Below are 144,179 nucleotides of genomic sequence, written 5' to 3'. Positions count from 1 at the left end.
TGTACAGGACTGACCGTTATCTAGAGGAAAGTGGCGGCTGCGCACATTGTGCCCCCGTGTGTACAGGACTGACCGTTATCTAGCGGATAGTGGCGGCTGCGCACATTGTGCCCCGTGTGTACAGGACTGACCGTTATCTAGCGGATAGTGGCGGCTGCGCACATTGTGCCACCCGTGTGTACAGGACTGACCGTTATCTAGCGGATAGTGGCGGCTGCGCACATTGTGCCCCGTGTGTACAGGACTGACCGTTATCTAGCGGATAGTGGCGGCTGCGCACATTGTGCCCCCGTGTGTACTGGACTGACCGTTCTCTAGCGGATAGTGGCGGCTGCGCACATTGTGCCCCCGTGTGTACAGGACTGACCGTTATCTAGCGGATAGTGGCGGCTGCGTACATTGTGCCCCCGTGTGTACAGGACTGACCGTTATCTAGCGGATAGTGGCGGCTGCGCACATCGTGCCCCGTGTGTACAGGACTGACCGTTATCTAGAGGAAAGTGGCGGCTGCGCACATTGTGCCCAGTGTGTACAGGACTGACCGTTCTCTAGCGGATAGTGGCGGCTGCGCACATCGTGCCCCATGTGTACAGGACTGACCGTTATCTAGAGGAAAGTGGCGGCTGCGCACATTGTGCCCCGTGTGTACAGGACTGACCGTTCTCTAGCGGATAGTGGCGGCTGCGCACATTGTGCCCCCGTGTGTACAGGACTGACCGTTACCTAGCGGATAGTGGCGGCTGCGTACATTGTGCCCCCGTGTGTACAGGACTGACCGTTATCTAGCGGATAGTGGCGGCTGCGCACATTGTGCCCCGTGTGTACAGGACTGACCGTTATCTAGCGGATAGTGGCGGCTGCGCACATTGTGCCACCCGTGTGTACAGGACTGACCGTTATCTAGAGGAAAGTGGCGGCTGCACACATTGTGCCCCGTGTGTACAGGACTGACCGTTATCTAGAGGATAGTGGCGGCTGCGCACATTGTGCCCCCGTGTGTACAGGACTGACCGTTCTCTAGCGGATAGTGGCGGCTGCGCACATTGTGCCCCCGTGTGTACAGGACTGACCATTCTCTAGAGGAAAGTGGCGGCTGCGCACATTGTGCCCCCGTGTGTACAGGACTGACCATTATCTAGCGGATAGTGGCGGCTGCGCACATTGTGCCCCGTGTGTACAGGACTGACTGTTATCTAGCGGATAGTGGCGGCTGCGCACATTGTGTCCCCGTGTGTACAGGACTGACCGTTATCTAGCGGATAGTGGCGGCTGCGCACATCGTGCCCCGTGTGTACAGGACTGACCGTTATCTAGCGGATAGTGGCGGCTGCGCACATCGTGCCCCGTGTGTACAGGACTGACCGTTATCTAGCGGATAGTGGCGGCTGCGCACATTGTGCCCCGTGTGTACAGGACTGACCATTCTCTAGCGGATAGTGGCGGCTGCGCACATCGTGCCCCGTGTGTACAGGACTGACCGTTATCTAGCGGATAGTGGCGGCTGCGCACATTGTGCCCCGTGTGTACACAGGACTGACCGTTATCTAGCGGATTGTGGCGGCTGCGCACATTGTGCCACCCGTGTGTACAGGACTGACCGTTATCTAGAGGAAAGTGGCGGCTGCGCACATTGTGCCCCGTGTGTACAGGACTGACCGTTATCTAGAGGAAAGTGGCGGCTGCGCACATTGTGCCCCGTGTGTACAGGACTGACCGTTATCTAGCGGATAGTGGCGGCTGCGCACATTGTGCCCCCGTGTGTACAGGACTGACCATTCTCTAGCGGATAGTGGCGGCTGCGCACATTGTGCCCCCGTGTGTACAGGACTGACCGTTCTCTAGCGGATAGTGGCGGCTGCGCACATTGTGCCCCCGTGTGTACAGGACTGACCATTCTCTAGAGGAAAGTGGCGGCTGCGCTCATTGTGCCCCCGTGTGTACAGGACTGACCGTTCTCTAGCGGATAGTGGCGGCTGCGCACATTGTGCCCCGTGTGTACAGGACTGACTGTTATCTAGCGGATAGTGGCGGCTGCGCACATTGTGTCCCCGTGTGTACAGGACTGACCGTTATCTAGCGGATAGTGGCGGCTGCGCACATTGTGCCCCGTGTGTACAGGACTGACCGTTATCTAGCGGATAGTGGCGGCTGCGCACATTGTGCCCCATGTGTACAGGACTGACCATTCTCTAGCGGATAGTGGCGGCTGCGCACATCGTGCCCCGTGTGTACAGGACTGACCGTTATCTAGCGGATAGTGGCGGCTGCGCACATTGTGCCCCGTGTGTACACAGGACTGACCGTTATCTAGCGGATAGTGGCGGCTGCGCACATTGTGCCACCCGTGTGTACAGGACTGACCGTTATCTAGAGGAAAGTGGCGGCTGCGCACATTGTGCCCCGTGTGTACAGGACTGACCGTTATCTAGAGGAAAGTGGCGGCTGCGCACATTGTGCCCCGTGTGTACAGGACTGACCGTTATCTAGCGGATAGTGCCGGCTGCGCACATTGTGCCCCGTGTGTACAGGACTGACCGTTATCTAGCGGATAGTGGCGGCTGCGCACATTGTGCCCCCGTGTGTACAGGACTGACCGTTATCTAGAGGAAAGTGGCGGCTGCGCACATTGTGCCCCGTGTGTACAGGACTGACCGTTATCTAGCGGATAGTGGCGGCTGCGCACATTGTGCCCCCGTGTGTACAGGACTGACCATTCTCTAGCGGATAGTGGCGGCTGCGCACATTGTGCCCCCGTGTGTACAGGACTGACCGTTCTCTAGCGGATAGTGGCGGCTGCGCACATTGTGCCCCCGTGTGTACAGGACTGACCATTCTCTAGAGGAAAGTGGCGGCTGCGCACATTGTGCCCCCGTGTGTACAGGACTGACCGTTATCTAGCGGATAGTGGCGGCTGCGCACATTGTGCCCCCGTGTGTACAGGACTGACCGTTATCTAGCGGATAGTGGCAGCTGCGTACATTGTGCCCCCGTGTGTACAGGACTGACCGTTATCCAGCGTATAGTAGCGGCTGCACACATTGTGCCCCGTGTGTACAGGACTGACCGTTATCTAGAGGATAGTGGCGGCTGCGCACATTGTGCCTCGTGTGTACACAGGACTGACCGTTATCTAGCGGATAGTGGCGGCTGCGCACATTGTGCCCCGTGTGTACAGGACTGACCGTTATCTAGCGGATAGTGGCGGCTGCGCACATTGTGCCACCCGTGTGTACAGGACTGACCGTTATCTAGCGGATAGTGGCGGCTGCGTACATTGTGCCCCGTGTGTACAGGACTGACCGTTATCTAGAGGAAAGTGGCGGCTGCGCACATTGTGCCCCGTGTGTACAGGACTGACAGTTATCTAGCGGATAGTGGCGGCTGCGCACATTGTGCCCCGTGTGTACAGGACTGACCGTTATCTAGCGGATAGTGGCGGCTGCGCACATTGTGCCCCGTGTGTACAGGACTGACCGTTATCTAGCGGATAGTGGCGGCTGCGCACATTGTGCCCCCGTGTGTACAGGACTGACCGTTATCTAGCGGATAGTGGCGGCTGAGCACATTGTGCCCCGTGTGTACAGGACTGACTGTTATCTAGCGGATAGTGGCGGCTGCGCACATTGTGTCCCCGTGTGTACAGGACTGACCGTTATCTAGCGGATAGTGGCGGCTGCGCACATTGTGCCCCGTGTGTACAGGACTGACCGTTATCTAGCGGATAGTGGCGGCTGCGCACATTGTGCCCCGTGTGTACAGGACTGACCGTTATCTAGCGGATAGTGGCGGCTGCGCACATTGTGCCCCGTGTGTACAGGACTGACCGTTATCTAGCGGATAGTGGCGGCTGCGCACATTGTGCCCCGTGTGTACACAGGACTGACCGTTATCTAGCGGATAGTGGCGGCTGCGCACATTGTGCCCCGTGTGTACAGGACTGACCGTTATCTAGCGGATAGTGGCGGCTGCGCACATTGTGCCACCCGTGTGTACAGGACTGACCGTTATCTAGCGGATAGTGGCGGCTGCGCACATTGTGCCACCCGTGTGTACAGGACTGACCGTTATCTAGCGGATAGTGGCGGCTGCGCACATTGTGCCCCCGTGTGTACAGGACTGACCGTTATCTAGAGGAAAGTGGCGGCTGCGCACATTGTGCCCCCGTGTGTACAGGACTGACCATTCTCTAGCGGATAGTGGCGGCTGCGCACATTGTGCCCCCGTGTGTACAGGACTGACCGTTATCTAGAGGAAAGTGGCGGCTGCGCACATTGTGCCCCCGTGTGTACAGGACTGACCGTTATCTAGCGGATAGTGGCGGCTGCGCACATTGTGCCCCCGTGTGTACAGGACTGACCGTTATCTATCTTATATTGTGTCTTATAAACTGTATAATGTGTGGAAACCGCCACGATGGTGTCTGGCTGTGCGTTTCCTTAAGGCCTCGGGCGCACGGCCATTCCCATAATTACGGACGGCCAGCCGCATTTTTTGGCCCGTGCTCCCGTAACAACGTGCGCGGCCGTAACCAGCAAAACAACGGACATGTCGTATCTTTTGCGGGCGACTTCTACGGGGAGGTGTCCGTGCTCAATACAAGTGAATGGCTCCGTAATGGCGGGCTGTTTTTCCGGTCGCGTGCATGGGGCCTAAAAGAACAATTTCAATGAAAGTTTTTTTTTTTAATGACGCCAACAAGTTTTCATATTTGGTGGAGATTGGAGATCAGTCGTGTCTGGAAGGTTCTTGTATTATCACTGGAGCCCCGGCACAAGGAGTGAACGTGCTGTGATGAGACCGGCGCGCGGAAGGGCCACAGCGGCGTGGGAGGCTCCGTCACAGATGCGCCCCAAGATACTGCGCTATAGTTACTGGTAAAATGCTTCCGGTATTTTCATTCTGCTCCTGACCAGGTCCTTACCCTGAGTGGACGACACGCTACTCCAACCATCCCATCTACACCGTCGGTTTCCAACAGGACAATAACCCAAAACGAAGAAATACCTGACCAAGGAGAAGGACAGAGGTGGAATAAGCTGCCGACCTCCAGTCTCCAGATCAGACCTGCGGAAGAGCAGCCAAGAACGGCTCCAGATATATGGGAATCCCAGTGGCTCCTCATCATGTTGGATGAGCGGATGATAGGAGTGCTGAAGACCACGACTATAGTTACTGAGCCACGATGGCGGAGCCTCGGAGATCTGATCGTCACTCTGAAGATTTGTGTGGAAGCAGCTTGTGGGTCTTCTCTCCGTGACAATTCTACCGCCGCCGCCGTTGTGTGTCAGGCTCCGCACCCTCAGTCATGTGACCATCCGGTGTAGAGAACATCCGGGGGGAAGCATTGGGGTATAAATAATAAGACATTTTTATTAATCCCCATCATATAATTTCCAGCCTGGATCAGCACAGGTCTCCGGCTGGGGGTCCTCGGGGGCACATTGTGTGGAGACCCTGAGGATTTATTCTAATGCTGAATATTGCACAAAATATAAGGCACTTTTTTGGCAGGTGATAAGATATGAATTGTCCTGTTTCCATCGGTCATGCACAATCCAGGGTTGGCAATGAGTCGGAGCCGGCTATTAGCCCAGAACACGGCTGGCCGAGGATGTAAGAAGTTCTTCTCCTAAGATCCCCCAAGTCATAAAGCGAAAGTCCTGAGGAGATTGTGGGGGGCTGAGTCCTTCACACCGGCGCAGTCCGATATCTCTGCGGTGGATCCACAACATGACCAGTGGGACTGGCCGGGATGACCTTTGTGACCATGTCCGCAACCCTGGAAACTACCTGGAAGGGTTGACAAAAGGCATAAGGACTTCTGAGTATAAGGAAACATTTATGGAGTGGGGGGGGGGTCCTTTAAGGGCACGTACCTGGCATTGTCCCTCCACAGCCGCAGCGGGCATCCTTCTGGCCACCGCTGGAACAGAATGTGCAGCAGTGATAGATCCCACAATGCCGGCGCGATGTTCCCCTCACTGTCACAGTAAAAGGGGAGCCCTGGAGAAAACAACTTACATGTCAGGACTATGACTCCAACATCTGCAGTAGAGCACCTGCTGGATGTGTGCGGCCGCTCTCTCTTACCCGGATATGACGCCCTTTTATACACACGCTGATGGAAAGCTGACCCGGCTCTGTTGGGGTGTAGGAGATGTGGTACGTTCCGTCCTGGTTATCCTGAATGGCGGCCTGCAGAGATCTGTACGATATATAAAAAGACATCGGGCATTTCTCTCCTCATCTGGGGGATGGGGTGGCATTTTATGTAATAAATAAGGACCAACACAAAGAACTTGAGGCTCCGAAGTGTAATAACTGGAGATTATCTGCAGCCGTCCGATTCTTCATCTAAACCAACCAACAATCAGAATCCATCATCTAAACCAACCAACAATAAGAATCCTTCATCTACACCGACCAACAATCAGAATCCATCATCTACACCAACCAACAATCAGAGTCCATCATCTAAACCGACAAATCAGAATCCATCATCTAAACACCAACAATCAGAATCCTTCATCTAAACCAACCGACAATCAGAATCCATCATCTAAACCGACCAACAATCAGAATCCATCATCTAAACCGACCAACAATCAGAATCCTTCATCTAAACCGACCAACAATCAGAATCCATCATCTAAACCGACCAACAATCAGAATCCATCATCTAAACCGACCAACAATCAGAATCCATCATCTAAACCGACCAACAATCAGAATCCATCATCTAAACCGACCAACAATCAGAATCCATCATCTAAACCGACCAACAATCAGAATCCATCATCTAAACCGACCAACAATCAGAATCCATCATCTAAACCGACCAACAATCAGAATCCATCATCTAAACCGACCAATCAGAATCCATCATCTAAACCAACCAACAATCAGAATCCATCATCTAAACCAACCAACAATCAGAATCCATCATCTAAAACGACCAACAATCAGAATCCATCATCTAAACCGACCGACAATCAGAATCCTTCATCTAAACCGACCAACAATCAGAATCCATCATCTAAACCGACCGACAATCAGAATCCTTAATCTAAACCGACCGACAATCAGAATCCATCATCTAAACCGACCGACAATCAGAATCCATCATCTAAACCGACCGACAATCAGAATCCATCATCTAAACCGACCGACAATCAGAATCCATCATCTAAACCGACCGACAATCAGAATCCATCATCTAAACCGACCGACAATCAGAATCCATCATCTAAACCGACCGACAATCAGAATCCATCATCTAAACCGACCAACAATCAGAATCCATCATCTAAACCGACCGACAGTCAGAATCCATCATCTAAACCGACCAATCAGAATCCATCATCTAAACCAACCAACAATCAGAATCCATCATCTAAAACGACCAACAATCAGAATCCATCATCTAAACCGACCGACAATCAGAATCCTTCATCTAAACCGACCAACAATCAGAATCCATCATCTAAACCGACCAACAATCAGAATCCATCATCTAAACCGACCAACAATCAGAATCCATCATCTAAACCGACCAACAATCAGAATCCATCATCTAAACCGACCAACAATCAGAATCTATCATCTAAACCGACCAACAATCAGAATCCATCATCTAAACCGACCAATCAGAATCCATCATCTAAACCAACCAACAATCAGAATCCATCATCTAAAACAACCAACAATCAGAATCCATCATCTAAACCGACCAACAATCAGAATCCATCATCTAAACCGACCGACAATCAGAATCCTTCATCTAAACCGACCGACAATCAGAATCCATCATCTAAACCGACCGACAATCAGAATCCTTAATCTAAACCGACCGACAATCAGAATCCATCATCTAAACCGACCAATCAGAATCCATCATCTAAACCAACCAACAATCAGAATCCATCATCTAAACCGACCAATCAGAATCCATCATCTAAACCGACCAACAATCAGAATCCATCATCTAAACCGACCAATCAGAATCCATCATCTAAACCAACCAACAATCAGAATCCATCATCTAAACCAACCGACAATCAGAATCCATCATCTAAACCGACCGACAATCAGAATCCATCATCTAAACCGACCAACAATCAGAATCCATCATCTAAACCGACCAATCAGAATCCATCATCTAAACCAACCAACAATCAGAATCCATCATCTAAAACGACCAACAATCAGAATCCATCATCTAAACCGACCGACAATCAGAATCCTTCATCTAAACCGACCAACAATCAGAATCCATCATCTAAACCGACCAACAATCAGAATCCATCATCTAAACCGACCAACAATCAGAATCCATCATCTAAACCGACCAACAATCAGAATCCATCATCTAAACCGACCAACAATCAGAATCTATCATCTAAACCGACCAACAATCAGAATCCATCATCTAAACCGACCAATCAGAATCCATCATCTAAACCAACCAACAATCAGAATCCATCATCTAAAACAACCAACAATCAGAATCCATCATCTAAACCGACCAACAATCAGAATCCATCATCTAAACCGACCGACAATCAGAATCCTTCATCTAAACCGACCGACAATCAGAATCCATCATCTAAACCGACTGACAATCAGAATCCTTAATCTAAACCGACCGACAATCAGAATCCATCATCTAAACCGACCAATCAGAATCCATCATCTAAACCAACCAACAATCAGAATCCATCATCTAAACCGACCAATCAGAATCCATCATCTAAACCGACCAACAATCAGAATCCATCATCTAAACCGACCAATCAGAATCCATCATCTAAACCAACCAACAATCAGAATCCATCATCTAAACCGACCGACAATCAGAATCCATCATCTAAACCGACCGACAATCAGAATCCATCATCTAAACCGACCGACAATCAGAATCCATCATCTAAACCGACCGACAATCAGAATCCTTCATCTAAACCGACCGACAATCAGAATCCTTCATCTAAACCGACCGACAATCAGAATCCTTCATCTAGACCGACCGACAATCAGAATCCATCATCTAAACCGACCGACAATCAGAATCCTTCATCTAAACCAACCAACAATCAGAATCCATCATCTAAACCAACCGACAATCAGAATCCATCATCTAAACCGACCAACGATTAGAATCCATCATCTAAACCGACCAATCAGAATCCTTCATCTAAACCAACCAGCAATCGGAATCCATCATCTAAACCAACCAACAATCAGAATCCTTCACCTAAACCGACCAACAATCAGAATCCATCATCTAAACCGACCAACAATCAGAATCCATCATCTAAACCGACCAACAATCAGAATCCATCATCTAAACCGACCGACAATCAGAATCCATCATCTAAACCGACCGACAATCAGAATCCTTCATCTAAACCGACCGACAATCAGAATCCATCATCTAAACCGACCAACAATCAGAATCCATCATCTAAACCGACCAACAATCAGAATCCATCATCTAAACCGACCGACAATCAGAATCCATCATCTAAACCGACCGACAATCAGAATCCTTCATCTAAACCAATGATGAACATTCAATCAGCAACCATAAGAGACAGATCTGAACTTGAAGAATGAGTCAACTTTACTTCTGGTAAAGATAAAACTGACTATGGATAGTGAGGGATCCTCTGCTATAGACCTGACCTCAACACCAATCTGCAGTGACCATTTATTATGAAGATACACAAGGTACGAACATCAGTGAAGAATGATAGAAAACTGCTGTGTGTCCATCAACTATTCTGAAGGTCGTGATCTGTATTTATTCTGGAGAGCAATGAGGAACCCACCACCCAGGCATCTATTCTGGCTGAGCGAAGAACCCACCACCCAGGCATCTATTCTAGAGAGATAATAACCCACTACCCATAAATCTATTCTGGCTGGTAGAGGAACCCAAAACCCATGAATCTATTCTGGAGAGGAGACCCAACCCACAACCGAGGTATCTATTCTGGAGAGAAGAAACATAATCCACCACCCATGCATCTATTCTGGAGAGAGAAGACCCCACCACCCATGCATCTACTCTAGAGAAAGAAGAACCCACCACCCATGCATCTACTCTAGAGAAAGGAGAACCCACCACCCATGCATCTACTCTAGAGAAAGGAGAACCCACCACCCATGCATCTACTCTAGAGAAAGAAGACCCCACCACCCATGCATCTACTCTGGAGATAACTGTCATTGCTGGTTAGTAAACGTTATCATCAAACAGTAGGTCAATGACCTTTGTAGACAATAGTTCTAGAATTCATGCAGCAAGTTTTTGGCTAGAGAAGAGGCTATATGACGATGTGCTGAATGTACCAACCAATGATGGAGACCGACCTGCCTGATTCTTTATGCAGAATGATGACTCTGGGGGGTGCCCCTTTATGTTCCAGCTGATCTCCGGATTTAGCGTTACAGGTGAGGGTGAAGCTGCAGAGTTTTCCGGGATGCACAGACTGGAGACCTGGAGAACACAGGAAATATGGAAACGTCATAAAGGTCATTCTATGTCTAGATCAGACTGTTAATAAGGAAGTGTATAAAGAGATCACCTTGTCCTCTGACTTGGCACCTCTCAGGATCAACACCACCACTTTGCACCATGCCATAGATCTGATACCCTCGGCATAGTCCTGCCTCCTCCCTGGGGTTGAAAACAATTCTGCCGGCTTCTGCTTGTCCCATTTGGCTTTGATCTCCTTGGTTTAGCTCCTTCAAACGACTAATTACCAAGGCCTTGGCTCGAACAATATGAAGGTCTGGTCCGCGGTCTAGAAGTCCTCCAATGAACGCGGTGGCGGTACGTAGGTCGGTCAGCTGCTGATTTATCCGTGCTCTTTGTAGGCTCAAGGCTTGGTCTTTACGATGCACTTCCTCCTCTATGTCCTTGAGTAGTCGGACCTTGTGCTCCTGAATTGCACGTATATAACCCTCCGTGAAGGCCTCAACCTCCTTCCGCAGCAGGTCCGCACTCCTCTTTAAATCTTCTCCTGCTTCTTGTACAGTATGCAGTGCCGCTCCCAGGTCCTCCAGCTTAGGTTCAGACTTTGTTAAGACTCCTTGTAACTGCGCTCGATGCCCCCCTGCAACTTCCATGACTGGACGAATCTCGTGTCCCAAGTGCTTGACCAGGGCACAGTCCCGACAGAATGGAAGACCACAGGACTCACAGAACAGACACAATTCCTCTAGAGGATGGAGGGTGCAGACTGGTGCCGGGGACAGCGAGGAGCCTGGGGGAAGGTCCCGCAGGGGCAGCAGAGAATGACCGGCTGTCCGCTTCTGCCGCCTGCACAAGAAAAAGAGAATGGAAAGATCTATTAGTTTGATGCTCATTTTACCCCCAGAATCTCATAAGTAGCGCTACAGCAGGGGTCAGCACCTTGTGGCACCGGTGCGGGACGGGGGGCCATGGTGCGCAGGCACAATTCCCTCTCCTGGTGTTCAGCGACTGGTGTGCTTAACAATTATGAACACAGAGAGAGAGAGCGGCGCTTCATTATGCACTTGGCGGCGCTGATCACCAGGAGAGAGAGCGGCGCTTCATTATGCACTTGGCGGCGCTGATCACCAGGAGAGAGAGCGGCGCTTCATTATGCACTTGGCGGCGCTTCATTGTGTTTGTCGCTGCTGAACACTTGGCAAACACACAATGCAGCACCGCTCTCTCCTGGTGATCAGCGTCGGAAGGACTGAGGTTAGTAACCACTCTGTAAAAAAAAAGATAGCAAAAGTTGGCAGCTTTCTCTTCTATGTGAACCCCTCCAAGCCGGTGTTCAGTCACCTTGTATGCAAGGGTCACAATGAAATGGCATTTTTTTTCTTATCGGCACGCCATACAAAATACAGTGTCAGTAACAGGGGGCGGAGCTGTGACAACCTCTCACACATGATATACAGGCTGGTTGTCAGTAGTAATAGATGAATAGCTGTTACTGTATATAAGATGTGTGGATCTCATGTCTGATCACAGTGTAATTATATTATATATCAGTGATGTCAGTAACAGGGGGCGGGGCTGTGACAACCTCTCACACATGATATACAGGCTGGTTGTCAGTAGTAATAGATGAATAGCTGTTACTGTATATAAGATGTGTGGATCTCATGTCTGATCACAATGTAATTATATTATATATCAGTGATGTCAGTAACAGGGGGCGGAGCTGTGACAACCTCTCACACATGATATACAGGCTGGTTGTCAGTAGTAATAGAAGAATAGCTGTTACTGTATATAAGATGTGTGGATCTCATGTCTGATCACAGTGTAATTATATTATATATCAGTGATGTCAGTAACAGGGGGCGGGGCTGTGACAACCTCTCACACATGATATACAGGCTGGTTGTCAGTAGTGATAGATGAATAGCTGTTACTGTATATAAGATGTGTGGATCTCATGTCTGATCACATGTAATTATATTATATATCAGTGATGTCAGTAACGGGGCGGGGCTGTGACAACCTCTCACACATGATATATAGGCAGGTTGTCAGTAGTAATAGATGAATAGCTGTGACTGTATATAAGATGTGTGGATCTCATGTCTGATCACAATGTAATTATATTATATATCAGTGATGTCAGTAACAGGGGGCGGAGCTGTGACAACCTCTCACACATGATATACAGGCTGGTTGTCAGTAGTAATAGATGAATAGCTGTCACTGTATATAAGATGTGTGGATCTCATGTCTGATCACAGTGTAATTATATTATATATCAGTGATGTCAGTAACAGGGGGCGGGGCTGTGACAACCTCTCACACATGATATACAGGCTGGTTGTCAGTAGTAATAGATGAATAGCTGTTACTGTATATAAGATGTGTGGATCTCATGTCTGATCACAGTGTAATTATATTATATATCAGTGATGTCAGTAACAGGGGGCGGGGCTGTGACAACCTCTCACACATGATATACAGGCTGGTTGTCAGTAGTTATAGATGAATAGCTGCTACTGTATATAAGATGTGTGGATCTCATGTCTGATCACATGTAATTATATTATATATCAGTGATGTCAGTAACAGGGGGCGGGGCTGTGACAACCTCTCACACATGATATACAGGCTGGTTGTCAGTAATAATAGATGAATAGCTGTTACTGTATATAAGATGTGTGGATCTCATGTCTGATCACAGTGTAATTATATTATATATCAGTGATGTCAGTAACAGGGGGCGGAGCTGTGACAACCTCTCACACATGATATACAGGCTGGTTGTCAGTAGTAATAGATGAATAGCTGTTACTGTATATAAGATGTGTGGATCTCATGTCTGATCACAGTGTAATTATATTATATATCAGTGATGTCAGTAACCGGGGGCGGGGCTGTGACAACCTCTCACACATGATATACAGGCTGGTTGTCAGTAGTAATAGATGAATAGCTGTTACTGTATATAAGATGTGTGGATCTCATGTCTGATCACAGTGTCATTATATTATATATCAGTGATGTCAGTAACAGGGGGCGGAGCTGTGACAACCTCTCACACATGATATACAGGCTGGTTGTCAGTAGTAATAGATGAATAGCTGTTACTGTATATAAGATGTGTGGATCTCATGTATGATCACAGTGTAATTATATTATATATCAGTGATGTCAGTAACAGGGGGCGGAGCTGTGACAACCTCTCACACATGATATACGGGCTGGTTGTCAGTAGTAATAGATGAATAGCTGTTACTGTATATAAGATGTGTGGATCTCATGTCTGATCACATGTAATTATATTATATATCAGTGATGTCAGTAACAGGGGGCGGGGCTGTGACAACCTCTCACACATGATATACAGGCTGGTTGTCAGTAGTAATAGATGAATAGCTGTTACTGTATATAAGATGTGTGGATCTCATGTCTGATCACAGTGTAATTATATTACATATCAGTGATGTCAGTAACAGGGGGCGGGGCTGTGACAACCTCTCACACATGATATACAGGCTGGTTGTCAGTAGTAATAGATGAATAGCTGTTACTGTATATAAGATGTGTGGATCTCATGTCTGATCACAGTGTAATTATATTATATATCAGTGATGTCAGTAACAGGGGGCGGGGCTGTGACAACCTCACACATGATATACAGTCTGGTAGTCAGTAGTAATAGATGAATAGCTGTTACTGTATATAAGATGTGTGGATCTCATGTCTGATCACAGTGTAATTATATTATATATCAGTGATGTCAGTAACAGGGGGCGGGGCTGTGACAACCTCTCACACATGATATACAGGCTGGTTGTCAGTAGTAATAGATGAATAGCTGTTACTGTATATAAGATGTGTGGATCTCATGTCTGATCACAGTGTAATTATATTATATATCAGTGATGTCAGTAACAGGGGGCGGGGCTGTGACAACCTCACACATGATATACAGTCTGGTAGTCAGTAGTAATAGATGAATAGCTGCTACTGTATATAAGATGTGTGGATCTCATGTCTGATCACAATGTAACTATATTATATATCAGTGATGTCAGTAACAGGGGGCGGGGCTGTGACAACCTCTCACACATGATATACAGGCTGGTTGTCAGTAGTAATAGATGAATAGCTGTTACTGTATATAAGATGTGTGGATCTCATGTCTGATCACAGTGTAATTATATTATATATCAGTGATGTCAGTAACAGGGGGTGGGGCTGTGACAACCTCTCACACATGATATACAGGCTGGTTGTCAGTAGTAATAGATGAATAGCTGTTACTGTATATAAGATGTGTGGATCTCATGTCTGATCACAGTGTAATTATATTATATATCAGTGATGTCAGTAACAGGGGGCGGGGCTGTGACAACCTCTCACACATGATATACAGGCTGGTTGTCAGTAGTAATAGATGAATAGCTGTGACTGTATATAAGATGTGTGGATCTCATGTCTGATCACATGTAATTATATTATATATCAGTGATGTCAGTAACAGGGGGCGGGGCGGTGACAACCTCTCACACATGATATACAGGCTGGTTGTCAGTAGTAATAGATGAATAGCTGTTACTGTATATAAGATGTGTGGATCTCATGTCTGATCACAGTGTCATTATATTATATATCAGTGATGTCAGTAACAGGGGGTGGGGCTGTGACAACCTCTCACACATGATATACAGGCTGGTTGTCAGTAGTAATAGATGAATAGCTGTTACTGTATATAAGATGTGTGGATCTCATGTCTGATCACAGTGTAATTATATTATATATCAGTGATGTCAGTAACAGGGGGCGGGGCTGTGACAACCTCTCACACATGATATACAGGCTGGTTGTCAGTAGTAATAGATGAATAGCTGTGACTGTATATAAGATGTGTGGATCTCATGTCTGATCACATGTAATTATATTATATATCAGTGATGTCAGTAACAGGGGGCGGGGCTGTGACAACCTCTCACACATGATATACAGGCTGGTTGTCAGTAGTAATAGATGAATAGCTGTTACTGTATATAAGATGTGTGGATCTCATGTCTGATCACAGTGTCATTATATTATATATCAGTGATGTCAGTAACAGGGGGCGGAGCTGTGACAACCTCTCACACATGATATACAGGCTGGTTGTCAGTAGTAATAGATGAATAGCTGTGACTGTATATAAGATGTGTGGATCTCATGTCTGATCACATGTAATTATATAATATATCAGTGATGTCAGTAACAGGGGGCGGGGCTGTGACAACCTCTCACACATGATATACGGGCTGGTTGTCAGTAGTAATAGATGAATAGCTGTGACTGTATATAAGATGTGTGGATCTCATGTCTGATCACAGTGTAATTATATTATATATCAGTGATGTCAGTAACAGGGGGCGGGGCTGTGACAACCTCTCACACATGATATACAGGCTGGTTGTCAGTAGTAATAGATGAACAGCTGTGACTGTATATAAGATGTGTGGATCTCATGTCTGATCACATGTAATTATATTATATATCAGTGATGTCAGTAACAGGGGGCGGAGCTGTGACAACCTCTCACACATGATATACAGGCTGGTTGTCAGTAGTAATAGATGAATAGCTGTCACTGTATATAAGATGTGTGGATCTCATGTCTGATCACATGTAATTATATTATATATCAGTGATGTCAGTAACAGGGGGCGGGGCTGTGACAACCTCTCACACATGATATACAGGCTGGTTGTCAGTAGTAATAGATGAATAGCTGTCACTGTATATAAGATGTGTGGATCTCATGTCTGATCACAGTGTAATTATATTAGATATCAGTGATGTCAGTAACAGGGGGCGGGGCTGTGACAACCTCTCACACATGATATACAGGCTGGTTGTCAGTAGTAATAGATGAATAGCTGTGACTGTATATAAGATGTGTGGATCTCATGTCTGATCACAATGTAATTATATTATATATCAGTGATGTCAGTAACAGGGGGCGGAGCTGTGACAACCTCTCACACATGATATACAGGCTGGTTGTCAGTAGTAATAGATGAATAGCTGTCACTGTATATAAGATGTGTGGATCTCATGTCTGATCACAAGTAATTATATTATATATCAGTGATGTCAGTACAGGGGGCGGGGCTGTGACAACCTCTCACACATGATATACAGGATGGTTGTCAGTAGTAATAGATGAATAGCTGTTACTGTATATAAGATGTGTGGATCTCATGTCTGATCACATGTAATTATATTATATATCAGGGATGTCAGTAACAGGGGGCGGGGCTGTGACAACCTCTCACACATGATATACAGGCAGGTTGTCAGTAGTAATAGATGAATAGCTGTTACTGTATATAAGATGTGTGGATCTCATGTCTGATCACAATGTAATTATATTATATATCAGTGATGTCAGTAACAGGAGGCGGGGCTGTGACAACCTCTCACACATGATATACAGGCTGGTTGTCAGTAGTAATAGATGAATAGCTGTTACTGTATATAAGATGTGTGGATCTCATGTCTGATCACAATGTAATTATATTATATATCAGTGATGTCAGTAACAGGAGGCGGGGCTGTGACAACCTCTCACACATGGTATACAGGCTGGTTGTCAGTAGTAATAGATGAATAGCTGTTACTGTATATAAGATGTGTGGATCTCATGTCTGATCACATGTAATTATATATCAGTGATGTCAGTAACAGGGGGCGGGGCTGTGACAACCTCTCACACATGATATACAGGCTGGTTGTCAGTAGTAATAGATGAATAGCTGTTACTGTATATAGGATGTGTGGATCTCATGTCTGATCACAATGTAATTATATTATATATCAGTGATGTCAGTAACAGGGGGCGGGGCTGTGACAACCCCTCACACATGATATACAGGCTGGTTGTCAGTAGTAATAGATGAATAGCTGTGACTGTATATAAGATGTGTGGATCTCATGTCTGATCACATGTAATTATATTATATATCAGTGATGTCAGTAACAGGGGGCGGGGCTGTGACAACCTCTCACACATGATATACAGGCTGGTTGTCAGTAGTAATAGATGAATAGCTGTGACTGTATATAAGATGTGTGGATCTCATGTCTGATCACAATGTAATTATATTATATATCAGTGATGTCAGTACCAGGAGGCGGGGCTGTGACAACCTCTCACACATGATATACAGGCTGGTTGTCAGTAGTAATAGATGAATAGCTGTGACTGTATATAAGATGTGTGGATCTCATGTCTGATCACATGTAATTATATTATATATCAGTGATGTCAGTAACAGGGGGCGGGGCTGTGACAACCTCTCACACATGATATACAGGCTGGTTGTCAGTAGTAATAGATGAATAGCTGTTACTGTATATAAGATGTGCGGATCTCATGTCTGATCACAATGTAATTATATTATATATCAGTGATGTCAGTAACAGGGGGCGGGGCTGTGACAACCTCTCACACATGATATACAGGCTGGTTGTCAGTAGTAATAGATGAATAGCTGTTACTGTATATAAGATGTGTGGATCTCATGTCTGATCACAATGTAATTATATTATATATCAGTGATGTCAGTAACAGGGGGCGGGGCTGTGACAACCTCTCACACATGATATACAGGCTGGTTGTCAGTAGTAATAGATGAATAGCTGTCACTGTATATAAGATGTGTGGATCTCATGTCTGATCACATTTGAGGCGCACACTGCTAAATGGAAAAAAAGACAATGCTGTCCCGTGTAGTTGTCACTCAGCTTTCCCAGAGTCCTGAACTCTTCCCGCTCTCGGGGTATCCGGCCCCTCATCTTATATTTCTGTCTTACTGACACGTTTGACACTCAGGTATCAGGAAAAGCTGTGAGACAACCTCTGACGGGTAACGCTCTGACTGGGGACCCCGGGACGTTGCTGCAGATTTCCTGATTTTGGGTTCGGCATAAATAGTCATTTATATCTGGTGACATCATTGTAATTGTCCCCTCCCCCCATGGACTGGACTTCTGTACAGCAGCCTGTATACTTTATCTCATTGCCACAGACCGCAGCCTGCGGGGGAGGGTGACAGCGTGCCCGCAGAAGATGATGGGCCAGTAGTAGTGGCGTCGTCCTGCAGCTAGAGGGAGCTGTTCAGATAGAACAGAATCTACTGACAACTGCGAATAATATGATTAGGTAGAAAATCCTGTCACTGGCGATAACTCGGCCCGGAGCGTAATAATGACCGCGGCGTATATATATATATACCGATAATGTTCCTCCAGAACCATGAGCTCAACAAATGTCCCCCCGCCGGGTGTGACGTACAGATAAGAGACAGGAAGCAGCCGAGGAAACGGCCGGGAAAATACAGCAGAAAACTGCGCAGTATCACACAGGACAGGATTAGATACACAGCTCAGCAGACAGTATCAGACGTGATAGGATTAGATACACAGCTCAGCAGACAGTATCACACATGACAGGATTAGATACACAGCTGAGTCCGCACCATGCCCGGTGAGTGCTGGCAGTTGTCGCCAATTTAATCCCTTAGATGCCGCGGTCACGCCCCGTTCTGGAGACTGCAGGTGCGGGTACCACAGCAGGGATCGGTATCTAACAGACATTTTTGACATATCTGTGGATTTTTCATAAATCCATAAATTGGGAAAACCCCTTCAAGCCTTTCATAAAATGTTTCACAATATAAAAAAAATAAAAAATAACCAAAAGTTAAAAAAATATGTTTTTCCCATTTTTCTCAAAAAATGTGGTAAAAAAAGTAAATATAATTGTTATTGCGTGAAAGTTTAATTCATCAGAATATCCCTTTATTTAATTTGCTGCTATTTTTTGGTCACTTCCCAAAAAAATAGAATAAAAAGTTATTAAAAAGTCGCATTTTTGGGGGCGTGGCTTGGCGATGGCGGTGTGAGCATGCGTGTGCTTGGAGCTCCGGACCCGCCCCACTCTCTGCACATTACCTCGGGTCTCCCTTACCTGCTCCAATGTCGGGATGACCAAGGGGAGACACTGCAAGTCACAGTCGATCAGTCCGGGTCCCTCCTCGATGGATCGCTACCTCCGATCCGGCCGTGACGGGTCTTCACCGCGGCCCTCCTCCATTCCAGCCGTAGGCCGCAGTCGATCCCCGACGTCGCGTGGGGACTCTCTGCCCACCGGCACCGCTGCTCCAGCCGGAATCTCCAGAGGCCAGCAGGACCGCTCTTCTGCTGCTCCGTCCCCGGAGGTAGGTCCAGATGTAGGGACTGTGGCAGGGTCTGTGCCTCCGGGGAGAGCTGCCGCTCCCCTCCCCCAGCAGCATCCTCCTGAACCCGAGCAGGATCATAGCCGCCGGGCACTAAACGGCGCGGCTGATATGGCGCCACTCTCCTCCGCTGTACCCCTGCAATTCCACATAGAGGACATGACATCCCTGAGCCCGGGCACACCAGCCATATTAAGGGGCCCGCTCACCTCCTCCGCTGACCGGGGGGACCCCCACCTAATTTCATCTACTGGCCCCCCTTCCATGGAACGGACCCTGGCAGAGTTATGGGAGATGGTGAGGGCATTGCCCACGAAATCAGATCTGGACGCTTGCCTCGCCCGACTGGAAGAGAAACATGACCGGGCCATAGGGGTGGTGTCCCAGGATTTACGATCTTTAACTGCACGGGTAGACGCCCTGGAGCGCCAGAACTCTGTTCACACTACGGATATCTCGGTTCTCTCTCAGTCTATGGACAGCCAAACTACCCAAATGAGGGGCTTCTCCCTGCACCTGGACGACGTGGAGAACAGGGGGAGGCGGAATAACCTAAAGTTGGGCATTTCAGAATCTGTGCCGCCCGAGGAACTATACGAGGTTGTCACCCATATCTTTAACAAGCTCATGGACAGACCACGCGACTCGGCCATTGAAATGGACAGGGTGCATCGCTTAGCAGGCCCACGGAACAGGGAAAGTAACCGTCCGAGAGATGTCATCTGCAGGGTGCACTTCTACAAGCAAAAAGAGGACATTGCACGGCGAGCTTGGGAGCGGGGGCCGTCCCTTTCCAGGGTTAGGGGTGTCCATCTTGCCAGATGTCTATAGGCTGACCCTACATATGCGCAGGGTGATATGCCCTTTGCTGGAGGCTACCAAAGAAGCGGGCGCTTCCTATAGATGGGGTCATCCCTTCCACGTCATTCTCCGCCGACAGGGGCAATCCTTTGCCGTCCGCTCACCGGATGATTTGGAAGCAGCCTTCCGCTTCTTAGAAATCTCTCCTGTACGCCTTCCAGACTGGACAGAGCCGCCACCGTCGCTCTTACCCAGGGGGGGTCTGTATTCGGACTCTGTGCTCCTCGCGAGCAACGGGCATCCGGACAGCGCTTGGCCCGAAGAAACTGATTTGCCCGCGGCCAGAAGGCTAACGGGCCATTGTATCCATAAGGGAGTTAGTGGGGGTCTGTTTGTTTGTTAGGAGTGTCTAACCCCCCTTCCTTTTCTTCTCAGGTTTCTTCTCCGGTTTTGGCGGGAGGGACTGTTGTTAGGCCGAAGGGGAATTTAGGTGGGTCAGGGGGTTCTGTCAGTGAGGTCCAGGGAACTGACTGAGGGACCTTTTCCCCCCTCACACTGCGCCTCGGTGGGAGGTCAGGAACCTACATGCACCCGTTACAGTTAGCCGCTTGAGTCCAGGGCTCCGGACAGCTCTCTTTTTGGCATTTACTACCTCAGTCTCAATTAGTGGCGAGTTTCAGGTAGTTCACCTCTTCGCGCCGCTGTCCTTCTACGTTCAGCACTAGGTTTCCACGCTGTTGTGTCGTGTTCAGGGGGCATTTTCTCCCGGGCCCGGCATAATACGCGAAGTATTAATTAGGGGTTTTGTACCCCGCTGTTAGTGGGACGCTAGTGTCCCTCTTCTCGGCCCTCATTCCTCTCTACGGGGGTATCCATTTCTTTCCCCGCCTTTCCCCCCCCTTTTTGTTTCCCTACTGTGGCTCCATATGTCTAACATTACGGTTGTTTCCCTGAATGCACAGGGCCTGAACGTTCCAGAGAAGAGATCCTCCATCCTCCGTCTTCTATGGAAAAAGAAAGCGCATGTGGCTTTTCTCCAGGAAACTCACTTCCGGGCGGACAGAGTTCCACGGTTGACGGACTCTCACTATACAGAGGGGTATCACAGTACCTCACCGGACTCCAAGACCAAGGGGATCTCTATCTTGATCTCTCGCTCTCTTCCGTGGGAGCACGTGGAGACTCATACAGATGGAGCGGGACGGTATATCTTTGTGAAGGGTAGGTTGGCTAACACACTGATCACACTGGCCACATGCTATCTCCCTAACACTGGTCAGGTCGCCTTTTTTGAAGGCGTCTTGACGGAGTTGGATGGTTTTTTGGAAGGCACTCTCATACTAGGGGGGGGACCTGAACCTTACATTGGACCCGACTATAAACTCCTCACGCGGACACTCGTCGTTACCCAGGTCGGCACACCGCCGGGTGCGTCGGTTGCTACATGAACACCAACTGAAAGACGTGTGGCGGCTTATGCACCCGACGACTAAAGACTACACCTTCTTTTCGACCCCGCACAACATACACCAGACTAGACTACTTCTTCCTGCGCCACTCCCATCTCTCCATCCTCTCCTCAATCTCTATAGATAACATAACCTTCTCGGACCACGCCCCCATTACACTCTCTCTTTGTCTCCCTGCAGCCCACCCTCGCTCCTGGCAGTGGCGGTTAAATGACTTGCTCCTGCAGGACCCGACGGTAATTTCAGAAATACACAGGGACCTACGGGAGTATTTTGCTACGAATGTGTCTCCAGATGTAAGTCTGCTTAGTGTCTGGGAGGCACATAAGTGCGTGATCCGAGGTTCCTTCATCCGGATCGGATCTAAACTTAAAAGGGAGCGGGCGGCTCACTTGAGTGACCTGTTATCTTGCATACACCTCCTCGAGCAGTCCCACAAGGCTTCCCTGGACTGGGTGGTGGGGGTGGAGCTGGGGCATTTGCGTGTTCAGGTCCGGTCTCTTTGTCTTGCTAAGGCTAGGGCCTCCCTAGTAAAGTGTAGGCGACATTTCTACGAATTCAGTAACAAACCAGGCAGGACTCTGGCACGGGCACTGCGGAAAACCAGGTGACGAACATATGTCCCCCAGGTGCAGGCACCCGGAGCCGGGGGTGTGCACCGCTCCAAGCACATCTCGGAAGCCTTCCGGACGTACTACCACTCACTCTAAAATCTCCCACGGAACTCCCCTACCGCAGAGGGGGGAACTAGACGGGAGCAGATGGAGGCATATTTCTGCTCCTCGGGGATGAAAAGTATCCCGCAGGAAGCTCTAGCGCCTTTGGAAGAGCCGATTTCATCAGAAGAGTGGTCCTGGGCCCTGAAGGACTCCCCAGTGGGGAAGGCGCCAGGCCCGGATGGTCTCCCCATTCAGTACTATAAGGTTTGCTCAGATCTTCTCGGGCCCCATTTCCTGCAGGCCTATAACTCTCTCACAGACGGGTGCTCTCTCCCTCAGGATGCCTTGCGGGCATACATTACGGTCATACCCAAGGAAGGGAAGGACCCCACCAGCTGCCAAAATTACCGTCCCATTTACCTGCTTAATGTAGACCTCAAGCTGTTTGCAAAGATCTTGGCCCATAGACTTACCCCCCTTCTCCACAGTGTGATCCACTATGATCAGGTGGGCTTCATGCCCCTGAGGGAAGCTAGGGATAATACCACTAGGGCAATTAATCTGATTTATCACGCGACTGCCTCGTCTCTGCCCACGCTGCTGCTGTCCACGGATGCGGAGAAGGCCTTTGACAGGGTGGACTGGGACTTCATGTCGGCCACTTTGTGGCACATCGGGCTGGGTTCCCACATGATGCAATGAATCTCGAGCCTCTACTCATCTCCTTCTGCCAGGGTTAAGGTTAACGGTACCTTATCTTCTCCGCTCTCTATCTCCAATGGTACGTGGCAGGGATGTCCCCTGTCTCCCTTGATCTTTATTTTGTGCCTGGAACCCTTCCTCTGTCGGGTTCGTTTTAATCCGGATATAGCGGGTGTATCAGTGGGGGGAAGATCGCATAAAGTGGCTGCATATGCGGATGACCTTCTGTTCTTCCTCACTGCACCCAGGATCTCCTTGCCTAACCTCATGGCGGAGATGAGTAGATACTCGAAGCTGTCAAATTTTAAAATTTATTATCAGAAGTCTAAGGCTCTCAACATATCACTGCCGCAGTCCCTAGTCGAGGACTTGTCGGGGTCCTTCTCCTTTAAGTGGGCCAGAGACTCGCTTCAATACTTGGGGGTCCAGCTCTCCAGGGATCTCTCTCGCCTTTACGCAGTTAACTATCCTCCTCTCATTCAACGTGTAAAGAGCGATTTGGATTCCTGGACGAAGGGCACCTTCACGTGGTTCGGCAGATGTGCAATCCTCAAAATGAACATTCTCCCACGGATACTGTACTTCTTCCAAGCCCTACCGATCCATATTCCCCGTACTTTCTTCCGAGCTGTTGTCCTTGCTCCACCGTTTCATTTGGGTGGGGAAACCGGCCCGTATAGCCCGCTCCACGCTTTTTCGCTCTAAGAGTGAAGTCGCCCTACCGATGACGAATTTCATGGCGACTGATAAACATGCGATCGAGTTTCATCATAGCCCCGATTACCAAGTCCAGGGAAAATCCGGTGACAGAATGGACCACTGAAGAATGGAAGGATCGTCAGTGACAAGACAGGCAAGTGAACACTATGACAAGACGGCTCCTCGAGGAGTAGCAGCCCAGCAGGGAGAAAAGGCGGAGACCCTCCGGCAGCGTAATCGGTCGGCTTTGAGAATGGGACTGTTACACAGGAGAGTGCAGTTGCCTACCAAAGACAGCCCGACGTGGCAGATTGTACTTCTAGATCGATAAGTAAGAAGACTGTTGTGGTCATACGAGAATCCAGGCGGAGAATCCCTGTGTGGCTTCTCTATCCTGTTCTATGGGAGTTTTGGAAACAGTGGAGCAGCCATCTCCTCATACAGTCTCCGCCTGGATGAAGTGGTCATCTCACCAAGTGTGACGGGGGGATCCCTGTTTTTGACATAGGTGCGGATCCCATAGATATAAAACCAATGTCTAAGATGAGACTACCCCTTTAATAATGAGGTAATGATGGGGAGGGGCTGAGGCTCCTGCTGCCGCCACAGAAGGGGGCTTCACAATGACAAGCAGGGTCCATTCTCTTGTGTTGGGGTTTGACCGCTGGCAGGATACAGTGGTTGGAACATTTTGATTTGCAGAGTTCTGGAGCCTTCATGTTCTCAGCTGCCGCCGTCTTAAAGTGAATGTTCACTCAATCTACCATTTTTGTTTTTTCTTTCCACCCAAAAGATACAAAATCCTGTGCTGATTATATATAATATATCCTTAGAGCGGTGGAATTACAGAGCTCCAAACCCCCTGCATGGTCATAGTTACATGATAAAACTCTGCTGCCTGCACCCACCACTAGGGGGAGCTCTGAAGATTACTGCATACAGTGTTGTTATTATTATGGTCAATGTCAGGAGTCGGCAGTCAGCCATCATGTTATCTTCTATCTCTAGGTCTATACAGGGGCTTGGAGCCCTTAAAAAAATGGAGGTCTGACCGATATAAACATAGAATTAATCAGCGCAAAACGTTGGACCTAAAACGTTATCTTCCAATTCTGTCACTTATACCAGTAGCATCAGGTTCATGAGGAAGGACCCCGCAACCGCTAGAACTGAATGGAGCTGCCATCTGCAGAGCTCAGAAATCATGAGATGGAAGAAGTCGCGGCAGCCAGTGGTGGGGATCTCGGCTCACAGACCCCACGCAAGCAATATATGACAGTAAAACGTGGAGGTGTCCTTTAAAGGGGTTTTCCCACGAGGGACATTTATGACATATCCACTGGAAAAGTCAGATAGATACGGATGCCACCTCTGGGACCCGCACCTACCTCTACAACGGGGCCCCCTAATCCCCGTTCTATCGCTCTGTGCTCCGGCTGATACGTGTGATTTCTGACCATGAAGAAGAAATCAGCGTAGCTCGCTGGCCTGCCCTGTTTCCGTAACTCCCATAGTTGTGAATGGCCGTTACGGAAGCAGCGGAGCATGTGAGCTACGCTGATTTCTTCTTCATGGTCGGAAATCACACGCGTATGCCGGAGCACAGAGCGGTGGAACGGGGATTAGGGGGCCCCGTTCTAGAGATAGGTGGGCTCAGAGGTGGCACCCGCATCTATCTGACATTTCCTGTGGATATATCATAAGCTTCCCTAGTGGGAAAAGCCCTTTAAGGTTTTATGTGAAATGGAAATTTGCAAAAAAATAAAAAATTAAAGCAGAAATGAAAGTGAAGTGAATAGTTTAGAGCATATTGAGAAATGTGGAACGGACCGCTGCATCCGGCGGGGACATCTTTGGTTCATGGTTGTTGCACAGTTCTCCAGAGAAAAAAAACTGAAAAATAACCTCCTGGAAATACAAATACTAATAATAATTCCAGAAATGTCCGGGTCCTGAGTGTCCCGCAGAGCGCCCTGCATTCTCTGAGTAACCGTCCAGTGCAGATGGGGGGTGCTGCGGTCTGATACTGCCGAACCCATAGGGAAGACAGAGGAGGTTTATTACTGCCAATTTTTCCAATGTTTTTCCTAAATTTGTACCAAAAAAAAAAAAACACAACTAATAATTCTAGGGAAAAAAAATGCTCTAAAATCAGTATAAGGGCTCGTGAACGCGGCCGTCTTACGACTCTACAACCTCTATGGGGCCATTGCTGCACCTGCATGAGCCTCCGATTTCATACAAAGGCAGAGTTTTTAATGTCACATTTTGTACAAGGCTGGGGGGGGGGGCCATGTGTCTCTGTGTACAGCCTCTTACATTAAATATTGCTGGTCGCTGTCTGGTACTGAAATGGTTAACTCTACAGTCGTCAGATGTCGTGGCGCCACTTTAAGACTAATTTCTATGTAACATCTTGTTCCCAGTAACCAGAAGCAATTACTGATTTGCACATTTTTGTTAATTCTTTTCGTGACTCCTCATGATTGCCGCCATGTTTTCCCAGGCGCTTGGTGATGTTTGTGGAGAGATCAGAGTTCCGAAGCAATAACATTATTCTGTCATTTATATGGCAAATTCTCATTACAATCCAACACCTCTATACACCACGCTCCGATTGTGCTGTGACCAGTAAGTTATTTTGCTTCCTTTTTCCAGGATTCATTTTATGCAGATCTAGTGGCTTTCGCAGCAGCTGCCTGGTACTGAGCACTCCATATAACCTGCTGTCTACTAGTGTAATGCAAGCTCTGCTTTATTAGAGAGTGTGTAACCCACAGGGATGGTAATGCCTTCGCCGATGTTGCAGTATCTGATTAAGTTAGCAGAGGGTGGTGGCATGCTGTCCAAGAAAGGTGGAGAAGCAGGAAAGGCCTGAAGAGGAAGTGGTGCGTAATGATAATTCCATTGAGAAGGTGGGAGATTGATTCGGGCGCAGAGAAAGACCGTCTAGCATCAGGAAGAGCGATGTCTTTCTATAGTCGATGGCGAGAGGGACGGTTGTGTTCCTTAGGTGTCTGTCTGTAGGAAGGACTGAGGCGCAAGGAAAACACCGGCCTGGAGTAGAGGCAGCAACAGAGGAATGGAAGTCGGGCAGAGCTCCAAGGGAAAACAACAGGAGCGCGTTCTGGAGAACCCCATGGAAAGAGAATCAAAGCAAAGGTCCCAATAGAGATGTAAGACGGCTGAATACCGCCATCATCAGTGTGAAGTTCAGGAGGGTCACGACAGGACTAATATCATAAAAATGTCCACAGTTTCTGGATAGTCATAAGAAAGTTTCTAGACTTTTGCTTGAATTTTACTCAGCACCGCATGCCTATTATTATTATTATTATTGTTATTATATTGCTGATTCAAGTTGTTTGCAAATTCCACCGGAGAAAAAGGAAGAAAAATAGTTTTATCCATCGCTGCCTACATTATTGCTTATATCCCCCTCAACATTGAAATTACAGCACCAAGAAGGACAAGCCGTAAGGTTCTGCAAATCGAGGAAGTCACCGGTGTCGCTAAGATCTGCAAATTATGAAATTGTCAAGCACCAGCTCCAATCTGTGGCACGTGAGGGGCATAAAAATCCTCCTGTTCATTGACGTGCTGGTTATGGCCACTGAGAGGGACAGAATCCTTGACCTGAGACACCTTGTTTTATCACTCCGGCAGATTGCTGCGCACCTCGGCCGAGATATCAGGACTGTTCAACGTTGCGTGTCCCGGAGGTTGGGAGAACAACAACGACCAGGAATGAAAGCAGGAGGTGTGTGGAGGTGAATCTCTGCACCGTTGGATCATCTGATTGGAAGAATGGCGCATAGTGATCCAATCTGTACTGCAAGTGAAATTGGACGTCACATCCCAAGCCTAGGGCGGCAACCAGTGTCCACACAAACCATCATAATGTATGGTAGTTGGACCCCCCTAGCCTTCATTTTAGGTACATTAACAGCTCGGCTTTACATGGATTTGCCCATGGAACCAGTGGTACGGCCCTATCTCGAAAGTGTCCCAGAAGCCGTTTTTCAACAGGACAACGCCAGTCTGCATGTTGCTCGTGCTACTGTGAGCAGCCTGCGTCGCCTAAACGTGCTACCATGGCCTGCAGCGTCTCCGGACTTGGCTACCATCGAACACATCTGGGACGTCATTGGTCGGCAATTGCAAAGGAAGCTGTCAGCAGTCAATCCTGATGATTTATGTGCCCAAGTGCATTCAGTGTTGCAGAACATTCCTCAGACAACCATTAATAACCTCATTGATAGCATGCCAAGGCGTGGAAATGAAGGGATTTCTGTGCGTGGCGCTCATGCTCGATCACGCACAGACTTATATTTACAGTTCTTCTTTTAGTGTTTCTTCTCGTCCTGTGCTCCTCCCCTCGTCCTGTGCTCCTTCCTTCGTCCTGTGCTCCTCCTCTCGTCCTGTGCTCCTCCCTTCGTCCTGTGCTCCTCCCCTCGTCCTGTGCTCCTCCCTTCGTCCTGTGCTCCTCCCCTCATCCTGAGCTGCTCATTTTAATCTTTGCTACTTCCCTCATCCTGTGCTTCTTCACCTGCCTGTGAACCTCTCATCATCCTGTGTTCCTCGCTCATCCTGTGCTCCTCCCTTATTCTTGGCTCCTTTCCTCCTGTGCTCCCTCGCTCATCCTGTGCTTCTCCCCAAATCCTATGCTCCTCCCTTATTCTTGGCTCCTTTCCTCCCTCACTCATCCTGTGCTCCTCCCCTCATCCTGGGCACCTCTCCTCATCCTGGTCACCTCTCCTCATCCTGGTCACCTCTCCTCATCCTGGGCTTCTCCCCTCATCCTGGGCACCTCTCCTCATCCTGGGCTTCTCCCCTCATCCTGGGCACCTCTCCTCATCCTGGGCTTCTCCCCTCATCCTGGGCTCCTGCCACTGTTATCCTAGCTGCCGTTCCTTATGTGCTCTTAGGGTATGTGCACACAACCTATTTTCAGACGTAATTCAGGCGTTTTACGCCTCGAATTACACCTGGAAAGACGGCTCCAATACGTCTGCAAACATCTGCCCATTGCTTGCAATGGGTCTTATGATGTTCTGTTCAGACGAGGTGTAATTTTACGCGTCGCTGTCAAAAGTCGGCGCGTAAAATTACGCCCGCGTCAAAGAAGTGCAGGATACTTCTTGGGACGTTTTTGGAGCTGTTTTTCATTGACTCCAATAAAAAACAGCTCTAATTACGTACGTAAAAGACGCCGCGAAAAACGCAAGTACATGCAAAAACTTCTGAAATTCAGGAGCTGTTTTCGCCTGAAAACAGCTCCGTAATTTCAGACGTATTTTGCATTTGCGTGTGAACATACCCTTACGTGTATGGTGATGTGTGACAACCTGCCCCTTTCCTCATATATTTTGATTACGACATGGTCTAATGAGGATTAAGGCCAGGGTCACACACAATTTTGGGTTTAAAAAATGTAGCCCGACACAGGAGTGTACACAAAAGAAGGGAGATGCAACGAAAGGGAGATTTCGTACCTTTGCCTCATTTTGGATCCACTACTGATTTTGGCTCAAAAAGCTAATCCAAATACTGCATCAAAACTGTGTATGATTAGCGCTCACAATTTGTTCCTACATCCGTAGCCCCCCATTTTCTCACCTGTGCGCGAGACAGCAGAACTCGCATACGGTCAGTCTGCAGTCCTGACACCGCCTCTCTCCCTTACCGTCTCCGCACAGATCACATGGCATGTTGTCCCCGCCACTCCGCAACTGCTCGAGCAGCACCTCTGTCTGTGCCAGCAGGTCCGGTAATAATTCTCTGATTCCTCCCGGCGGTAGGGACACTTCGGAGTCACAAACCGGGCATAAGACACTTTGCTGTGTCGCTAGTTTCTGCCCTCTTTCCAGGGTGCTGAAGGGTTCCAGGCTTTTGAGGCAGCTCATACACAGAGTGTGGAGACAGGGCAGAACTCGGGGGTCCGAGAACATGTCATGGCACTGTGGACAGAGAGACCGGCTCATCATGTCCTCCAGAGCGCTGGTGTGCGCCATGTATTCTGACTATGACAGGAGGTAGAGGAGAAGAGACGGAAACTTCTAGATACTCCTAGATCCAGGGCAGAGTCCTAGACAGCAGTAGGATCAGAGCCATGAGCAGAGCACCGGGCACAAGGAGGGGATGATCACAAGGCCCGTCTGCTGTACTGGGCCGGTGTCCCAGAGTCTCCCAGGCCCCAGTCACTCAGTCCACCCTCCTCCTCCTCCTCTTCCAGGAATTTTAGAGAATCTGCAATGAGTGCACCCAGGCTGGTCTGGATGGGCTGCACACACTGGTCTGGACGGGGCACGGTGCAGCTGTGCAGGGCAGAATGCCTAAATCCTGTGCACATTCCCAGAATTCCAGGTCGGCCCTCCGGCTAAGTGCACTCACCCTGCCCCCACCCTGCTGCTGCAGGTCACCCAACTACACAAGTACCTGCAGATCCCCTCACACTTCTCATGAGAAAATATAAAGCTGCCATGCGCCCTGCGTACCCTGATATATATACACACACCATATATACAAATCTATATACACATACCATATATACATACCATGTACTGATCTATATACACATACCCAGGATCGGCCTTAGGATAGATGGCGCCCCGTGCAAAATTATCTTTCAGCGCCCCACCCCATCATAAAAAAATGCCCCATAAAAAAAGTATAATGCCCCCCACAGTATAATGCCCCTTTAGTGCCCCGCATACAGTATAATAATAAAAATGATAATATTTTATAATACCTTCAAGGACAAATTATTTTGTCCTCTAATTATGCCCACACAGTATATTGCCCCTGTAATACCCCTACACAGTATAATGTCCACTTAGCCCCGCTCCCCTGGCTGCCACACACAGCCCCCCTTTTAGATTGTGCCATACAGCCTTCCTACCTCCCCCTTGTAGATAGTGCCATACATACAGCCCCCCACCCCGGTTGCAGACAGTGCCATAATCCCCCCGCCCCTCCTCGTATAGTGCCATACAGCCCCCGACCTTCCCCTTGGAAAAAAATTGTACTCACCTAGGCCCCATTCCTGCAACGTACTGAGCTGCTCCACGCGGGATCCTTGCGTCGGCCGGGGTGATCCTGTCGCCTAGTACAGAGTTTCCCAACCTTTTCGGACACGAGGCAGCACTGGAAAAATGTAATTTCCTCAGGGCCCCCTACCAAAAATTGTTTAGAGGAAGACAGAAAACAGCTTAAAACAAGCACTACACTCGTAGGGTATGTTCACACAGCGTTTTTCGTAAGGCAAAAAAAATCAGCCTCAAAATTCCTTCAGGAATTGTGTGCTTTTTTTTTTTGCATTTTGTTAAGCCGTTGAAGCAAATGCAAAAGACGCAAGAAAAAAGCGCCAAACGGGCGACGCAGGAATTTACTGCCATCAGTCCCCCACTCACAGTGAAATAACCATCAACCCCCCACTCACAGTAATGACCATCAGTCCCGTACTCACAGATTCCCCCTGTAGATAGTGCCACACAGCCCCCTCGTAGGTAGTGCCACACAGCTCTCTTGTAGGTGCCACACAGCCCTCTTGTAGGTAGTGCCAAACAGCCCTCTTGTAGGTAGTGCCACACAGCCCCCTGTAGGTAGTGCCACACAGCTCCCTGTAGGTAGTGCCACACAGCCCCCTGTAGGTAGTGCCACACAGCTCCCTGTAGGTAGTGCCACACAGCCCCCTGTAGGTAGTGCCACACAGCCCCCTGTAGGTAGTGCCACACAGCTCCCTGTAGGTAGTGCCACACAGCCCCCTGTAGGTAGTGCCACACAGCCTCCTGTAGGTAGTGCCACACAGCCCCCTGTAGGTAGTGCCACAAAGCCTCCTGTAGGTAGTGCCACACAGCCTCCTGTAGGTAGTGCCACACAGCCTCCTGTAGGTAGTGCCACACAGCCTCCTGTAGGTAGTGCCACACAGCCCCCTTGTTTCCAGTGCCACACAGCCCCCTTGTAGATAGCTCCCCCCTTCCTGTAGATAGCGCCACTGCTGTAGCTCCCTAAAGGAGCGGAAATACCCGTGTGGCAGGGGATTCAGCTCCTGGAGCGCTCCGCTTGATGTCTCTGTCCACTCCACGGGAAGCCCCTGACGTCTCTGTTTATTTAGTGACACCACTGGCTTCTCCTGGAGTGGAATCCCCGGTCACAGAGTTGGTAACGCTGTGGCCGGGGATTCCGCCTCAGGAGTTGCCCCTATATGGACAAACACCAAGCGCTCCGTCCAGGAGCGTAATCCCCGTTGACACGGGGATTCCACTCCCTCAGAGAGCTACAGTGGCGCTAGTAGATAGCAGAGCAGGAAGATACCTCCCCACTGCCGTTATAGTGGCGTCGCTACCGCTGCTTCCCGACGGGCGGCACCCTCATGCCCGTTGTCGCCACTAGCAGACACTAGGGCTGCTACCGCGGTAGTGACGCCGCTGAGTGAAGAAGCGCCTGGGCGGAGAAGCGGCTACTGAATCGCCGGGCCCGGGTACGTCTGAAAATAAGCAGAGGAAGGGAGCCAGCAATGGCACAGGTCGCACACCCCTAAGCCCGGCCCTACACATACCATATATACATACCATATACTGATATATATACACATACCATATACTGATATATATACACATACCATATATACATACCATATACTGATGTATATACACATACCTTATATATATGTATATACCATGTACAGATCTATAAACATACACCATATACTGATCTATATACAAATACCTTATGTACACAGCAAACACAGGTCTATATATACACACCATATATATATATATATATATATATCATATACTCATCTATACACACACACACACACACACACACACACACACGCCATAAATACAAACCATATACAGATTTATATACGCACACGCACCATATATACACACCGAATACAGATCCATACACACACACACCTTACATATACACTGTATAGAATTTCCATATACACACACATACAATATGTATTGTAGCAGTGCAGCTACTAAGCGGCAGGATTTGGGCCCAGAAAGTAATAATCAAAAGGAAAGTTACAAGAGAAAGTGTCCTTTGTCCTTATTTATTATGTAAGAAACCTGGGAGGGTCGGGGTTGCTGGAGTGGAGGAGAAGTTCCTCTCCGTCTTCAGGACTGTCCAGGGTTTGGGCTCCTTAGGTGTCTCATTAGCTGCCAGCTGTGAAGGCTCCTTTAAGAAGGGCGAGATCTCCTCACACAGCGCCCCCAATCTGAGGTAGATGGTATTACCAGCCTGTGTCAAAAGTAGTCTAGGCTATTGTACCTGCTGAGTCAGGTCAAATCTCCAAGTGTACGTCTGAAGGGCCTACGCTGCTGAGCAGGGCCAGTGGTGCAATGCATTACTGACCGCAGAGGTGCACAGCAAGCTGTTGTGGAACTACAACTCCCAGCATTTCCTGACAGCTAAAGACTTTGTTTTTTTAAAATATAAAAATACCTTATCCTACAGCTAAGATAAATATGGCGGGCTAGGCTGTAAGTATCTGACGAGAGCAGATACCTAAAGTTACTCAGCTTTAATCCTCGCAAGTACCAGCGTGGGAGAGCTGGCTGGGAATCCGTGCCTAGTTCCATTGACTTCTGGACATCTCCAGGGTCACCAAATATGGATTCTAACAGATCGGAGGTGATATAGAAGCCGGAGTTACATGTGATAATGTCAATTTGACCCCTGAGTACCTGGGTGATACTATCCCAACAGGTTGTCAGACAGGACTATGGCCCTATCCACCACTGGCATACACTCTCTGGCTTAAGCTCTGAGTCGCAGTTAATGCTTCCAAGTACAACCTCTATGAGTTAATGTATGAGGCCTAATGCACACGGGCGTGCCCGTATTCACGGCCTGCGATTGCGGGCATGGCGGGCCGACGGCTGCATTTTCGTGTGGGTCCGTAATTATGGAGATTTTTTACGGTCATGTGTATGGGGCCTGAGTCAATAGAAACTTTGGGTCCATGCTGATTAAAAGTAGAGACCTTCTCTAACAAGAAGGGATAATCATTACCGCAGTCATTTGAGGTAGACATAGACCTTCAAACGTGGAAAAGCGTCACAGAAGTGAATACCGAGGCCGACCAAGGTTCCCTAGAAGGGGATGAAGAGGCTCCATAGCCCTTAACAAAGTCAATCAGGATGACCGAGCAGTCCAGGGCTCTGCGTTAAGTCGCAGTCCCCCTGGAGGCAGTGATTCGAATTCCATTTCTGACACCAGAAAGACCAAACTCTGACACCAGATCCCTTCCTGTAGGGGGCGCCTCCAAATGTGTTCTGAAGCTGGCAAAGTATAATCTTTCCTACGGTTGAAGATCAGGCAGTCCGGCTATTTAATAGATTTTCATTCACTTCCTCTGGGAAGATTTCCCGTACTGCTCCTCTACACCAGGTCATCCTGGATGTCGCTTTTCTACAGTTCCTAAAAAAGGAGATCCTAGAGGAGGTCCCTACTCCTGGGAGAGGAACTGGAGTGTATTCCCCTGTAATCATAGCTCCTAAGCCTACGGGCAAATAAAGGAAAGGTATCGACCTCTGATTCCTCGGGAAGAAAACTCAAATAGGAAACAATCACATCCATGTAAAGGCGATGTCATGGCCTCCCTGGTCTTGGAGGATGAGAACCTTCAGATATATTTCCTGCCTCTCACAAAATATCTAAGAACAGTTGTGTAGGTAAGAGTGTCCAGCTCCCTGCAGCTCAGAGCTCTCCTGTTCAGGATCTTCGGTGGTGTCTGCTATAGCTGCCTGTAAGAACACGGGATATCTGTGGTTCCATACCTGGACGATTCATCTGATGCTCCATCTTCTAAGTACTGTCCAGTAACTCCAACGATGTTGGACAATAAATTGTGAAAGTCGGACATTGTTCCGTCAAGAAAGAACTTGTTCTTAGGCTTTGTCATAAATTCCCTGGAGATATTCTCTCCCTTCCTCCTGCCCAGCAGACAGGAGCAGATTGGCCATTGTAATTACCGGGGGGATTCCCAGTGGGCCGCTCGTTTAATACATAGTGAGTTGCTCTGACACTGGCCAGGACAATGTGTGCCGGGCAGAAAAAACACAAATAAATGTGAGTGCAGAGGACGGGCCGCCCATCACTGCTCCGTGCTCACATTTATTGGTGTTTTCTCTGCCCGGCACACATTGTCCCTGCCCCTGCGGTGCACACAACGACCTGGTCAGGCCAGCGTCAGGACGTTCTGTATGGAGCTAGCAATGCGGTCAGCCTCCCCGTTTCCTAACCCCCGTTGGCGCACGGCACCCGCATATTCTTTATTTTGCGGCTTCTGGGCTGAGCGGCCGCATGACTTCTTGCATTTGAGAAGAGGGCAAGAGACATAGGCCGCAGAGCAGTCAGTCAGAGATTGCAGTGTGAGTGACAATCTGTGCGTCTTATGGCTGACAATGATATCTATGGACTGACATGATCTCTGTACTAGGGGCTTATACTCAGCCCTGCCCGCTGAGGCTACATAAGTGATGAGCCCCCCTAGTACAGAGAGCATGTCAGCCCACACAGAAGTAATCACCCCTGGACTACAAGCTGATTACTGGTGTATGAGCTGACATTATTTCTGTACCAGGGGCTGATATAACTTATAGTACAGAAATCATGTCAGCCCAGTGTAGGGGATACATGTGTGATCACTGGGAGTCTGGCCGTTGGGACCCCCAGCAATGAGGAGAATGGGGGACCGAAATTCCCCTGAAGTGCTCGATGATGCGCCCCATTCATTTCTATGGGACTTCTGAGACCTCCGTCCACGGCAGCTCCATAGAAATTAATGGGGCGCTGGTCGTTTTTGTGCACCAGCGCTGCATTCTTCAGGGAAATTTTGGTTCCCCGTTCTCCTCTTTGCTGGAGGTCTCAATGGTCGAACCCCCAACGATCACACATGTATCCCATATCCGACAAAATAGCTTTCTTTTTTTCCATCCCCCTTCCCCAAAAAATGTGATAAAAGTTAATTAATAAATCCCAATTACCCCATAATGATACCAATTATGACTACATCCCATCCCGCAAATATCAAGCCTGCGCACGGTTACATCGACTGAAGAATGAAAGCGTTATGGCTCTTTGAACACAGAGATGCAAAAACAAATTATTTTCTATTAAAAGTTGTGGAACATGAAAATAACCTATACATATTTAATATCGCCGTAACCGTATCGAACCATAGAATAAAGGTAACATGTTATTTGTGCCGCATGTTGAACGGTGTAGATTTTAAATGCAAAAAATAATTGTGGAATTGCAGTTTTTTTCTCCATTCCTCCTCCCAAAAAGTAAAAGTTAATCAATAAACTATATTCGAGTCAAAATGGTTCCATTAAAAAATACAACTCGTCCCGCAAAAAACAAGCCCTCATACAGCTATGTGGACGGAAACATAAAAAAGTTATCGCTCTTTGAATGCGACGATGAAAAAACTGAAAAAAATGGCTTGGTCAATAAAGTGTCCCTCTAAAACTACTCTCCCACCTGATCTGACATCGGGCGCGGAGAGCCGAACCTGCACGTTACCGAGGCAACCGTACGACGCCCAGCGAGTAACGTGCATGGGTCCTACTTTAATTACTACGACCTGTGCACGATACTCACAGGGCGTTGTACGGTTGCCTCGGTAACGTGCAGTTACGGCTCTCCACGCCCGATGTCAGATCAGGTGGTGGGAGAGTAACTTTGGACGGACACTTTTAAGGACAAAACAGGCTGATCACTAAAGGGTTAAGGGGCTTTAGGCTACAGCTCTTCATTATTACTGCCCAAATAGGTTTACAGTGACAGGCACAATACACCGCGATCAAACCATGGCCTCTTCATGTCCCTTGTGGAACTAATAAATATTGTAAATAACAATTCAATAAAGTCCTATGTCAAAAAAATTCTAAGTAAAAAAATTCACATTTTTGCCTATCCAAATGCCTTATTTACGTGTATGTGTTTTTTCATCTCGTCTACCAAAAAACGGAAAAAATCTGATCAAATCAATGATGACTGATTTCCGTCCCATATATTTCACAGTCACAGAAGCCGCTGCAGAACGGCACTCCAGGATGGGACACGATTAGATTGCGCCTCTGATTCGCAGGAAAGTTCCCAATGGTAAGGACTATTGAAGCGAGGAACGGTGGAGACATATTATATATAATAAATAGACTGGAATTCACGAAAACGAGAGTCAGAGCAGGAATACCCCCCTGTATTAGGCAAGGACCCCCTACTACAGTGGTGTGCTCCCTCCTGGTCTGTGCCTCTGGCTGCCGCCTACTAGCTCAGTAATGCCTCAGAGGATTCCCACCCGGCTATTTTAGATAAATTATATTATTAAAGGGGTTTTCCTACAATCATCGATAATCATCTTTCAACAACATAGTTGATAATTGTCTGATCGATGGGGTTCCTACTACTGGGACCACCACCGATCGTGAGAACTGGGGTTAGCCCCGCCTGCTGCCAATTTGGACCCACCCACAACCTGGGGCCACTTTTAAAAAAAATTCCAGGGCCCCTTCAAGTTCCCAATCCGCCCCTGCTAGCAGGTAAGGGTCTTATGTTTACGTCAGCAGCTGCAGAGGACGTTCTTTGGGCCTTAGGGCACTTGTGACCCTCCAGAGAGAGATCCAGAAACTAAAGTAACACAACACGGAGTGGTTGAACATTAGGTGCACCGTCATTTCGAACACATGAATCCGTCAGATGTGATACATCTTAGAAACAGGAGGTCCTGGATTCAGAATCAGGATCCTGTTGACCATGGATGCATCTCAACTAGGTCAGTAGTGCACCTACAGTGGTATACAGTCAGGGCCTCAAAGAGTCCCCTCTAGAGCTCTATGTCCTTGATCCTATAGGAACTCAAAGCCATATCATATACCCTGCAAGTCCAGGGGAAGGCAGTCCATGTAATGTCGGACATCATAACAATCAGGCAGGGTGGCACCCTATCAGAACCCCTTCTCAGGGAGGTGGGAAAGATCTTGATATGGACAGAGTTGAACCTACCCATCTGTCTGCTGTACATATTCAAGGCTCCCTCAACATTATTGCTGACCGATTAAGTCGAAGTCTAACAGGCCCGGGAGCAAGGTCTCTGAATCTAGGGAGTGCCAGAGATCGATCTCATGGCGAACAGGTTCAGCGCCAAGGTGGAAACATTTCTATCCCTTTATCAGAGGGACAACGCCTTAACAGTGGATGCCCTGTCCATCCCTAGGAGGTTCAGGCTACGTTTTCCCTCCACTTTCCTTGATATCCAGGGTATTCATGAATAGGCAAGACCAGGCCATGGTAAAAGCCATCATACCGTTCTGGCTACAGAGGTCCTGGTAGTCCTAACTCATTCAGATGAGCCGAGGGTGTAACTGAAGACTTCCTCCGGTGCAGAACTCGGTGTCTCAGGGCACTCAACTCTGCCAGGATCTGAAGAGTTTCAACCTGACAGCCTGAAGGTTGACCAGCCCTTATTATAATCTAAAGGGCTTTCCAATGTCTTCATGAAGACCTGCTCACAGTCCAGGTCTAAATCTACCAAGAAGACTTACACAAAGGGTGAATTGATTTTTTCAGCTCGGTATTCCACTCAAGGAGAGGATAGATCCAACTTGCGGTTTAATAACTTCCTGCACTTCCAGCAGGAAAGAATCGGAGTCTATTGACAGCAATGGCCAAATTTAGCCCAGGACCGCTCTTTGGGTAAGATCCTTGTCACAAAAGCCCTTGGTGAAAAGGTTCCTGAAACGGTCGGCTAAATGAGACCTGTGGCGAAATGAGACCTGTGGCGAAATGAGACCTGTGGCGAAATGAGATCTGTGGCTAAATGAGACCTGTGGCTAAATGGGACCTGTGGCTAAATGAGACCTGTGGCTAAATGGGGCCTGTGGCTAAATGGGACCTGTGGCTAAATGGGACCTGTGGCTAAATGAGATCTGTGGCTAAATGAGACCTGTGGCTAAATGAGATATGTGGCTAAATTAGACCTGTGGCTAAATGAGACCTGTGGCTAAATGAGACCTGTGGCGAAATGAGACCTGTGGCGAAATGGGACCCGTGGCGAAATGAGATCTGTGGCTAAATGGGACCTGTGGCTAAATGAGACCTGTGGCTAAATGAGACCTGTGGCTAAATGAGACCTGTGGCTAAATGAGACCTGTGGCTAAATGAGACCTGTGGCTAAATGAGACCTGTGGCTAAATGAGACCTGTGGCTAAATGAGATCTGTGGCTAAATGGGACCTGTGGCTAAATGAGACCTGTGGCTAAATGAGGCCTGTGGCTAAATGAGACCTGTGGCTAAATGAGATCTGTGGCTAAATGAGACCTGTGGCTAAATGAGACCTGTGGCTAAATGGGACCTGTGGCTAAATGGGACCTGTGGCTAAATGGGACCTGTGGCTAAATGAGACCTGTGGCTAAATGAGGCCTGTGGCTAAATGAGACCTGTGGCTAAATGAGATCTGTGGCTAAATGAGATCTGTGGCTAAATGAGACCTGTGGCTAAATGATAAATATATAATATATCCGGGGTATGAGGGCAGTATATAGTGTATATGTAATACATCCGGGGTATAGTGACAGTATATAGTGTATATATAATATATCCAGGGTATGATGGCAGTATATAGTGTATATATAATATATCCGGGGTATGATGACAGTATATAGTGTGTATATATAATATATCCGGGGTATGAGGGCAGTATATAGTGTATATGTAATACATCCGGGGTATAGTGACAGTATATAGTGTATATATAATATATCCAGGGTATGAGGACAGTATATAGTGTATATGTAATATATCCGGGGTATGAGGGCAGTATATAGTGTATATATAATACATCCGGGGTATGAGGACAGTATATAGTGTATATATAATACATCCGGGGTATGAGGACAGTATATAGTGTATATATAATATATCCGGGGTATGAGGACAGTATATAGTGTATATATAATACATCCGGGGTATGATGACAGTATATAGTGTATATATAATATATCTGGGGTATGAGGACAGTATATAGTGTATATGTAATATATCCGGGGTATGATGACAGTATATAGTGTATATATAATATATCCGGGGTATGAGGACAGTATATAGTGTATATGTAATATATCCGGGGTATGAGGGCAGTATATAGTGTATATATAATATATCCGGGGTATGAGGACAGTATATAGTGTATATATAACACATCCGGGGTATGAGGACAGTATATAGTGTATATATAATACATCCGGGGTATGATGACAGTATATAGTGTATATATAATATATCCGGGGTATGAGGACAGTATATAGTGTATATATAATACATCCGGGGTATGATGACAGTATATAGTGTGTATATGTAATATATCCGGGGTATGAGGACAGTATATAGTGTATATATAATATATCCGGGGTATGAGGACAGTATATAGTGTATATATAATACATCCGGGGTATGAGGACAGTATATAGTGTATATATAATACATCCGGGGTATGATGACAGTATATAGTGTATATATAATACATCCGGGGTATGATGACAGTATATAGTGTATATATAATATATCCGGGGTATGAGGACAGTATATAGTGTATATATATAATACATCCGGGGTATGAGGACAGTATATAGTGTATATATAATATATCCGGGGTATGAGGACAGTATATAGTGTATATATATAATACATCCAGGGTATGAGGACAGTATATAGTGTATATATAATATATCCGGGGTATGAGGACAGTATATAGTGTATATATATAATACATCCGGGGTATGAGGGCAGTATATAGTGTATATATAATATATCCGGGGTATGAGGACAGTATATAGTGTATATATAATATATCCGGGGTATGAGGACAGTATATAGTGTATATATAATATATCCGGGGTATGAGGACAGTATATAGTGTATATATAATACATCCGGGGTATGAGGACAGTATATAGTGTATATGTAATATATCCGGGGTATGAGGACAGTATATAGTGTATATATAATATATCCGGGGTATGAGGACAGTATATAGTGTATATATATAATACATCCGGGGTATGAGGACAGTATATAGTGTATATATAATACATCCGGGGTATGAGGGCAGTATATAGTGTGTATATATAATACATCCAGGGTATGAGGACAGTATATAGTGTATATATAATATATCCGGGGTATGAGGACAGTATATAGTGTATATATAATATATCCGGGGTATGAGGACAGTATATAGTGTATATATAATATATCCGGGGTATGAGGACAGTATATAGTGTATATATAATACATCCGGGGTATGAGGACAGTATATAGTGTATATGTAATATATCCGGGGTATGAGGACAGTATATAGTGTATATATAATATATCCGGGGTATGAGGACAGTATATAGTGTATATATATAATACATCCGGGGTATGAGGACAGTATATAGTGTATATATAATACATCCGGGGTATGAGGACAGTATATAGTGTGTATATGTAATATATCCGGGGTATGTGGACAGTATATAGTGTATATATAATATATCCGGGGTATGAGGACCGTATATAGTGTATATATAATATATCCGGGGTATGAGGACAGTATATAGTGTATATGTAATATATCCAGGGTATGAGGACAGTATATAGTGTATATGTAATATATCCGGGGTATGAGGACAGTATATAGTGTATATATAATATATCCGGGGTATGAGGACAGTATATAGTGTATATATAATATATCCGGGGTATGATGACAGTATATAGTGTGTATATATAATATATCCGGGGTATGAGGACAGTATATAGTGTATATATTATATATCCGGGGTATGATGACAGTATATATTGTGTATATATTATATATCCGGGGTATGATGACAGTATATAGTGTATATATTATATATCCGGGGTATGATGACAGTATATATTGTGTATATATAATATATCCGGGGTATGATGACAGTATATAGTGTATATATAATATATCCGGGGTATGATGACAGTATATAGTGTATATATAATATATCCGGGGTATGAGGACAGTATATAGTGTGTATATATAATATATCCGGGGTATGATGGCAGTATATAGTGTATATATAATATATCCGGGGTATGATGACAGTATATATTGTGTATATATAATATATCCGGGGTATGATGACAGTATATAGTGTGTATATATAATATATCCGGGGTATGAGGGCAGTATATAGTGTATATGTAATACATCCGGGGTATAGTGACAGTATATAGTGTATATATAATATATCCGGGGTATGAGGACAGTATATAGTGTATATGTAATATATCCGGGGTATGAGGGCAGTATATAGTGTATATATAATATATCCGGGGTATGAGGACAGTATATAGTGTATATATAATACATCCGGGGTATGAGGACAGTATATAGTGTATATATAATACATCCGGGGTATGAGGGCAGTATATAGTGTATATATAATATATCCGGGGTATGAGGACAGTATATAGTGTATATGTAATATATCCGGGGTATGAGGACAGTATATAGTGTATATATAATACATCCGGGGTATGAGGGCAGTATATAGTGTATATATAATACATCCGGGGTATGAGGACAGTATATAGTGTATATATAATATATCCGGGGTATGAGGACAGTATATAGTGTATATGTAATATATCCGGGGTATGAGGACAGTATATAGTGTATATATAATATATCCGGGGTATGAGGACAGTATATAGTGTATATATAATACATCCGGGGTATGAGGACAGTATATAGTGTATATATAATATATCCGGGGTATGAGGACAGTATATAGTGTATATATAATATATCCGGGGTATGATGACAGTATATATTGTGTATATATAATATATCCGGGGTATGATGACAGTATATAGTGTATATATAATATATCCGGGGTATGATGACAGTATATAGTGTATATATAATATATCCGGGGTATGAGGACAGTATATAGTGTGTATATATAATATATCCGGGGTATGAGGGCAGTATATAGTGTATATGTAATACATCCGGGGTATAGTGACAGTATATAGTGTATATATAATATATCCAGGGTATGAGGACAGTATATAGTGTATATGTAATATATCCGGGGTATGAGGGCAGTATATAGTGTATATATAATACATCCGGGGTATGAGGACAGTATATAGTGTATATATAATACATCCGGGGTATGAGGACAGTATATAGTGTATATATAATATATCCGGGGTATGAGGACAGTATATAGTGTATATATAATACATCCGGGGTATGATGACAGTATATAGTGTATATATAATATATCCGGGGTATGAGGACAGTATATAGTGTATATGTAATATATCCGGGGTATGATGACAGTATATAGTGTATATATAATATATCCGGGGTATGAGGACAGTATATAGTGTATATGTAATATATCCGGGGTATGATGGCAGTATATAGTGTATATATAATATATACGGGGTATGAGGACAGTATATAGTGTATATATAATACATCCGGGGTATGAGGACAGTATATAGTGTATATATAATACATCCGGGGTATGAGGACAGTATATAGTGTATATATAATACATCCGGGGTATGAGGACAGTATATAGTGTATATATAATATATCCGGGGTATGAGGACAGTATATAGTGTATATGTAATATATCCGGGGTATGAGGGCAGTATATAGTGTATATATAATATATCCGGGGTATGAGGACAGTATATAGTGTATATATAATATATCCGGGGTATGAGGACAGTATATAGTGTATATATAATACATTCGGGGTATGAGGACAGTATATAGTGTATATATAATACATCCGGGGTATGATGACAGTATATAGTGTATATATAATATATCCGGGGTATGAGGACAGTATATAGTGTATATATAATATATCCGGGGTATGATGACAGTATATAGTGTGTATATATAATATATCCGGGGTATGAGGACAGTATATAGTGTATATATAATATATCCGGGGTATGATGACAGTATATATTGTGTATATATAATATATCCGGGGTATGATGACAGTATATAGTGTGTATATATAATATATCCGGGGTATGAGGGCAGTATATAGTGTATATGTAATACATCCGGGGTATAGTGACAGTATATAGTGTATATATAATATATCCGGGGTATGAGGACAGTATATAGTGTATATGTAATATATCCGGGGTATGAGGGCAGTATATAGTGTATATATAATATATCCGGGGTATGAGGACAGTATATAGTGTATATATAATACATCCGGGGTATGATGACAGTATATAGTGTATATATAATATATCCGGGGTATGAGGACAGTATATAGTGTATATGTAATATATCCGGGGTATGATGACAGTATATAGTGTATATATAATATATCCGGGGTATGAGGACAGTATATAGTGTATATGTAATATATCCGGGGTATGATGACAGTATATAGTGTATATATTGTGTGACGAGGAGGCTTTAGCACGTGTATACTACAACATGGAGCCGACTGGGGCTCTGAATACTTCACCCAACCTTTTTTCCTACACCACAGAGGATGTGAACAGGATTTTGAATGGTTCATTGGGAGATGGGACCTTCCTGGGGATTCCAGCTAAGGTTGACATCAAACGATGCTTTGAATTTGAGTCAAGGAGATATATTAACCTGCGGCTACATCTGTCTATTTTGGGCGAATACTACAGGCACCAAATCATCCCACGTGGATTAAGATCTCATTTGAAGCCCAACCTGTTCCCAAATAACGTGGATTTCTGCATGAGCCTGGAGGGCTTATCCAACAAATATGCCTTGGATGTAATTCTACTCAACATTGAATTTCTTCAGAAGGAGATTGAGAAGTGTGGATTCAAGAAGGCTGAATTAGAGGAAAAATTACGGACGGTCATGGAAGGTGATGAACTTTCTGGTTATCAGGAGAAATTCCAAGGTATTCTACTAAAGTTTCAACGTGAACAGGAGGAGATAAAACGACATAAGTGGTTTCGTGACAGAGACGACTATGCTTCAGGCAAGATCTACAACTGGAAGAAGGAACAACCAATACAACAGAAGAGGCCCATTTGGAAGGACACAAAAGGAAGATTTCAAAGAAATAGGGACTCCCCTACGGTTGATTTTTTAGGGGAAGCAACCAGCGTACCAGAGCAAAGTCAGCTTGTACAAGGAGAGGTGGCAGAAAATACAGGCGGGGATGTAAGAAGCAAGAATATCAAACAGCTAAGATCGACGGCACAAGTGAAAAAGAGGTCTCCTGTGACCACCAATTAGTGGTAAATGTTTCTGATTATACTTTATCTGTTGATGAATTGTCGGTTTTGCATAAGGGGTTATCGTTCTGCCCTATTCAAAACATGGATTGGCTGCAACTTGATATTGACCTGAATAATTTTTTCAGGTCAGTCAGGATGAAGACTTGGTTTTCCCAACAGCCTATTCCGGTGATGAATAGTAATCCAGGGCCAGATATAGAACTATGCCTCAAACATTGGGGTTTGTCCAATAGGAGCAACTTCCAGCCCCCTGCATGTTTGCAGGTGGTTGAAACGTTTATTGCATCAGTGCTTAAAGATGTTTCAGAATTTAAACAGGAATGTTGCTCTGGTATATCTATGCATACCCGACACAATTTGTCCATTAAAGAGAAAGTAGCTTTGGATAAATTGGTCCGTAATGATGACCTCATTATTAAACCCGCGGATAAAGGGGGTGCGGTTGTCATTATGGACCGAACCCTGTACCTAAATGAAGTCTATAGACAACTCAATGATATAGAGGTCTATAGGAGAATCTCGATTGACCCTGTGAGGGACATTCAGAAACGTATTAGAGTACTGGTTGACAATGCTTTTGCTAATGATATGATTGACAGAGATCTGTATACTTACTTAACACCACTTTATCCAATAACACCCATACTATACTGTCTACCTAAAATACACAAGAGTATTACTAATCCCCCTGGGAGACCCATTGTTTCGGGCAGGGATTCGTTGCTCTGCCCTCTTGCAGTCTTTCTTGACAAGATTTTGAGGAAGTTCGCCGTGTCTGCTAGATCTTACATTAGGGACACGTCGGACTTCCTGAATAAAATCAGTGACATCAATGTTCCTAATGGGGCCCGGTTGGTCTCATTTGATGTGACTAGTTTATACACCTCTATCACTCATGTGAGGGGTATGAACAGTGTGGACAAAGCACTGAGAAACACTGAGTTCTCCGGTGAATGCAGGGAATTCCTGATGGGTCTCCTTGATATAGTTCTAACCTGTAACTATTTTCTCTTCAACAACGAGTTTTTTATGCAACTCCGTGGTACGGCTATGGGGTCAAATGTGGCCCCTACGTACGCCAACATTGTGATGGCTGACCTAGAGGAGACGTCGATCTATGTATCCCACCACTTTACCTCGGTACTTGGGTGGTGGCGTTACATAGATGACGTCTTCCTTATTTGGACGGGTGACCTGCTTGGTCTCAATGGGTTTTTTGAATATCTCAATGATATTGATTCTGATATTAAATTTACCATGGTAATGTCTGACACTAGTATCCAATTTTTAGACACTAGGGTTTATATTCAGGACTCCAAACTTATGACGGATCTGTATGTCAAGGAAACAGATTGTAATAACCTATTGAGTTTTAACAGTCACCACCCGAGGGGGATGATCAGGTCTCTACCATATAGCCAACTATTGAGGGTTAAACGGATAGTTGATGACCCTACATGCCTGGACCACAAACTGGACATGATGGTGGGTAAATTTCTGGACAGAGGTTACCCGGATAGACTTTTAAAAAAACATATCCAGAGAGTACAACAAACTGATAGGATCCAATTGAGACAGGATAGTAGGAGGGATCGACAGACTGCTGTCAGATTCCCTATGACCTCTACATTCAGTATCTATAGTTCTAATGTTGCAGGCATCATTAGGAGACATTGGAGGATTTTGTCCAATTACTATGATGGAGTGGTAGAATTTCAGTCACCCCCCCTCTTCTCATATAGAAGACCTCGGAACTTGAGGGATAAACTTGTGAAGACAGATGTCTGTGCAGTTAACAGTCGGGCTAGAGGTGGACTACATGATGTGACACGCCATGGGTGTTTCCCTTGTCTGTCGTGTGACAGTTGCGCTATCATGTTAAAGGGTAGTTCTTTCATACATCCCACCACTGGTAGAGCGTACAGAATCACTTCACATTACACATGTCGAAGTGATTTTGTCATTTACATTTTACAATGCCCGTGTAATCTGATTTATGTGGGTGAAACTACAACTGAATGCAGGTTGCGACTGAATAACCATAAATCTAGCATTCGGACGAAGAAAGTTGAACTTCCTGTACCTAGACACTTCGTAGAGTTGGGACATAGCGTGCAACAGCTTAGATTCTGTATTATTGATAGGGTTCCCCCCCTTAAACGTGGGGGCAATAGGGAACTGGTCCTCAAACAACGGGAGGTTCAATGGATTCATAAACTTAACTCCCTTCATCCCAATGGTCTTAACATGGATTATCCTTTGAATGTATTCAAACGCTGATTGTATGTGTACAGTTAGAATTTTTGGATGTGGTTAAATTTTTGGATGTCTGTCCTTCTCTTTTTAGGGCATTTGTTTGATGTACTTTTGTGGACCCTGGGGTTCTCTTGCCTGATGGTACCATTCATTATTTAGTTGTTACTCTGAAAATTTTTATATTTTTGATGTATGGAATAGGAGTAATTATATTATAAATTGATTTTAATGTGTTTACTAATTTGATTCTCTTTTGTCTTGTAGATTGAAGACTTTGAGATGTTGAGATTAACACTGAAGGACACTTACCAACTGGTATTAGGAAGGCTACTTTTATATGTTTTGTACTTTATTCTGCCTACGAGAATGTTCAAGAGTTTCAAGAAAGGTCTCTACTGTGTAGAAGATGCTACAGCGCTGACCTGCACGGATGATATATATTGTGTACCAGAATTAATAGGGGGGTAGTTGATAGGGGAATAAGCTCTTTTTTTTTTTTTTTTTTTTTCTCATAACTTGAAACACGAAGTAACCTAAAATGTATCCGGGATGAGGATCTGACATATTTGCATGTCGAGATTCTTCATATGACGGTATTCCCTTGATTGATTCATTTGGGGGATACCTTGTCTTTTGGGTTTTAATAAAACTTCATTGTGATGTTATTTACTATCTTTATCTACCTACATTCTTACCACATATTTTGTGAATACTGATGTGATATATATCTCTCCGTGCAGGGTTCTTTTTCAGCCATTGCTGCGCATACATCCCGAGAATGGTATCGCATTACTGGCAAGTTTTCCAGTTTTCACTATGGCGTGGCTAAAGCGTTTTATCGCATTGCGCCTGCGCGGGACTGCGGCCCCTCTATGATGTTGTAATCAGACTGCGATGTACAGGGTCATAGTGCTTTGTTTTGCACGTGTTGGCAGCAGCCAATAGACGGTGTGAGTTGGGGCATGCGCAATATGGCGATTATGGCGCCGGAATTCTTTTTCTTTTTTCTTTTTTCACTGACTTCTCGTGGACAGATGGTCCTTGTTTACCTAGATTGGTGAGTGCCAGCTTCTGTGTATCATACTGTGATTGTTGATTAATCTGTAATTAATATGTTTTCACTATTATATGCACATACATGTCACTTAATACAGTTGTGATTATCTACATCTAAATGTCAGTGATTGACTCATATGTTTCTGTACTATACTTTTTGCTACACTTTTATAATATATCGTATTTTTTGATACATTGTATAACTACTACGATTCATTACACCTGTTAATTGGGCTGTGGCTCTGTCTATATATGTCAATGTGTGGTTTTCATTCATTGCTTGAAAATGCTTCCATGGAGGAAGTGAAACGTTGCTGTGTTGGGTGAATAAATTCACATTTTTTTTGCTGAGTGCTGCTTCCAGTCTCTTTTTCTAGTGTATATATAATATATCCGGGGTATGAGGACAGTATATAGTGTATATGTAATATATCCGGGGTATGAGGGCAGTATATAGTGTATATATAATATATCCGGGGTATGAGGACAGTATATAGTGTATATATAATATATCCGGGGTATGAGGACAGTATATAGTGTATATATAATACATCCGGGGTATGAGGACAGTATATAGTGTATATATAATATATCCGGGGTATGAGGGCAGTATATAGTGTATATATAATACATCCGGGGTATGATGACAGTATATAGTGTATATATAATATATCCGGGGTATGAGGACAGTATATAGTGTATATATAATACATCCGGGGTATGATGACAGTATATAGTGTGTATATGTAATATATCCGGGGTATGAGGACAGTATATAGTGTATATATAATATATCCGGGGTATGAGGACAGTATATAGTGTATATATAATATATCCGGGGTATGAGGACAGTATATAGTGTATATATAATATATCCGTGGTATGAGGACAGTATATAGTGTATATATAATATATCCGGGGTATGATGACAGTATATAGTGTATATATAATACATCCGGGGTATGAGGACAGTATATAGTGTATATATAATATATCCGGGGTATGAGGACAGTATATAGTGTATATATGATATATCCGGGGTATGAGGGCAGTATATAGTGTATATATAATACATCCGGGGTATGAGGACAGTATATAGTGTATATATAATACATCCGGGGTATGAGGACAGTATATAGTGTATATGTAATATATCCGGGGTATGAGGGCAGTATATAGTGTATATATAATATATCCGGGGTATGAGGACAGTATATAGTGTATATGTAATATATCCGGGGTATGAGGACAGTATATAGTGTATATATAATATATCCGGGGTATGAGGACAGTATATAGTGTATATATAATACATCCGGGGTATGAGGACAGTATATAGTGTATATATAATACATCCGGGGTATGAGGACAGTATATAGTATATATATAATATATCCGGGGTATGAGGACAGTATATAGTGTGTATATAATACATCCGGGGTATGATGACAGTATATAGTGTATATATAATACATCCGGGGTATGAGGACAGTATATAGTGTATATATAATATATCCGGGGTATGAGGACAGTATATAGTGTATATATGATACATCCGGGGTATGAGGGCAGTATATAGTGTATATATAATACATCCGGGGTATGAGGACAGTATATAGTGTATATATAATATATCCGGGGTATGAGGACAGTATATAGTGTATATATAATACATCCGGGGTATGAGGACAGTATATAGTGTATATATAATATATCCGGGGTATGAGGACAGTATATAGTGTATATGTAATATATCCGGGGTATGAGGACAGTATATAGTGTATATATAATACATCCGGGGTATGAGGGCAGTATATAGTGTATATATAATACATCCGGGGTATGAGGACAGTATATAGTGTATATATAATATATCCGGGCTATGAGGACAGTATATAGTGTATATATATATATATCTGGGGTATGAGGACAGGACAGTATATAGTGTATATGTAATATATCCGGGGTATGAGGACAGTATATAGTGTATATATAATACATCCGGGGTATGAGGGCAGTATATAGTGTATATATAATATATCCGGGGTATGAGGACAGTATATAGTGTATATATAATATATCCGGGGTATGAGGACAGTATATAGTGTATATATAATACATCCGGGGTATGAGGACAGTATATAGTGTATATATAATATATCCGGGGTATGAGGACAGTATATAGTGTATATATAATATATCCGGGGTATGATGACAGTATATAGTGTATATATAATATATCCGGGGTATGAGGACAGTATATAGTGTATATATAATATATCCGGGGTATGATGACAGTATATAGTGTATATATAATATATCCGGGGTATGAGGACAGTATATAGTGTATATATAATACATCCGGGGTATGATGACAGTATATAGTGTATATATAATACATCCGGGGTATGATGACAGTATATAGTGTATATATAATATATCCGGGGTATGAGGACAGTATATAGTGTATATATAATACATCCGGGGTATGATGACAGTATATAGTGTATATATAATACATCCAGGGTATGATGACAGTATATAGTGTATATATAATATATCCGGGGTATGAGGACAGTATATAGTGTATATATAATATATCCGGGGTATGAGGACAGTATATAGTGTATATATAATACATCCGGGGTATGATGACAGTATATAGTGTATATATAATATATCCGGGGTATGAGGACAGTATATAGTGTATATATAATACATCCGGGGTATGATGACAGTATATAGTGTATATATAATACATCCAGGGTATGAGGACAGTATATAGTGTATATATAATATATCCGGGGTATGAGGACAGTATATAGTGTATATATATAATACATCCGGGGTATGAGGGCAGTATATAGTGTATATATAATATATCCGGGGTATGAGGACAGTATATAGTGTATATATAATATATCCGGGGTATGAGGACAGTATATAGTGTATATATAATATATCCGGGGTATGAGGACAGTATATAGTGTATATATAATACATCCGGGGTATGATGACAGTATATAGTGTATATATAATATATCCGGGGTATGAGGACAGTATATAGTGTATATATAATACATCCGGGGTATGATGACAGTATATAGTGTATATATAATACATCCAGGGTATGAGGACAGTATATAGTGTATATATAATATATCCGGGGTATGAGGACAGTATATAGTGTATATATATAATACATCCGGGGTATGAGGGAAGTATATAGTGTATGTATAATATATCCGGGGTATGAGGACAGTATATAGTGTATATATAATATATCCGGGGTATGAGGACAGTATATAGTGTATATATAATATATCCGGGGTATGAGGACAGTATATAGTGTATATATAATACATCCGGGGTATGAGGACAGTATATAGTGTATATGTAATATATCCGGGGTATGAGGACAGTATATAGTGTATATATAATATATCCGGGGTATGAGGACAGTATATAGTGTATATATATAATACATCCGGGGTATGAGGACAGTATATAGTGTATATATAATACATCCGGGGTATGAGGGCAGTATATAGTGTGTATATATAATACATCCAGGGTATGAGGACAGTATATAGTGTATATATAATATATCCGGGGTATGAGGACAGTATATAGTGTATATATAATATATCCGGGGTATGAGGACAGTATATAGTGTATATATAATATATCCGGGGTATGAGGACAGTATATAGTGTATATATAATACATCCGGGGTATGAGGACAGTATATAGTGTATATGTAATATATCCGGGGTATGAGGACAGTATATAGTGTATATATAATATATCCGGGGTATGAGGACAGTATATAGTGTATATATAATACATCCGGGGTATGAGGACAGTATATAGTGTGTATATGTAATATATCCGGGGTATGTGGACAGTATATAGTGTATATATAATATATCCGGGGTATGAGGACAGTATATAGTGTATATATAATATATCCGGGGTATGAGGACAGTATATAGTGTATATATAATACATCCGGGGTATGAGGACAGTATATAGTGTATATATAATATATCCGGGGTATGATGACAGTATATAGTGTATATATAATATATCCGGGGTATGAGGGCAGTATATAGTGTATATATAATATATCCGGGGTATGATGACAGTATATAGTGTATATATAATATATCCGGGGTATGAGGGCAGTATATAGTGTATATATAATATATCCGGGGTATGAGGACAGTATATAGTGTATATATAATATATCCGGGGTATGATGACAGTATATAGTGTATATATAATATATCCGGGGTATGAGGACAGTATATAGTGTATATGTAATATATCCGGGGTATGATGACAGTATATAGTGTATATATAATATATCCGGGGTATGAGGGCAGTATATAGTGTATATATAATACATCCGGGGTATGAGGACAGTATATAGTGTATATATAATATATCCGGGGTATGAGGGCAGTATATAGTGTATATATAATACATCCGGGGTATGATGACAGTATATAGTGTATATATAATATATCCGGGGTATGAGGACAGTATATAGTGTATATGTAATATATCCGGGGTATGATGACAGTATATAGTGTATATGTAATATATCCGGGGTATGAGGACAGTATATAGTGTATATATAATACATCCGGGGTATGAGGACAGTATATAGTGTATATATAATACATCCGGGGTATGAGGACAGTATATAGTGTATATATAATATATCCGGGGTATGAGGGCAGTATATAGTGTATATATAATATATCCGGGGTATGAGGGCAGTATATAGTGTATATATAATATATCCGGGGTATGAGGACTGTATATAGTGTATATAAAATACATCCGGGGTATGAGGACAGTATATAGTGTATATGTAATATATCCGGGGTATGATGACAGTATATAGTGTATATATAATACATCCGGGGTATGAGGACAGTATATAGTGTCTATATAATATATCCGGGGTATGAGGGCAGTATATAGTGTATATATAATATATCCGGGGTATGAGGACAGTATATAGTGTATATATAATATATCCGGGGTATGAGGACAGTATATAGTGTATATATAATATATCCGGGGTATGAGGACAGTATATAGTGTATATATAATACATCCGGGGTATGAGGACAGTATATAGTGTATATATAATATATCCGGGGTATGAGGGCAGTATATAGTGTATATATAATATATCCGGGGTATGATGACAGTATATAGTGTATATATAATACATCCGGGGTATGATGACAGTATATAGTGTGTATATATAATATATCCGGGGTATGAGGACAGTATATAGTGTATATGTAATATATCCGGGGTATGATGACAGTATATAGTGTATATATAATATATCCGGGGTATGAGGACAGTATATAGTGTATATATAATATATCCGGGGTATGAGGACAGTATATAGTGTGTATATAATATATCCGGGGTATGAGGACAGTATATTGTGTATATATTATATATCCGGGGTATGAGGACAGTATATAGTGTATATATAATACATCCGGGGTATGAGGACAGTATATAGTGTATATATAATATATCCGGGGTATGAGGACAGTATATAGTGTATATAATATATCCGGGGTATGATGACAGTATATAGTGTATATATTATATATCCGGGGTATGAGGGCAGTATATAGTGTATATATAATACATCCGGGGTATGAGGACAGTATATAGTGTATATATAATATATCCGGGGTATGAGGACAGTATATAGTGTATATAATATATCCGGGGTATGAGGGCAGTATATAGTGTGTATATATAATACATCCAGGGTATGAGGACAGTATATAGTGTATATATAATATATCCGGGGTATGAGGGCAGTATATAGTGTGTATATATAATACATCCAGGGTATGAGGACAGTATATAGTGTATATATAATATATCCGGGGTATGATGACAGTATATAGTGTATATATTATATATCCGAGGTATGAGGGCAGTATATAGTGTATATATAATATATCCGGGGTATGATGACAGTATATAGTGTATATAATATATCCGGGGTATGATGACAGTATATAGTGTATATGTAATACATCCGGGGTATGAGGACAGTATATAGTGTATATGTAATATATCCGGGGTATGATGACAGTATATAGTGTATATGTAATATATCCGGGGTATGATGACAGTATATAGTGTATATATTATATATCCGGGGTATGAGGACAGTATATAGTGTATATATAATACATCCGGGGTATGAGGACAGTATATAGTGTATATATAATATATCCGGGGTATGAGGACAGTATATAGTGTATATAATATATCCGGGGTATGATGACAGTATATAGTGTATATATAATACATCCGGGGTATGAGGACAGTATATAGTGTATATATAATATATCCGGGGTATGAGGACAGTATATAGTGTATATATAATATATCCGGGGTATGAGGACAGTATATAGTGTATATATAATATATCCGGGGTATGAGGACAGTATATAGTGTATATATAATACATCCGGGGTATGAGGACAGTATATAGTGTATATATAATATATCCGGGGTATGAGGACAGTATATAGTGTATATATAATATATCCGGGGTATGAGGACAGTATATAGTGTATATATAATATATCCGGGGTATGAGGACAGTATATAGTGTATATATAATATATCCGGGGTATGATGACAGTATATAGTGTATATATAATACATCCGGGGTATGAGGACAGTATATAGTGTATATATTATATATCCGGGGTATGAGGGCAGTATATAGTGTATATATAATACATCCGGGGTATGAGAACAGTATATAGTGTGTATATATAATATATCCGGGGTATGAGGACAGTATATAGTGTGTATATAATACATCCGGGGTATGATGACAGTATATAGTGTATATGTAATATATCCGGGGTATGATGACAGTATATAGTGTATATATTATATATCCGGGGTATGAGGACAGTATATAGTGTATATATAATACATCCGGGGTATGAGGACAGTATATAGTGTATATATAATATATCCGGGGTATGAGGACAGTATATAGTGTATATAATATATCCGGGGTATGATGACAGTATATAGTGTATATATTATATATCCGGGGTATGAGGGCAGTATATAGTGTATATATAATATATACGGGGTATGAGGACAGTATATAGTGTGTATATATAATATATCCGGGGTATGAGGACAGTATATAGTGTGTATATAATACATCCGGGGTATGATGACAGTATATAGTGTGTATATATAATATATCCGGGGTATGAGGACAGTATATAGTGTATATGTAATATATCCGGGGTATGATGACAGTATATAGTGTATATATTATATATCTGGGGTATGAGGGCAGTATATAGTGTATATATAATATATCCGGGGTATGAGGGCAGTATATAGTGTATATATAATATATCCGGGGTATGAGGGCAGTATATAGTGTATATATTATATATCCGGGGTATGAGGGCAGTATATAGTGTATATATAATATATCCGGGGTATGAGGGCAGTATATAGTGTATATATTATATATCCGGGGTATGAGGGCAGTATATAGTGTATATATTATATATCCGGGGTATGAGGGCAGTATATAGTGTATATATATAATACATCCGGGGTATGATGACAGTATATAGTGTATATATAATATATCCGGGGTATGAGGACAGTATATAGTGTATATATAATATATCCGGGGTATGAGGGCAGTATATAGTGTATATATAATATATCCGGGGTATGAGGACAGTATATAGTGTATATATAATATATCCGGGGTATGAGGACAGTATATAGTGTGTATATATAATATATCCGTGGTCAGTATATAGTGTATATATAATACATCCGGGGTATGAGGACAGTATATAGTGTGTATATATAATATATCCGGGGTATGAGGGCAGTATATAGTGTATATATAATATATCCGGGGTATGAGAACAGTATATAGTGTGTATATATAACACATCCGGGGTATGGTGACAGTATATAGTGTGTATATATAATATATCCGGGGTATGAGGACAGTATATAGTGTGTATATATAATATATCCGGGGTATGAGGACAGTATATAGTGTGTATATGTAATACATCCGGGGTATGAGGACAGTATATAGTGTATATATAATATATCCGGGGTATGAGGACAGTATATAGTGTGTATATATAATATATCCGTGGTCAGTATATAGTGTATATATAATACATCCGGGGTATGAGGGCAGTATATAGTGTATATATAATATATCCGGGGTATGAGGGCAGTATATAGTGTATATATAATATATCCGGGGTATGAGGACAGTATATAGTGTGTATATGTAATATATCCGGGGTATGAGGACAGTATATAGTGTGTATATATAATATATCCGTGGTCAGTATATAGTGTATATATAATATATCCGGGGTATGAGGGCAGTATATAGTGTATATATAATATATCCGGGGTATGAGGGCAGTATATAGTGTATATATAATATATCCGGGGTATGAGGACAGTATATAGTGTGTATATGTAATATATCCGGGGTATGAGGACAGTATATAGTGTATATGTAATATATCCGGGGTATGAGGGCAGTATATAGTGTATATATAATATATCCGGGGTATGAGGGCAGTATATAGTGTATATATAATATATCCGGGGTATGAGGGCAGTATATAGTGTATATATATAATACATCCGGGGTATGAGGGCAGTATATAGTGTATATATAATATATCCGGGGTATGAGGGCAGTATATAGTGTATATATAATATATCCGGGGTATGAGGACAGTATATAGTGTATATATAATACATCCGGGGTATGAGGACAGTATATAGTGTATATATATAATACATCCGGGGTATGAGGGCAGTATATAGTGTATATATAATATATCCGGGGTATGATGACAGTATATAGTGTATATATAATATATCCGGGGTATGAGGACAGTATATAGTGTATATATAATACATCCGGGGTATGAGGACAGTATATAGTGTATATATATAATACATCCGGGGTATGAGGGCAGTATATAGTGTATATATAATATATCCGGGGTATGAGGGCAGTATATAGTGTATATATAATATATCCGGGGTATGAGGACAGGACGTTTTAGTTTCACTTTCTGTTCCGCTCCTTCCTTCTCCTCTGGTCTGCGGGTTCCCGGTCTCTGCGGTTTTCTCTTCTGCCCCGGGAGCCGGTGACATCATGCGGATGATGGCGTCCGGGGTCGCGCTCCTGCTGTTGCTCGGTGTCTTCTCCATGTGCCGGGGTGAGTGATGGAGAACAACGGGGAATATGCGGCGACCGCACCCAGAACCGTGTCCGGAGCCTCTATACTAACACCTCGTATACATATATCATATTACCAGGGCCGGACTGCGGTGTATGTAGCGGGCTGCCGCCGTCGCCTCCCTCCTTCTCCCCGGCGGCAGCCCCTGACATATTGCCCCTCCACGGGCGGCACACGGGCCACTTCTTATAGTGCGCAGCCTGTCAGTGAGAGCCATGCTGATTGGCTGGGCTGTACAGCCTGTGCGCTGCTATGGGGGGGGGGACTCACCTGTTCAAACCTCCCGGCCCCGTCATGTCACGTGTTGTGTCCCGCGCTCCGCAGGTATCAGCGCGCCGGCAGGTATCTAGCTGCCCCTACACAGTATAATGCACCCATAGCTGCCCCTACACAGTATAATGCACCCATAGCTGCCCCTACACAGTATAATGCCCTCTAGCTGCCCCTACACAGTATAATGCACCCATAGCTGCCCCTACACAGTATAATGCCCTCTAGCTGCCCCTACACAGTATAATGCACCCATAGCTGCCCCTACACAGTATAATGCCCTCTAGCTGCCCCTACACAGTATAATGCACCCATAGCTGCCCCTACACAGTATAATGCCAAATAGCTGCCCCTACACAGTATAATGCCCTCTAGCTGCCCCTACACAGTATAATGCACCCATAGCTGCCCCTACACAGTATAATGCCCTCTAGCTGCCCCTACACAGTATAATGCACCCATAGCTGCCCCTACACAGTCTAATGCCCTCTAGCTGCCCCTACACAGTATAATGCACCCATAGCTGCCCCTACACAGTATAATGCCCTCTAGCTGCCCCTACACAGTATAATGCACCCATAGCTGCCCCTACACAGTATAATGCCCTCTAGCTGCCCCTACACAGTATAATGCCCTCTAGCTGCCCCTACACAGTATAATGCCCCCATAGCTGCCCCCACACAGTATAATGCCCTCATAGCTGCCTCCACACAGTATAATGCCCCCACAGCTACCCTCCACACAGTATAATGCCAAATAGCTGCCCCCACACAGTATAATGCCCCCACAGCTGCCCCCACACAGTATAATGTCCCCATAGCTGCCCCCACACAGTATAATGTCCCCATAGCTGCCTCCACAGTATAATGCCCCCATAGCTGCCTGCACACAGTATAATGCCCCCCATAACTGCCCTCCACACAGTATACTGCCCCCATAGCTGCCCCCACACAGTATAATGCCCCCACAGCTGCCCCCACACAGTATAATGTCCCCATAGCTGCCCCCACACAGTATAATGTCCCCATAGCTGCCTCCACAGTATAATGCCCCCATAGCTGCCTCCACACAGTATAATGTCCCCATAACTGCCTCCACACAGTATAATGCCCTCATAGCTGCCTCCACACAGTATAATGCCAAATAGCTGCCCCCACACAGTATAATGCCCTCATAGCTTCCCCCACACAGTATAATGCCAAATAGCTGCCACTACACAGTATAATGCCAAATAGCTGCCCCTACACAGTATAATGCCCTCATAGCTGCCTCCACACAGTATAATGCCAAATAGCTGCCACTACACAGTATAATGCCCTCATAGCTGCCTCCACACAGTATAATGCCCTCATAGCTGCCTCCACACAGTATAATGCCAAATAGCTGCCCCCACACAGTATAATGCCCTCATAGCTGCCTCCACACAGTATAATGCCAAATAGCTGCCCCCACACAGTATAATGCCAAATAGCTGCCCCCACACAGTATAATGCCAAATAGCTGCCCCTACACAGTATAATGCCCTCTAGCTGCCCCTACACAGTATAATGCCAAATAGCTGCCCCCACACAGTATAATGCCCTCTAGCTGCCCCTACACAGTATAATGCCAAATAGCTGCCCCCACACAGTATAATGCACCCATAGCTGCCTCCACACAGTATAATGCCAAATAGCTGCCCTACACAGTATAATGCCCTCTAGCTGCCCCTACACAGTATAATGCCAAATAGCTGCCCCTACACAGTATAATGCCCTCTAGCTGCCCCTACACAGTATAATGCCCTCTAGCTGCCCCTACACAGTATAATGCACCCATAGCTGCCCCCACACAGTATAATGCACCCATAGCTGCCCCCACACAGTATAATGCACCCATAGCTGCCCCCACACAGTATAATGCCCTCTAGCTGCCCCTACACAGTATAATGCCAAATAGCTGCCCCCACACAGTATAATGCCCTCTAGCTGCCCCTACACAGTATAATGCCCCCATAGCTGCCCCTACACAGTATAATGCCCTCTAGCTGCCCCTACACAGTATAATGCCAAATAGCTGCCCCTACACAGTATAATGCCCTCTAGCTGCCCCTACACAGTATAATGCCCTCTAGCTGCCCCTACACAGTATAATGCCTTCTAGCTGCCACCATACAGTATAATGCCCTCTAGCTGCCTCCATGCAGTAAAATGCCCCCATACAGTATAATGCACCCATAGCTGCCACCATACAGTATAATGCCCTCTAGCTGCCACCATACAGTATAATGCCCTATAGCTGCCCCCACACAGTATAATGCACCCATAGCTGCCCCCACACAGTATAATGCCCTCTAGCTGCCCCTACACAGTATAATGCCAAATAGCTGCCCCTACACAGTATAATGCCCTCTAGCTGCCCCTACACAGTATAATGCACCCATAGCTGCCCCCACACCGTATAATGCCCTCTAGCTGCCCCTACACAGTATAATGCACCCATAGCTGCCCCCACACCGTATAATGCCCTCTAGCTGCCCCTACACAGTATAATGCCCCCATAGCTGCCCCCACACAGTATAATGCACCCATAGCTGCCCCCACACAGTATAATGCCCTCTAGCTGCCCCTACACAGTATAATGCCCTCTAGCTGCCCCTACACAGTATAATGCCCTCTAGCTGCCCCAACACAGTATAATGCCCTCTAGCTGCCACTACACAGTATAATGCCCTCTAGCTGCCCCCACACAGTATAATGCCCTTTAGCTGCCACCATACAGTATAATGCCCTTTAGCTGCCACCATACAGTATAATGCCCTCTAGCTGCCTCCATGCAGTAAAATGCCCCCATACAGTATAATGCACCCATAGCTGCCACCATACAGTATAATGCACCCATAGCTGCCACCATACAGTATAATGCCCTTTAGCTGCCACCATACAGTATAATGCCCTTTAGCTGCCACCATACAGTATAATGCCCTCTAGCTGCCTCCATGCAGTAAAATGCCCCCATACAGTATAATGCACCCATAGCTGCCACCATACAGTATAATGCACCCATAGCTGCCACCATACAGTATAATGCCCTCTAGCTGCCACCATACAGTATAATGCCCTCTAGCTGCCACCATACAGTATAATGCCCTCTAGCTGCCACCATACAGTATAATGCCCCATAGCTGCTCCATGCAGTAAAATGCCCACACAGATGCCCCCATACAGTATAATGCACCCATAGCTGCCCCATACAGCTTATAGCCCCCTAAAGCATAATGTCCCCATAGCTGCCCTATACAATATTGTGCCCCTAGTGCCAGTACCCATATATAAAGTGCCAGTGCCTTCTCAATAGTACCACAGTGCCCATGTAGAGTGTCCCTATATAGTGCCACAGTTTCCATGTTGTTAGTGCCACCTGCTGTAGATAGAGCTACTCCCGTCCTGTAGATAGTACCATTGGGACTCCCTCTAGGAGCGGAGTCCCCAGCCAGGGCATAAGCTGGGGATTCCGCTCCTAGAGGAAAGCCCTGGGGTCACTGTCCATATATGGACAGTGCCATCAGTGGCTATTCCTTGAGCGAATCCCCGTTGCGGACTCTGGCCGGGGATTCCACTCCAGGAGGAGCCACTGACGTCAATATCCATATATGGACAGCGACCTCAGGGCTTTCTCTAGGAGGGGAATCCCCGGCCAGATCATCGGCAACCCTTCAAAAGATTGAGATCCAGTTTCCCAAATGGTGCTGTAAAAAACGACAACTCGTCCCGAACAAAAAACCATCCTTCGTAGGGCTATATCAACGGAGGGATAAAACCGTTCTGGCTTTTGGAAAGTCGGGCGGAAAAAGTGAAAAAGAAAATCCCAAAAATGGCTGCACCCTGAAAGGGTTAAACGAGCAGGGTTTGTTTTTGCATTGATGCTTTCCAGGAGCCATAACTTTTTTTTCTTTTTCCATCAGTGTAGCCATATGGGGGCTTGTTTTTTTTGCGGGACAAGGTGTCCTTTAAATCCCTGCTATTTTTGGGTCATGGGACTTATTGATTAACTTTTATTACGTTTTTCTGGGGGGAATGAAAAAAACAACAATTTTTGCCCTTTTTTGTGTGTTTTTTTTCTACGCTGTTCACCATGCAGTTTAATGAATGTGTTAACTTTTTTTGGGGGTTGTTACGATCACGGTGATACCGGGTATCTGTACTTTAAAAAACTTTTACACTAAAAAAAACACTTTTTATGGGAAAAATGTTTTTCTTTTATTTTTACTGTTCCCTTTTAAAAAATTTTCATCTTTTTATTTACCGGTCTTGACGATGCGATCTTCTGATCGCGGGTGTAATGCTTTGGTATACTCAGTATATTGCCGGTCAGTGCAATCTATTGGGATATGCCTCTGGCACGACTTATATAGCCAGGGCAGGCCTGGGTACCTTTGTTAGGCCCCCGGCTGCAATGGCAACCTATCAGCGGCCGGCGATCTGGTTTGGAGGCTGCCGATCGGTGACAGAAGGAGCTGCCTCCCTGTGTCAAAACATTCAAATGCTGCGGTCGCTATTTACTGCGGCATTTAAGAAGTTATAATGGGTGAGATTGGGGGTTTGGATGATTGTGCGGGCGCCGCTTCTGTGCCCACGCGATCACATCACATACATGTCACAATGAAAGAGACCCTTCCCATGACGTACATTTACATGAGAATGCGGGAAGTGGTTAACAACTGTCAGTACGGCATTTTACAGCGCCAGAGGTAATTAATGGGGGCTCTCAACTCATTTTTTGAGAAAAGGGGTTATCCGGTACTTGAAGATGAACGACGTGACCTTAGGATCGGCCGTTATTAATGATCGGTGGGGGTCTGAGTCTTAGCAGTCCCGACGATCAGCTGTTTGAATGGGCCGCGGTGTCCCCTTTATGGTTTCCAGCTTTGTACTTTTAGAAGCAGCTGTGCTGGGTATTACGTCTCAGAGCAGCTAATACCCGGCACAGTCGTGACTTTATCATCTATAGTAACACTGCACTCACCGCATCCTCTCATAACCTACGAGCACATTTCACATTCACCACGCCAGCAAGTGGGACTGTGTGCTTTCAAATGCCAGGGCCGAATTTCAGTCCCAATCCGGCCCTGCATATTACTGTACATATATATCATATAGCCCTCCTATACTGTACCTATATAGCATATACCCCTCCTATACTGTACATGTATAGCATATACCCCTCCTATACTGTACCTATATAGCATATACCCCTCCTATACTGTACATATATAGCATATACCCCTCCTATACTGTGCATATATAGCATATATCCCTCCAATACTGTACACATATAGCATATACCCCTCCTATACTGTACATATATAGCATATACCCCTCCTATACTGTACCTATATAACATATACCCCTCCTATACTGTACATATATAGCATATACCCCTCCTATACTGTACATATATAGCATATACCCCTCCTATACTGTAGCTATATAGCATATACCCCTCCTATACTGTACCTATATAGCATATACCCCTCCTATACCGTACCTGTATAGCATATACCCCTCCTATACTGTACCTATATAGCATATACCCCTCCTATACTGTACCTATATAGCATATACCCCTCCTATACTGTACATATATAGCATATACCCCTCCTATACTATACATATATAGCATATACCACTCCTATACTATACATATATAGCATATACCCCTCCTATACTGTACATATATAGCATATACCCCTCCTATACTGTACATGTATAGCATATACCCCTCCTATACTGTACATATATTATATAACCCACATATACTGTACATATATCATATACCCCTCCTATACTGTACATATATAACATATACCCCTCCTATACTGTACCTATATAGCATATACCCCTCCTATACTGTACCTATATAGCATATACCCCTCCTATACTGTACATGTATAGCATATACCCCTCCTATACTGTACATGTATAGCATATACCCCTCCTATACTGTACATGTATAGCATATACCCCTCCTATACTGTACATGTATAGCATATACCCCTCCTATACTGTACATGTATAGCATATACCCCTCCTATACTGTACATGTATAGCAAATACCCCTCCTATACTGTACATGTATATCATATACCCTCCTATACTGTACATATATCATATACCCTCCTATACTGTACATATATAACATATACCCCTCATATACTGTACATATATAGCATATACCCCTCCTATACTGTACATATATAGCATATATCCCTCCTATACTGTACATATATAGCATATACCCCTCCTATACTGTACATATATAGCATATACCCCTCCTATACTGTACATATATAGCATATACCCCTCGTATACTGTACATATATAGCATATACACCTCCTATACTGTACATATATAGCATATACGCCTCCTATACTGTACATATATAGCATATACCCCTCCTATACTGTAGCTATATAGCATATACCCCTCCTATACTGTACATGTATAGCATATACCCCTCCTATACTGTACATATATAGCATATACCCCTCCTATACTGTACATATATAGCATATACCCCTCCTATACTGTACATATATAGCATGTACCCGTCCTATACTGTACATATATAGCATATACCCCTCCTATACTGTAGCTATATAGCATATACCCCTCTTATACTGTACATATATAGCATATACCCCCTATACTGTACATATATAGCATATACCCCTCCTATACTGTACATATATAGCATATACCCCTCCTATACTGTACATATATAGCATATACCCCTCCTATACTGTACATGCATAGCATATACCCCTCCTATACTGTACATGCATAGCATATACCCCTCCTATACTGTACATGTATAGCATATACCCCTCCTATACTGTACATGTATAGCATATACCCCTCCTATACTGTACATGTATAGCAAATACCCCTCCTATACTGTACATGTATAGCATATACCCCTCCTATACTGTACATGCATAGCATATACCCCTCCTATACTGTACATGCATAGCAAATACCCCTCCTATACTGTACATATATTATATAACCCACATATATATCATATACCCCACATATACTGTACATATATATCATATACCCCTCCTATACTGTACATATATTATATAACCCACATATATATCATATACCCCACATATACTTTACATATATATCATATACTCCTCCTATACTGTAAATATATAGCATATACTCCTCCTATACTGTAAATATATAGCATATACCCATCCTATGCTGTAAATATATAGCATATACCCATCCTATGCTGTAAATATATAGTATATACCCCTCCTATTCTGTACATATATCATACACCCCTCCTATACTGTACATATATAATACACCCCTCCTATACTGTACATATAGAGCATATACCCCTCCTATGCTGTAAATATATAGCATATACCCATCCTATGCTGTAAATATATAGTATATACCCCTCCTATTCTGTACATATATAGCATATACCCCTCCCATGCTGTACATATAGCATATACCCCTCCTATACTGTACATATATATATATATATATATATATATATAATATACTCCTACTATACATATATATCATATACTACTGTACATATATATATGCCTCCTATGTTTTACATGTGTGTATATATAATATACCCCTCCCATACTATACATATATAAATCATATAATACTTTACTGTACATATATTTATCATATACACCTATACTGTACACAGTGACTCCACCAGCAGAATAGTGAGTACAGCTCTGGAGTTTGTATTATTGTGACTGCAGCTCTGGAGTATAATACAGGATGTAACTCAGGATCAGTACAGAATAAGTCATGTAATGTATGTACACAGTGACTCCACCAGCAGAATAGTGAGTGCAGCTCTGGAGTATAATACAGGATGTAACTCAGGATAAGTAATGTATGTACACAGTGACTCCACCAGCAGAATAGTGAGTGCAGCTCTGGAGTATAATACAGGATGTAACTCAGGATCAGTACAGGATAAGTAATGTAATGTATGTACACAGTGACTCCACCAGCAGAATAGTGAGTGCAGCTCTGGAGTATAATACAGGATGTAACACAGCATCAGTACAGGATAAGTAATGTAATGTATATACACAGTGACTCCACCAGCAGAATAGGGAGTGCAGCTCTGGAGTATAATACAGGATATAACTCAGGATCAGTACAGGATAAGTAATATAATGTATGTACACAGTCACTCGACCAGCAGAATAGTGAGTGCAGCTCTGGAGTATAATACAGGATGTAACTCAGGATCAGTACAGGATAAGTAATGTAATGTATGTACACAGTGACACCACCAGCAGAATAGTGAGTGCAGCTCTGGAGTATAATACAGGATGTAACTCAGGATCAGTACAGGATAAGTAATGTAATGTATGTACACAGTGACTCCACCAGCAGAATAGTGAGTGCAGCTCTGGAGTATAATACAGGATATAACTCAGGATCAGTACAGGATAAGTAATGTAATGTATGTACACAGTGACTGCACCAGCAGAATAGTGAGTGCAGCTCTGGAGTATAATACAGGATGTAACTCAGGATCAGTACAGGATAAGTAATGTAATGTATGTACACAGTGACTCCACCAGCAGAATAGTGAGTGCAGCTCTGGAGTATAATACAGGATGTAACTCAGGATCAGTACAGGATAAGTAATGTAATGTATGTACACAGTGACTCCACCAGCAGAATAGGGAGTGCAGCTCTGGAGTATAATACAGGATGTAACTCAGGATCAGTACAGGATAAGTAATGTAATGTATGTACACAGTGACTCCACCAGCAGAATAGTGAGTACAGCTCTGGAGTATAATACAGGATGTAACTCAGGATCAGTACAGGATAAGTAATGTAATGTATGTACACAGTGACTCCACCAGCAGAATAGTGAGTGCAGCTCTGGAGTATAATACAGGATATAACTCAGGATCAGTACAGGATAAGTAATGTAATGTATGTACACAGTGACTCCACCAGCAGAATAGTGAGTGCAGCTCTGGAGTATAATACAGGATATAACTCAGGATCAGTACAGGATAAGTAATGTAATGTATGTACACAGTGACACCACCAGCAGAATAGTGAGTGCAGCTCTGGAGTATAATACAGGATATAACTCCGGATCAGTACAGGATAAGTAATGTAATGTATGTACACAGTGACTCCACCAGCAGAATAGGGAGTGCAGCTCTGGAGTATAATACAGGATGTAACTCAGGATCAGTACAGGATAAGTAATATAATGTGTTTGCATTCAGCATTTAGTTTGGGGTCACTGATTCTCACTCATCACATATCCGGTTGTTCCATTTTTGTTGATCTTTTTTTCATTATATTCTGTGATTCTCTTTATTTGCAGGTGAGGAGCAGTTTAAGATACTCACTGGCAGCAATGTGACATTTAAAGTTCCGACAAATGTCTCCTACTCGGAGATCAACTGGTTGAAGAATAGCAATAAGATTGTGGATCTGCTGCAGGGGCTTCCGCCGCACTTCTATACTCTGAAGAACAGGGTTATTGCAAGTTTCAATGACGGAACGTTCACCCTCATGAATGTGTCTCCAGACGACGGCGGACAATACAGAGCGGATGTTGTGGTCGGGGGTTTTGTGTTAGACAGATATTTCAGTCTGCAAGTGTACGGTGAGTGCGGGGCTGAGGCTCATTACATGTGATGAGAGAAGGAGGGATGACCATGAAAAGTCATTGCCAGAAGAAGGTTGCGGTTACTAAACTGTTCGGTTTATGACCTTATACTTGTCTTACTAGTGATATTAGTGGGGGAGGTTGTGGGGGTCATATCTTCTCCTGAAGTAAATGTAGTCAATGTGGCGCCTGCTAACGTTGCGTTCTCCAGAGTTGGCGCCATTCTTCTGCACCTGTTCTCTACTTTGGCTGATACAGGGAAGTTCTGAGAGGAGCCCCCGCTGACGTCTGGGTGGTCTAGCGGGTCATGTGGATGGGGTCTGAGGGGACAACCGCTATATTAACAATGGTCACTTCATTACTGGCCATAATCCAGAGTAGTTGAGTGTTCGCTAAGGAAAAGGGGGTGACGGCTGACGTCCGGGGTTTACCTATAGCATATTTACCTGACAATAAAATAAACTTTAACAGAGCAAAGGTAAAAGAGCAAACAGGAGCAGCGCACTTCAGGCAATCTGACCACGCGGCCACCACGCGGCCACCACCCCACCACGTGGCGACAAGAAAGTGACTGACTCGTTACTAGTGGGAACGGTCACCTTCCTGAGAACACTCTGGCGGGATATTGCTTGTACAGCAAAATCCCGCCAGCCGGGCTCGCTCTTCACCAGCTCGTTATTCCCCCAGAAGACCTCAAGGCCCCCCGGGTGAACAAAGCTGAAGTCGAACTCGGCCGTACCATAAGGATGTATCAAGGCAATATTTTATTCCCGTTTTTATTTTGGGTGTGCGCAGTTTTGTACATGTGCCTTTATTTCCTCGCTCCTAGTTTGCATATTTTCTATGCAGCACCCCATATAGATTTCATTCATACATAGTGGTGCCCATACGTACCCATCTTTTTCAAGGCAAAGATGTCACTTGCCTTGGAGCCCATCTCCAGCAGCAGCTCCACCACCCTCTTTCTAGGAGGGCACGCATTATTGCCACGCCACCGGAGACGGACCACATTCCTCCTGGAAGCGGCCGGCCCTGGTGTTGGAGCGACCGCTGATCTCCCCTTCTCTCTCGGAAGGCATCCAGACTGTACCTCTCTATCCAAGAGGATAGGTCTCGCTGCACACCCCCTACAGCTAGTCTGCTTCCCTTCCCTTAAGACCTCCAGGAGATGCTGTACAAGTTACCGTCCCTGGGGCCAGAGGATGAAGATGGGTGAGCCGGTGGTCCCCCCCCCCCTTACTACCTATGCATAAGATTTGCTGGGAGTAGTAGTGGAGGGAGCACTCGGCCCCTCTGCACTCTTGGTTGGCGCCTTAACATTTTTAGACACACATACCACATTTTTTACCACATTTTCATACATCACAGTTGTATTAAGTTTTTTTGGTCAGTTCAGGCTCCACATTATTATTTTTTCTTTCACTTTTTTTCCTCCTCCACTTTCCACCTCTGCATCATTGGGAGGGACCGCCAGATATTATAGACGGTACCTCCACGCTACCCTCTGTTTCATTGGTGTCCATGGCAACCAGGGGGAGGCGGGAGACACTTCTCACACAGCCCACTTAGGGGGCATTTTTAATTAGTTCCACGTTTCCGATGCTGACAATGCCTTGCGGCAGTGCCAGAATCGGGCCCTTAGATTCTTCGTATCAGACGCAGATACTGGCCTGGGCTGCGGCGTCCAAACCACTCTGCTTTCTCAGGGGGTGGGTTCCCACTGCTTCCTGATACCTATCAGCACCGCTTCTGTCTGGGGCGGTAGCTGACCTTCCGCCTACATCCAGTCAGCTACATCACGGGGATGCGCTGCTGACTTCTGGTCCGCCCTGTTCACCGGCCCCTGATATGCTACTGGCCGGCTTCAGGGGCTCGCCTTCTGTCAGCCTCGGGACCACTCCCCCAGACGCGATTGCACCAGTACCTCCCCCTTTGCAGGGAACGGCGTTCAGCTCAATTTTGCCTGGCCCCATGATTTTCTCCCAGCTTACCCGTTCCAGCCCCACTGCAGAGGCTGGAACTGGGGGGCTTGTGGGACCTGCACCCCCGAACCGAGACATTCTTTGGTCCGGAGTGCAGGGGAGACCCCAATTTGTGCAGGAGTCTCATCTGGGGCAAATTCTTTCTTTTTTCTTTTTTCTTTTTGCTGCTTTTATCATCCTCAGCTGGCAGCTCTGAGCCGAAGCAGAATCCCTCCATTGATATTGGGGATTCCAGCTCCCGGATCTAAGTCAGTAGACACGGGGGACGCTCGTCCTCGGACTCAGAGCTGCTCTCGGAAGACAAAGGCAGCCGCACATTGCTGGACTCCGCCGTCCTCCTCGCTCCTCCATCTTCCTCCTCGCTGTCGGTGTCCCTCGGGACCTCTCAATTGCTGTCCTCCCTCAGAGGGGGCCCGTTAGACGACATCTCTCCAAAATGATAATTCTGGAGCTTCTCCCGAGAAGATGTTTTCCCCAGCAATTAACTCCGGGCGTCTTTCCGCCATCTCTTCTATATCCCACACCAACGTCCGCACTTGCAGCGAGTACCAGGCCCTCTTTGCCCCAGAGGACCTGGCCGCCTTCTTTGGGCCACTGCCAGCTCCCCCCAGTGGCGCTGCAGGGACTTACCCAGGTCACGGTACTCCTGGATGTGGGTCGCCAGACTGGAGCTAAACACCGTGACATCCTCTGCCGGCCTCCGTGATCCCCTCCCCAGGGTGTCCCCGCAGTTTTGTTGTGGACCCGATGGTGCTAAGCCCTCTCCGGGGGAAACTGACGCCATCTCCGGTCCAATCCCCGCAGCCCCTCTTGACGCCTCAGCCTTTGGGGGAGCCGGGAAAACATTGCTGCTGCGATGATTTTTTTTTCTCCCCTGAAGACGACTGTCTCTTGCCAGCCTGCTCCTGAGGGTGAAGGACTGAGGCTCCATCCAAAGATGAAGCCCTCTCCATGCCCAGGTACGATGTTACAAACCTGGGCTGATGGTATAATGAGAGTCCCTGGTCTGGGCCTGAAAGCTGGAGTCCCAGGAGCTGGACCACACACGTCCACACACACGTCCACACACACTACACTCCTCAGTGGTGCTGGAACTCTTTTATTTTATAGAAAAATATAAAACAAATCCACAAAATACATACAAAAACTAAAAACAACAATCTTAACTAAAAATACATTGCGGTATTTATATAACACCTGACCTGGCCCCACTTACTCCACTCATACAGCCACATTCACACCTCATCCAAAACAACAACTAGATTCTCAAAAAAAACAAAAACAACTACAGAACAAAACAATAGCAAAAAAGAACCTACTCCCACCCATGCCAACCAAAGTGCACAGAGACAATAACTATAAAACAAATAAACAACTAAGACCCCAAACAACAAAACACCTTCTTTTTTTTTATTTTATTTTGTTTTCCCTTCACCATAATAAATGTCACACACACACACACATCCTATCTTTCCCTATCCTTACATATCCTAAACTTCACCACCCCCAGCCGGCATCTTGCCTCATGTCCTCTCATGTCCGCGTAGTCCAGATGCTGGCCCCTACTACAACACCCAACACCCCAGCCCCATGTCCGCATAGTCCAGGGCTGGGGCTAGGCACACCCTCACCACAACCCCGGCCCTCCTCCCAACCTAACTATTAAAAACTGACCCTATTCTAACAATATACAAAATTATATACAATACATACATAACTATCACAACTTATCTTACAATACCATACAAATACGAAACCAAAACATTCCCGAAAGCACCAAGTTCGGTCGCTTGTAAACCCTCTTTCTGCCTTTACCCAAAACAAAACACTTCTTGTGCTTACCCAGCCCATCACCAGGGAGAGAAGGGAAAGGCCCCCCAGAGGCCAAACTCCACGTCCACCGCCTCACCCATCCCTATCGCTTGCCTTATCTCCTTACCCTATTACTAGCCCTTCTCCTGACCCTACTAAAAACTGACCCTATGCTGACCCTCACCTTTCCCTATTCCTAGCCCTATCGCTAATATTCTTTTGGTGCCTCAGTGGAACGCAGACCCCCACCTCCAGTTGAGCACCGGCGAAAAAACCCTCCCCTCCCCCTCATGGAGGCCGACACATTAAGGTACCCAAAAGGAAAAGTCCCTCCAAAGACGAGAGGCTTTGGATGCCCCCAATCTGTCAACCTCGGAAGAATGCACCTTCACCAGGTCACCCATGATATTGCTAACAACCTCATCCACTAGGAGGATTTTCTTCTGAGTAGAAACTAGGCTTCGTGTATTCCATGTAAAGTGCCTGACCACTATACTGACTAGAAACAAGGTGCAATGGTCCCTACCACCAAGGTCTCCGAACACTCCATAGGCCCACCCAGCATAGGAGAGGCTGGTTAGGCCTGGCCAACCAATGGAGGCTCCCACCCTTTTGTATACCTCTGTATTGAAAGGGCAATGAAGCAGGAAATGCTCCATGCTTTCCAGCACTCCGCCGCACTCCTCCCGGGGGCAATCCCGATCATCAGAGCTTCTGCACTTTAGATTGCCCCTCACATACAGTCTCCCATGGAAGCAACGCCAAGCCAGATCCCAAAACTTCTGGGGAATCCTCGCTGAATTTAAAAGTTTTAATCCCACCCCGAGGTCACTACTTGGGCAGTCTTTGAGCGCCAGGGGCTTCTGGAAGTGGGTCATCAGAACCCTGCTGTCAAGAAATTTTCCCGACATGGTCCTGATCTCCTGCACTCCCAGACCCCACCGGCGAACAATCTTCAGCGCCAGGGTGGCATAAGCCGGGAGATGTCCGTGAGGTGTACGCAGGTCTTTCACTTGCCCTCCTCTCTCCCATTCCTGGAAGAAAGGCAGAAACCACCCCCTGCAGGAGGATATCCATCAAGGAGCCCTCTCTTGCCAGAGGTTTGCCAGGTTGATCTTAACAAAGGTGTTTACTAGAAACACCTCCGGGTTAACCATATCTAACCCGCCTAGTCTCCTTGGTAGGTAAGTAACCTCCCTCTTGATTAGGTTAAGCCTGTTCCCCCATAACAGCTGGAAGAACAGGCAATAGACCCGAGTCCAGAGAGGTTCTGGCAAAATGCACACACTGACTAGGTAGAGCAACATGGGCAACAGGTAGGCCTTGGCCAGGTGAACTCTTTCCCTAAGGGTTAAGGACCAACCCTTCCATTGGCCGACCTTCTGGGAAACTAGATTCAGCCTACCCTCCCAGTTTTTCTTGGGATAATCACCCGGGCCAAATTCGACTCCTAAGATCTTAGCAGACCCCTGAGGCTCTGGAAGGGTGTCCGGGAGATCAAAACCAGGATCTCCCCCTCCCAGCCAGAGACTCTCGCACTTATCCTGGTTGATCTTGGACCCAGATGCCAACGAGTAACGTTCCACTTCCGACATCACCCACTCCGCCTCCCCTCTCGAGGAGACGAAAATAGAGATGTCGTCTGCGTACGCAACCACCCTCTGAGTGGCTTCCGGCCCTTCCAGGCCGGTCCTGACCCCCGCCAATGGCCCACGATCAATCCTTTTAAGAAAAGGATCAATTGCAAACACATATAGCAAAGGGCTCAAGGGACAACCCTGGTGGACACCAGACCCAACCTCAAAGGGGGTTCCAACCCAACCGTTCACCAGCGCAAAAGTCTCATCCCCAGTATATAAGGTCTGAAGCCAATTGACAAACCCCCCCGGTAGGCTGTACCTCAGAAGGACCGACCAGAGGTACTCGTGGTCCACCCAGTCAAAAGCCTTGGCCTGGTCCAAGGACAGGATGTACCCCTCCCACCGACCAGAATTTCCCTGCTCCACTGCCTCTCTGACACTGAGAACAGCACTAAACGTGCTGCGGCCTGGAACAGAGCAATGCTGGACCGGCGAAAGGAGCCGGGGTGCAAACTTCACCAGCCGATTAAACAGCACCTTTGCGAGAACCTTTCTGTCCGTATTGAGAAGCGCTATGGGACGCCAATTCTCAATACGGGTCGAGTCTTTACCCTTTGATAAAATCATCAAGGCCGACCTCCTCATTGACTTTGGCAAAGTACCCGAGGAAAGGCACTCATTAAAAACCGCGGTCAAGAGGGGAACAAGGGTTCCTTTAAAGGTCTTATAAAACTCGGATGTTAAGCCATCCGGACCTGGCGATTTTGTAACGGCAAGTCCGTCAATCGCCAGTCCCGCTTCCTCTTCCTTGATCGATTCTATCAAAACACCAAGAGCGGGGTCTACCCCTGGTTCAGGAATGGTTTCGGCCAGGAAAGCCAACATCTCATCTCTGCTTAGATCCTGCTTTCTCAAGAGGTGCGAATAGAAGGATCTGACAACCTCCAGGATCCCTGACTTGGATCTCTTCAGGGAGCCTGTACTATCAGCCAGTCCTGTAATGATGTTACGATTCACTGACCTTTTACAGTTCCGGTAGGGGTCGGGCGAGCAGTACCTCCCGAAATCCCTCTCAAGAACCAAAGATGCGTGCCTATCATACTGACACCTCTTAAGCAAAGCTTTCACCCCGGAGATTTCCTCATGGCTACCTCCGGTGGAGACTAGATGCTCGAGTTTCCTGCTCAGTTCCTGATATAGGCGGTACCTATTCAGGGACCGGAGGCACGAGAGCTGGCGGAAAAACTCTGCTACCCGTTTTTTGAAAATCTCCCACCACTCTGACTTCGTACCACTAAGATCCAACAAAGGTACCTGGCTCTGAAGAAAATCCTCAAAGGCCTGTCTTATCTCCGCTTCTTCCAAGAGAGTAGAATTCAGCCTCCATATACCTCTTCCCATCTGGAGGGACTCTGCAATGTTCAAAGAGAAAATAATCATACAGTGATCGGAGAACTCCACCTCAACAACGGACACTGGTGAAGAGATGGCTTCCTCCTTCAAAAAAAAAACCTGTCTATCCTAGACCTACAACTACCTCTACGATAGGTGAAACCCGAGTGGCCTGGGGTATGCCTGATGTGGATATCCACCAGACGAGCATCGCTAACTATGCTATTTAATGTCACACTATCATAAGCCAGTCTATCTCTGGAACCTCCTCTGTCTTGGAGTCTAATGACAGTATTAAAATCTCCTCCAAAGATGACTTGTCGACTTGTAAAAAGGAAAGGTTTAATTCTCATGAAGAGGCTTTTTCCACTCAGTATGGGTACCATAGATATTAATTAGTCGTAGTTCTTGCCCCCTCATGAGAACATCTAGCACCTCCCCATTTCTAACTCAATCATCCGTCGGCATGTTACCGTTGCGGTGAAAAGGACCGACACTCCGCTATAGGGCTCAGCCGCAAGAGACCAGTAGGAGGGCCCGCGTTGCCACTCCCTCCTAGATTTAACGACGTCTGCCAAAAGTGACAGCCTGGTCTCCTGCAAAAACAAAATGTCGGCTTCAACACGGCCAAGAAAATCAAAGGCTGCAAATCTAGCCGTATCAGACTTAATTCTGGCAACGTTAATCGATGCCAGCGTCAACGGTGCGGGTGCCACCATCTAAGATGATTGAGTTAGACGGCTTTCCTCTTTCCACTTCCTTATCTGAGGAAGACCCCTCGGAATTCCTCCCATTTGCTCTTTTTTTTTTTAAACAGAAGTCCATTTCTTCCAAATTTTTTCCCTTCCCTTCTTTATCCTCCGACTCCAGGACAACCTCCGCCCCCGAAGCCAGTGCACCTCGCAAGGGAGGAGGTTCAGCGTCCCTGGAGACCCCTACCTCGCCCTCCTCCTTGCCTTGAGGAGCTGGAATATCCATGAGGGCTTGGTAGCGGTTGGGGGAGAGACCCAGGGGGGTGCAGGTCCTGCCTGCCTTGGTCAGGGTAGAGCCAGATGTCCTTGGCACTTTGAAGTTCTTTCCCTGTGTCCCTTTTTCTTTAGGCTGAACCCCCTCCTCCTCACCAACACTTTCATAATGGGAGGACTGAGAGTCTTCAGCCACTCGCTCGCTCTGGATCCTCCTGATCTCCTCATTCAAATCGGCCTCCTCAAGGGCATCTGTTTCTGGGCCAGGGTCCAGGTCAGGGCCAGAGATCACCCCAGTTGCCTGGGCTTCTCTCTGCTCCCTTTCCTTTTGCCTTTTCTCCTGCCTTCGTTGATAGGAAGGGGGGGCTCTCTTAGCGTTCTTCACCTGCCCTTGGGCTCCTCCATCGCCACATGCCTCCTCACCTGCAGAAGCCACCCCACTTTCCTCTTCCACAGGTTTAGAGACAGTGTTGACCACGGAGCGTGGACACCGACTGAATGGGTGACCTAAGTCACTACACAGGTGGCACCTAATCTGGCCACACGGACGTTGCGGCTAGATGGCCTACCCCTCCGCAATGAGCGCACTTCTGCACAGTGCAGCCGGCGCTCAGGTGCGAAGGGTCGCCACACCGGTGACACAGCTTTGGTTGCCCCTGGTAGAAGACCAGGATTCGATCCCTCCCGAGAAAAGCGGAGGATGGAATGTGGGACACAGTTTGCCCCAGACGTTTAAGTTTGACCATAAATGTCCAGGCCCCTGACCAGATGCCAAACTCGTCCAAGTTCTTCCTTGGCATCTCCGCCACCTCGCCATATCTGCTCAACCAGGTCATGATATCAACACAAGAAAGTGACTCGTTACGGGTGAGAACGGTCACTTTCTTGGGACCACTCTGGCGGGATATTGCTTGTACAGCAAAATCCCGCCAGCCGGGCTTGCTCTTCACCAGCTCATAATTCCCCCAGAAGACCTCAAGGCCCCCCGGGTGAACAAAGCTGATGTCGAACTCGGCCGTACCATAAGGATGTATCAAGGCAAAGATGTCACTCGCCTTGAAGCCCATCCCCAGCAGCAGCTCCACCACCCTCTTTCTAGGAGGGCACTCATCATTGCCACGCCACCGGAGACGGACCACATTCCTCCTGGCAGCAGCCGGCCCGGTTGTTGAGAGCGACCACTGATCTCCCCTTCTCTCTCGGAAGGAAGCCAGACCGTACCTCTCTATCCAAAAGGATAGGTCTCGCTGCACACCCCCTACTGTTAGGGTCTGCTTCCCCTCCCTTAAGGCCTCCAGGAGACGCTGTTGCAAGTTACCTTCCCTGGGTCCAGAGGAGAAAGAAGGGTGAGCCGGTGGTCCCCCCCCTAACTACCCCAGCATAAGACCTGCTCGGAGTAGCAGTGGAGGGAGCACTCGGCCCCTCTGCACCTTTGGTTGGAACATTATCTAAATTATTTGACCCATTCACCACATTTTTATTAATCACGCTATTACCTATAACATTTCTAAACATACTCTCATACATCATTTCTTTGGCCAGGTCAGGATCAATATTTTTCTTTTTTTCCATCACTTTCCCCCCCTCCTCCACTTCCCACCTCCCCATCATTGGGTGCTTTTGTGGCGAGACCGCCAGATGTTATAGGCGGTACCTCCACGCTACCCTCCGCTTCATTAGTGTCCATGGCAACCAGGGGAGGGGAGACATTTACGCTGACACTGCGTTGCGGCAGTGCCAGCATTGGGTTTTCAATTTCAACATATTGGACTCTGCTCCCAGGCTGGTCTGCGCTGTCCAAACCACTCCCCTTTCTCAGGGAGTGGCTTCCCACTGGTTCCTCGTTGTCCGCATCGCCTCTGTCCGGGGCGGTAGCTGACTTTCCGCCTACTTTGTCAGCCGACTCAGATGTTACAGAGCCGGCTGACATCCAGTCAGCTACATCACGGGGACGCGCCACTGACTTCTGGTCCCCCACGTTCACCGTCCCCTGACATGCTACTGGCCGGCTTCAGGGGCTCGCCTTCTGTCCGCCTCGGGACCACTCCCCCTGACACGATGGCACCAGTTCCGCCCCCTTTGCAGAGAACGGCGTCCGGCGCCATTTTGCCCGGTCCCACGATTTTCTCCCCGCTTACCCGTTCCAGCCCCACTGCAGAGACTGGAACTGGGGGGCTTGCGGGACCTGCACCCCAAACCGAGACATCCTCTGGCCCGGAGTGCAGGGGAGACCCCAATTTATATACGAGTCTCACCTGGGGCCTCTTCTTCTTCTTTTTCTTTTTCTTCCTCTCATCCTCAGCTGGCAGCTCTGAGCCAAAGCAGAATCCCTACATGGGTATTGGGGATTCCAGCTCCTGGATCTGCGTTAGTATACCCGGGGGACGCTCGTCCTCGGACTCAGAGCTGCTCTCGGACGACAAAGGCTGCCACACATTGCTGGCTCCGCCATCCTCCTCGCTCCTCCATCTTCCTCCTCGCTGTCGGTGTCCCTCGGGACCTCTCAATTGTTGTCCTCCCTCAGAGGGGGCCCGTTGGACGACATCTCTCCAAAATGATAATTCCGGAGCTTCTCCCGAGAAGATGTTTTCCCCAGCAATTAACTCCGGGCGTCTTTCCGCCATCTCTTCTATATCCCACACCAACGTCCGCACTTGCAGTGAGTACCACACCTGTCTACACACAATCACACCTGTCTCCACACCCGTCCACACACAACCACACCTGTCTACACACAATCACACCTGTCTCCACACCCGTCCACACACAACCACACCTGTCTACACACAATCACACCTGTCTCCACAACCGTCCACACACAACCACACCTGTCTACACACAATTACGCCTGTCCACACATAACCACACACGACCGCACTCGTCCACGCACACGACCGCACCCGTCCGTTCATTGTGCATTTTTTTTGCGTTGTTGAACTCTCATTGAGAGACAGAAGTTTATCAACCAACACAAATAAACACATGACAAAAATGCAACAACAAAAACACAGTTTCTATATAGTTGGTGCTGTTTTCATCATATTTACAAAATCATGGATATAGAAATATGTTTTTATTAAGAACAGATGGGAGTTCACACGGGAGCAGTGGGGGGGGGAGACTCGGTTAGGGGTTTCCGTCACAGATAGATACAGCACCATGTGGCGCTTTTATAATCCGCATAACAACGGACACCATGACGGAATTCCGACAGCCCGTTTTGACGGCTCCGGTTTTTCGTTGTTCTGCTGATGTGAACAGAGTCTTATGTGTGCGTGTTTAGAGCTTGGTCATCTTCATCTCATGGATTATTCTTCTACAGATCACGTTTGTAAAGTTCTTGTCCACAACACGACTATGGAGAAGAATGTCACGCTGACATGTACTTGTGCTTCCCAAAGCGCTTCTCCCTCCAAATACGAATGGTTCAACAAAAGTCATCACCTTGTGTCTGAACGTCAGATCCTCCGCGTGTCACAACAGGGCGATCCGCAGACTTTCCTGTGTTCTGCCAGCAACGAGGTCTCCCAGAGTAATGCCAGCTACACCGTGCCTGCTGCCCGTAGACCAGGTGAGTGTGACCTGACCCGACGCGCTCCACCAGCAGGATACACCCCCATATCCGGGTTTCCGTTCTGCTCCATCAGAGAAGAAAAAACACAAAAAATACCAGAAGAACACCGACTTTAGAGCGCCGACTTTAATGGGTTCCGTCGGGTTTCTGTCGGGGTGTCGGTGGTTTTACCGTAAACAGTTCAGGATGCTTCTCTATTGTTTCTGGTTTTTATTATAGACCTGTGATTGTGGAACCAATCAGATCCTCCAACACAGATGTGAACAGGCCCTGATTTAATGTCGTCATCTTGGTCGCTTACATTATTAGATGGACACACATGTAGCTCCCCATTATTTATACTTGGATAATAGAACTGTGTTACATCTGACAAATGGAGGGAAAATATCCGGTACACGACCCAAAATAAAACCAATATCTTTTATTTCATCCGATTTAAGGGCTCGTCCACACGTAACTGGATTTCTGCAGCAATCCCGCAGACAGTAGCTGACATTCCACTGCAGAAAAAACGCACCATTTTTCTCCTGATAAACGCAGCAGTTCTGTCCACTTTCCGCAGCAGAAATTGACACGCTGCCGTCCGAAAAATACGCACCGCAGGTCAATTTCTGGTCGTAGATTTTACGCAGCGTGTGGAGGAGATTTGTTAAATCTTAACCACTACTCTGCTACTCAGCGGCACCGCTAGCACCGAACCTCCGGGACCCAAGCACCGGACCCCCGAGCGACTGCCGCGGCCCCTGCACCGCTATAAAAATTTACTGTAGTAACTGGGGCCTATGTCATAAAAATACACGGGCCCCTGTTACTTTAGTAACCGCACATTCTTGCCCTCCTTCCCGAGCGCAGCGCAAGTCCTGACGTCTTCTCACGTCATGACGCTGTGCGTCGCGCATGACGTCACCACGCTGGATGGTGTCGGGACATCCGCTGCACCGAAGAGCTGGGTAAGTGTAACGTCATTACTGCCTGCCGGGGTCCGGTATCTAAGCCTGCCTTGTTTTTTAGTGTGTTTGTGTTTTTTACAGGTTCAGTTGTTAGCTGCCAGCTGATTGATGGCGTCCATTACTAAGGCGGGGCTTAGTGTTAGCCGATGCAGAGGCGAAACACTAGCCCACATTATTACCATGGTACCCACCGCCACCAGGGGAGCCGAGGAGAGCCGGGTACAATCCAGAACAGTGTCTCTTCCCCCCCCCCCCCAGTAATGCTTGGCTGCTGCTGTATTGTATCTGGCTGGTTATGAAAAATGGGGGGGATCCCACGTCATATATATTTTTTTTTTAAGTGGAATAAACTTTGTGCGGTCTCCACCAATTTTCATAACCAGCCAGATACAACACAGCAGCAGCCGAGCATTACCAGGGGGGGAGAAGGGCCACTTTTTTGGCTTTCCCAGCCTGATCACACCAGCCTGCGGCCGCCCCAGTGCCCGACCATCACTACAGATGGTCGGGTACTGGTTTGTACCCGACTCTTCCCAGTACCCCTGGTAGTGGTGGGTACCGGGGTAATAATGGGGGTTAGTGTTGGCCTCTAAATGTCTGACATTAAGCCCCGCCTTAGTAATGGAGGTTGTCAATCAGCCGGCAGCCATTACTAAGGTGGTAGTAATAAAGTTAGGAAACTACAAGGACATAGGAAAGATATTTTATTGAAATAAAAAAACAACAAAAAAAACACACAACCTTCGTTATCCATTTTATTGAGAATAAAAAAAAGCCGTCATTGAAGTCCTCGAATCCGAAGTAGTCCCACGACCGAACCTGTAAAAAAAACACAAATACACGCAAAAAATTTACAGCACATAAAAAATAAAAACAATTCTTATACTTATCTTTCCTGGGTCCAGCGCTGGAGCCGCAATGTCACCGATGTTATCTAATCCGATCATGTGTGATACTGTCTGCTGAGCCGCTGTATCTAATCCTATCATGTGTGATACTGTCTGCTGAGCCGCTGTATCTAATCCTATCATGTGTGATACTGTCTGCTGAGCCGTGTATCTAATCCTATCGTGTGATACTGTCTGCTGAGCTGTGTATCTAATCCTATCATGTGTGATACTGACTGCTGAGCTGTACATCTAAGCATATCATGTGTGATACTGTCTGCTGAGCTGTGTATCTAATCCTATCATGTGTGATACTGTCTGCTGAGCCACTGTATCTAAGCATATCATGTGTGATACTGTCTGCTGATCTGTGTATCTAATCCTATCCTATGTGATACTGTCTGCTGAGCTGTGTATCTAATTCTATCATGTGTGATACTGTCTGCTGAGCTGTGTATCTAATCCCATCGTGTGATACTGTCTGCTGAGCTGTGTATCTAATCCTATCCTATGTGATACTGTCTGCTGAGCTGTGTATCTAATCCTATCATGTGTGATACTGTCTGCTGAGCTGTGTATCTAATCCTATCATGTGTGATACTCTCTGCTGAGCCCTATATCTAATCCTATCATGTGTGATACTGTCTGCTGAGACAAAATGGGTATGTGGGACTACCTACAGGGGACTTCATGACACTGTCTACGAGGGGGGTTGTGACACTATATACAGGGGGGTTGTGACACTATATACAGGGGGGTTGTGACACTATATACAGGGGGGTTGTGACACTATATACAGGGGGGTTGTGACACTATATACAGGGGGGTTGTGACACTATATACAGGGGGGTTGTGACACTATATACAGGGGGGTTGTGACACTATATACAGGGGGGTCGTACTCTTACTCTTTTAATTGGATGAAATAAAAGATGTTGGCTGTATGTTTAAGGGCTTATTCAGACGAACGTAAAATACGTCTGTGCAACGCGCGTGATATTCACGCACGTCGCACGGACCTATGTTAGTCTATGGGGCCGTGCAGACAGTTCCGTGATTTTTGCTCAGCGTGTGTCCGCTGCGTAAAACTCACGACATGTCCGTTCTTTGTGCGTATTTCGCGCATCACGCATCCATTGAAGTCAATGGGTGCGTGAAAATTACGCATGTCACACGGAAGCACTTCCGTGTGACGCGTGTGATTCGCGCAACAGCAGTGAAAATTATGAATGAAAACAGAAAAGCACCGCGTGCTACAAACATACAAACAGAGTGTCATAATGATGGCAGCAAAACGCACACGCTCGTGTGAATCCGGCCTAATGCTGATTTATTTAGCACAAGGAGGGGGAGGGGAAGGGGAGCCCCATCAGATTATTACAACTCCTAAGGCTGGGTTCACACGACCTATTTTCAGACGTAAACAAGGCGTATTATGCCTCGTTTTACGCCTGAAAATACGGCTACAAAACGTCGGCAAACATCTGCCCATTCATTTGAATGGGTTTGCCGACGTACTGTGCAGACGACCTGTCATTTACGCGTCGTCGTTTGACAGCTGTCAGCGTAAAAATACAGCCTCGTCAAAAGAAGTGCAGGACACTTCTATACATGATATGCGGGACACTTATATACATTATATGCAGGACACTTATATACATTATATGCAGGACACTTCTATACATGATATGCGGGACACTTATATACATTATATGCAGGACACTTCTATACATGATATGCGGGACAATTATATACATGATATGCGGGACACTTATATACATTATATGCGGGACACTTCTATACATTATATGCGGGACACTTATATACATTATATGCGGGACACTTATACATTATATGCGGGACACTTATATACATTATATGCAGGACACGTATATACATTATATGCGGGACAATTATATACATGATATGCGGGACACTTATATACATTATATGCGGGACACTTCTATACATTACATGCGGGGCACTTATATACATTATATGCGGGACACTTATATACATTATATGCGGGGCGCTTATATACATTACATGCGGGACACTTCTATACATTATATGCGGGACGCTTATATACATTATATGCGGGACACTTCTATACATTATATGCGGGGCGCTTATATACATTATATGCGGGACACTTCTATACATTATATGCGGGACACTTGTATACATTATATGCGGGACACGTATATACATTATATGCGGGGCACTTATATACATTATATGCGGGACACTTATATACATTATATGCGGGACACTTATATACGTTATATGCGGGACACTTATATACATTATATGCGGGACACTTATATACATTATATGCGGGACACTTATATACATGATATGCGGGACACTTATATACATTATATGCGGGACACTTATATACATTATATGCGGGACACTTATATACATTATATGCGGGACACTTATATACATTATATGCAGGACACTTATATACATTATATGCGGGACACTTATATACATTATATGCAGGACACTTATATACATTATATGCAGGACACTTATATACATGATATGCGGGACACTTATAAACATTATATGCGGGACACTTATATACATTATATGCAGGACACTTATATACATTATATGCGGGACACTTATATACATTGTATGCGGGACACTTATATACATTATATGCAGGACACTTATATACATTACATGCGGGACACTTATATACATTATATGCAGGACACTTATATACATTATATGCGGGACACTTATATACATTACATGCGGGACACTTATATACATTATATGCGGGACACTTATATACATTATATGCGGGACACTTATATACATTATATGCGGGACACTTATATACATTATATGCAGGACACTTATATACATTACATGCGGGACACTTATATACATTATATGCGGGACACTTATATACATTATATGCAGGACACTTATATACATTATATGCGGGACACTTATATACATTATATGCAGGACACTTATATACATTATATGCAGGACACTTATATACATTATATGCAGGACACTTATATACATTATATGCGGGACACTTATATACATTATATGCGGGACACTTATATACATTATATGCGGGACACTTATATACATTATATGCGGGACACTTATATACATTACATGCGGGACACTTATATACATTATATGCGGGACACTTCTATACATTATATGCGGGACACTTATATACATTACATGCGGGACACTTATATACATTATATGCGGGACACTTATATACATTATATGCAGGACACTTATATACATTACATGCGGGACACTTATATACATTATATGCGGGACACTTATATACATTATATGCAGGACACTTATATACATTATATGCGGGACACTTATATACATTATATGCAGGACACTTATATACATTATATGCAGGACACTTATATACATTATATGCAGGACACTTATATACATTATATGCGGGACACTTATATACATTACATGCGGGACACTTATATACATTATATGCGGGACACTTCTATACATTATATGCGGGACACTTATATACATTACATGCGGGACACTTATATACATTATATGCGGGACACTTCTATACATTATATGCGGGACACTTATATACATTATATGCGGGACACTTATATACATTATATGCGGGACACTTATATACATTATATGCAGGACACTTATATACATTATATGCGGGACACTTATATACATTATATGCGGGGCACTTATATACATTATATGCGGGACACTTATATACATTATATGCAGGACACTTATATACATTATATGCGGGACACTTATATACATTATATACCGGACACTTATATACATTATATGCGGGGCGCTTATATACATTATATGCGGGACACTTCTATACATTATATGCGGGACACTTCTATACATTACATGCGGGACACTTCTATACATTACATGCGGGACACTTCTATACATTATATGCGGGACACTTATATACATTATATGCGGGACACTTATATACATTATATGCAGGACACTTATATACATTATATGCAGGACACTTATATACATTATATGCGGGACACTTATATACATTATATGCAGGACACTTATATACATTATATGCAGGACACTTATATACATTATATGCGGGACACTTATATACATTATATGCAGGACACTTATATACATTATATACGGGACACTTATATACATTATATGCAGGACACTTATATACATTATATGCAGGACACTTATATACATTATATGCGGGACACTTATATACATTATATGCAGGACACTTATATACATTATATGCGGGACGCTTATATACATTGTATGCGGGACGCTTATATACATTGTATGCGGGACGCTTCTATACATTGTATGCGGGACACTTATATACATTATATGCGGGACACTTATATACATTATATGCGGGACACTTATATACATTATATGCGGGACACTTATATACATTATATGCGGGACACTTATATACATTATATGCGGGACACTTATATACATTACATGCAGGACACTTCTATACATTATATGCGGGACACTTATATACATTATATGCGGGACACTTATATACATTATATGCGGGACACTTATATACATTATATGCGGGACACTTATATACATTATATGCGGGACACTTATATACATTATATGCGGGACACTTATATACATTACATGCAGGACACTTCTATACATTATATGCGGGACACTTATATACATTATATGCGGGACACTTATATACATTATATGCGGGACACTTATATACATTATATGCGGGACACTTATATACATTATATGCGGGACACTTATATACATTATATGCGGGACACTTATATACATTATATGCGGGACACTTATATACATTATATGCGGGACACTTATATACATTATATGCGGGACACTTATATACATTATATGCGGGACACTTATATACATTATATGCGGGACACTTATATACATTATATGCGGGACACTTATATACATTATATGCGGGACACTTATATACATTATATGCGGGACACTTATATACATTATATGCGGGACACTTATATACATTATATGCGGGACACTTATATACATTATATGCGGGACACTTATATACATTATATGCGGGATACTTATATACATTATATGCGGGACACTTATATACATTATATGCGGGACACTTATATACATTATATGCCGGACACTTATATACATTATATGCGGGACACTTATATACATTACATGCAGGACACTTATATACATTATATGCAGGACACTTATATACATTATATGCAGGACACTTATATACATTATATGCGGGACACTTATATACATTATATGCGGGACACTTATATACATTATATGCAGGACACTTATATACATTATATGCAGGACACTTATATACATTATATGCAGGACACTTATATACATTATATGCGGGACACTTATATACATTATATGCGGGACACTTATATACATTATATGCCGGACACTTATATACATTATATGCGGGACACTTATATACATTATATGCAGGACACTTATATACATTATATGCGGGACACTTATATGCATTATATGCGGGACACTTATATACATTATATGCAGGACACTTCCATACATTATATGCGGGACACTTATATACATTATATGCAGGACACTTATATACATTATATGCGGGACACTTCCATACATTATATGCGGGACACTTATATACATTATATGCGGGACACTTATATGCATTATATGCGGGACACTTATATACATTATATGCAGGACACTTCCATACATTATATGCGGGACACTTATATACATTATATGCAGGACACTTATATACATTATATGCGGGACACTTCCATACATTATATGCGGGACACTTATATACATTATATGGGGGACACTTATATACATTATATGCGGGACACTTATATACATTATATGCGGGACACGTATATACATTATATGCGGGGCACTTATATACATTATATGCGGGACACCTCTATACATTATATGCGGGACACTTATATACATTATATGCAGGACACTTATATACATTATATGCAGGACACTTATATACATTATATGCGGGACACTTATATACATTATATGCGGGACACTTATATACATTATATGCGGGACACTTATATACATTATATGCGGGACACTTATATACATTATATGCGGGACACTTATATACATTATATGCGGGACACTTATATACATTATATGCGGGACACTTCTATACATTATATACGGGACACTTATATACATTATATGCGGGACACTTATATACATTATATGCGGGACACTTATATACATTATATGCGGGACACTTATATACATTATATGCGGGACACTTATATACATTATATGCGGGACACTTATATACATTATATGCGGGACACTTATATACATTATATGCGGGACACTTATATACATTATATGCAGGACACTTATATACATTATATGCGGGACACTTATATACATTACATGCGGGACACTTATATACATTACATGCAGGACACTTATATACATTATATGCGGGACACTTATATACATTATATGCAGGACACTTATATACATTATATGCGGGACACTTATATACATTATATGCAGGACACTTATATACATTATATGCGGGACACTTATATACATTACATGCGGGACACTTATATACATTACATGCAGGACACTTATATACATTATATGCAGGACACTTATATACATTATATGCAGGACACTTATATACATTATATGCGGGACACTTATATACATTATATGCGGGACACTTATATACATTATATGCGGGACACTTATATACATTATATGCGGGACACTTATATACATTATATGCGGGACACTTATATACATTATATGCGGGACACTTATATACATTATATGCGGGACACTTATATACATTATATGCAGGACACTTCCATACATTATATGCGGGACACTTATATACATTATATGCAGGACACTTATATACATTATATGCGGGACACTTCCATACATTATATGCGGGACACTTATATACATTATATGCGGGACACTTATATACATTATATGCGGGACACTTATATACATTATATGCGGGACACTTATATACATTATATGCGGGACACTTATATACATTATATGCGGGACACTTATATACATTATATGCGGGACACTTATATACATTATATGCGGGACACTTATATACATTATATGCGGGACACTTATATACATTATATGCGGGACACTTCCATACATTATATGCAGGACACTTATATACATTATATGCAGGACACTTATATACATTATATGCGGGACACTTATATACATTATATGCGGGACACTTATATACATTATATGCGGGACACTTATATACATTATATGCGGGACACTTATATACATTATATGCGGGACACGTATATACATTATATGCGGGGCACTTATATACATTATATGCGGGACACCTCTATACATTATATGCGGGACACTTATATACATTATATGCAGGACACTTATATACATTATATGCAGGACACTTATATACATTATATGCGGGACACTTATATACATTATATGCGGGACACTTATATACATTATATGCGGGACACTTCCATACATTATATGCGGGACACTTATATACATTATATGCAGGACACTTATATACATTATATGCGGGACACTTATATACATTATATGCGGGACACTTATATACATTATATGCGGGACACTTATACACATTATATGCGGGACACTTCCATACATTATATGCAGGACACTTATATACATTATATGCGGGACACTTATATACATTATATGCGGGACACTTATATACATTATACGCGGGACACTTATATACATTATATGCGGGACACTTATATACATTATATGCGGGGCACTTATATACATTATATGCGGGACACCTCTATACATTATATGCGGGACACTTATATACATTATATGCAGGACACTTATATACATTATATGCAGGACACTTATATACATTATATGCGGGACACCTCTATACATTATATGCGGGACACCTCTATCGTGTGCACATACCCTAACAGAATAACCCAGAGAAAGAAACGTCTCATCCCTGATCACCGTCTGTTTTATCCCACAGAAAACAACAGAACACATATCGTTATCATCATCAGTCTCCTCCTAATAGCAGCCATCATTGCCGGGGTGTTCTATAGGTGTAGAAGTAAGTATCTGCTCCCTGTACTATATATATATATATATATATATATATATATATATATACAGTGAAGGAAATAAGTATTTGATCCCTTGCTGATTTTGTAAGTTTGCCCGCTGTCAAAGTCATGAACAGTCTAGAATTTTTAGGCTAGGTTAATTTTACCAGTGAGAGATAGATTATATAAAAAAAAATAAAAAAAAATCACCTTGTCAAAATGATATATATTTATTTGCATTGTGCACAGAGAAATAAGTATTTGATCCCTTTGGCAAACAAGACTTAATACTTGGTGGCAAAACCCTTGTTGGCAAGCACAGCAGTCAGACATTTTTTGTAGTTGATGATGAGGTTTGCACACATGTTAGATGGAATTTTGGCCCACTCCTCTTTGCAGATCATCTGTAAATCATTAAGATTTCGAGGCTGTCGCTTGGCAACTCGGATCTTCAGCTCCCTCCATAAGTTTTCGATGGGATTAAGGTCTGGAGACTGGCTAGGCCACTCCATGACCTTAATGTGCTTCTTTTTGAGCCACTCCTTTGTCGCCTTGGCTGTATGTTTCAGGTCATTGTCGTGCTGGAAGACCCAGCCACGAGCCATTTTTAATGTCCTGGTGGAGGGAAGGAGGTTGTCACTCAGGATTTGACGGTACATGGCTCCATCCATTCTCCCATTGATGCGGTGAAGTAGTCCTGTGCCCTTAGCAGAGACACACCCCCAAAACATAATGTTTCCACCTCCATGCTTGACAGTGGGGACGGTGTTCTTTGGGTCATAGGCAGCATTTCTCTTCCTCCAAACACGGCGAGTTGAGTTAATGCCAAAGAGCTCAATTTTAGTCTCATCTGACCACAGCACCTTCTCCCAATCACTCTCAGAATCATCCAGATGTTCATTTGCAGACGTCAGACGGGCCTGTACATGTGCCTTCTTGAGCAGGGGGACCTTGCGGGCACTGCAGGATTTTAATCCATTACGGCGTAATGTGTTACCAATGGTTTTCTTGGTGACTGTGGTCCCAGCTGCCTTGAGATCATTAACAAGTTCCCCCCGTGTAGTTTTCGGCTGAGCTCTCACCTTCCTCAGGATCAAGGATACCCCACGAGGTGAGATTTTGCATGGAGCCCCAGATCGATGTCGATTGACAGTCATTTTGTATGTCTTCCATTTTCTTACTATTGCACCAACAGTTGTCTCCTTCTCACCCAGCGTCTTACTTATGGTTTTGTAGCCCATTCCAGCCTTGTGCAGGTCTATGATCTTGTCCCTGACATCCTTAGAAAGCTCTTTGGTCTTGCCCATGTTGTAGAGGTTAGAGTCAGACTGATCATTGAGTCTGTGGACAGGAGTCTTATATACAGGTGACCATGTAAGAGCTGTCTATAATGCCGGCACCAAGGTGATTTGGAGCAGTAACTGGTCTGGAGGAGGCTGAACTCTTAATGGTTGGTCGGGGGTCACATACTTATTTCTCTGTGCACAATGCAAATAAATATATATAATTTTGACAATGTGATTTTCTGTTTTTTTATATAATCTATCTCTCACTGGTAAAATTAACCTAGCCTAAAAATTCTAGACTGTTCATGACTTTGACAGCGGGCAAACTTACAAAATCAGCAAGGGATCAAATACTTACTTCCTTCACTGTATATACTCATAGACCGTACTGCCTCACACTGTATGTATACATACACTCAGACCGTACTGCCTCACACTGTATGTATATATATATCAATAACAGAGACAGCCATAGTACCTCCACAACCCACTGGTAGTGCCCACATTAAAGTGCCATCAATAGTACCTCCATAACAGGTATATATTGCTTCTCATGTCCTGCTATAGTTCATCCATAAAAGGTTGATAGTGCCCCCATATCAGAGCCAGCCACAGTACCTCCATATCAGAGCCAGCCACAGTACCTCCATATCAGAGCCAGCCACAGTACCTCCATATCAGACTGTGAGTGCAGTGCTTGCCATAACATAACCAGTCATTGTACCATTATAACAGACTGAGTGCCCCCATAGCCAGACACAGTACCTCCATAACAGACTGATCGTGCCCGCTATAGATCACCAGGAGCTTCTGTTTAATACATTTTCTCTTCTTCTCTTATAGAAAGGATTTCACAAATCTTCCAACCGAAACCTGGTGAGTGTGTTTAGTGCGAGTATTGTGACCCGAGGATCCGCCCTGCACCCCGCACGGCCCCGACATCACCTCATTATTACATCTCCCCACCTCACTGTCAGTAAAAGTTCAGTAAATACTGCGCTGTGTTCTCACCGGACCGGTATCCCCCGGACAACGCGCGCCCCCCACCCATAATCCCCTGTTTTCCTGCGTAGGGTCCTCCTTAGCTGACTTCGCGGTTTTGCGTCCTGTTGATTATTGCAGTCAGGAACGATCCACCAATGACGGGACTGTCCAGATTTATGTGATCATGAAAAGTTCCACCGCTTTCTAACAGACTTTGGGTTTCAGTTTCCTCATTATTTGCTATATCTGTGCCTTCTGTCAATGAATGGAAACATTCTTGTTCACGTCAGGAGACTGAAAACCTGTCCGGACTTAGTCCTGCTTATACAGCTGTGGGTTTATTACAGTGTATCCAGTCTACACAATCCTCTGGACTACACAGCCTTGACTACCTGCACTGATACATTGTAGCAAACCCTCAGGACATGACGGCTTTGTGGTACTAATGTGTCCACCTTCTCGGTCTGGTTGACGTCACATTTCAATATGTAAATAAATCGTAAACTGCTGGATTATTGCTTTATATCAGAGCAGGAACTGAACCCTCAGCAATACAAGGAAGGTCAAGTCTATCAAAGATCTGTCCAAAGTAAAAAGAAAAGAGAATTTATTTCTCAATGAAAAGTTTGTTTGTTTTACTTCATTTACAAAATCAAAGTCCAAATATCATCGTAGTCGTAACGACCGGCAGAATATACGTCCTGTTATTTATACTGCACCAAGTCCCAAAAATCATTGATCGCCCCGGCACAAGAGCGCAATACAAGTTAATAAATGATGAGTACCCCGACTCCTGCCGGAATACCAACAGGGGTACACAAGGGGTTAAGCTTCATGTAAATCATACGGGAAATCCCGGGAAGCGTTCGCGGCCGGTCAGTATTACACGCGGGGGATATGAGCGCCGCATCATTTTGTTCCTATGTTATATGACAGACAAGCAATAATAAGTGAAATGTAGGAGGAGGGGGGGGGGTACACGACTATATGTGAGAGGTAATACAGCCCCCTCCACCAGAACGCTGAGGTGATGAGAGATCCCACGCTGTCAATGATCGCAGCTCCGCAGTATTTGTCGTATTCTGGAATTGTGAAGGTCTGATGGACGGAAACGTATCATTTACCAATGAATCTTCATGTTTGTCCCGTTTTAGGAGCTCCGGATTCTGAAGTTGAAAAGAAAAATCTCAAAGCAGGAGGTGAGTCCGAAGGAAAACGTTGTATATGTGACCTCCGCCTCGTGTGTGGCACTCTATTACCACAAACCAAATGCCCCTCCATCTGCACATCTGAAATATTCCCCTAGGAAAAGGCTGGATACCCCCCCCCCCCACACAGACACACAGACACACGCGCACAAACACGCGCACAGACAGACACGCGCGCACAGACAGACACGCACAGTGCAGCCTTTCAGTTCTTACGGTTAGGCCATGTTCACACGTGGTGGAATTGCAGTGGAATTCTCCTGCGGTCGTTTTTTACATTTCTTTCTATACATTTTTAGGCAAGTTAGTTCAGACGCTGCGAACCACAGGCCGCGGTGCAGAATTTTCCCTCCGCAGCAGCTCATGACGTTGCGGAGAATAAGCGGAATTTCTCTGCGGATTTCAGCCTTTTCAATGCAAAAACTGAAATCTGTGACCAGTCCCTGTGATATCTGCAAAGTCTGAATTACCTGTCAAATATACAAATGTTGCTGCAGATTCATTGCGTAATTGCCCCAAATCTGCACCAACATTTGCAGCGGAAAAATTCTGCAAAGTCTGAACACGGCCTAAGGGCACATTATGCTTTTTTTTTTTAATGAACCGATGTGACGGGGTATTTTACACAGATGAGTATTTGTTTTTTTATGACAATAATGTTATTTTCTTGAGATGCAGCTTCTATAGATCCCAGATACATAGAAGCTGTATCTAGCACTCAGAACCGAATCCGTCAATGTTAGTGGGACTGACGGCTTCGGTGACAGCGGGTCCTGCGTGTCCCTGAGGTCATGAACTTAGATGTGATTGTTAACAGGCGGATCCTGCGTGTTAGAGACATAAAGGACCAGCGTTCACCGAAGCCGTCAGTCCCGCTGACCTGACGGATTACAGCTATATATACACAGGATACATGGCAGCTGTATCTCAAAAATAATTATAATTTTTTTCATTAAAACTAATTTTGAAGTCTAAAATCCCATAATAAGTTGTTTTATTTTTTTTAAAAAAGTGTGCGAAATAATTTGCAGAGCCTTTAAAGAGGTAGTCTGGTCATATGGCGGTTCCTCATACTATCCTATAAGTCATCAGTATATGATCGGTGGGGGTTTGACACCCGGACCCCGCACCGCTCATCTGTCCTGTCTTTCACCGGGAGTAATGCAGTTGGCGGTATCGGTAGCGCAGTACACTGTATGGCGGCCGCGCTGGTTACTGCAGCTCTGCTCCTGTTCACGTGAGTGCAGCACGGCCGCTATACAGTGTGCGGAGCCTTCTGCTTCCAGCAGCGACCTTGCTTAGTTTCCGGCCCCGGAGCAGCTGATCGGTGCGGGCTCCAGGTGTCGGACCCCCACCGATCATATACTGATGGCCCTTCCTGATAATAGGTCATCAGTATGAATCATCGCCCCACGACCAGACGACCCCTTTACGTTACTAAACGTTATACAGAGATTTGCATTGATTTCTATGTAGATATTTTTCTGTGACAGGACATATAGGACGTATAGCGCGCACTTTCTGCTCCGGCCCCCTCCCCCGGCTCGGTCCTCCTCAGGCACCTGTTACACGGGGTCTGTCCTGGTGATAAATTCTCTGTGATCGCGCTCCAGCGTCCCGTTCCCTTTTATAAGATCATTTCAGGGGCTTCCTCTCATATGGTGGAGTTATCTGTACACTGAATACACTGAAATCACTGCTGCCCGTCCTCTAGCGCTGTCCTGAGGGTCCTGACCTAGAAGCCCCTCTACTAGTCTAATATGCAGTACAGGGGTCGTCTATGGCAGGAGACACATTTTCTGTCCGGTTCCTCCTGATGATTCTCCGATCTTCTGTTTCCTTTAGGGTCTCCCTTTCGTTGTTGTTGCTGCGTTATCTTTTATCTCGATAAGATCTTTACACTAATCGCTATATGGAAGAACAAGGAGATCTTGATGATTATCAGCCTACATAAAAAATCATTACATCTGGAGAAGCTCGTTGTACAGCGAGATGGACTGACGATTATGGATGTGGAGGTTGGAGACTTTGGGACGTATTCTGCAGAGGTTCATCGACGGGGAGGAGGGAGCGAGATCATTCATTTCAGTGTCCTCGGTACGTATGTGATTATTCTATATGTTTTCTCTATACGGCTCCATCTGCAGGGCTTTATCTTCCTTCTATTTTATAATTTCATGGTAAACAGATAGACAAGACTTCATCTTAACCCCCTACTCCTTATCCCTGTGCTCGTTCAGCAGGAGAAGCACAATACTGTTTAGGACGAGCACAGCTCAGGCCAGCAGTGGACTACAGAGGGATCCCGCTACAGGGGCTCCAGCTCAGGCCAGCAGTGGACTACAGAGGGATCCCGCTACAGGGGGGCTCCAGCTCAGGCCAGCAGTGGACTACAGAGGGATCCCACTACAGGGGCTCCAGCTCAGGCCAGCAGTGGACTACAGAGGGATCCCGCTACAGGGGGGCTCCAGCTCAGGCCAGCAGTGGACTACAGAGGGATCCCGCTACAGGGGGGCTCAGGCCAGCAGTGGACTACAGAGGGATCCCACTACAGGGGCTCCAGCTCAGGCCAGCAGTGGACTACAGAGGGATCCCACTACAGGGGGGCTCCAGCTCAGGCCAGCAGTGGACTACAGAGGGATCCCACTACAGGGGGGCTCCAGCTCAGGCCAGCAGTGGACTACAGAGGGATCCCGCTACAGGGGGGCTCCAGCTCAGGCCAGCAGTGGACTACAGAGGGATCCCGCTACAGGGGGGCTCCAGCTCAGGGCAGCAGTGGACTACAGAGGGATCCCGCTACAGGGGGGCTCCAGCTCAGGCCAGCAGTGGACTACAGAGGGATCCCACTACAGGGGCTCCAGCTCAGGCCAGCAGTGGACTACAGAGGGATCCCACTACAGGGGGGCTCCAGCTCAGGCCAGCAGTGGACTACAGAGGGATCCCACTACAGGGGCTCCAGCTCAGGGCAGCAGTGGACTACAGAGGGATCCCGCTACACGGGGGCTCCAGCTCAGGCCAGCAGTGGACTACAGAGGGATCCCGCTACACAGGGGCTCCAGCTCAGGCTAGCAGTGGACTACAGAGGGATCCCACTACAGGGGCTCCAGCTCAGGCCAGCAGTGGACTACAGAGGGATCCCACTACAGGGGCTCCAGCTCAGGGCAGCAGTGGACTACAGAGGGATCCCGCTACAGGGGCTCCAGCTCAGGGCAGCAGTGGACTACAGAGGGATCCCGCTACAGGGGGGCTCCAGCTCAGGCCAGCAGTGGACTACAGAGGGATCCCGCTACAGGGGCTGCAGCTCAGGGCAGCAGTGGACTACAGAGGGATCCCGCTACAGGGGCTCCAGCTCAGGCCAGCAGTGGACTACAGAGGGATCCCGCTACAGGGGCTCCAGCTCAGGCCAGCAGTGGACTACAGAGGGGTCCCACTACAGGAGCTCCAGCTCAGGCCAGCAGTGGACTACAGAGGGATCCCGCTACACGGGGGCTCCAGCTCAGGCCAGCAGTGGACTACAGAGGGATCCCACTACAGGGGCTCCAGCTCAGGCCAGCAGTGGACTACAGAGGGATCCCACTACAGGGGGGCTCCAGCTCAGGCCAGAAGTGGACTACAGAGGGATCCCACTACAGGGGCTCCAGCTCAGGCCAGCAGTGGACTACAGAGGGATCCCACTACAGGGGGGCTCCAGCTCAGGCCAGCAGTGGACTACAGAGGGATCCCGCTACAGGGGCTCCAGCTCAGGCCAGCAGTGGACTACAGAGGGGTCCCACTACAGGAGCTCCAGCTCAGGCCAGCAGTGGACTACAGAGGGATCCCGCTACACGGGGGCTCCAGCTCAGGCCAGCAGTGGACTACAGAGGGATCCCACTACAGGGGCTCCAGCTCAGGCCAGCAGTGGACTACAGAGGGATCCCACTACAGGGGGGCTCCAGCTCAGGCCAGCAGTGGACTACAGAGGGATCCCACTACAGGGGCTCCAGCTCAGGCCAGCAGTGGACTACAGAGGGATCCCACTACAGGGGCTCCAGCTCAGGCCAGCAGTGGACTACAGAGGGATCCCACTACAGGGGGGCTCCAGCTCAGGCCAGCAGTGGACTACAGAGGGATCCCACTACAGGGGCTCCAGCTCAGGGCAGCAGTGGACTACAGAGGGATCCCGCTACAGGGGCTCCAGCTCAGGCCAGCAGTGGACTACAGAGGGGTCCCACTACAGGGGCTCCAGCTCAGGCCAGCAGTGGACTACAGAGGGATCCCACTAAAGAGGGGCTCCAGCTCAGGCCAGCAGTGGACTACAGAGGGGTCCCACTACAGGGGCTCCAGCTCAGGCCAGCAGTGGACTACAGAGGGATCCCACTAAAGAGGGGCTCCAGCTCAGGCCAGCAGTGGACTACAGAGGGATCCCGCTACAGGGGCTCCAGCTCAGGCCAGCAGTGGACTACAGAGGGATCCCACTACAGGGGCTCCAGCTCAGGGCAGCAGTGGACTACAGAGGGATCCCGCTACAGGGGCTCCAGCTCAGGCCAGCAGTGGACTACAGAGGGATCCCACTACAGGGGCTCCAGCTCAGGCCAGCAGTGGACTACAGAGGGATCCCACTAAAGAGGGGCTCCAGCTCAGGCCAGCAGTGGACTACAGAGGGATCCCGCTACAGGGGCTCCAGCTCAGGCCAGCAGTGGACTACAGAGGGATCCCACTACAGGGGCTCCAGCTCAGGCCAGCAGTGGACTACAGAGGGGTCCCACTACAGGGGCTCCAGCTCAGGCCAGCAGTGGACTACAGAGGGATCCCACTAAAGAGGGGCTCCAGCTCAGGCCAGCAGTGGACTACAGAGGGGTCCCACTACAGGGGCTCCAGCTCAGGCCAGCAGTGGACTACAGAGGGATCCCACTAAAGAGGGGCTCCAGCTCAGGCCAGCAGTGGACTACAGAGGGATCCCACTACAGGGGCTCCAGCTCAGGCTTGGCTTTAAAATAAAACCAAAATAGTGTCTCTCACCCCAATCTAGCCGAGCAAGAGCAGCTTAAAGTGGGAACTGGAGTTCGTTTTACACTTCTGCCTGTGGGAAGGGCGGAGGTAGGAGGTGCTGACAGCAGGGACCTGTGATCCTCCTCCTGTCCCTGTATGACTTCAGATGACCCTAGGGGAGGACTAACAAGAAGGTTTGTGCATATTATCCCCCCCCTCATCTCTGATTGTTTCGTTATATATTTTTTTTACTTACTCCTGTGCGCCTAATTAAGTTGTTATTTCCACAACCGACCAAATAAGTCAAAAAGTGATTAGAAAAGTAAAAAAAAATAAAAATCCTAAATAAATAAAATTAAAGAAAAAACTTTTTTTCCCCCTTTATGTAGTTTGATTTTTTAAAAAGTGTAATAAAAAAACCACATATATGGTATCACCACATCAGTAATGACCTGCGCTATAAAATGAAAATGTTATTTATCTTGCACAGTGAACGCCGTAAAAAAAATCCAGATTCCATGACCGCTGTTTTCTCTTCATCTTCTCTCCAAAAACAGGAATAAAAAGTGATCAAAAAGTCGTATGTGCCCCAAAATGATACCAATGAAAACTACAAGTAATTGCACAAAAAATAAGCTCCTTCAAGGGACAAATAACAATGGTCCTTGTCTCTGAATGCGGCGACACAAAAACAAATAATCTGTCAAAAGGGTTTTTATTGTGCAAAAATAGTAAAAAACGATATAAATGTGGAGTTGCTGTAACAACGACCCCTGCAATAAAGTGATCATGTTATTTATACCGCACGATGAAAGCCTGAAAAGTAAATCTCAAAATCAATGCTAAAATTTCAGTGTTTTTTCTGCTACCCTCAAAAATTTTTTACAAAAAGTTGTTCAATATCTTCTATGTACCCCAAAATGGTTCCTACCGAAACGACAACTTTTCCCACAAACGACGAGAAATAGGGATGTTCTTACCGCTGCAGCACAGGGGGGACACGTTGGTTAGTGATCTCTATCTGTGTTAACTCTATTTACTTCAGATAAGAATTAAAAATCTACAATAAAAAGTGACCTTTTCCGGATGGTATTTCCAATTTTAATGAGACTGTTAGGGGTTAAAGGGGTTGTCCAGTGAATAAAGCCGACTCCCCGCCGCTCCCGTACATCACATGACTCGGTGATTAGGATTGGTTTATATCAGGCTGGTTGGATCCTCCGTTTCCGCTTTATGGCGATGTTGTTGCAGGAGCCGGCGGGGCTGGATGTCCGATCCCTGTGTGCTCCGCCTCATCAACCGAGTGCAAATGTCTGATTTATTTTTTATTTCCAGTACATCCCTCATGACAGCACTACAGGAGGTTGCCCTATTGACCTCTGTAGGGACAGGAAGACAGAGAGGTTAAAAGGCCCCTCCCACCACCCCTTGCCAGTGTTCTTCCTGTCCCCACAAGGGTCAGGAGCAGAGATCGTCGCTCCTGTATTGGTGCAGGAAAGAAACTCGGGCAGGGGGCAAGATTGGGGGGTCCGTGCACTCCCCCTTCTCTTCCTTCTAAAGCCCAGGCTAACACCCCTCAAACGACGGGTCCCTTAGCTCCCTCCCTGAGACACATACCGGAGGAATCCTAGGCAGGGTTCTGGTAGTGTGTGGGGGCTGGGATTTCCCAAGCAGGCTTCGGCCGGGCCGCGGACCAGGCGGGGACCGGCAGCTCCATAGGCATGGACGCACCGGCAGGGATCCTCGCTGCACCGCATAGCAAGCCTCAGTCGCCGGCTATGGCGGCTGCACTCCAGGTACACGCTGGACGAATAGCCGACCGGAAATGACGTTGCACTACTTTCGGTCTGCGTCTATCTTGGAAGGCGGGAAATTCAAAACGCCCGCATTTAAAGGGACACGCACAGGTATGTAGTTAGAGCTGATAACTCTAACTTGGATTATTTTCGTGGATTGCATATTGCATTGCCTGTTACCTGTCGCGGTATGGAACTTCCTCGTCCTGATGGAACTCCAGATATGTCCCAGGGTCACGTGAGTCTCACCCTTGGGTAAGGGTTATGACTCCTTATGTATGTACACCATACTTTACCTACCTTCTGTTTTCTCTAGGAAAAAGATTCCTCTCAGAGACAAACTGATAAAAAGTAGGTTAAAAAATGTGCGACTTGTGCAAAAAAATTGCCAGAGTCCCATAGAAAACAATTGTGTCAGGATTGTATTGCAAAAATACTAAAGGAGGAAAAACCAACGTTCATGTCTGAACTTAGGGCTATGATTCGTGAAGAAGTCGGTCAGTCAGTAGCCTCCCTAGCCCCTCCGCAAGAAACTCCCTCACACTCCCGGGCAAAAAGACCACGGATTGAAGTGGATCAAAAATATTGTCCTTCTCAGGGGTCTGACTCTGAGCAGGAGTGCTATTACCTATCGGAGGATGAGTTAGAAGGAGAGGAACTCTTGCCTTCAACTTCTTCCACTCAAGAGAAAAAAAATTTCTTCTCTTCCGAGATGTCGGATACCTTAATTCAAGCAATACGGGAAACTATGGATATTCCCGAAGAAGACCAACCACATACCATCCAGGATGAGATGTTTGGAGGTCTAACGGAAAAGAAAACAAGGGTTTTTCCGGTAAACGAAAATCTTAAAAGAATGGTGACAACTGAGTGGGAAGATTCAGAAAAAAGGCTCTTCATTTCAAGAGCTTTTAAAAACAGACTTCTCTTTGATCCAGAGGACACTAAGCCTTGGGATGAGATCCCAAAAGTAGATGTCCCAGTCGCCAGGGTTGCTAAAAAAAAACTCAATCCCATTTGAAGATTCCTCTCAGTTGAGGGACGCCATGGACCGAAAGGCAGACGGGCTACTGAAAAGAGCGTGGGAATCTTCCTCTGCCTTGATCTCAACTAATATCGCGGCCACATCAGTAGCAAGAGCAATGTTTATATGGTTAAACCAGCTGGAGACCCATTTGATGATGAAGACATCACGACAAGATCTATTAGAATCTCTACCCTTTACTAAAGATGGCAACCGGATTCTTGGTAGACGCTTCAGCAGAATCTATTAGATTTGCTGCCAGGAATGGGGCTCTCTCAAATGCTGCTAGAAGAGCATTATGGCTCAAAATGTGGTCAGGAGATACGAAGTCCAAGAACAAACTGTGTTCTATCCCATTTACAGGGTCTCTAATGTTCGGTCCTCTCCTGGATAACATGCTGGAGAATGCAGCAGATAGGAAAAAGGGGTTTCCTGAAGAGAAACCAAAAAAACCCCCTCAGTTTGGAAGATTTCGCCAACAGAGGGATCCTACCTTACAGAACTACAGCGGGAAAGGGAAGTCCGGTCGCTGGAGTTACCCCAAAGGGAAAAGGGGTCGAGGATATCTCCTTAACCCAAATAATTCATTCCAGCCCTCAAAGCAATGACGCCAAGAGCGTGGGGGGAAGACTCCTACATTTTTATCCCAGATGGTCGAGAATAACCCAGAACCCCTGGGTTCTAAAGATAATAGAAGAAGGATACAAAATAGAATTTTCCTCCATTCCTCCAGAGAAATTCCTAATAACCCAGTACCAAGCAAAAGATCATCAGATCCTTATCCAGGACGTCCAGAAACTACTCCAATTGAGAGCCATTTCTCCAGTTCCCCACAACGAAATATGCAAAGGCCACTATTCAAAAATCTTCTTGGTCAAAAAACCAAACTGTTCCTACAGGACAATAATCAACCTGAAGGTCCTAAACAAATGGGTGAATTATTGGAAATTCAAGATGGAGTCTATCAGATCGACTATTCCTCTATTAAAGGGAATGTGTTGCCAGAAAAACATGTTTTTTTTTTTTAGTTAAACATTTAGTGTGTAGGTGATTAAACATTGTTCAAATTTTTTTTATTTTTTTCACGAGTCAGGAAATATTATAAATTAGATTCTAATTTATAATATTTCCCATTGCTGGTCACTTGATGGAGCTATTCCCAAAATTGCAGCATTGCATGTGGTAAAGCAACCACATTGCTTTTTGCTGCAAAATTGGGTAAAAAGCCCTCGCTCTAGTGAGCTCTCAGCATCCCCCCCTCCTTTATCCTGGCTAGTGCCGGGATAAACGAGGGGTTTGAACGGTCTAACCTCCTACACTGTGTGTCGCCATTTTTTGAGCTAACACACAGTGTAGTAGGTTAACATACAGTAGTAAACGTACACAAACACGAACATACATTGAAATCTCTTACCTGCTCCTGCCGCCGCGGCTCCCTCCGGCCCGTCCGCTCCGTCTGCTGCCGCTGGTCCAAGTGCACAAGTCCGGAAGCCGCGACCGGAAGTAGTAATCTTACTGTCCGGCCGCGACTTCCGGTCCACAGGAAAATGGCGCCGGACGGCGCCAATTTCAAATTGGACTGTGTGGGAGCGGCGCATGCGCAGTTCCCACACAGACGGCGTACACAGAAGTGGATGGGACGGGAGCCGTTCGCAGTCCCTATGGGACTGTGGCTGCCGTATTCCATGTCTGTATGTGTCGTTAATCGACACACACAGAAATGGAACAAAAAATGGCAGCCCCCATAGGGAAGAAAAAGTGTAAAAATAAGAAAAAGTAAAACACAAACACACAAATATAAACGTTTTTAATAAAGCACTAACATCTTTAACATATGAAAAATAAATTTGTGATGACACTGTTCCTTTAAGGGAAGAGGCATCAATGTGTACGATCGATTTAAAGGATGCGTATTATCACGTTCCTATCCACCCCGCGTACCAGAGATTCCTCAGATTCGCAGTTCAGGACGGTCCTTCCATTCTCCACTTCCAGTTTGTCTGCCTCCCCTTCGGCCTTTCCTCCGCCCCCAGAATTTTTACAAAAATTATGGCAGAGATCATGGCATTCATAAGAAGTCAAGGTATAGTAATTATACCATATCTAGACGACTTCTTGTTGACAGCAGATACTCCGGCTATCTTAGTCAGTCATCGGTCACAGGTTCTTTCCCTCCTACAAGAATTGGGATGGATAATCAACTTTCAGAAGTCGAGTCTTCCTCCCCAGAAACAGAAGGTCTTCTTAGGAGTACTGCTGGACTCCTCCCTTCAACATTCCTTCCTCCCAAGAGAGAAAAAATACTCCTACTGGCTGAAGTAAGAAAATTTTGGGGGAAAGACGCCTGTTCCATAAGGGAATGTATGCGGATGTTGGGAATGATGACGTCTTGCATCCAATCTATTCCATGGAGCCAATTTCACTCCAGACCCTTACAGAATCTGATCTTGTCCCGGTGGGAATCGAAAACAAAACTCCCTGAATTTAAAAATTCAAATTTCCGAGACTGTGAAATCATCCCTCCTGTGGTGGCTCTGCACAAACAACATAGACAAGGGAGTCCCCTGGAGAACTTCTCCTTATGTAGTGATTACCACAGATGCCAGCAAACACGGCTGAGGGTCAGTAATCCAAGACCAACACTTTCAGGGCACATGGACTGTTCAAATGAAGAGGATGTCCTCAAACTTCAAAGAACTAAGAGCCATATGGGAGACACTTATAAGAGCTTCACCCACTATAAAAGGGAAGCATATAAGAATTTTATCGGACAACACGACAGCAGTGTCCTTTCTTCGCCATCAAGGGGGAACAAGACACCTTCTTCAGGCCCTCTCTACACAAATTTTCAGTTGGGCAGAAGAAAACGTCCTATCAGTCACGGCAGTCCACCTAAAAGGCTCAGAGAACCTATCAGCAGATTTCCTGAGTCGGGAAAAAGTAGACCCTGGAGAATGGTCCCTAAACAGGGAAGTCTTTCTGTCCCTAACCCGAAATTGGGGTTATCCACAAATAGACCTGTTTGCCACGAGGAAGAACACTCAAGTAGAGACATTCTTCTCCCTAAATCTCAGAGACAACCCATTGGGAGTAGATGCATTGTCCCAACCCTGGGACATGGATCTGGCCTATGCCTTTCCTCCGTTTCCTCTAATACCAATGGTATTAAGAAAAATCCAGGAAGATTTGACAAAGCTCATCATTATTCTTCCCTATTGGCCAAAAAGAAGTTGGTTTCCAATCGTACAATACCTAGCGTTGGAAGACCCTATCATGCTCCCAGCCAGGGAGAATCTTCTCTCCCAGGGTCCCTTATTCTTCCAGGGAATAGAAACTCTGAAATTGTCAGCCTGGATCCTGAAAGGCAGATCTTGAGGAACCACGGTCTGTCAGACGAGGTAATTTCAACTATCTTATCAAGTCATAAAGAAGTTACCTCTAAAATCTATCAAAAGATTTGGAAGAAATTCTGTTCCTGGCATGGAATCCCAGGACCAGACCCCTTTTCTCCCAACATTGCGAAAATCCTAGATTTCTTACAATCGGGATTCAAAAAAGGACTTAGCCCTAGGTACCTTAAAAGTACAGATTTCAGCCTTAGGTAATTTTTTTAACACTCCTCTGGCTGAACATCGGTGGATCAGAAGATTCACCCAAGCGGTCTCTAAACTGAAACCTTCCCTAAAGAAATCCGTTCCTACCTGGGATGTGAATGTGGTGTTAACGACTCTTTGTGAGCCCCCCTTTGAGCCGCTCGACACAATTAGTGTGCATTTTTTAACTCTAAAAGCTGCATTCTTAGTCGCTATTACTTCAGCAAGAAGGATTGGAGAAATCCAATCTCTGTCAGTCATAGAACCGTACCTAAAAGTACAAGAGGATAAGATCATCCTAAAGCTGGACCCCTCCTTTATTCCAAAGGTATCTACTGCTTTCCATAGAGAACAAGAAATAATTCTGCCTTCCTTTTATCCAGATCCAAAACACCAACAAGAAGAAAAATTCCATTGCCTGGATGTCAGGCGAACAATTCTTCAGTATCTGGATAGAACCTCCTCCTGGAGACGAGATAAAAATCTATTTGTCCTGTTTGGGGGAAAGAATAGAGGAAAGAAAGGCTCTCTAGCGAGATGGGTAAAAACCACCATACAAGAAGCCTACAAGTCCCAAGGACTATGTGCCCCACAAGGCATCAGAGCCCATTCAATGAGGGCAGTCTCGGCATCCTGGGCAGAAAGAAGAGAAGCCTCTATGGACCAAATCTGCAGAGCTGCCACCTGGTCAAGCCATCATACGTTTTACAAACATTATAGACTCGATGTTCTGTCCGATACGGATTTAAGTTTTGGATGGAAAGTCCTTCAATCCGTAGTCCCGGCCGGAGCATTATAATCTGGTATTGCTCCTGTAGTGCTGTCATGAGGGATGTACTGGAAAATGGCAATTAGACCTACCGGTAATTGTATTTCCAGGAATCCATCATGACAGCACCATTACATCCCTCCCTGATTGAATTCTGATTTGTGCAATTAACATGTCAGTTATTATCCCTAGAAATAAAATCGGGTGGCATCCATCCTGGTGTAGTAACTGAAAAACACTGGCAAGTGGGTGGTGGGAGGGGCCTTTTAACCTCTCTGTCTTCCTGTCCCTACAGAGGTCAAGAGGGCAACCTCCTGTAGTGCTGTCATGATGGATTCCTGGAAATACAATTACCGGTAGGTCTAATTGCTATTTTTTCTCTTTAATCTTAAGAATCAGCACAGACTGGGGAAGAACAAGAAGAGAGAGACTCAGGTGAGAGCAGCTCAATGTCACAGGTTCACAGATATGTCACTATGATAGATTTACAGATACCCACTAATTCAGCACCGCTCACGAGTGCAACATGAAGGGATGAGCAGGGCGCAGCAATGATCAGGTCACCCGAGCCGGGCACAGCAATGATCAGGTCCCCCGAGCCGGGCACAGCAATGATCAGGTCAACCGAGCCGGGCACAGCAATGATCAGGTCAACCGAGCCGGGCACAGCAATGATCAGGTCCCCCGAGCCGGGCACAGCAATGATCAGGTCACCCGAGCCGGGCACAGCAATGATCAGGTCACCCGAGCCGGGCACAGCAATGATCAGGTCAACCGAGCCGGGCACAGCAATGATCAGGTCAACCGAGCCGGGCACAGCAATGATCAGGTCACCCGAGCCGGGCACAGCAATGATCAGGTCACCCGAGCCGGGCACAGCAATGATCAAGTCACCCGAGCCGGGCACAGCAATGATCAGGTCACCCGAGCCGGGCACAGCAATGATCAGGTCACCCGAGCCGGGCACAGCAATGATCAGGTCACCCGAGCCGGGCACAGCAATGATCAGGTCACCCGAGCCGGGCACAGCAATGATCAGGTCACCCGAGCCGGGCACAGCAATGATCAGGTCACCCGAGCCGGGCACAGCAATGATCAGGTCCCCCGAGCCGGGCACAGCAATGATCAGGTCCCCCGAGCCGGGCACAGCAATGATCAGGTCACCCGAGCCGGGCAGCAGCGCTCATTGGGAAGAGGAACTGAAGGGAAATACTTGTATTATTTATTGTTTGTCCTTCACACCCATGTTGGCGCCCTGCTCATATATTCTGCACCCGTGCTGTCTGATGATGTTACTCTCCGGTATAATGACGGTGTCTGATGATGTTACTCTCCGGTATAATGACACTGTCTGATGATGTTACTCTCCAGTATAATGACAGTGTCTGATGATGTTACTCCGGTATAATGACGGTGTCTGATGATGTTACTCTCCGGTATAATGACAGTGTCTGATGATGTTACTCTCCGGTATAATGACACTGTCTGATGATGTTACTCTCCGGTATAATGACACTGTCTGATGATGTTACTCTCCAGTATAATGACAGTGTCTGATGATGTTACTCTCCGGTATAATGACACTGTCTGATGATGTTACTCTCCGGTATAATGACACTGTCTGATGATGTTACTCCGGTATAATGACAGTGTCTGATGATGTTACTCTCCGGTATAATGACAGTGTCTGATGATGTTACTCCGGTATAATGACAGTGTCTGATGATGTTACTCTCCGGTATAATGACAGTGTCTGATGATGTTACTCTCCGGTATAATGACACTGTCTGATGATGTTACTCTCCGGTATAATGACACTGTCTGATGATGTTACTCTCCGGTATAATGACACTGTCTGATGATGTTACTCTCCGGTATAATGACAGTGTCTGATGATGTTACTCTCCGGTATAATGACGGTGTCTGATGATGTTACTCTCCGGTATAATGACACTGTCTGATGATGTTACTCTCCGGTATAATGACACTGTCTGATGATGTTACTCTCCAGTATAATGACGGTGTCTGATGATGTTACTCTCCGGTATAATGACAGTGTCTGATGATGTTACTCTCCAGTATAATGACGGTGTCTGATGATGTTACTCTCCGGTATAATGACAGTGTCTGATGATGTTACTCTCCGGTATAATGACAGTGTCTGATGATGTTACTCTCCGGTATAATGACAGTGTCTGATGATGTTACTCTCCGGTATAATGACACTGTCTGATGATGTTACTCTCCAGTATAATGACACTGTCTGATGATGTTACTCTCCGGTATAATGACACTGTCTGATGATGTTACTCTCCAGTATAATGACGGTGTCTGATGATGTTACTCTCCGGTATAATGACAGTGTCTGATGATGTTACTCTCCGGTATAATGACAGTGTCTGATGATGTTACTCTCCGGTATAATGACACTGTCTGATGATGTTACTCCGGTATAATGACAGTGTCTGATGATGTTACTCTCCGGTATAATGACGGTGTCTGATGATGTTACACTCCAGTATAATGACAGTGTCTGATGATGTTACTCTCCGGTATAATGACAGTGTCTGATGATGTTACTGTCCAGTATAATGACAGTGTCTGATGATGTTACTCTCCGGTATAATGACACTGTCTGATGATGTTACTCTCCGGTATAATGACACTGTCTGATGATGTTACTCCGGTATAATGACAGTGTCTGATGATGTTACTCTCCGGTATAATGACGGTGTCTGATGATGTTACTCTCCGGTATAATGACACTGTCTGATGATGTTACTCTCCGGTATAATGACAGTGTCTGATGATGTTACTCTCCGGTATAATGACAGTGTCTGATGATGTTACTCTCCGGTATAATGACGGTGTCTGATGATGTTACTCTCCGGTATAATGACACTGTCTGATGATGTTACTCTCCAGTATAATGACAGTGTCTGATGATGTTACTCTCCGGTATAATGACAGTGTCTGAAGATGTTACTCTCCGGTATAATGACACTGTCTGATGATGTTACTCTCCGGTATAATGACAGTGTCTGATGATGTTACTCTCCGGTATAATGACACTGTCTGATGATGTTACTCTCCGGTATAATGACACTGTCTGATGATGTTACTCTCCAGTATAATGACAGTGTCTGATGTTACTCTCCGGTATAATGACACTGTCTGATGATGTTACTCTCCGGTATAATGACACTGTCTGATGATGTTACTCCGGTATAATGACAGTGTCTGATGATGTTACTCCGGTATAATGACAGTGTCTGATGATGTTACTCTCCAGTATAATGACAGTGTCTGATGATGTTACTCTCCGGTATAATGACAGTGTCTGATGATGTTACTCTCCGGTATAATGACACTGTCTGATGATGTTACTCTCCGGTATAATGACACTGTCTGATGATGTTACTCTCCGGTATAATGACGGTGTCTGATGATGTTACTCTCCGGTATAATGACACTGTCTGATGATGTTACTCTCCGGTATAATGACAGTGTCTGATGATGTTACTCTCCGGTATAATGACACTGTCTGATGATGTTACTCTCCGGTATAATGACAGTGTCTGATGATGTTACTCTCCGGTATAATGACACTGTCTGATGTTACTCTCCGGTATAATGACACTGTCTGATGATGTTACTCTCCGGTATAATGACAGTGTCTGATGATGTTACTCTCCGGTATAATGACACTGTCTGATGATGTTACTCTCCGGTATAATGACAGTGTCTGATGATGTTACTCTCCGGTATAATGACACTGTCTGATGATGTTACTCTCCGGTATAATGACACTGTCTGATGATGTTACTCTCCGGTATAATGACAGTGTCTGATGATGTTACTCTCCGGTATAATGACAGTGTCTGATGATGTTACTCTCCGGTATAATGACGGTGTCTGATGATGTTACTCTCCGGTATAATGACACTGTCTGATGATGTTACTCTCCAGTATAATGACAGTGTCTGATGTTACTCTCCGGTATAATGACACTGTCTGATGATGTTACTCTCCGGTATAATGACACTGTCTGATGATGTTACTCCGGTATAATGACACTGTCTGATGTTACTCTCCGGTATAATGACACTGTCTGATGATGTTACTCTCCGGTATAATGACAGTGTCTGATGATGTTACTCTCCGGTATAATGACACTGTCTGATGATGTTACTCTCCGGTATAATGACAGTGTCTGATGATGTTACTCTCCGGTATAATGACACTGTCTGATGATGTTACTCTCCGGTATAATGACACTGTCTGATGATGTTACTCTCCGGTATAATGACACTGTCTGATGATGTTACTCTCCGGTATAATGACAGTGTCTGATGATGTTACTCTCCGGTATAATGACAGTGTCTGATGATGTTACTCTCCGGTATAATGACGGTGTCTGATGATGTTACTCTCCGGTATAATGACACTGTCTGATGATGTTACTCTCCAGTATAATGACAGTGTCTGATGATGTTACTCTCCGGTATAATGACACTGTCTGATGATGTTACTCTCCGGTATAATGACACTGTCTGATGATGTTACTCCGGTATAATGACAGTGTCTGATGATGTTACTCCGGTATAATGACAGTGTCTGATGATGTTACTCTCCAGTATAATGACAGTGTCTGATGATGTTACTCTCCGGTATAATGACAGTGTCTGATGATGTTACTCTCCGGTATAATGACACTGTCTGATGATGTTACTCTCCGGTATAATGACACTGTCTGATGATGTTACTCTCCGGTATAATGACGGTGTCTGATGATGTTACTCTCCGGTATAATGACACTGTCTGATGATGTTACTCTCCGGTATAATGACAGTGTCTGATGATGTTACTCTCCGGTATAATGACAGTGTCTGATGATGTTACTCTCCGGTATAATGACACTGTCTGATGATGTTACTCTCCAGTATAATGACACTGTCTGATGATGTTACTCTCCGGTATAATGACAGTGTCTGATGATGTTACTCTCCGGTATAATGACGGTGTCTGATGATGTTACTCTCCGGTATAATGACGGTGTCTGATGATGTTACTCTCCGGTATAATGACGGTGTCTGATGATGTTACTCTCCGGTATAATGACAGTGTCTGATGATGTTACTCTCCGGTATAATGACAGTGTCTGATGATGTTACTCTCCGGTATAATGACAGTGTCTGATGATGTTACTCCGGTATAATGACAGTGTCTGATGATGTTACTCCGGTATAATGACAGTGTCTGATGATGTTACTCTCCGGTATAATGACACTGTCTGATGATGTTACTCCCCGGTATAATGACACTGTCTGATGATGTTACTCTCCGGTATAATGACACTGTCTGATGATGTTACTCTCCGGTATAATGACGGTGTCTGATGATGTTACTCTCCGGTATAATGACGGTGTCTGATGATGTTACTCTCCGGTATAATGACGGTGTCTGATGATGTTACTCTCCGGTATAATGACAGTGTCTGATGATGTTACTCTCCGGTATAATGACAGTGTCTGATGATGTTACTCTCCGGTATAATGACAGTGTCTGATGATGTTACTCTCCGGTATAATGACAGTGTCTGATGATGTTACTCTCCGGTATAATGACAGTGTCTGATGATGTTACTCCGGTATAATGACAGTGTCTGATGATGTTACTCCGGTATAATGACAGTGTCTGATGATGTTACTCTCCGGTATAATGACACTGTCTGATGATGTTACTCCCCGGTATAATGACACTGTCTGATGATGTTACTCTCCGGTATAATGACAGTGTCTGATGATGTTACTCTCCGGTATAATGACAGTGTCTGATGATGTTACTCTCCGGTATAATGACACTGTCTGATGATGTTACTCTCCGGTATAATGACACTGTCTGATGATGTTACTCCGGTATAATGACAGTGTCTGATGATGTTACTCTCCGGTATAATGACAGTGTCTGATGATGTTACTCTCCGGTATAATGACAGTGTCTGATGATGTTACTCTCCAGTATAATGACGGTGTCTGATGATGTTACTCTCCGGTATAATGACGGTGTCTGATGATGTTACTCTCCGGTATAATGACAGTGTCTGATGATGTTACTCTCCAGTATAATGACGGTGTCTGATGATGTTACTCTCCGGTATAATGACAGTGTCTGATGATGTTACTCTCCGGTATAATGACGGTGTCTGATGATGTTACTCTCCGGTATAATGACAGTGTCTGATGATGTTACTCTCCGGTATAATGACACTGTCTGATGATGTTACTCTCCGGTATAATGACACTGTCTGATGATGTTACTCTCCGGTATAATGACACTGTCTGATGATGTTACTCTCCGGTATAATGACACTGTCTGATGATGTTACTCTCCGGTATAATGACACTGTCTGATGATGTTACTCTCCGGTATAATGACAGTGTCTGATGATGTTACTCTCCAGTATAATGACACTGTCTGATGATGTTACTCTCCGGTATAATGACAGTGTCTGATGTTACTCTCCGGTATAATGACAGTGTCTGATGATGTTACTCTCCGGTATAATGACGGTGTCTGATGATGTTACTCTCCGGTATAATGACACTGTCTGATGATGTTACTCTCCAGTATAATGACAGTGTCTGATGTTACTCTCCGGTATAATGACACTGTCTGATGATGTTACTCTCCGGTATAATGACAGTGTCTGATGATGTTACTCTCCGGTATAATGACAGTGTCTGATGATGTTACTCCGGTATAATGACAGTGTCTGATGATGTTACTCTCCGGTATAATGACAGTGTCTGATGATGTTACTCTCCGGTATAATGACACTGTCTGATGATGTTACTCTCCGGTATAATGACGGTGTCTGATGATGTTACTCTCCAGTATAATGACAGTGTCTGATGATGTTACTCCGGTATAATGACACTGTCTGATGATGTTACTCTCCGGTATAATGACAGTGTCTGATGATGTTACTCTCCGGTATAATGACACTGTCTGATGTTACTCTCCGGTATAATGACACTGTCTGATGATGTTACTCTCCGGTATAATGACACTGTCTGATGATGTTACTCTCCGGTATAATGACACTGTCTGATGTTACTCTCCGGTATAATGACAGTGTCTGATGATGTTACTCCGGTATAATGACAGTGTCTGATAATGTTACTCTCCGGTATAATGACAGTGTCTGATGATGTTACTCTCCGGTATAATGACAGTGTCTGATAATGTTACTCTCCGGTATAATGACAGTGTCTGATGATGTTACTCTCCGGTATAATGACGGTGTCTGATAATGTTACTCTCCGGTATAATGACAGTGTCTGATGATGTTACTCTCCGGTATAATGACGGTGTCTGATGATGTTACTCTCCGGTATAATGACAGTGTCTGATGATGTTACTCTCCGGTATAATGACAGTGTCTGATGATGTTACTCTCCGGTATAATGACAGTGTCTGATGATGTTACTCTCCGGTATAATGACAGTGTCTGATGATGTTACTCTCCGGTATAATGACAGTGTCTGATGATGTTACTCTCCGGTATAATGACAGTGTCTGATGATGTTACTCTCCGGTATAATGACACTGTCTGATGATGTTACTCTCCGGTATAATGACACTGTCTGATGATGTTACTCTCCGGTATAATGACACTGTCTGATGATGTTACTCTCCGGTATAATGACACTGTCTGATGATGTTACTCTCCGGTATAATGACAGTGTCTGATGATGTTACTCTCCGGTATAATGACAGTGTCTGATGATGTTACTCTCCGGTATAATGACACTGTCTGATGATGTTACTCTCCGGTATAATGACAGTGTCTGATGATGTTACTCTCCGGTATAATGACGGTGTCTGATGATGTTACTCTCCGGTATAATGACGGTGTCTGATGATGTTACTCTCCGGTATAATGACAGTGTCTGATGATGTTACTCTCCGGTATAATGACACTGTCTGATGATGTTACTCTCCGGTATAATGACAGTGTCTGATGATGTTACTCTCCGGTATAATGACGGTGTCTGATGATGTTACTCTCCGGTATAATGACGGTGTCTGATGATGTTACTCTCCGGTATAATGACACTGTCTGATGATGTTACTCTCCGGTATAATGACAGTGTCTGATGATGTTACTCTCCGGTATAATGACGGTGTCTGATGATGTTACTCTCCGGTATAATGACAGTGTCTGATGATGTTACTCTCCGGTATAATGACAGTGTCTGATGATGTTACTCCGGTATAATGACGGTGTCTGATGATGTTACTCTCCGGTATAATGACAGTGTCTGATGATGTTACTCTCCGGTATAATGACACTGTCTGATGATGTTACTCTCCAGTATAATGACAGTGTCTGATGATGTTACTCTCCGGTATAATGACGGTGTCTGATGATGTTACTCTCCGGTATAATGACACTGTCTGATGATGTTACTCTCCAGTATAATGACAGTGTCTGATGATGTTACTCCGGTATAATGACAGTGTCTGATGATGTTACTCTCCGGTATAATGACACTGTCTGATGATGTTACTCTCCGGTATAATGACACTGTCTGATGATGTTACTCTCCAGTATAATGACGGTGTCTGATGATGTTACTCTCCGGTATAATGACAGTGTCTGATGATGTTACTCTCCGGTATAATGACAGTGTCTGATGATGTTACTCTCCGGTATAATGACACTGTCTGATGATGTTACTCTCCGGTATAATGACGGTGTCTGATGATGTTACTCTCCAGTATAATGACAGTGTCTGATGATGTTACTCCGGTATAATGACACTGTCTGATGATGTTACTCTCCGGTATAATGACACTGTCTGATGTTACTCTCCGGTATAATGACACTGTCTGATGATGTTACTCTCCGGTATAATGACACTGTCTGATGTTACTCTCCGGTATAATGACACTGTCTGATGATGTTACTCTCCGGTATAATGACACTGTCTGATGATGTTACTCTCCGGTATAATGACGGTGTCTGATGATGTTACTCTCCGGTATAATGACAGTGTCTGATGATGTTACTCCGGTATAATGACACTGTCTGATGTTACTCTCCGGTATAATGACAGTGTCTGATGATGTTACTCCGGTATAATGACAGTGTCTGATAATGTTACTCTCCGGTATAATGACACTGTCTGATGTTACTCTCCGGTATAATGACACTGTCTGATGATGTTACTCTCCGGTATAATGACACTGTCTGATGATGTTACTCTCCGGTATAATGACAGTGTCTGATGATGTTACTCTCCGGTATAATGACACTGTCTGATGATGTTACTCTCCAGTATAATGACAGTGTCTGATGATGTTACTCTCCAGTATAATGACACTGTCTGATAATGTTACTCTCCGGTATAATGACGGTGTCTGATGATGTTACTCTCCGGTATAATGACACTGTCTGATGTTACTCTCCGGTATAATGACAGTGTCTGATGATGTTACTCCGGTATAATGACAGTGTCTGATGATGTTACTCTCCGGTATAATGACGGTGTCTGATGATGTTACTCTCCGGTATAATGACAGTGTCTGATAATGTTACTCTCCGGTATAATGACAGTGTCTGATGATGTTACTCTCCGGTATAATGACGGTGTCTGATAATGTTACTCTCCGGTATAATGACAGTGTCTGATGATGTTACTCTCCGGTATAATGACGGTGTCTGATGATGTTACTCTCCGGTATAATGACAGTGTCTGATGATGTTACTCTCCGGTATAATGACACTGTCTGATGATGTTACTCTCCGGTATAATGACGGTGTCTGATGATGTTACTCTCCGGTATAATGACAGTGTCTGATGATGTTACTCTCCGGTATAATGACAGTGTCTGATGATGTTACTCTCCGGTATAATGACAGTGTCTGATGATGTTACTCTCCGGTATAATGACAGTGTCTGATGATGTTACTCCGGTATAATGACAGTGTCTGATGATGTTACTCTCCGGTATAATGACGGTGTCTGATGATGTTACTCTCCGGTATAATGACGGTGTCTGATGATGTTACTCTCCGGTATAATGACGGTGTCTGATGATGTTACTCTCCGGTATAATGACAGTGTCTGATGATGTTACTCTCCGGTATAATGACGGTGTCTGATGATGTTACTCTCCGGTATAATGACGGTGTCTGATGATGTTACTCTCCGGTATAATGACGGTGTCTGATGATGTTACTCTCCGGTATAATGACGGTGTCTGATGATGTTACTCTCCGGTATAATGACACTGTCTGATGATGTTACTCTCCGGTATAATGACAGTGTCTGATGATGTTACTCTCCGGTATAATGACAGTGTCTGATGATGTTACTCTCCGGTATAATGACGGTGTCTGATGATGTTACTCTCCGGTATAATGACGGTGTCTGATGATGTTACTCTCCGGTATAATGACAGTGTCTGATGATGTTACTCTCCGGTATAATGACGTTTTCTTCTCTTGTCCTCAGGGGTTGTCCTGGTTTATCCTGTAAAGAATGAGCTGCGTCTGAATATCCCCAACGCTGAGAATGCTGAGAGAATAATCTGGAGAAAAGATGGCGGAGATCTTCTGACCGTGACCTGCGGCTCCGATCCTGTGGCTGAAGGACTGTCGTTATATAAGGGGTCTCTGAGGATGGAGCTCATGTCGGGACATGATGGGATATATCACGCTGATGTCCGGCAGTCTGATGAAAGTTCTGTCCGCTCTGAGTTCGGTCTTCGTGGTGCGTATGTGTCTGCGCTGGAAGCCTCTTACACCCCCGGTCCCGTAACGTGCGGTTTTTCTCTATGCAGCACCGTTGTGTAATGACGAGTCTGGACGCGATGGTTGACGTTGGTTCGTCCTTTCTTGTTTGCACATTTTTGGGTGGTAATTGAACTATTCTGAGGATTGTGGTAGAGACCGGATTGTTCGTTTCCCTCTCCGTAATCCGGTCCATCCCTCAGATCAGATGATGATCATACGATCGCCGTCTGCTGGAGATGGACAGACTGTGGACGCTGATATCATCCTGGCTACAAAACGTTTCTTTAGAATTTTTATAGGGTAACTAAACTTTCAGAAAACTTCTGACATGGCATAGCGACACAAATACACACATATGTCATAGTGACGTGTCAGAAGTTCTGATTGGTGGGGGTGCGAGCACTGAGACCCAACTGATCGGTAAAACCAAACCGCAGAAGAGCCCGGGTGAGCAGTGAGTCGCTTGGTTTCTGATTGGCTTTTTCCGAGAAAAAAAATCAGCCAATTGATATAAGGAAGAGGAAAGTGTCTGGCACGATGTGACGGTCATAAATTTGGCGCGTCTTCTGATTTCCTGATCTAAGTCTATTATGGAGTGTTTTTTCGGGCAAAATTTCTGCTGTGAAAAGCAGCGCTGAAAAACAAACCGTTTATACTTGGCCCCTCCCTCTCTACTGTGCATAGTCCGGCTTTCTATAATGACGCTGCAGTCTGTGATTGGCAGCGGAAGTCACATGGGGTGAAACGCCATCCCAGGAGGCCGGACTGCAGGAAGGAGGAGGGAGTTCTGGGTAAGTAGGATTTTTTCTTTTTTTCCTGAGCTGCGATTCCGCCACAAGTCGCATCACTCGGCTTTCAGTTGCGGGTTTTGCAGCCCCATTGAGTTAAATAGAAAAATTTCCACACACAATTCCATTGGTTGCTGGGGGTTGTTCTCAGCGCTGACCTCCTGCCCCGGTGTCCGCAGCCTCTCCTGCCCCGGTGTCCGCAGCCTCTCCTGCCCCGGTGTCCGCAGCCTCTCCTGCCCCGGTGTCCGCAGCCTCTCCTGCCCCGGTGTCCGCAGCCTCTCCTGCCCCGGTGTCCGCAGCCTCTCCTGCCCCGGTGTCCGCAGCCTCTCCTGCCCCGGTGTCCGCAGCCTCTCCTGCCCCGGTGTCCGCAGCCTCTCCTCCCCCGTGTCTGGCCTCTAATTCTTTATTCTCATTATTTTGCAGTACTTGATCTGGGGAATGCAGAAACTGAACTCCAGATTAAGAGATCGGTGAAAACGCAATCTACAGAGAGCGGAGACGGCACTACAGGTAATAAAACCGCCACAGCCGGAGCAGATCTCATCCTAGAAGACGTCCCTCTATTCTTGGCAAGTGATTGGCCGTAGAGCGGGCGTTTAACCCCTGCACTGCCCACGTCTGTCCCCGCTAGGACCGCTGAGGGTTATGTTCACATGACGTCTATGAAGCAGAGAAATACGGGACTCTTCTCACGAGGAATCCTCCAAATGTTTTTTAAGTGTTTCTTCAAAGTGTTTTTGGCGTTGTCCATGGGAAATGGTCCAAATCGGCCTCAAAAAAGAAGTGACGCTTCCCTCTCTTATACCCGGCGGAATTTTACACCTTTGTTTTTTTAAACCGCTTCCTAAACTGACACCTCGCATGCACTACGAGAACCATGATCTGCTGTGCGGAGCCGTTCTCAAGGCGTATTTTGGAGCGTAATGCGACTGTTTTGCGCTTTGAAATATGCCTGAAAAAGCTCCGTGTGAACATACCTTTCATTTTAACTCTAAGTCTCTTATATTATTTAGGCCCTGTTCACACAGAGATTCTTTGCTGTGGAAACCGCTCGTGGGAAAAAGACACGATATGCCGTATCTTGAGCAGTTTCCATCTCAAAAACCCCACTGAAATCAATGGGAGATGAAAATAAGACGTTTTCTTGCCACGTTTTTTGACGTGTTTGACGCGTTTTTCGGCAAAAAACACTCGCGGTTATTCCCTCCGTCTGTTGAAGACATAGCTAAAAAAAAAAATCCCGGCAAAAAGACGCGTGTGGTGCAAAACCACTTCAAAATAACTGGAGCTGATTTTTCGAGGCAGAATTGTGTGTGAACAGGCCCTTAAGGGTAGGAACAGACACAGGGTGAACACTGCAGATTATAATCTGAAAATGATCAATGAAGCTCATACTCCCCCCCCCCCCCCCCCCCCGGCTGTAGCGCAGCGCGGCCTCCTGGGATGACGTTTCATCCCATGTGACTCCTGCAGCCAATCAAAGGCTATGGGAGTTACATGGACTACAGCGTCCTCCCAGGAGGCCGAGCTGCGCTCAGAAGAGAGAGACGCGTCGCCATGGTAAGTTTGAATGTTTTTTTTCCATTTCCACAGCGGACAGGCTGCCCGAAAAACCACATCGTGATTTGCTGCGGTTTTTCAGACTGAATCCCCAGCGGCAGCCACGGCGGATACGCTGTGTAGTTTTACGCTTCATATTCGTCCTGACTCCGCGGTGCGTTCCTACCCTTATTGTTCTCAACTTCGGTGTTATTAGAGGTGGAAGGATTTGGGCGTCTTTCACACACACGTTTTCTGGCCATTTAAACTGCATTAAAAAAAACGCTTGTAAAAAAGTCAGCGATATTAACACGTAACGTGCATTTTTTATGGCTTTTTTAAAGTCCCATAGAGAAGATTATGGAAAAAAGCGCCTGAAAAACGTATAAAAATGCAGCAAAACGCTGAGTGTGAATCCAGCCGCACGCTCGTCCTTTTTTATCGCGTGATGTCCTTGTAATAGTTTGGTAGCAGCTGCCTCGGTCCAGTACGCTCCTCCTGATGAGACACGTGTAGTTTGGGGGGTTCGGTTGCCGCTGGTATATTGCTGTGGTTATATGTGTATATCTGGGATATTGTTGCGGGTATATGTGTATATCTGGTATATTGTTGTGGGTATATGTGTATATCTGGTATATTGTTGTGGGTATATGTGTATATCTGGTATATTGTTGTGGTTATATGTGTATATCTGGTATATTGTTGTGGGTATATGTGTATATCTGGTATATTGTTGTGGGTATATGTGTATATCTGGTATATTGTTGTGGGTATATGTGTATATCTGGTATATTGTTGTGGGTATATGTGTATATCTGGTATATTGTTGTGAGTATATGTGTATATCTGGTATATTGTTGTGGGTATATGTGTATATCTGGTATATTGTTGTGGGTATATGTGTATATCTGGTATATTGTTGTGAGTATATGTGTATATCTGGTATATTGTTGTGGGTATATGTGTATATCTGGTATATTGTTGTGGGTATATGTGTATATCTGGTATATTGTTGTGGGTATATGTGTATATCTGGTATATTGTTGTGGGTATATGTGTATATCTGGTATATTGTTGTGGGTATATGTGTATATCTGGTATATTGTTGTGGGTATATGTGTATATCTGGTATATTGTTGTGGGTATATGTGTATATCTGGTATATTGTTGTGGGTATATGTGTATATCTGGTATATTGTTGTGGGTATATGTGTATATCTGGGATATTGCTGTGGGTATATGTGTATATCTGGTATATTGTTGTGGTTATATGTGTATATCTGGGATATTGTTGTGGTTATATGTGTATATCTGGTATATTGTTGTGGGTATATGTGTATATCTGGTATATTGCTGTGGGTATATGTGTATATCTGGGATATTGCTGTGGTTATATGTGTATATCTGGTATATTGCTGTGGGTATATGTGTATATCTGGTATATTGTTGTGAGTATATGTGTATATCTGGTATATTGTTGTGGGTATATGTGTATATCTGGTATATTGTTGTGGGTATATGTGTATATCTGGTATATTGTTGTGGGTATATGTGTATATCTGGTATATTGTTGTGGGTATATGTGTATATCTGGTATATTGTTGTGGGTATATGTGTATATCTGGTATATTGTTGTGGGTATATGTGTATATCTGGTATATTGTTGTGGGTATATGTGTATATCTGGTATATTGTTGTGGGTATATGTGTATATCTGGTATATTGTTGTGGGTATATGTGTATATCTGGGATATTGCTGTGGGTATATGTGTATATCTGGTATATTGTTGTGGTTATATGTGTATATCTGGGATATTGTTGTGGTTATATGTGTATATCTGGTATATTGTTGTGGGTATATGTGTATATTTGGGATATTGCTGTGGGTATATGTGTATATCTGGGATATTGTTGTGGGTATATGTGTATATCTGGTATATTGTTGTGGTTATATGTGTATATCTGGTATATTGCTGTGGGTATATGTGTATATCTGGGATATTGTTGTGGGTATATGTGTATATCTGGGATATTGTTGTGGGTATATGTGTATATCTGGTATATTGTTGTGGGTATATGTGTATATCTGGTATATTGTTGTGGGTATATGTGTATATCTGGGATATTGTTGTGGGTATATGTGTATATCTGGGATATTGTTGTGGGTATATGTGTATATCTGGTATATTGTTGTGGTTATATGTGTATATCTGGGATATTGTTGTGGTTATATGTGTATATCTGGGATATTGTTGTGGGTATATGTGTATATCTGGTATATTGCTGTGGGTATATGTGTATATCTGGGATATTGTTGTGGGTATATGTGTATATCTGGTATATTGTTGTGGGTATATGTGTATATCTGGGATATTGTTGTGGGTATATGTGTATATCTGGTATATTGTTGTGGGTATATGTGTATATCTGGTATATTGTTGTGGGTATATGTGTATATCTGGTATATTGCTGTGGTTATATGTGTATATCTGGTATATTGCTGTGGGTATATGTGTATATCTGGTATATTGTTGTGGGTATATGTGTATATCTGGTATATTGTTGTGGGTATATGTGTATATCTGGTATATTGTTGTGGGTATATGTGTATATCTGGTATATTGTTGTGGGTATATGTGTATATCTGGTATATTGTTGTGGGTATATGTGTATATCTGGTATATTGCTGTGGGTATATGTGTATATCTGGTATATTGCTGTGGTTATATATGTATATCTGGGATATTGCTGTGGTTATATGTGTATATCTGGGATATTGTTGTGGGTATATGTGTATATCTGGTATATTGTTGTGGGTATATGTGTATATCTGGGATATTGTTGTGGGTATATGTGTATATCTGGTATATTGTTGTGGGTATATGTGTATATCTGGGATATTGTTGCGGGTATATGTGTATATCTGGGATATTGCTGTGGGTATATGTGTATATCTGGTATATTGTTGTGGGTATATGTGTATATCTGGTATATTGTTGTGGGTATATGTGTATATCTGGGATATTGTTGTGGTTATATGTGTATATCTGGTATATTGCTGTGGTTATATGTGTATATCTGGTATATTGCTGCGGGTATATGTGTATATCTGGTATATTGTTGTGGGTATATGTGTATATCTGGTATAATGTTGTGGGTATATGTGTATATCTGGGATATTGTTGCGGGTATATGTGTATATCTGGGATATTGCTGTGGGTATATGTGTATATCTGGGATATTGTTGTGGGTATATGTGTATATCTGGTATATTGTTGTGGTTATATGTGTATATCTGGTATATTGTTGTGGGTATATGTGTATATCTGGTATATTGTTGTGGGTATATGTGTATATCTGGGATATTGTTGTGGGTATATGTGTATATCTGGTATATTGTTGTGGGTATATGTGTATATCTGGTATATTGTTGTGGGTATATGTGTATATCTGGTATATTGTTGTGGGTATATGTGTATATCTGGTATATTGTTGTGGGTATATGTGTATATCTGGTATATTGTTGTGGGTATATGTGTATATCTGGTATATTGTTGTGGGTATATGTGTATATCTGGTATGTTGTTGTGGGTATATGTGTATATCTGGGATATTGTTGTGGGTATATGTGTATATCTGGTATATTGTTGTGGGTATATGTGTATATCTGGTATATCTGGTATATTGTTGTGGGTATATGTGTATATCTGGTATATTGTTGTGGGTATATGTGTATATCTGGTATGTTGTTGTGGGTATATGTGTATATCTGGTATATTGTTGTGGGTATATGTGTATATCTGGTATATCTGGTATATTGTTGTGGGTATATGTGTATATCTGGTATATTGTTGTGGGTATATGTGTATATCTGGTATGTTGTTGTGGGTATATGTGTATATCTGGTATATTGCTGTGGGTATATGTGTATATCTGGTATATTGTTGTGAGTATATGTGTATATCTGGTATATTGTTGTGGGTATATGTGTATATCTGGTATATTGTTGTGAGTATATGTGTATATCTGGGATATTGCTGTGGGTATATGTGTATATCTGGTATATTGTTGTGGGTATATGTGTATATCTGGTATATTGTTGTGGGTATATGTGTATATCTGGTATATTGTTGTGGGTATATGTGTATATCTGGTATATCTGGTATATTGTTGTGGGTATATGTGTATATCTGGTATATTGTTGTGGGTATATGTGTATATCTGGTATATTGTTGTGGGTATATGTGTATATCTGGGATATTGTTGTGGTTATATGTGTATATCTGGGATATTGTTGTGGGTATATGTGTATATCTGGGATATTGTTGTGGGTATATGTGTATATCTGGTATATTGTTGTGGGTATATGTGTATATCTGGTATATTGTTGTGAGTATATGTGTATATCTGGTATATTGTTGTGGGTATATGTGTATATCTGGTATATTGTTGTGGGTATATGTGTATATCTGGGATATTGCTGTGGGTATATGTGTATATCTGGTATATTGTTGTGGGTATATGTGTATATCTGGGATATTGTTGTGGTTATATGTGTATATCTGGTATATTGTTGTGGTTATATGTGTATATCTGGGATATTGTTGTGGTTATATGTGTATATCTGGTATATTGCTGTGGTTATATGTGTATATCTGGTATATTGTTGTGGTTATATGTGTATATCTGGGATATTGTGGTGGTTATATGTGTATATCTGGTATATTGCTGTGGTTATATGTGTATATCTGGTATATTGCTGTGGTTATATGTGTATATCTGGGATATTGTTGTGGGTATATGTGTATATCTGGGATATTGTTGTGGTTATATGTGTATATCTGGGATATTGTTGTGGTTATATGTGTATATCTGGTATATTGCTGTGGTTATATGTGTATATCTGGGATATTGTTGTGGGTATATGTGTATATCTGGTATATTGTTGTGGGTATATGTGTATATCTGGGATATTGTGGTGGTTATATGTGTATATCTGGTATAATGTTGTGGGTATATGTGTATATCTGGTATATTGCTGTGGGTATATGTGTATATCTGGTATAATGTTGTGGGTATATGTGTATATCTGGTATATTGCTGTGGGTATATGTGTATATCTGGGATATTGTTGTGGGTATATGTGTATATCTGGGATATTGTTGTGGGTATATGTGTATATCTGGTATATTGCTGTGGTTATATGTGTATATCTGGTATATTGCTGTGGGTATATGTGTATATCTGGTATATTGTTGTGAGTATATGTGTATATCTGGTATATTGCTGTGGTTATATGTGTATATCTGGTATATTGTTGTGGGTATATGTGTATATCTGGTATATTGTTGTGAGTATATGTGTATATCTGGTATATTGCTGTGGGTATATGTGTATATCTGGTATATTGCTGTGGGTATATGTGTATATCTGGTATATTGCTGTGGGTATATGTGTATATCTGGGATATTGTTGTGGGTATATGTGTATATCTGGGATATTGTTGTGGGTATATGTGTATATCTGGGATATTGTTGTGGGTATATGTGTATATCTGGGATATTGTTGTGGGTATATGTGTATATCTGGTATGTTGTTGTGGGTATATGTGTATATCTGGTATATTGCTGTGGGTATATGTGTATATCTGGGATATTGTTGTGGGTATATGTGTATATCTGGGATATTGTTGTGGGTATATGTGTATATCTGGTATATTGTTGTGGGTATATGTGTATATCTGGTATATCTGGTATATTGTTGTGGGTATATGTGTATATCTGGTATATTGTTGTGGGTATATGTGTATATCTGGTATATTGTTGTGGGTATATGTGTATATCTGGGATATTGTTGTGGGTATATGTGTATATTTGGGATATTGTTGTGGGTATATGTGTATATCTGGTATATCTGGTATATTGTTGTGGGTATATGTGTATATCTGGTATATTGTTGTGGGTATATGTGTATAACTGGTATATTGTTGTGGGTATATGTGTATATCTGGGATATTGTTGTGGTTATATGTGTATATCTGGGATATTGTTGTGGGTATATGTGTATATCTGGGATATTGTTGTGGGTATATGTGTATATCTGGTATATTGTTGTGGGTATATGTGTATATCTGGTATATTGTTGTGAGTATATGTGTATATCTGGTATATTGTTGTGGGTATATGTGTATATCTGGTATATTGTTGTGGGTATATGTGTATATCTGGGATATTGCTGTGGGTATATGTGTATATCTGGTATATTGTTGTGGTTATATGTGTATATCTGGGATATTGCTGTGGTTATAGGTGTATATCTGGTATATTGTTGTGGTTATATGTGTATATCTGGTATATTGTTGTGGGTATATGTGTATATCTGGTATATTGTTGTGGGTATATGTGTATATCTGGTATATTGTTGTGGTTATATGTGTATATCTGGGATATTGCTGTGGTTATAGGTGTATATCTGGTATATTGTTGTGGTTATATGTGTATATCTGGTATATTGTTGTGGGTATATGTGTATATCTGGTATATTGTTGTGGGTATATGTGTATATCTGGTATATTGTTGTGGTTATATGTGTATATCTGGGATATTGTGGTGGTTATATGTGTATATCTGGGATATTGCTGTGGGTATATGTGTATATCTGGTATATTGTTGTGGGTATATGTGTATATCTGGTATATTGTTGTGGGTATATGTGTATATCTGGTATATTGTTGCGGGTATATGTGTATATCTGGTATATTGTTGTGGGTATATGTGTATATCTGGTATAATGTTGTGGGTATATGTGTATATCTGGTATATTGTTGCGGTTATATGTGTATATCTGGGATATTGTTGTGGGTATATGTGTATATCTGGTATATTGCTGTGGTTATATGTGTATATCTGGTATATTGCTGTGGTTATATGTGTATATCTGGGATATTGCTGTGGTTATATGTGTATATCTGGGATATTGTTGTGGGTATATGTGTATATCTGGTATATTGTTGTGGGTATATGTGTATATCTGGGATATTGTGGTGGTTATATGTGTATATCTGGTATAATGTTGTGGGTATATGTGTATATCTGGTATAATGTTGTGGGTATATGTGTATATCTGGTATATTGCTGTGGTTATATGTGTATATCTGGTATATTGCTGTGGGTATATGTGTATATCTGGTATATTGTTGTGAGTATATGTGTATATCTGGTATATTGTTGTGGGTATATGTGTATATCTGGTATATTGTTGTGGTTATATGTGTATATCTGGGATATTGTTGTGGTTATATGTGTATATCTGGGATATTGTTGTGGGTATATGTGTATATCTGGGATATTGTTGTGGGTATATGTGTATATCTGGTATATTGTTGTGGGTATATGTGTATATCTGGTATATTGTTGTGAGTATATGTGTATATCTGGTATATTGTTGTGGGTATATGTGTATATCTGGTATATTGTTGTGGGTATATGTGTATATCTGGGATATTGCTGAGGGTATATGTGTATATCTGGGATATTGCTGTGGGTATATGTGTATATCTGGTATATTGTTGTGGGTATATGTGTATATCTGGTATATTGTTGTGGTTATATGTGTATATCTGGGATATTGTGGTGGTTATATGTGTATATCTGGTATATTGCTGTGGTTATATGTGTATATCTGGTATATTGCTGTGGTTATATGTGTATATCTGGGATATTGCTGTGGTTATATGTGTATATCTGGGATATTGTTGTGGGTATATGTGTATATCTGGTATATTGTTGTGGGTATATGTGTATATCTGGGATATTGTGGTGGTTATATGTGTATATCTGGTATAATGTTGTGGGTATATGTGTATATCTGGGATATTGTTGTGGGTATATGTGTATATCTGGTATAATGTTGTGGGTATATGTGTATATCTGGTATATTGTTGTGGGTATATGTGTATATCTGGTATATTGTTGTGGGTATATGTGTATATCTGGGATATTGTGGTGGTTATATGTGTATATCTGGTATAATGTTGTGGGTATATGTGTATATCTGGTATAATGTTGTGGGTATATGTGTATATCTGGTATATTGTTGTGGGTATATGTGTATATCTGGTATATTGTTGTGGGTATATGTGTATATCTGGTATATTGTTGTGGGTATATGTGTATATCTGGGATATTGTTGTGGTTATATGTGTATATCTGGTATATTGTTGTGGGTATATGTGTATATCTGGTATATTGTTGTGGGTATATGTGTATATCTGGTATATTGCTGTGGGTATATGTGTATATCTGGTATATTGTTGTGGGTATATGTGTATATCTGGGATATTGTTGTGGGTATATGTGTATATCTGGTATAATGTTGTGGGTATATGTGTATATCTGGTATATTGTTGCGGGTATATGTGTATATCTGGTATATTGTTGTGGGTATATGTGTATATCTGGTATATTGTTGTGGGTATATGTGTATATCTGGGATATTGTTTCGGTTATATGTGTATATCTGGTATATTGTTGTGGGTATATGTGTATATCTGGTATATTGCTGTGGGTATATGTGTATATCTGGTATATTGTTGTGGGTATATGTGTATATCTGGTATATTGCTGTGGGTATATGTGTATATCTGGTATATTGCTGTGGGTATATGTGTATATCTGGTATATTGTTGCGGTTATATGTGTATATCTGGGATATTGTTGTGGGTATATGTGTATATCTGGGATATTGTTGTGGGTATATGTGTATATCTGGGATATTGTTGTGGGTATATGTGTATATCTGGGATATTGCTGTGGGTATATGTGTATATCTGGTATATTGTTGTGGGTATATGTGTATATCTGGTATATTGTTGTGGGTATATGTGTATATCTGGTATATTGTTGTGGGTATATGTGTATATCTGGTATATTGTTGTGGGTATATGTGTATATCTGGTATATTGTTGTGGGTATATGTGTATATCTGGGATATTGCTGTGGGTATATGTGTGTATCTGGTATATTGTTGTGGTTATACGTGTATATCTGGTATATTGCTGTGGTTATGTGTGTATATCTGGTATATTGTTGTGGGTATATGTGTATATCTGGTATATTGTTGTGGGTATATGTGTATATCTGGGATATTGTTGTGGGTATATGTGTATATCTGGTATATTGTTGTGGTTATACGTGTATATCTGGTATATTGCTGTGGTTATGTGTGTATATCTGGTATATTGTTGTGGGTATATGTGTATATCTGGTATATTGTTGTGGGTATATGTGTATATCTGGTATATTGTTGTGGGTATATGTGTATATTTGGTATATTGTTGTGGGTATATGTGTATATCTGGTATATTGTTGTGGGTATATGTGTATATCTGGTATATTGTTGTGGGTATATGTGTATATCTGGGATATTGTTGCGGGTATATGTGTATATCTGGGATATTGTTGCGGTTATATGTGTATATCTGGTATATTGCTGTGGGTATATGTGTATATCTGGGATATTGTTGTGGTTATATGTGTATATCTGGTATATTGTTGTGGTTATATGTGTATATCTGGGATATTGCTGTGGGTATATGTGTATATCTGGGATATTGTTGTGGGTATATGTGTATATCTGGGATATTGTTGTGGTTATATGTGTATATCTGGTATATTGCTGTGGTTATATGTGTATATCTGGTATATTGTTGTGGGTATATGTGTATATCTGGGATATTGTGGTGGTTATATGTGTATATCTGGTATAATGTTGTGGGTATATGTGTATATCTGGTATATTGTTGTGGGTATATGTGTATATCTGGGATATTGTTGTGGTTATATGTGTATATCTGGTATATTGTTGTGGGTATATGTGTATATCTGGGATATTGTTGCGGGTATATGTGTATATCTGGTATATTGTTGTGGGTATATGTGTATATCTGGTATATTGTTGTGGGTATATGTGTATATCTGGGATATTGTTGTGGGTATATGTGTATATCTGGGATATTGTTGCGGTTATATGTGTATATCTGGTATATTGTTGTGGTTATATGTGTATATCTGGTATATTGTTGTGGTTATATGTGTATATCTGGGATATTGTTGTGGGTATATGTGTATATCTGGGATATTGCTGCGGTTATATGTGTATATCTGGGATATTGCTGTGGGTATATGTGTATATCTGGTATATTGTTGTGGTTATATGTGTATATCTGGTATATTGCTGTGGGTATATGTGTATATCTGGGATATTGTTGCGGGTATATGTGTATATCTGGTATATTGTTGTGGGTATATGTGTATATCTGGGATATTGTTGCGGTTATATGTGTATATCTGGGATATTGTTGTGGTTATATGTGTATATCTGGTATATTGTTGTGGTTATATGTGTATATCTGGTATATTGTTGTGGGTATATGTGTATATCTGGGATATTGTTGTGGGTATATGTGTATATCTGGTATATTGTTGTGGGTATATGTGTATATCTGGTATATTGTTGTGGGTGTATGTGTATATCTGGGATATTGTTGTGGGTATATGTGTATATCTGGTATATTGTTGCGGGTATATGTGTATATCTGGTATATTGTTGTGGGTATATGTGTATATCTGGTATATTGTTGTGGGTATATGTGTATATCTGGTATATTGTTGTGGGTATATGTGTATATCTGGTATATTGCTGTGGGTATATGTGTATATCTGGGATATTGTTGCGGGTATATGTGTATATCTGGTATATTGTTGCGGGTATATGTGTATATCTGGTATATTGTTGTGGGTATATGTGTATATCTGGTATATTGTTGTGGGTATATGTGTATATCTGGTATATTGTTGTGGGTATATGTGTATATCTGGGATATTGTTGTGGGTATATGTGTATATCTGGGATATTGTTGTGGGTATATGTGTATATCTGGTATATTGCTGCGGTTATATGTGTATATCTGGTATATTGCTGTGGGTATATGTGTATATCTGGGATATTGTTGTGGGTATATGTGTATATCTGGTATATTGTTGTGGTTATATGTGTATATCTGGTATATTGTTGTGGGTATATGTGTATATCTGGGATATTGTTGTGGTTATATGTGTATATCTGGGATATTGTTGTGGTTATATGTGTATATCTGGGATATTGTTGCGGGTATATGTGTATATCTGGTATATTGTTGTGGGTATATGTGTATATCTGGTATATTGTTGTGGGTATATGTGTATATCTGGTATATTGTTGTGGGTATATGTGTATATCTGGGATATTGTTGTGGGTATATGTGTATATCTGGGATATTGTTGTGGTTATATGTGTATATCTGGTATAATGTTGTGGGTATATGTGTATATCTGGTATATTGCTGTGGGTATATGTGTATATCTGGTATATTGTTGTGGGTATATGTGTATATCTGGGATATTGTTGCGGGTATATGTGTATATCTGGTATATTGTTGTGGGTATATGTGTATATCTGGGATATTGTTGTGGGTATATGTGTATATCTGGGATATTGCTGTGGTTATATGTGTATATCTGGTATATTGTTGTGGTTATATGTGTATATCTGGTATATTGTTGTGGGTATATGTGTATATCTGGGATATTGTTGTGGTTATATGTGTATATCTGGGATATTGTTGTGGGTATATGTGTATATCTGGGATATTGTTGTGGTTATATGTGTATATCTGGTATATTGCTGTGGTTATATGTGTATATCTGGTATATTGTTGCGGGTATATGTGTATATCTGGTATAATGTTGTGGGTATATGTGTATATCTGGTATATTGTTGTGGGTATATGTGTATATCTGGGATATTGTTGCGGTTATATGTGTATATCTGGGATATTGTTGTGGGTATATGTGTATATCTGGTATATTGTTGTGGGTATATGTGTATATCTGGGATATTGTTGTGGTTATATGTGTATATCTGGTATATTGCTGTGGGTATATGTGTATATCTGGTATATTGTTGTGGTTATATGTGTATATCTGGTATATTGTTGTGGGTATATGTGTATATCTGGGATATTGTTGTGGTTATATGTGTATATCTGGTATATTGCTGTGGGTATATGTGTATATCTGGTATATTGTTGTGGTTATATGTGTATATCTGGTATATTGTTGTGGGTATATGTGTATATCTGGGATATTGCTGTGGTTATATGTGTATATCTGGGATATTGCTGTGGTTATATGTGTATATCTGGGATATTGTTGTGGTTATATGTGTATATCTGGTATATTGTTGTGGGTATATGTGTATATCTGGTATATTGTTGTGGGTATATGTGTATATCTGGTATATTGTTGTGGGTATATGTGTATATCTGGTATATTGTTGTGGGTATATGTGTATATCTGGGATATTGTTGTGGTTATATGTGTATATCTGGTATATTGTTGCGGGTATATGTGTATATCTGGTATATTGTTGTGGTTATATGTGTATATCTGGTATATTGTTGTGGGTATATGTGTATATCTGGTATATTGTTGTGGGTATATGTGTATATCTGGGATATTGTTGTGGTTATATGTGTATATCTGGTATATTGTTGTGGGTATATGTGTATATCTGGGATATTGTTGCGGGTATATGTGTATATCTGGGATATTGCTGTGGTTATATGTGTATATCTGGTATATTGTTGTGGGTATATGTGTATATCTGGGATATTGTTGTGGTTATATGTGTATATCTGGGATATTGCTGAGGGTATATGTGTATATCTGGTATATTGTTGTGGTTATATGTGTATATCTGGTATATTGTTGTGGTTATATGTGTATATTTGGGATATTGTTGTGGGTATATGTGTATATCTGGTATATTGTTGTGGTTATATGTGTATATCTGGTATATTGTTGTGGGTATATGTGTATATCTGGTATATTGTTGCGGGTATATGTGTATATCTGGGATATTGCTGTGGTTATATGTGTATATCTGGTATATTGTTGCGGGTATATGTGTATATTTGGGATATTGTTGTGGGTATATGTGTATATCTGGTATATTGTTGTGGGTATATGTGTATATTTGGGATATTGTTGTGGGTATATGTGTATATCTGGTATATTGTTGTGGGTATATGTGTATATTTGGGATATTGTTGTGGGTATATGTGTATATCTGGTATATTGTTGTGGGTATATGTGTATATCTGGGATATTGTTGTGGTTATATGTGTATATCTGGTATATTGCTGTGGGTATATGTGTATATCTGGTATATTGTTGTGGTTATATGTGTATATCTGGTATATTGTTGTGGGTATATGTGTATATCTGGGATATTGTTGTGGTTATATGTGTATATCTGGTATATTGCTGTGGGTATATGTGTATATCTGGTATATTGTTGTGGTTATATGTGTATATCTGGTATATTGTTGTGGGTATATGTGTATATCTGGGATATTGCTGTGGTTATATGTGTATATCTGGGATATTGCTGTGGTTATATGTGTATATCTGGGATATTGTTGTGGTTATATGTGTATATCTGGTATATTGTTGTGGGTATATGTGTATATCTGGTATATTGTTGTGGGTATATGTGTATATCTGGTATATTGTTGTGGGTATATGTGTATATCTGGTATATTGTTGTGGGTATATGTGTATATCTGGGATATTGTTGTGGTTATATGTGTATATCTGGTATATTGTTGCGGGTATATGTGTATATCTGGGATATTGTTGTGGGTATATGTGTATATCTGGTATATTGTTGTGGGTATATGTGTATATCTGGTATATTGTTGTGGGTATATGTGTATATCTGGGATATTGTTGTGGTTATATGTGTATATCTGGTATATTGTTGTGGGTATATGTGTATATCTGGGATATTGTTGCGGGTATATGTGTATATCTGGGATATTGCTGTGGTTATATGTGTATATCTGGTATATTGTTGTGGGTATATGTGTATATCTGGGATATTGTTGTGGTTATATGTGTATATCTGGGATATTGCTGAGGGTATATGTGTATATCTGGTATATTGTTGTGGTTATATGTGTATATCTGGTATATTGTTGTGGTTATATGTGTATATTTGGGATATTGTTGTGGGTATATGTGTATATCTGGTATATTGTTGTGGTTATATGTGTATATCTGGTATATTGTTGTGGGTATATGTGTATATCTGGTATATTGTTGCGGGTATATGTGTATATCTGGGATATTGCTGTGGTTATATGTGTATATCTGGTATATTGTTGCGGGTATATGTGTATATTTGGGATATTGTTGTGGGTATATGTGTATATCTGGTATATTGTTGTGGGTATATGTGTATATTTGGGATATTGTTGTGGGTATATGTGTATATCTGGTATATTGTTGTGGGTATATGTGTATATTTGGGATATTGTTGTGGGTATATGTGTATATCTGGTATATTGCTGTGGTTATATGTGTATATCTGGGATATTGTTGTGGTTATATGTGTATATCTGGTATATTGTTGTGGTTATATGTGTATATCTGGGATATTGTTGTGGGTATATGTGTATATCTGGGATATTGTTGTGGTTATATGTGTATATCTGGGATATTGTTGTGGGTATATGTGTATATCTGGTATATTGTTGCGGGTATATGTGTATATCTGGTATATTGTTGTGGGTATATGTGTATATTTGGGATATTGTTGTGGGTATATGTGTATATCTGGTATATTGTTGTGGGTATATGTGTATATTTGGGATATTGTTGTGGGTATATGTGTATATCTGGTATATTGCTGTGGTTATATGTGTATATCTGGTATATTGTTGTGGTTATATGTGTATATCTGGGATATTGTTGTGGGTATATGTGTATATCTGGGATATTGTTGTGGTTATATGTGTATATCTGGGATATTGTTGTGGGTATATGTGTATATCTGGTATATTGTTGCGGGTATATGTGTATATCTGGTATATTGTTGTGGGTATATGTGTATATCTGGTATATTGTTGTGGGTATATGTGTATATCTGGTATATTGTTGTGGGTATATGTGTATATCTGGGATATTGTTGTGGGTATATGTGTATATCTGGTATATTGTTGTGGGTATATGTGTATATCTGGTATATTGCTGTGGTTATATGTGTATATCTGGTATATTGCTGTGGGTATATGTGTATATCTGGTATATTGTTGTGGGTATATGTGTATATCTGGGATATTGTTGTGGTTATATGTGTATATCTGGTATATTGTTGCGGGTATATGTGTATCTGGTATATTGTTGTGGGTATATGTGTATATCTGGGATATTGTTGCGGTTATATGTGTATATCTGGTATATTGTTGTGGGTATATGTGTATATCTGGTATATTGTTGTGGGTATATGTGTATATCTGGTATATTGTTGTGGGTATATGTGTATATCTGGTATATTGTTGTGGGTATATGTGTATATCTGGTATATTGTTGTGGTTATATGTGTATATCTGGTATAATGTTGTGGGTATATGTGTATATCTGGGATATTGTTGTGGTTATATGTGTATATCTGGTATAATGTTGTGGGTATATGTGTATATCTGGTATATTGTTGTGGGTATATGTGTATATCTGGTATATTGTTGTGGGTATATGTGTATATCTGGTATATTGTTGTGGTTATATGTGTATATCTGGTATAATGTTGTGGGTATATGTGTATATCTGGTATATTGTTGTGGTTATATGTGTATATCTGGTATATTGTTGTGGGTATATGTGTATATCTGGTATATTGTTGTGGTTATATGTGTATATCTGGTATATTGTTGTGGGTATATGTGTATATCTGGTATATTGTTGTGGTTATATGTGTATATCTGGGATATTGCTGTGGGTATATGTGTATATCTGGGATATTGTTGTGGGTATATGTGTATATCTGGTATATTGCTGTGGGTATATGTGTATATCTGGTATATTGTTGTGGGTATATGTGTATATCTGGTATATTGTTGTGGGTATATGTGTATATCTGGTATATTGTTGTGGTTATATGTGTATATCTGGTATATTGTTGTGGGTATATGTGTATATCTGGTATATTGTTGTGGGTATATGTGTATATCTGGTATATTGCTGTGGGTATATGTGTATATCTGGTATATTGTTGTGGGTATATGTGTATATCTGGTATATTGTTGTGGGTATATGTGTATATCTGGGATATTGTTGTGGTTATATGTGTATATCTGGTATATTGTTGTGGGTATATGTGTATATCTGGTATATTGTTGTGGGTATATGTGTATATCTGGTATATTGTTGTGGGTATATGTGTATATCTGGTATATTGTTGTGGTTATATGTGTATATCTGGTATATTGTTGTGGGTATATGTGTATATCTGGTATATTGTTGTGGGTATATGTGTATATCTGGTATATTGTTGTGGGTATATGTGTATATCTGGGATATTGCTGTGTATATGTGTATATCTGGGATATTGTTGTGGTTATATGTGTATATCTGGTATATCTGGTATATTGTTGTGGGTATATGTGTATATCTGGGATATTGTTGTGGTTATATGTGTATATCTGGTATATTGTTGTGGGTATATGTGTATATCTGGTATATTGTTGTGGGTATATGTGTATATCTGGTATATTGTTGTGGGTATATGTGTATATCTGGTATATTGTTGTGGGTATATGTGTATATCTGGGATATTGTTGTGGTTATATGTGTATATCTGGTATATTGTTGTGGGTATATGTGTATATCTGGTATATTGTTGTGGGTATATGTGTATATCTGGTATATTGCTGTGGTTATATGTGTATATCTGGTATATTGTTGTGGGTATATGTGTATATCTGGTATATTGCTGTGGGTATATGTGTATATCTGGTATATTGCTGTGGTTATATGTGTATATCTGGGATATTGCTGTGTGTATATGTGTATATCTGGTATATTGTTGTGGGTATATGTGTATATCTGGTATATTGTTGTGAGTATATGTGTATATCTGGTATATTGTTGTGGGTATATGTGTATATCTGGGATATTGTTGTGGGTATATGTGTATATCTGGTATATTGTTGTGGGTATATGTGTATATCTGGTATATTGTTGTGGTTATATGTGTATATCTGGGATATTGTTGTGCGTATATGTGTATATCTGGTATATTGCTGTGAGTATATGTGTATATCTGGGATATTGCTGTGGGTATATGTGTATATCTGGTATATTGTTGTGGTTATATGTGTATATCTGGTATATTGTTGTGCGTATATGTGTATATCTGGTATATTGTTGTGGGTATATGTGTATATCTGGTATATTGTTGTGGTTATATGTGTATATCTGGGATATTGCTGTGGGTATATGTGTATATCTGGTATATTGTTGTGGTTATATGTGTATATTTGGTATATTGTTGTGGTTATATGTGTATATCTGGGATATTGCTGTGGTTATATGTGTATATCTGGTATATTGCTGTGGTTATATGTGTATATCTGGTATATTGTTGTGGTTATATGTGTATATCTGGTATATTGTTGTGGGTATATGTGTATATCTGGTATATTGTTGTGGGTATATGTGTATATCTGGTATATTGTTGTGGGTATATGTGTATATCTGGTATATTGTTGTGGGTATATGTGTATATCTGGTATATTGTTGTGGTTATATGTGTATATCTGGTATATTGTTGTGGGTATATGTGTATATCTGGGATATTGTTGTGGGTATATGTGTATATCTGGTATATTGTTGTGGTTATATGTGTATATCTGGGATATTGCTGCGGTTATATGTGTATATCTGGTATATTGTTGTGGGTATATGTGTATATCTGGTATATTGTTGTGGTTATATGTGTATATCTGGGATATTGTTGTGGGTATATGTGTATATCTGGTATATTGTTGTGGGTATATGTGTATATCTGGGATATTGTTGTGGGTATATGTGTATATCTGGGATATTGTTGTGGGTATATGTGTATATCTGGTATATTGTTGTGGGTATATGTGTATATCTGGTATATTGTTGTGGTTATATGTGTATATCTGGGATATTGCTGTGGGTATATGTGTATATCTGGTATATTGTTGTGGGTATATGTGTATATCTGGTATATTGTTGTGGGTATATGTGTATATCTGGGATATTGTTGCGGGTATATGTGTATATCTGGTATATTGTTGTGGGTATATGTGTATATCTGGTATATTGCTGTGGGTATATGTGTATATCTGGGATATTGTTGCGGGTATATGTGTATATCTGGTATATTGTTGTGGGTATATGTGTATATCTGGTATATTGTTGTGGGTATATGTGTATATCTGGTATATTGTTGTGGTTATATGTGTATATCTGGGATATTGTTGTGGGTATATGTGTATATCTGGGATATTGTTGTGGTTATATGTGTATATCTGGTATATTGCTGTGGTTATATGTGTATATCTGGGATATTGTTGCGGTTATATGTGTATATCTGGTATATTGTTGTGGGTATATGTGTATATCTGGGATATTGCTGTGGGTATATGTGTATATCTGGGATATTGTTGTGGGTATATGTGTATATCTGGTATATTGTTGCGGTTATATGTGTATATCTGGTATATTGTTGTGGGTATATGTGTATATCTGGTATATTGTTGTGGGTATATGTGTATATCTAGTATATTGTTGCGGTTATATGTGTATATCTGGTATATTGTTGTGGGTATATGTGTATATCTGGTATATTGTTGTGGGTATATGTGTATATCTGGTATATTGTTGTGGTTATATGTGTATATCTGGGATATTGCTGTGGGTATATGTGTATATCTGGGATATTGCTGTGGTTATATGTGTATATCTGGGATATTGTTGTGGTTATATGTGTATATCTGGTATATTGTTGTGGGTATATGTGTATATCTGGTATATTGCTGTGGGTATATGTGTATATCTGGTATATTGTTGTGGGTATATGTGTATATCTGGTATATTGTTGCGGTTATATGTGTATATCTGGTATATTGTTGTGGGTATATGTGTATATCTGGTATATTGTTGTGGTTATATGTGTATATCTGGGATATTGTTGTGGGTATATGTGTATATCTGGGATATTGTTGTGGGTATATGTGTATATCTGGGATATTGTTGTGCGTATATGTGTATATCTGGTATATTGCTGTGAGTATATGTGTATATCTGGTATATTGTTGTGAGTATATGTGTATATCTGGTATATTGTTGTGGGTATATGTGTATATCTGGTATATTGTTGTGGGTATATGTGTATATCTGGTATATTGTTGTGGTTATATGTGTATATCTGGTATATTGTTGCGGTTATATGTGTATATCTGGTATATTGTTGTGGGTATATGTGTATATCTGGTATATTGTTGCGGTTATATGTGTATATCTGGTATATTGTTGTGGGTATATGTGTATATCTGGTATATTGTTGTGGGTATATGTGTATATCTGGTATATTGCTGTGGGTATATGTGTATATCTGGGATATTGTTGCGGTTATATGTGTATATCTGGTATATTGCTGTGGGTATATGTGTATATCTGGGATATTGTGGTGGTTATATGTGTATATCTGGGATATTGTTGTGGGTATATGTGTATATCTGGTATATTGCTGTGGGTATATGTGTATATCTGGGATATTGTGGTGGTTATATGTGTATATCTGGGATATTGTTGTGGGTATATGTGTATATCTGGGATATTGTTGTGGGTATATGTGTATATCTGGGATATTGTTGTGGTTATATGTGTATATCTGGTATATTGTTGTGGGTATATGTGTATATCTGGGATATTGCTGTGGGTATATGTGTATATCTGGGATATTGTGGTGGTTATATGTGTATATCTGGTATATTGCTGTGGTTATATGTGTATATCTGGTATATTGCTGTGGGTATATGTGTATATCTGGGATATTGCTGTGTGTATATGTGTATATCTGGTATATTGTTGTGGGTATATGTGTATATCTGGGATATTGTTGTGGGTATATGTGTATATCTGGTATATTGCTGTGGGTATATGTGTATATCTGGTATATTGCTGTGGTTATATGTGTATATCTGGTATATTGTTGCGGTTATATGTGTATATCTGGTATATTGTTGTGGGTATATGTGTATATCTGGTATATTGTTGTGGGTATATGTGTATATCTGGTATATTGTTGTGGGTATATGTGTATATCTGGTATATTGTTGCGGTTATATGTGTATATCTGGTATATTGTTGTGGGTATATGTGTATATCTGGTATATTGTTGTGGGTATATGTGTATATCTGGTATATTGTTGTGGGTATATGTGTATATCTGGTATATTGTTGTGGGTATATGTGTATATCTGGTATAATGTTGTGGGTATATGTGTATATCTGGTATATTGTTGTGGGTATATGTGTATATCTGGTATATTGTTGTGGGTATATGTGTATATCTGGTATATTGTTGTGGTTATATGTGTATATCTGGTATATTGTTGTGGGTATATGTGTATATCTGGTATATTGCTGTGGGTATATGTGTATATCTGGGATATTGTTGTGGGTATATGTGTATATCTGGTATATTGTTGTGGGTATATGTGTATATCTGGTATATTGTTGTGGGTATATGTGTATATCTGGTATATTGCTGTGGGTATATGTGTATATCTGGTATATTGTTGTAGATATATATGTGTATATCTGGGATATTGTTGTGGGTATATGTGTATATCTGGTATATTGCTGTGGGTATATGTGTATATCTGGTATATTGTTGTGGGTATATGTGTATATCTGGGATATTGCTGTGGGTATATGTGTATATCTGGGATATTGTTGTGGTTATATGTGTATATCTGGGATATTGTTGTGGGTATATGTGTATATCTGGGATATTGTTGTGGTTATATGTGTATATCTGGGATATTGCTGTGGTTATATGTGTATATCTGGGATATTGCTGTGGGTATATGTGTATATCTGGTATATTGTTGTGGGTATATGTGTATATCTGGTATATTGCTGTGGTTATATGTGTATATCTGGTATATTGTTGTGGTTATATGTGTATATTTGGTATATTGTGGGTATATGTGTATATCTGGTATATTGTTGTGGTTATATGTGTATATCTGGTATATTGTTGTGGTTATATGTGTATATCTGGTATATTGCTGTGGGTATATGTGTATATCTGGGATATTGTTGCGGTTATATGTGTATATTTGGGATATTGCTGACAGTCACGTGTCCCCTCCCCAGCAGGTGCAGCTCTTGGTAGCACCACTTTTTATCCTGTAAATGTCGGACAAGCAGAGAAGATCACCTGGAAGAAGGGTAAGAAGATTTTGGTAGAGAGTGAAAACAGAAATGATCAGCCGTCTATTACCCGGGGCAGATATTCCCTGGAGACGGAGTCCGGTAACCTGACCATAAATAACGTCGATGAGAGCGACCATGGAAAATATGTATTCGAGGCTCCAGACGATCGGACAACCAGGCAGGTGTTCAGCCTGGTCATCAAACCAGAAAAGTGAGTAACACTGGTAAAAGCAAAGCTGCAGTATAAAGCATGACATAACAGCAGGACTGTAAAAGCTTGTAGAGAGCAATACTCACAGCTGAGGGTTTGTTATAATGTACCATCAATCGTCTGTAGTCTAAATACAGCAGCAGCACCAATCTCCCCTGTGCTGGAGACAACACAGACTGAATAAGCGATCCTGCAGCTAAAACCTGACAATCCGGAGAGAAGACGAAGGAGGATTATAAGCGCTTCTGTCTACATAGCACTCACTCAGGTGAACCGCTACCTCTGTTGGCTTCGGTGGACATGTGATTGATCACATGATCACTGGTTGCAGGACGGAGCTGCGTTCTAACTACACTTAGCGCAGCCCAAACAGCGACATTTGTGATTTACAGGGCTAATTTACCCTGCTATTAGGCTGTTTAAGGCAGTCCCAGTAACACTGGAAAAACAGAAATATATATATATTATTACAAGAAAAATAAATATATATATATATTTATAATGCACCAAAAACTTCAAAGGAGATCACTGGATCCTATCCCAGATATAGGAGGATGAGGATCAGAGGAGATCACTGGTTCCTACCCCAGATATAGGAGGATGAGGATCAGAGGAGATCACTGGTTCCTATCCCAGATATAGGAGGATGAGGATCAGAGGAGATCACTGGATCCTATCCCAGATATAGGAGGATGAGGATCAGAGGAGATCACTGGTTCCTATCACAGATATAGGAGGATGAGGATCAGAGGAGATCACTGGTTCCTACCCCAGATATAGGAGGATGAGGATCAGAGGAGATCACTGGTTCCTATCCCAGATATAGGAGGATGAGGATCAGAGGAGATCACTGGATCCTATCCCAGATATAGGAGGATGAGGATCAGAGGAGATCACTGGTTCCTATCACAGATATAGGAGGATGAGGATCAGAGGAGATCACTGGTTCCTATCCCAGATATAGGAGGATCAATTAGATCACTGGTTCCTATCTCAGATATAGGAGGATGATGATAAGAGGAGATCACTGGTTCCTATCCCAGATATATGAGGATCAATTAGATCACTGGTTCCTATCTCAGATATAGGAGGATGAGGATAAGAGGAGATCACTGGTTCCTATCTCAGATATATGAGGATCAATTAGATCACTGGTTCCTATCTCAGATATATGAGGATCAATTAGATCACTGGTTCCTATCCCAGATATAGGAGGATGAGGATCAGAGGAGATCACTGGTTCCTATCCCAGATATAGGAGGATCAATTAGATCACTGGTTCCTATCTCAGATATAGGAGGATGAGGATAAGAGGAGATCACTGGTTCCTATCCCAGATATATGAGGATCAATTAGATCACTGGTTCCTATCCCAGATATAGGAGGATGATGATAAGAGGAGATCACTGGTTCCTATCCCAGATATATGAGGATCAATTAGATCACTGGTTCCTATCTCAGATATAGGAGGATGAGGATAAGAGGAGATCACTGGTTCCTATCTCAGATATATGAGGATCAATTAGATCACTGGTTCCTATCTCAGATATATGAGGATCAATTAGATCACTGGTTCCTATCCCAGATATAGGAGGATGAGGATAAGAGGAGATCACTGGTTCCTATCTCAGATATATGAGGATCAATTAGATCACTGGTTCCTATCCCAGATATAGGAGGATGATGATAAGAGGAGATCACTGGTTCCTATCCCAGATATATGAGGATCAATTAGATCACTGGTTCCTATCTCAGATATAGGAGGATGAGGATAAGAGGAGATCACTGGTTCCTATCTCAGATATATGAGGATCAATTAGATCACTGGTTCCTATCTCAGATATATGAGGATCAATTAGATCACTGGTTCCTATCCCAGATATAGGAGGATGAGGATAAGAGGAGATCACTGGTTCCTATCTCAGATATATGAGGATCAATTAGATCACTGGTTCCTATCCCAGATATATGAGGATCTATTAGATCACTGGTTCCTATCCCAGATATATGAGGATCAGAGGAGATCACTGGTTCCTATCGCAGATATAAGAGATGTTGAGGATCAGAGGAGATCACTGGATCCTATCGCAGATATAAGAGATGTTGAGGATCAGAGGAGATCACTGGTTCCTATCGCAGATATAGGAGGATGAGGATCAGAGGAGATCACTGGATCCTATCGCAGATATAGGGGGGCCTCTTTGATGCACATACCTGGGTGCCGGTTAGAACTATAATAATAATTGTTTGTTTTCTCCGCAGATATCTCAGCGACACTTTCCCTTTACTGGAGGAAGCATCATTGTTCATTTCAGAACTGGATCCGGCACGGGCACAATGAATTTTATATCTTTCTGCCGTCCAGGGAGAGGATTAGACGCTTGGGCACATCTGACTTTATATTTTACGTGGCTCAATCCTGCGTCCGGGCTGTGAATCGCATCTCTCCGTTGGCACGTGTATTTATAGGATTTATACTCCTGTATTCCTGAGATACCATGGTGCCAGGCAAGCTTTATGCTTCCATTGCTACATCGACTTCTGTATATAAATATTGCAGCTATTTTTTTATTTTATTTTTGATGCAATTGTTTTTTACCATTTTATATTTTTAAAATGCAAAGTATGAAGGAATCCTCTGATAATTGTGGTAACGGCAGCACCAAGAGCCAGTCCACATTTATGGAGTCATCCGAGACGCCAATGTCTTCAGTTTTTCACGGGGGAGTAGTCGTCAGAGTCCTCCGGTAACATGTGGGGGGGGGGGTCTGGTTGGCGGCCGTCCTATCACAAGGGAGTAATCATCAGTTCCGACCAAATCATGGGGTCACCTGTTATTTATGGCTTTTTTCAATTTCTGTCATTACTAACCCCTTTATGACCCTTTTATGATTTGTTTTGCAATAATCCAATCTTAAAGGAGTTGTCCCAATATTAAATATGATTGTAATATAATTCAGTACGAGAAATTCATTTGTTTCGTCATTCACTTTGTTACAAAAATGCTCCAGTTGCGAGTTATTCCCTTTACTTCATTATAACGGCGCCCCCTGGTGTTCAGTCTGTATAGTAATGTGCACGTCGTCCCACTGTGCTGAATGAGGGAGGACGCACATGCTCAGTTCCACTCTCCATCTGCCACCAGCCAATAGATAACGCCTTCTCTGCCTGTCGGTTGGGCCTGGTTCACACTGCGTTTTAGCCGTACATTTTGCGTGTATTTCAGGATATCTCCGACGTTCATGGACAGAAATGAGGGGGGGGGGGGGTTCAGTGGTTGTCTCTGTTGTCTCTGTTGTCTTGCAGCGCTGGGGTCCTGGGTTTCAGGATGTGCACAACTTCTGTGGGTTCTCCCCGTGCTCTCGTTGGTTTCCTCCAGGCTCCCCGACTCCAAAATCATACTGATAGACTAATGAGCCTCTTGTGGAATTGTCTCCAGTGTTTTAACATGGAAAATTTGATTATAAGCCTTTGAGGCCAAGGACGGATGTGAATGTGGACAATCTGTGTACAGCGCTGCACAATAGGTTGGTGCTACATCACTAACAAAAATAAATGAGATACAATTGTGCGTCTGTGTCATATTGCATCCTGGGTAACGCACAATCATAGCGAAGGGATGAAATCCCTCCTAGTCCACATGAGACATGAACACCGATCCCTCATATCAAATGTCAGGTGTAACGCGGGACATCGGGCGACAGTGAAAGTTTATAATAATTCCATCCATAGATGAGAATAGAGATGAAAAGACTGAGATAATAAACCTCCCTCAATCTGGAATAACGAGCCTGTAACCATCACATCCTATAGAGGCCGAAATTCCCAACCTTGTCCGGCTCCAGCACCCCTACCGAATAATGTTCACCAAAAAACGGCAGAAGAGAAGTGATTGGCTGGTTTACTGCCGGGAAGCGTCGCTGGAGAGGTAAGTATAAGAACTGTATTGTTTCTATATTAATGTGTATTTTTTGGTGTTTTTTTCCGGGTTCCCTACGATCGCTTTGGACTACATCGGATTCGCTGGACTACTTCGATGACTAGGAGTTGTTTTTTTTCTAAATAAAATGTCAACGAGGGATTAAATAACATGTGGGAGAACTATCAGGGCTGAAACCAAACTAAAATCTGGCAATGGAATCAGGACCAGGCCGGAGGATCGTCCATCCGTCTCTAGTATATCAATGTATTCTCACTGTAAAGGATCCTCCATATGCCGCTGCCTACAGGTCTCCTCCATGTTCTAGGAGACTTCTGCACTGAATGTCCACCTCTGGACACGTCAGCAGCACCTTGTACACTTTGTCAGTAGAGAAGCTGCAATATTTAAGGCTGGGATATATAAATGTAGGGAAACTAAGATGCCAGGAGCCAGAAATTTATAAATGGTACATTATTTCACGCAGAACCTAGTGTCTCCTACATCTTCAGGTTGGCATCTAACACTGGTGGCGTCCATGTTACTTGTGTCGAGTGTGGATGACAGATTAGAT

At 43.2% G+C, this 144,179-nt stretch overlaps 2 protein-coding genes across 5 annotated transcripts; one reads left to right on the top strand and one right to left on the bottom strand.

The window, feature by feature from the left end:
• Positions 1-5,350: 5,350 nt before the first annotated feature.
• On the bottom strand, positions 5,351-30,271 carry TRIM45 (tripartite motif containing 45). The gene is made up of 6 exons (XM_075854737.1): positions 29,705-30,271; positions 10,590-11,326; positions 10,375-10,501; positions 6,091-6,205; positions 5,877-6,003; positions 5,351-5,790 (listed from the first exon to the last, which is right to left on the bottom strand). Exons 1-6 carry the CDS (start codon positions 30,097-30,099, stop codon positions 5,645-5,647), a joined length of 1,647 nt encoding a protein of 548 aa, XP_075710852.1. The 5' UTR covers positions 30,100-30,271; the 3' UTR covers positions 5,351-5,644.
• A 27,608-nt stretch (positions 30,272-57,879) lies between these two features.
• Positions 57,880-142,655, top strand: CD58 (CD58 molecule). Of its 4 annotated transcripts, none has more exons than XM_075854734.1 (12): positions 57,880-58,047; positions 67,733-68,017; positions 79,074-79,322; positions 89,279-89,362; positions 91,484-91,516; positions 92,779-92,823; positions 94,678-94,929; positions 105,376-105,417; positions 115,509-115,766; positions 117,001-117,087; positions 139,419-139,686; positions 141,949-142,655. In XM_075854734.1, the coding sequence occupies exons 1-12, from the start codon at positions 57,984-57,986 to the stop codon at positions 142,025-142,027; spliced, it is 1,746 nt and encodes a 581-aa protein (XP_075710849.1). In that variant the 5' UTR covers positions 57,880-57,983; the 3' UTR covers positions 142,028-142,655. The 4 variants fall into 4 exon arrangements, with proteins under 4 accessions (XP_075710849.1, XP_075710847.1, XP_075710851.1 ...); XM_075854732.1 differs by having other exon boundaries at positions 139,416-139,686; XM_075854736.1 differs by lacking the exon at positions 79,074-79,322 and having other exon boundaries at positions 139,416-139,686.
• The last annotated feature ends 1,524 nt before the right edge of the window (positions 142,656-144,179 follow it).

Source organism: Rhinoderma darwinii, chromosome 2 (genome assembly GCF_050947455.1).
Source record: "Rhinoderma darwinii isolate aRhiDar2 chromosome 2, aRhiDar2.hap1, whole genome shotgun sequence".
NCBI classification, from domain to species: domain Eukaryota; kingdom Metazoa; phylum Chordata; class Amphibia; order Anura; family Rhinodermatidae; genus Rhinoderma; species Rhinoderma darwinii.
This window is presented reverse-complemented; position numbering and strand designations above follow the sequence as displayed.

What these genes read in the sequence shown, in the direction of transcription:
- TRIM45 (XM_075854737.1), bottom strand. Translation starts at nt 30,099, where the DNA reads ATGGCGCACACCAGCGCTCTGGAGGACATGATGAGCCGGTCTCTCTGT. An exon ending in GTGCCAAGTCAGAGGACAAG is followed by an intron (nt 10,502 to 10,589) that starts GTGATCTCTTTA and finishes TGTGTTCTCCAG; the next exon opens with GTCTCCAGTCTGTGCATCCC. An exon ending in CTGCATAAAGAATCAGGCAG is followed by an intron (nt 6,206 to 10,374) that starts GTCGGTCTCCAT and finishes TATATCGTACAG; the next exon opens with ATCTCTGCAGGCCGCCATTC.
- CD58 (XM_075854732.1), top strand. Translation starts at nt 57,984, where the DNA reads ATGCGGATGATGGCGTCCGGGGTCGCGCTCCTGCTGTTGCTCGGTGTC. An exon ending in GCCTGCTGCCCGTAGACCAG is followed by an intron (nt 79,323 to 89,278) that starts GTGAGTGTGACC and finishes TTTATCCCACAG; the next exon opens with AAAACAACAGAACACATATC. An exon ending in AATCTTCCAACCGAAACCTG is followed by an intron (nt 91,517 to 92,778) that starts GTGAGTGTGTTT and finishes GTCCCGTTTTAG; the next exon opens with GAGCTCCGGATTCTGAAGTT.